Below are 144,179 nucleotides of genomic sequence, written 5' to 3'. Positions count from 1 at the left end.
ACGGTGCAGTAGCTTATTTTAATGTACTCCTACATTTCTTGATTCGATTTTTTCCTCCTGCTATTTACTTGTTTTGAACAGTGATGTTCCAAAGGAGTTTTAAGGAAGTAGGAGGGCAGGTGCGTGCTAGCAGAGCTCTGAACACAGCTGCTGCTGCTGCACTTGCCCATCACTGTGCTGCCACTTTGTGAGGGCAACAAACAGCCAGGTAGGCTGACGTCTCCCCTTCCTGTTTCTAGGAAGCCAGAGCTAGCAAAATTGTTTTGAAAAGTGATTCACTTCAGTGAAGTGAAGCACTGATGCAGTGCTGTTACTTCTCTCCCTATATTTATCAGCTATTTTTAGGTGCGTGAAATTGAATCTGACCCCAGGAACAGAAAAGAGCTCTATTGGAAAACACTTCAACACCTTAAATGTCAGCTGGAAGATGACTGGCAGACGCTGGGGGAAAGTGAAATACAAACATGCCTTCCACCACGAGCAGTACAACGGGCACAGGCAGTGGGGTGGCAGCAGGAGCCGGGCTGTGTGGTGCCCTGTCCCGGCAGCAGCCACCCATTCCATGCTTCTCCTAGCAGCCTGAAGCTGGTGGCCGATCAGAAGCTTCCTGGAAATTGGTTGGTACGTTTGTATTTAATTTCTATCAAAGCATTTCTCTTCCAAAAAATGTGTCCAATTCCTTTCTGAACCCATACCCATTATTACCGTAGCAGAAAGAAAGCGCATAGCTTAGCAACGCGGTGTGTGAAGTAATATCCTTGTTTTTCAAACATGCTATTTGATGCCTCTAACAGGAAGAACTTGGGATTCTTTGACCATTATTGTGTTCCTATTATTTCTAACACTTCCTCCCATTTATTTTGCTTCCCTTAAATTAGTCTTTTTTTTTTTTTTTTTTTAAATTTTCCCCTATATGTACATTTTATATATAAACATTTAAACGACACACTGGTTAAATGCAGAGATACAGACTGCTGAGTGCCTAAGGTAAATCAAAGTGCATCCCAAGCTATTAAGTTGAGCGTGGTCAATTGTTTCAGCCAACAGAACGAGCCCTTTCTTCCTTTGCTATTGGAACACCGCAGGTTCCAGCTGAGAACGCTCTGTAAAATGCTGTCCAGGATGCTCCCAAAGGAGCACGGGGCAAGGACTCCACTTGCTAAACCAGGACGAGCCCACGGGTTTCTGGAGTCAAACCAAAACCCTTTACCAGTGTCAGACACCACGAGCTCAAGGGAGGAAATCCCACTTACGCTTGGAGAGGGTCTCATTTTGTACAATAGTCCAGCCTTCGTCCGCAATCAGAATTATGGGTTGAATTCTCTTATTGTGACGATAATGAAATCTGTCTGGAATTTCTTCTTTGAGATATACTTGCATGTGATCGGCGCACTGTTTCAGTAAGTTGTATACATATTTTTTATCTGTCAAGACAAAAATGCACGTGAAACTACTGGAAATGAGGTCTTTTTTTACTGCAATTATCTGTCATTAAACCCGAGATGCAATTTTTTCCCTCAACAATTACTTTTTACAAGGCAGGTAGTAAATGACTGATCCCCACCCCTAATGAAATGCTATGTGCACCAAGGTGGACATCACAGCTTGCTCCCCCTGAAGTCCAGTGTTTCATATCTGGGGCTATAATTCAACCTACCCTGTGCTTCTGGGGGAGTGAGGAATGGATGCAAAGTTCAAGCAGAGAAATCAAGAGAAAGCAAATAATCATACCCTGAAGTAGCCAATATTTTACCCCAAGCAGTGAGCATAAAACCTTCTGCTACTCTACCAATCAGTTTGTTTCCTCTAATTGCTTCAGCCTGGCCACACACTTGAGGAAACAGAGACCAGCTGCATCACGAGGCACACCTGTTACTGACTACCCCGAGATGCAAGAACTGAAGCTTCATTCACACAAATGAAAGTTGTACAGCACTCCGGGTTGGTTTTAGACTTCTAGCTGGGAGTCTAGACAGCAATGCTTTTCATTCTGTATGCTCCTTGTGAACCACATCTGTACAGAATACACGAGCAACAAGGGAGCAGGCACACTAAGCGCCCATCTCCATTCTCTGGAAGCTGTACCATGACCACCTTCATCACCCATGGAAATTAACAAGAAACCTCTCAGCCCACTGATTGCCAAAACAAAGTAATTTCCAAACAGACAGCGTACCACAGCAGCAAGACAAGCAAGAACAAAAACTCCCACATACTGTTCTTCGGCAGCACTGCAGCAACTGGACTCCTGTCGATTAGAGTATAGTTACCACGTCCGATACATTTGTCCAGGACGATCAGCTTCTTTGGAGAACACTGGGCCATCCCGTGATCACTTGTTATTATGACATTAACAGCATCCCACAAACCCGACGCCTTCAGTTTACTAGTAAGGAAACCGACGTGTCTATCCACTTGCTCTAATACTTGGCGCATGTTCTCCTTATCATCCGGTCCATACTTGTGCCCGCTCGCATCTGGCTCTTCCCAGTACAGCGTAGCAAAATTGACAACAGGATCAGAGCTGTTCAGCCACCTAACGATGTTCTCCACCCTCTCCTCAAACGTCACCGAGAAGTTGTACTTCATGAAGAACCGAGGGGTCGCGTTGTTAATCCTCACATCAGTGCCGGGCCACATCGCAGCAGCACTCGTCCCGTTTCCCTGCTCTTGATTCGTCACCCAAATCGGGACCGCTTCGTTCCACCAGAAGGGATCGGAATCATTGAACTGCGAGAACTTTTTCTTGGCATCCGGGTCGTACATGTCGTTAGCCACGATGCCGTGGCTTTCTTCGTATAAACCCGTCACGATGCTGTAATGGTTTGGGAAAGTCTTGGTGATGAAAGCATTTGTCACTTGCTTTACCAGCACGCCATCCGCAACGAGCTCCTGAAGGTGAGGAAGGTGGTAGGTTTCCAAGTAATCAGCCCTGAAGCCGTCAAAGGACACCAAGAGCAGCCTGGGGGCTGAGCCGCCCGAGCGACCACGGCAGCCGACTATTGCAGCCACAAACAGCACGAACAGCAAGTTCATCCTCGGTGCCTCAGAACGCTTCCAGCAATTAACGCGATGCACCTGACAAATTTAAAAACATGAGGCATAGTTCAGAGGGGTTGTGCTGCTGTGCAAGTGTAACTAGTGTAACTAGCTGCACGTTACGCGCATCTTTCTCACACAGTAACTGCTGTAAACAACCACCCAAGCCAACAGCACGTTCCCCAGCTGGCTTCAGAAGCTCCCAGCTACCGCCACAGCTGCTCACGTATCAAAACAAAGGAGCAAGAGACGTTCTTCGTCCCAGGCGCAAAGCAAGGAAGAGCTGCCTTCTCCTTTTGACCACTGTCTCACTCTGGTCCCCCCCCAATTCCGCTGCAGGCAGCAGCCCCCCCGGCCCCAGGTCCCGCTCCCCACCCCTCCGCTTCTCCCTTCCTGCCCAGCTCCCAGCACGGCAGCCCCGCCGCCCGCTCTTCAGATTCCACACCTCCCCCGGTTCCTTTGCAGGGAACGCTGCTCCCAGCAGGAGGGCTCCGCTGCTGGACGAAGCGCTCCGCCCGGCCCCACACGGCACCCCTACCCCGCGTCAGCGCGGTGACCCAGCGCTCCCTGCGCTCCGGCAGCTCGGGGCCGTGCCCACTGCCCTCAGTCCCCGGCCCTCCCCCGCCAACGCGAGCCCCGCCTGCCTAACCTTCAGGAAACGGACGAGCCCCGGCCCGAGCGGTGCGCTCAGCCCTCAGGACGGCAGCAGGCCGCTGGCCCACGCCGCGCTCCCGTCCCGTTCCCCTGAAGCACACACAGCGGGGCCGGCACAAGCCCCGCCCGCAGCGCTACGAGTCACCGCGAGACCCCAACCGCCACCAACGGCCCCGACCACGGAGGGAGCCGGTGGGCGGGCCCCGCCGCCGCCTCGGCGGGCTGCGATTGGTCGGACGGCCCGCGGGCGGAGGCTCTGATTGGGTGCGCGTGGTGCGGTGGGGAACGGGGGATGAGGGGGGCGAGGAGAGGCAGAGCTGGGGGTGTTGGAGCCTGGGAGCGGGAGCGCGGGCTCCGCCGTGTGGGGCTCCGCCGTGTGGGGCTCCGCCGTGTGGGGCTCCGCCGTGTGGGGCTCCGCCGTGTGGGGCTGCGCTAGGTCCGCTCGCTTTGCTCCGCCAGTTGGAGCCAATCGCTGGCATTTTTCATCGGTCTGCCTTTCTGCTAACAGAAGGGATTAGCAGCTCTGCAAATCCTGTCGCGCTGCTGGCGCTGAAGTCATCCCTGCGTCAAGAGGCGAAACGCGTCCTTTAACAGAACGGAGCTGAAATCGCAACTCTTATTTTCGGTTTCGTCTGAAAAAAGCGAGAAACGGGCGTGACCGCGGCCCCATGACGGACGCTGAGCGGAGGATCTGCGTTCCGCCCCGTCCGTCCTGCTCATGGCGAACTCTGCCCGCCTGCAGACCGGCTCCTCTGCCCCGGCACACCCCGTGCGAGCCGGGAGCTGAGGGTGCGAGGCAGAAAGAAGAGCAACGAACGGCCCATGAGGGCTCCATGCGGAGAGCAGGGTGCTGTACGTAAGGCTCAGGCCGAGGGCACGGGGTGTTTTGTTTGCTTGTTGTTGTGGGTTATGTGCAGCTCTGTCGATACGTATGTGACCGCGTGGAAGAGGGGAACGTCGTCTGTCGATGACTTCAGTGTGTTTGCTTCAAAATACTTATTGTGTGAGGGAATTAAAGGTCATGGGAAAAGATAACATGCGGTTTTTAATCTAATTATGATGCAGTTTTGTGTAATTGGGACTGAGATCTTGTTACAAATGTATTCCGACATGCAAAAATTTTAGGCATCAGAGGTGACTTCCTAACCTGCTTTGGCAGCAGGCTTACTCAGCTGTTGGGTCCTCAGAGGTGTGAGGAGGATCTCCTTCACCCTTACCTGTCTGCTCTGACGCCTGTGTGCAGTATTTCCAGTGATATGTCCAGCTGGACACTTCCCAAAGGCAGCATGCTGTACCACCTCTGTGCTTCTGGGACGTGCTGGCAGCAGGTATCACGTGGCATGGAGTCATTCTGCTTGGAAAAGACCTCCAGGATCCCCAAGCCCAGCCCACCTGCCATGCCCACAGACCATGACCCACAGTGCCACGTCTCCATGGTTCTGGGACACCCCTTCCCCCACCGCTTCCTTAATGCAGGTCCGGTTCCATTGGCAGCGTATGCCTACACGGCGTGGATTTGTTATGTATGTACTTACATTAAGAGAAGTAAAACTGGAAACTACTAAGAGGTTTCATCACCTTAATCCCTCTCTGTATTGTATTTCAACCTACGTTTATCTGTGTAGACTGTAGCCCCGGGCGCCAGTCTGTGTGAAATCCTGCCCGATGCTTTCTCAGTGCGCTGCTTTGGTAGAGCTGAGCAGAAAAACCTTTTGAGATGCACTTTTTTTTTGCTTCAGAGTTTAGGGAATGACAGGAGGTGAGTGTAGGCAGCTGCAGGACGCGCTGGCTGTTGGGGGACCTCAAGAGACCATCGAGTCCAACCCCCAGCTACAGCAGTGCCCTACAATGGGTCACACAGGTCGGTGTCCAGACGGGTCTTGAACATCTCCACAGAAGGAGACTCCCCACCTCTCTGGGCAGCCTGTGCCAGCGCTCTTTCACCCTTACCGTAAAGAAGTTCTTCTGCATGTTAGTACAGAACTTCCTATGTTGAAGTTTCAGGCCATTGCTCCTTGTCCTATCGCTACACACCACCAAGAAGCGCCTGGCCTCTCCCATTTGCCTCCCGCTTCCCTTCAGATTCTGTCCTGCTTTTATCAGAATTCCACCTACAAGAGGACACAATAACTGATGGCCGTTAAGACTCAGCTCCTAGTGCCCATTTAACCTGAAGAGACTGGAGACTAGAGACACCATGGAGCCCTTGGCCCCACATCCCCTCAAGCTGTCGATGGCACGATACCTGTCCCTGTGGCTGTGTGTCGGGGCCATACCTGGTGTGGCTTCCCCAGAGCCCTCGCTGGCCGACAGCCCGTGGCCTGGCTGCCGGGCTTCCTGCAGGCACGGCGTTTCAGAGCTAAACAAGGGCGTTGAAAGGATGCCAGACTCCAAAGGCAAACAAAAATGTTTTCCTTGGAGCCGCTGTGAATGTAAAGTCAATATTTCTCAGGCTGTCAGGTATTCCAACGTAACCATGGAGCTGGAGAGCAAAGTGGTACAAAAGGAACAGGAAGACCACAGCTGAGGCCTTTGAAACATCCCAATCGGTGACAATTTTTGAGGCCCTGCAGCGGATGAGAAATGTCTGTTGACTGATAACACCTGGTATTTTCAACTACAAGTCATGTATCACATAAGGTATGAGTGTCTGGTGGAAAATTATTTGGTGTCCTTTTTCAGTTTCCCTGTGGAGAACTGTCTGTGGCCCTCGTGACTGCATGGCCCAGGTAGTTCCGAGCAATGCAGGGGCTGCAGGCCCAGCCGTGGTGACTCGGGGTGAACACTCCTGGTGGTCAAAGGCTGCCACCAAGCCACTGCCTCCTGAAATGCTTCTCTCTGTTTTGTTTCCTTACGGTACCTGAATACAGAAACTGCTGTGGCTGCACAGACCAGCAGTTAATATGAAACCAGGAGGAAGCACGTGTTTCAGGAGGTGAACTAACTATATGCACTCATAAAATAAAGGTTTCCAGAATTTTTCAACATATCTATGCAACCTCCTGTCCTCCACTAGATGAGGCGCTGCTAACTCCTTGTGTTAAAGCTGAGACTGGAAATGCTGCAAGAAAGTTGGGTTGCTGTTATTTTCCAAGTACGTAGTGCAGTCAGGAGGGAAAATGGGGTTGCAATTTCCTTGTAATATGTCTGCAAACCATAAACAGGCTTCCTCTCCGAGCCCACAGGGCAGGCCTGATGATGCCCTTGGACTGCACGTTGCAAAGCTTTGGACATGCTGGAGCTTTCCTAAAGGGCATTTTTGTAAAAGCATTGTCCTGAATGGCCAGAAGTAGTGGTGAGTTTTGCAGTTAGTGCTGTTGAGTGCAAAGGGCCCATCCCCGTGGAGATGCTAAGATCCCTGAGGTCCCACTGACACCAGAAAACACTGTTCACCATTATTCATAGAATCACAGAATCATAGAATCATAGAATGGCTTGGGTTGGAAGGGACCTCAAGGATCAAGCTCCAAACCCCCCTGCTGCAGGCAGGGCCGCCAACCTCCATATCTAATACTAGACCAGTAGTTTCAGTTTTAGTTCCAGCTGTTTCCAAGAACTCTGTTTCATTTTATTCCATTTTCTTGTCTCTCCCATAGCTGGAAAAAAGATTCTCTAGAACAAGCAAAGGCATCTCAGTTTGTTTGGGTCACCAGGGAAGATGTGTAGGTTTCTTGCTTGGACAGTGTGAGTATCTTCATGGAGAACAAATAGAACTGAAGGGCCTTTGTGACGGAGGCACTGAAATTGTAGTGATAGCCATTGGCTTCCTGCAGAATTCTGGCTGCAACTCTTCTTTGTTTCTAAGCAGCACTATTAATTATTGAAATTACTTGTGGAATTGATGGATGAGGAATCTCTTGAAGCTTCCAGTACTATGGAAATATTATGGGGCGTCTAGAAGAGTAGCAGGAAATTCTTCTTGTGTATGTACACTGAAAGCTGTGGATAGAATTGTTGTTTGTTCTGGCTATTTCATGTTGTAAAAAGAGCAATGTTAGAGTAAAAAGGGAAACTCAGACTTCAAGTAAAAAATTAATCTTGAAAACAAAGAGCTTTGTTGCTCATATTTTCCATCTTTATCTGAATTTCGGTGCTTATGCTTTACGTGGTTGTTTCTGTTCTTGCAAAGCAAGGAACCAGTGTTATCAGATGGCTCACAGGAGGACCCGTGGTCCACTTAGTGACAAGTGACACTGCCTGAATTATAGAACTGAAAGCAGAAAGCAAAACATTATTTCCATCTTCCCTACAGGTGAAATGCAGTGGTTGTAAACCAGCAGCGAACTCATGTAATGTGACTTGAAAAGCACCTGGTTTCCACCTGTATAAATGCAGAATTGTGGCTGTGCTCACTGTAGGGCTGTATCACTGTCCCCAGAGTGACATGGGGGAAAAGGGAACGTAGCTCACTTGGGGTTCTGACTAATTAAATCATCCTCCAGTGTCTTTATGTTCCATAATATTTGTGTGCTGCATTTTTGTGATGCATTTTACCCGTGATGTTATGTACCCTCCAGCAGGTGCTGCTGCATCCTGCTAGTGCCTCTGTGCAGGAAAAGTCATTTGATACTCTGCTGTACAACTGTACTTTGCTCTTTGCTTGGCTCCGAAGGAGGCGTGGGAGTGCCCTTATCCCTTTCCTCCTCGGTGGCTTGCCAGCAGGGTGACAAAGAAGGGAAGTTTTCTCATCCCAGAATACTGAACCCTGCGTGCCCTGTAGGAGGAAGGCTTGCAAGCCAGTGAGAGGCGCTTATCAAGACTGCACTTGACCAGATGCAGAAATACAGGTGTATTGCTATGTAACGTGAAGAAATGTAAGTGCTTTCTTGAAAGCGAGACATATTCATTAAAAAAATAATTATTATTATAGAAGTTACCAGTAAGTTCACTGGTTTTCCTGAGTTCCTCGAGCTTCGTATATTTTTAGCATAGTGACAAGTGGCAAACTCTTCTGAAAGCCAAAGGTATGGGAAGTTTCCAGATTTCTGGGGAGCTGACGTGATTTTCTGGGGCAGCACTTTCCATAAACTCTGTGCTAAATGTGGAGAAGACCTCAATAACCTGCAAAGTCGTTATTAAAGTTTTATGCCTCGCTTACGATTTAGAGGAGCTGTCTGTCATTGCTGTTTGTCTTTCCTTGAGTTACAGCTCGAACTTGGCATGCTAACTCTGGATTAAAGGGCTCAGTGAGGAAAGCAGAAGAGGCAGGAAGCATCGTTCCGTTCAACTCCTTACGTTGGAGAGCCCCACATTATTGGCAGCAGGCCTCTGGTTTTCCATGGGGCTCCTCAGACCGTGCTGCGGTATGTCTGCTCTGCGTGAGCAGCTTCTGTGGCAGAAGAGCTTTCAGTGGCTCTCATTTAGGCACTTACTCCTTCCCCGTTACACAGGAGCTCCCACAGGGCTCCTCTCTGCAGTTCCGTGCTCTGGATTTTTCTTCCTCCTGCTGCAGTTTCACTCAACCCACTGTCACTGGGCCCTTCTGTTTTGGATAAGGGAACGGGATTGGTCTGGAGCTGGGAGCTCTGCACAAAGAGAATCCCGTACAATCCTCAATTAGGCAACATTTAGACAGAGTTTTGTAACACAGTTCTGTCCCTAACACTAAGTTTCTTTTCTTTTAACAGCAAGAATCCTTCAGTGCAATTGGAATTTAGCCTTTGTTTTAGCTGAAGCAGCACTTTCTGGCTATAAACGCAGCTACGGGCGTCTCAGCATAGGAAGGTTACGTCTGCCAGCTCCACTGATGCGCTAAGCACCGTGATAGCAGTCCCTTGGATGGTTGTAAAAGTTGCTGAAAGTTTGCAATATGGATTTCACAGCACACGTTTCAGAATCTCTTGTTGAGGACTTGTGCAGGCGTGAGCTAAAAGATCTCAGTAATCTCTGATATCTGTATCTCCCTGCAGTATCGGTGGCCCCAGCAGGGAATGGAAACTGCTGTAGTGTTTTTCCACACTGTTACGGTGATTAAACATCAATCTGAGAGTGATTTGGTGCTTTCCAGATTATCTGAGAGCCTTGGAAAGTGAATCTCAGTTGAATGAGCTCAGTTATTGTATTGCTTTTGATATTTAACTTTATTAGTGATCTAAAAAGTTCAATGTCAGAGTAATGGCAATAAAACGGCAGCCATAAATTTCAGGCACGCAGCAGCTGCTGCTCGGTGGTGTGAAGCACGATGTGTTCCCTGGTCGTTCCGTTTGGAGATGACTGAACCATGATCTTTCCTCCTGACCTCTCTCTGTTACTTGCAGCAATGCAACCTGGCTGTCACAACTGCTCAGGAATTACGAGGATTTGTAGTGAACCCTAATCTCGCCATGATAGGTCAGGAGAACGTCCCCCTCTCCCTTTTTTTTTTTTTTTGGATAAGCCCCATTAGATGAAACATCATTAATTCTAAGTATTTTTTCAGTAATCTACAAAACCAAGAGGCAGTAAGCATATAGATAAGAAATCTTTAGGCACCAAGATCTCATAACTTTGAAGCTCTCGTAATTTTGATGAATTCAGATCTATGTCTTTGAAGAGGTTCAGCTCCTTTGATCTCAGACACAGTGGGGCGTGACTTTGAGTAGTCAGTTCCTCTTAACACAAAGCTGAGTGTCTTCATCCGCTCAGGATTCTGTGGAGATGGGTGTTTCCATTTCTTAGATAAAACAATCTATAAGGAGAAGGTGGCTAATTAGATTGCATGAATCAAGTGGAATTAACCCGACTTTGGAAACTTGGGTCTATGTCATACAAACATGGAGATTCATAACACAAATGCAACCTTAACTAATGCAATATTAAAGTTTGATGCACAAGGATGATGCCTTTTTCTTCTGGATGTAGCATTTTATGCTTTTTTAAAATTTTTTATTTTATAATGATCCCTCATGATTGATGGATAATGCTGTAAGTAACCACTGAAATGTCACAGATTGCTTGTAGTCTTGAGACAGTTGTGCCTTTTCTTTGACTCTAGGCTTCTGTGTATTGAGAAGATGAGCAAATGATTAAGGTCTGCCCTTCTATCTCTTTACACAAGTGAAAGAATAAATATTTTTTATCGTAGCTTTCTAATATGATTAGGTGCTTCTGCTTTTTTTCCACTACACTTGTCCAGGAAGAACAAAAGGTGATGATAATCCCTAAGACAGAGTTGCCAGCAGTCGGAATGAAAAAGGAGTTAAACTGAGACAACGTTATCTCTTACTTCAGTGGAAGCGTAGTTGTTGATTTAAAACTCTTAGTAAATGATTGTTGGAGATCTGTCATGTGTAGCAGAGCACTCAAAGAGCGTAGCACAGACCCTGCTTCCTCCTAAGGAGCAGATAGCTGTCAACATCTCACTTCAGCTGCAGATTTTTGAGGTGCCAGAAGGAGGGTAAACTCACCAGCCAGTGGCCATGGAAGATCAGACCGCTACTTACATTAATCAGAATGTTAATGACACCAATATCTATGAGATTCCAGACTCTGAGGAAGACAAAGGGGATCATCTTTATGATCATGTCCCAGAAGATCCAGCTTCTCCCTCTTCCACCACTACTATCCCAGAGATGATGGATCTGAGCCAAGAGAGCACCGAAGGCAGCCGCAGTAATTCTGTGGCTTCTCAGCACGGGGCCGATGGGGAGAGCAGTTCTTCCTCTGGGCACAGTGCTGCAGATGAGCACCCGTACCAAGAGGTGGATCAGATGAGCCCAGCTCAGGAAGACAAACACATGACATTTGAGAGCAGCGGGTTTTGTCCTCCCGGTTTCCACTTGCGTCGGAGCCAGAGCACTTCCACCTCTCCGACCTCCCTCAAGTTCCCCCACGGCAGTAACGTAGGAGAAGATGACAACTTTGAGGAAGATCATGAGATTTTCATGTTTGTGAAGGTAAGACCTTGAGTGCTTCTACGAATACACTAGCTTTACACCCCCAGTTGGCCCATGTGTCCTTCACTCATATCACTAAACTTCATAAAGCACAGTAAGAGAATACATGGAGGTGTCTGGATTTCTTCCAGCTCAAGCGAGAGGATGAAATGCTGAAGGTGTTGTGGCTGTTGCCACAATTCTTTCATTCTCCTACTTGAGCTGCCCTAGTTAACCGGTTCAGTTATCGCCGTGTTTCACTACCCAGCAGCGCAAATGCGATGATTATTAATGCTATAGAGAAAATGACATCTATAGTTCAATAAAATTTCTTCATGTGCTCATCTCCGAGAGAGGTCTTTCTTTCATTACTTTTAGTATTTAGACAAATGTATTTTTGTGATTTAAGAACTATTTTCAGAGCTCTCTGTTTAGGGCAGATTTACAGACCAAGACGCAGCATGCTCCTGCTAATACAGCCATCGCTGGAGGTGACTAACAGAGGTCCAATATCCTGAAGTGATACCTTCTTTTATATATTTAATAAAATAATGGATGTTGTTCTCTGCAAATAGTCTAATGAATTTAAACAGGTTTACAAGTGCAACGAAGCACATAAACACCACTCCGGAATATCGAGGGTATGACACGTCCTCCTGCTTCCAGTCTTATCTAGGTTATCTGTAACCGATGCTTTTATGACTTCAAAAACATTCGGAGATGCGGATTCAGCACTTACACTGATCAGTGTGAGCCGATGTTCCCAGTACTGGAGATATGGGTGTACTGGGGACAGTCCTGGGGAGGGACACTGAGGGCCTGGAGCAGCTCTGCTGGGAGAGGGCACAGAGCGGAGCCCAGGAGCTGCCCTGGCACAGGGAGCAGGGAGCTGAGGGGGCTCCTCATCATGGATCTCCCACAGTCCCTGGCCGTGGTGCTGGGCACTGGGACCAGACAGGTCCCTTCCAACCTCAACCATTCTGTGACGTTGTGAATGCTTAATTATTCTGCTGGGAAAGATATTTTCCTTTGTTAAAATTCCCTTGCTCTCAATCGTGCTATTTTTCTTTCTAATAAATAGGTCATTACATATTGGAAGACATAACGAATTTCCTCCATTTTTCTTTCTTTCCCAAACGAAACAAACTACAATTCCTTCAGTCTGCCTTCAAGCCCAAGCTGTGACTTCTAGGCTTGGAGAGACTGGGTGCTCTGTGGGTTTTTTGGTTGTTTGGTTTTTGACCTCTTCCAGGCCCTCTCCCACGAACCTATACATTTCTTCTGTTCTGGTTTTCAGGTATAGGCGGTGTATTCTGCAGCATCAAAAAACGTAGTACAAAAAGTGCTTCTTTAACCCATCATTTGCCCAGCTCTCTAGCCAGGATACTTTATGTGCTATATTTTACCATATTTCTCGGTCCTCTAACATTTAGGATTACCAAGTTCATCTTTTAGCCCTGCTGTTCTCCCAGTGGATTCTAACAGCCACTAAGTGCTCTGCTGTTTGCATGCAGCTGTGGAGCAGCACTTTTGCCAGTTTGTGCCTGCTGTTTGACTTTGAGAGGGTCAGGTTTCTCTTAGCATTGTGATCTGATGCAATGAAAACAGTAGGGTTTTGCAGGCAGAGATTTACTCTGCTATAAATGCAGTGTGAAGAACACAATCACCTATCCTTTCTCTCTACTGACTCAGAGAGCAGTGCTCCGTTTGCAATTTGTCTGCACCGTACGATGCAGACATGGCTTTATGGCTACCTTCTGGTCTCTGTCATGGATAGGTGACATCGAGGTAATGTCCTAGCTATTAGCACATAAGCCTAGTAGCCATGTAACCTTATTTTTGGGGAGAAAAGCTGTGTTCTTGGTGAACACAGAGAGGAGACCATGCCATGAGCAGAACGCGTGCTTTAGCAGGAAGGCACCACAGCTTGCTTGCTCTTCTGGCTCACGAGGCTAAAAGGTGTTGTTCCTGCCCTCTGCAAAGCCCGTGCCTTGCTCCTGCAGCTTGCTGGCTGGCAGAAGGATCCGTGGGCTGCTTCGTGGCTATTGCAAGGGCTGGAATGGCCACGTAGCAGTGGCTCCAAAGATGGACCCGCACTGGGAGCTGTTACTGCACAGTAACTGCAGCAAGAGCAAAGACCATGCAGATTCGTGGCTCACACTAAGGGAAAATTAAAAAGGGATTGGCACGCTTGCTTCTTTTCCATGTATCTTCCTCTTTTTTTGACTCACTTGTAGGCGTTCAGAAAATAGAGATTGTCATCCCAACCCGTTTTATTCTTTCCTTCCCAAACATTTTGGTTCCTTTTGTTACATGTGAAAAGATTGATTTTAGACTGATTACTGTTGTGCTCATACTACCCCTGATGTCCGCGTAGCAGTACTGCCAGCTGTGCAATGGCTTCTGCCCAAGACGGAGTGAGTTGTATTATTTGTAATTGTTTATATCAGTAGAAATCCCTAAAAAGCAACTCTGCTGAGACCGATGTTTTACAACGGTGAAGCGATAGTCCCTCTGACAGTGACTCTGATAGTCCCTGCAGAGCAGCTGGTGACAATATGTGTAAACTGTTTTGGTAACTACAAGAGGAAAGCTGTTTTTCCTCTCTGCTCCTTGTTTTCTTTAGATCCAGAGGGCTGGGCTGGGCCCTACCTGACTTAAGGTGCCTGTTATCTATTGACTACTGAGCTCCTTTTGCAACAGAAGGTTAATTAAATGGTGCAATGGGATGCTCATCTGTGTGGTCAGGTGCAGGAACAAGCTGTAGGGCATGGTTAGGTGTTCTGTTGGCCCCACTGGCTGTGCTGAGCAGCAGCCTCATTCGGCTTTCCAACCACAGGTGCTGGTTGAGGTGCTTTATGGTTTCCTTCCTGACCTCCAGCTTCCTCCGCATATTTGTCCTCCTAGTCAGTCTGGAAACAAGCTCCAGGCTGATTTCTTCAGGCTACTTCATTTCTCACTTCTTCTTGCAGTGACTGCACTCAGCAGCAGCTGAAGTGCAACAGTGAGCAAACGTTGGGATGCTGGACAGCTCAGCCGTTCAGCAAGCAGATAAGAGCTCACTGCCAAGACCAAGAACCAGCACTCTTCTTTTTAACTGTAGGCAACTCTTATCCCTTTTTTATTAACAGCAACCTCCGTGTATGTTTCTTTCAACGATGTTTGTTTTACAATTTTCATTCTCCTGGAGTAGAAGAGACAGCTGAATTTACTAGGTTCCACTCCTAGGAACCAGTTCAATCGTGGCTTATGATTTTAATTATGAAAAGAAAATCTGTGTTGTTTCTTTGTATCTGAAGAGCCTTTATTAGAGGGAAAAATTCCACTTTTCTGTAACTGTAACTTCACTGGTCCACTCAGAAACACTTTCAGTGTCCTCTTACACACTGGCATGGTGGCTGGAAAGGTAAACCTGCATATTTGTCAGTGTCAAGATTTAAAGACTTACAAGTGCTTAATGGCATTTGTTACAAACCTGTATGGAACTATCTTCTATGGGAGAAAAATTAGGAGGAAGTTTATCACTCCAGTGTGAGTCATTGATGTGTTATCTAGTTTTTATAGCTGAGCCTATGGGTGAACTTTTTCATATCAGAAGTGGTATAACTGCAGTTGATGTTTTACTGCTGGTACATCTCTGATAGCGTAGCTAAGAACTGGTGACCTTGATGAAGATGTCATGATACAATTAAAAACAGATGAGAAGGAAACTGGTTAGTGCATAGGTCTGGTTTCAATACAGGCAAGCAGTGTCCAAAAGCAGAATTTTCATTGTGGAGTTAATTGGGTTTCTGTTGCAGCTTCTATGCAGCCACCTTCAAACAACCTACAGGTGTTAATGAAGTAAAACTCCAGAGCACATCTTCCAAGAGAAAATTACTATCTCCCTGATTACATGTATGCACACATGAGGCACAGAAAGGTGGAAATCTCTGCGTGTTCACCAAGAGGATTTGTGCTGGTCCCTGGTAAACTGAAGGGAAGCTCATGGATCTAGAGGTGACCTTCTGGGGCATGAAACTGCATCCTTGGCTGTCACTGCCCGCCTCATAATGTCATATATAACTCATACACAGATCAAAGTCTTTCCGTGTTGTTACTTGGGTTGGAAGGCTGTTTCAGAGCGACGTTGCTCTGTGGTTAGACACCTTAATCTAATTTCCAAACGATATTTATTCATGTGCAGCTAATACGCCTGTGTTCTCGTGCCAGCATGCTCTGCTACCACTCATTCCTTCATTCAGCACATGTGGGTCAGTTGAGGCTCAGGCTTTCTGAGGTGGTTTTGGGCTAACTAAGCAAATCCGTTCTGCACAGATCTTCTTTCCAGGAAGGTGCCTTTTCTCACAGCTGCACCCTGTGCCCAGCTGCTTCTGCCTCTGTGGGCAGACTAAACAAGAAGCGAGAAAGGGTTGTTTTAATAACTTCCTTAAGATTCCTACCATCGTTTGGGTAAACACATCGTTCTGTTTGAAGTGTTATGTCCCCACATAAACAAACACAGAGTAGAGTCAGTCAGAAATCCATTAATTTCTTGGTGCCTTTCACAGGTTTTCACTTATCTTGACACCTGTTTCCCTTTCAGGAACGGTATTTTTTTCCCTAACGTCTTCATAATGTTTCCTCATCTGCCTGCAGAGGGCCTAACACTCTTGGAAATGTGGTTTGAATTGTGGCTGGTGCTGTGCGGGACCAGGGGTTGGACTCAGTGGTCCTCGTGGGTCCCTTCCAGCTCAGGACACTCTGTGATTCTGTGTTCCTAATTTCCAGTATCCCGTTGTGTACTCACAGTTCTTGGTCCTGAGCTTTGACTTCATCAGGTCCAAAGGGCTTCTATCTGGATCCCTAACTGAAATTTAGATACACTTGTTCCCTTATCTGTATTATTGTACTTTGGGAGATCTTAGTGCTGTGTGTAGATGCTTAGAGCTATATCCCTGTAGCTTAGGGATTGCTTGGGAAGAAAACAGAAGTGGAAGCTTATCTGTGAATATCTATGCATTTAATCTCTGTTCACCTACACTGACGCCGTTCTTGGATTTTTTTAAAAAAAGGATTTGATGCAAAAGCCTGGCCCCCCGGGGAGCACTGACCCGTGGCCCACAGAATGGATCGGTTCTGCTCCATAAATACGGATCCTTATCTGTAGCTCTGATACTTGGTGGCCCCTCCCTGCATGAAGGTCTCTGTTAGCCAGAAATGGCACGTGGCTGGTCACTGCCACAACAATGCTGCCAGCTCCTCTTTCAATAAGAAGAACAGAAGAAATAATTTAAACTTAAAAAGATGTTGCTTTCCTTCTTAATTTTAACATCTCTTAGCAGGAACCTTTCCAGCTAAGTTCTGGAGCAAACAGTTTGAGAATCCCAAGTTTCATCAACCTTAGATCTAGGAGGTCTGTTTGGATTATTTGTGTCTCACTGTGATTTAGGCTCAGCTGCAAACCTATCCTGTATATCGTGGCTCTGTCAGAGGCCATCAGGAAGGACCATTAGGATGGCACTCATTCAACAGTTGTGTAAATATATGTGTATACATCTGAGAGCTTGGTGTGGCAGGATGTTGGGTGTTCTCATCACAAAAAGTATAAAAGACACAGCAAAAGTTTTAGTATATCCATGTTGAAATTGTTAGAAGTATTGCACTACTTCAGTGTGGAGAGGATGTTACCTAAGATAGTTTGACGTATACCCTATGTATGCACTTTTGAAGATTGCTTCATTTGGGGATTCATCCATATAAAATGATGGAAATTAGTTCTTAATGATTCTATCAGACAGCAAATTACTTGAATGCCGATCTGAACTGCTTACTGTCCCTGTTGTTTCCATGCTGAGACAGAAGATGAGATGTTGTACTGAGGGACATGGTTTGGTGGGGAAATACTGGTGGTAGGTGGACGGTTGGGCTGGATGATCTTGGAGGTCTTTTCCAACCCGGGTGAGTCTGTGATTCTGTGATTCTACTTTGGGCACAGATGGCAGGTGCTAACCCAGGGACACAGCACAGGCTTCCTAAAGAAGCTGCCCACTCTAATGGTTTAGTGGTGTTGTTGGAGACATACCAGGCATGCCACAGAAAGTCAGAATGTGTTTTTTGTTAGCCCTTTACAAGTGGGCACGGCAGTGATGGGTTGGTGGTTGGACTAGATGATCTCAGTGGTATTTTCTGAATTAATGATTCGATGATGCTGTGAGAATTCTAGGAGATCAGCCACTAAGTGGCAGACAGACACGGCCCTGGGGTCACCAAGAGAAGGCTGTGGGGAGAGCTGAGAGCAGCCTTCAGTACCTAAAGGGGCTGCAGGAAAGAAGGGGACAGACTCTTGAGCAGGGTCTGTGTGACAGGACAAGGGGAAATGGTTTCAGACTAAAGGAGGGGAGATGCAGCTGGATGTAAGGAAGGAGCTGTTTGCAGTGAGGTGGTGAGGCACTGCACAGGGTGCCCAGAGGTGGGGCTGCCCCGTCCCTGCACACAGCCAAGGCCAGGGGACGGGGCTCTGAGCGCTGACGGAGCTGTGCTGTCCCTGTGCATTGCAGGGCTGGCACTGATGGCCTCAGGGCTCCCTTCCTGCTCAAACCATTCTGTGGTTCTGTGGTTGAAGCAGCATAATCCCACCATTAATTTCTTAAAGGCTGAAGTCACTTCAATGTCATATTTCTGGAAGAAGGCACTAAACAAATCCAGCAGAGGCCTGCGCTGAGCAGGCACTCGCCTTTCTCCTGCGTGGCCACATGGATTGTAAGCAGTCAACAAGCAGCAGTTCCTAGTTACGCAGTACATAGCTACGAAACGACACAACAAAGAACACCTCAGCTGAAAAAAAAACACCAACACCAAAACCACAGCGAGCCTGTTTCATTTCTGTGCCACGCTGCAGCGCGGCATGCCTCGTTGGGCCGCATGAGGCATGCCGAATTCTTGTTGCCTGCAGCAGGCATGGGCAGGGTGCATCTCTGCTGGGTCAGCCCCCACCTCCTGTAATGCAGGTGCCTGCCGTGCAACTCCCAGCAAAAGTTCAGGGCAGCAAATTCACGGCCACTGAGCTCCTCCCTGTGAGATTGCAGAGGATGAAGTTTGGACCAAGCGGAGTTCCTTGGAGGCACCGGGCGCTGATTGGCCCCAGGCACTGCAGCTGATAACAGCTAAAAATAGTCGGGTATAAAAGCAGAGGCAGCAGCCGGGCTGCCCTGGCCAGGGAGGAGACGCCGCTCCTGAGAGCTGAGGAGAGCTTTCTGCTGCTTAATTCCCCTTAACAATTAACTTGTCAAAGAAGGACACCGGAATGCGTGACTCATGGGGGAAGGAGCCACGCTCTGGGTTTAAAAATAACAAATCACGTCCAAGGGCAGGCTCTCCTGCAGGTGGCCGCTGGCGTGCCTTTGGAAGCGTGCCTGAAGGATGCCCGTGTGGTTTGTGTGCAAGGATGTACACACATGCACCAAGATCATACGCTGGCTGTGGGATTCTGAAGCAAACATGTCCTTACAGGGCTCTCGTACAGCGTCCAGGAGCCTGCCCTTAGCCCTGCTGCTGGCTCCGGGGCAGCGTGCTTGCAGTTCTCTTCCCTTTCTGGCTTTGGCTGCTTTCTGTTCCAAGCTGCCAGCACTGGGACGGGAACATTGGCCTGAGCACTGAATGCGTTGTCAGATAAACCTGTGCGTGCCCGAAGCACAAGGGATACTCTCCTAACTTCTGGCAGAAGTTGCATGGAACTGAAAGCAAAGTGTCATCAGGGAGAGCGTTAGTGAGCCCTAAAAATAGGTGGCAGTATCAGCCCTATCAATAACCACTCCCTCATGCATTCATTCCAGTCACTGTGAGTCCTCCTCTTTCATTTTGAGCAGCTTTGTACTATGGAATTTGGATGGGTGGATTCCTATTTAGTGTAATTATAGGTTTTGTTTTATTTTTTTCTGGCACATAATAGCTTTGTCATATCCTGCAGCACTGGCAGATGACCTGGTTGACTTGCCTTCAGCTCTGATTTGATACACTTAATTATCTGAAAAGGTCACTTATAACCTCCGGGCCACATTCCCTTTCATAAGAACATTCAATTACCTTTTAATTTATTTTTTAATTGAGAGATCACTCATAGCAAACAAGATAATTGCAGAGGACGCTGCTTTGGTAATTGTGTAGATTAAAGATTTTCTTGGGTGGTCGGGAGACCCAGCAGGAGCGGTGCTGGTGGGAGCTCCCATCCCATCCCTCTTTGCAGCACACCTGGCTTCACCTTCTGAGCTCTTTGCTTTTCTGGCTTCACCTCCTGAGCCCTCTGCCTTTCTAAGCACAACGGGCCGTGTTAATGTGAATCCAAGAGAGAACCTCAGAGCCTCTTACTGATGCCGTCCTCTCCAGGGGGGCTTGGGCTTTCTCACACCATGAACACCTTGATGTATTTTTCATCTGGCATCAGGCTCTCACTTGCTGCTCGGCCAAGGATGGATGGAAATTGCTAACAATGAGTAAAGGGCTCCATATCCCATTAATACTTTTCTAACTAATGTAGATCTCTCAGGAGTCATCGTCCCTGGAGGTGTTCAAGTAAAGGGTAGATGTGGCACTTAGGACACTTAGGGACGTGGTTAGTGGGCACAGTGGGATGGGTCGGGGTGGGAACTGGTGATCTTAGAGTTCTTTTCTGACCTTAGGATCCAGTGATTCTATGATAATTGTCACTGAGGCCAGAGCAATGAGGCCGTGGGGCAGCTCTGGGCTCTGGCAGTTCAGTCACCTCTGGGGTTGCTTCCAGTTATCACAGCCAGTGACCAGGGACCCACGTGTTCCTTAGAAAAGTAATACTTGCCACACAGGTTGTGGAAATCTTGGGATTTAGGGAAAAGATTAAAATTTTTTGGAAAGCCTTCCATCTTTCTATTCGGACTACCAAATATTCTCAGTTCCAATGGATCTAAATGAGAGCCCGTTGCTATTCAGACTGTGCTCAGAGCTGAAGTTCACACTGGGATTTGCCTTCAGACTTAAGCTAAGCTCTGTCAGAGTTGGCACCACCCTCTTTCACCTGAGGACATGGGATGTGGCCTCAGAACTCCTATCGACCTGCGCATGGTGAAGCTATCACCAGGGAATACGAATAACCTGTGAGCACAGCTGCAGAAGAGAGGCGCACATCTGTGCCCAGCTGACCACACCGCTTCCATTTATGTCTTCTTAAGCAAAGAAAAATTAAAATGTGATCTAACCAAGTCGACATCAGGTGCTTCAAGACACTGAAGGAAACAAAAACCAAGCCGCCCTTCTTCTAATAATGGCTCGAGGTAAGTGAGCTTGGTCACTGGCAAACTTGATGGAAACTTTAGCCCAGGAGTACCAAAAGGTGAAATGAAAAATGAATGAGGGCCATTTCCCGAGGAGAACGGAGGGCTGCACGCCGTGCCGCAAGGCTCGAGGTCGGCGTACGGCTCGGCCTCTGCTCGCATTTGCTGCCACGGGGATGTGAAGCTGCCCCTGCTGTTCCACAGGGCCCGAGGATGGCGGTAGGACAGAGCCAGCAGCCACAGGCCACGCTCTTCAGCCTGACGGTGCGCACCGGGAGCACGTTGGGTTTGGATTTGGCACAGCTGAACGCGACTGACGGCAGCGCTCCAAACATGGGAGCTGCTCTGAGTCACGGGCCATCTCAAACCGAGGAGAGGAGCGGAGGCCTTGCCTTTTAGAAATAAAGTGCATCCATACAGAAGGCAATCTCTGCTCTCTGCCAAATTGTTCGCTGAACGGCAGAGCGAGGCGCGAACGACTCTGAAGGAATCTGCAGCAATTGCGCCGTCTTTGGGCCTTGTTTACTGGGAGGAGATGAAACCCAGCCTGAGATCTGTGTGCACGTGGCATTCTGAACCTTTTCTCTGCATGAATTATTCATTAATTGGGATTGGAGCAGTGTTGTGCGCCCGTCTTTCGCTTTGGGGGAATTTCATCCCGGTTGCGTCGATCTGCTTCACATTATAGTTAATTTAGATGTAATTTATGACAAGAAGCACACCAAGAAGTGAACAGAAATAACCTAAACAGGGACTTGCACGAAGAACACTTGGAAATTAAGGCGGAGATACGTGCTGTTTGCTGTGCTGCAGCTTTAAGTAAAATCATGCAGTTCTTGTTCAACGACAGCAGGGAGTCAACAGCAGCGGGCACATCACGCTTACCTGGTGTTATTCCTCTTCATAGCACTTCATACTAAGGAAGGTTTATTTGGAAAAAACAAGGGCCAGGGATGTCTCCCTTCCTTCTTTCATCTGCTCTGTTATACAGGGCCCACAGTTCTGGGCCATCTGTGATGCTCTCCACTGCATCCCCCGCAGTGCTTCTTGCAGAGCAATCCTGGTCCCGTTTGGAAGAATCTGTTGGTTTTAATTGAAGCGGTGGTTTGGGGGCTGATAGCAACATAAAGAGAGCTCTGTCCTCTCGAAGCCTCTTTACTGAATGCAGCGTTAGGAGGTGGTTTTGTACTTTTTAAGAGCCCCTTCCCTGTGAGTGGTTCGCTGTGGCTGCCTGAATGCAAGTGCTGAGATAATTATCCACAATGAAATCCCTCCTCACTCTGAACAGCAGTGGGTTTTTCTCTCGAAGCTGCTAATGCTTAATAATGGTACAGCGAGGTTTGATACTGAATCCATGTGAAAACATAATTATATAGAAAAACCACGTGGTGCTCCCGGCCTAGAACTCGCTCCGCAAAGCTCCTGTCCAACATCTCAGCAACCACCCTTCCTGGTGAGCAGCGCGGTTCGTCCTGCGACCATTGGAGCTGCACTCATCCATCTTTGTCTGGTAAAAGGAGAGCTGCTGCAGCACGTGGCTACAAAGGGTTTACAGTGCCCGGGGGGTGGACGCACAGTCAGAGATCTAAGAATTGACATTTAAGGGGGCTGCCAAGTTTTTCTGGCCCAGATTTTGCTATCACATCCACTTCTTGGGACACTCGGGCTGCACAGCTGTTGGGCCGCTGCCTTCTGTTCCATGTTGGATCTCAGGAGCAGTTTCTTCTCAGAAGGAGCAGTGGGGCAGTGGCACAGCTGCCCAGGGGGTGCTGGGGTCCCCATCCCCAGAGGGGTCCCAGGACCATGGAGATGTGGCACTGGGGGACGTGGGCAGGTGGGCAGGGGGGGTGGGCTGGGGCTGGAGGTCTCTTCCAACATGAATGACTCCATGATTCTACATCCTTGAGCATGGCATAATGCAGAAGAGGGAACAAAATCACTGCTCCTCCTCGTTCTGCCAAAGCAACAAGTGCTGAGGCGCTGTGCATCCCTGGGGCTGGGGGAAATGTCTGCTCAGCCAGGCCTGGTTTGAGGCTAAGAAGCGCTTTGTACATCCCTGCAAGTCTTGTGCATCTGGGGAGGGGTGCACAGGCTGACCCCAAATACCTGAGACAAATCCTTTGGGATATTACTGAAGATCAAGCAAGAGCTTGATAGAGATATGTAATTCAAAAGAGAATCAAAATTATTCAACTGATTCCTTTTAGTCTTGGCTTCACAGTTGCTCACATTCGTTAAACGAGTGCTGCGTCGAAGATAACCCACACGCAGCGACCGCAGTTGCAAATGACCACAATTCAGAACTGATGCCCAGATCCCTCTCGGTGAGAGCTCCACGCTAGGGTTACACGGGATGCTTGGCCTCTGCGTCACCCCCTGGGGACAAATCTTTGCTGGAAGTGAGGTTGGATCAGGGCTGTGAAAGCTGATAGTGCGTCGGGGCACCTACAATAGAGGTCTTACGTGGGGAGGTGACGGCTCCTTTTCTGAAGCTGTCCTCATTTATTCATGCCGCGATGCGCTCGCATTCATTTATATCGCTCATAAGCCTCAAACTATAGTGACCTGGCCTATGGAGAGTTCAGAATTCAGTATGTCATGTTCTTGCAGGTAACTCAAAGCCTGAGCTGCCTCTGACTTGCAAGAAAACGATAGGCCAAGGCGGGCGGCTCATTCTTCGCAGTAAAATGAGAGTGTACGAATTATTTATCAGTGCCTCAGCCTCAGTTTGATGGAAGAAAGAGCTGGTTTAGTAACACAAAGCAGAGCCGTGTGGACAATGATAACCATTCCAGTCAGAAAGGTTCCACCCAGACGTAAGTGGTAAGTCCATTTCAGATGATGGCAGAACAGAAAATGCATGAATAGATTCCTGAAGTATTACACATATATATATTTACACTTACCCTGCTTCCTGCCACGTTTACCTTAAATCAAGAATTCAGAATCGATGTCAAGAACACAGCATTGGTACGAAGAAGGGCTCCAGTGGGCACCTTCTGGAAGGAACCAAGTGCTGCTGGCTGCACCTCAGCTCTCCCCGGTGGGGCTGCACAGAGCACGAAACCGAGCAGCTCTGCAGGGACTGAAGGCAATGGTGCAGTGCAGGTCCTGTGCTGCAGGCTCCAGATATCACACTCCACGCTACGTATTTTTGCGTGCACTCCCATTTAATTAAATGCTCTGTAATCAAGCAGGCTGGCTTTTAAGCTTTCATTTTGTCATGAATATTTGGGATGACACTTAGCATTAGCAATAATAAATCTGAACTGAAGCATGGAGCTTTTTCTTAGGATTCCATAGGGAGATTTTTGAAAATGAGAAGCTTTTTGAGGTGAGCTGGGTTGTTCTTGAATGTCACCTTCTTATTGAATGTCCCCGTCCCTGCACACAGCCAAGGCCAGGGGACGGGGCTCTGAGCACTGACGGAGCTGTGCTGTCCCTGTGCATTGCAGGGCTGCCACTGATGGCCTCAGGGCTCCCTTCCTGCTCAAACCATTCTGTGGTTCTCTTTGTGGGCACTCACATCCCATTCCTGTCGCCTCCGAGCACCCAGCTTTGAGTCCTGGGTTCCTCTTAGCTCCCTGCCTCCGGACTACGGAGTTTCCGTTCTGCTTTGCTGAGCTTCTGCATAAAACCCTTCACCTTCCAAACCACTTCTACCCAACTAAGCGCCGACAGCCAGTGGGAAGGAAGGATGTGAACGTTTTGCTGCGCTGAGTCGGCACAGAAATGGCTCCATTGAGTAGCAGCACAGCTTGCAGAGCGCGGGGCGCACCCAGCACCTGGAGTAGGAGACCTGGAAGTGTGAGACACTACAGCCACAGGTTTCTGCTGCCCGAGAACTGCAGTGGGATTTGTCTGACCACGTCCTGCCCGGAGCTGCTGCCCTGGGCAAGCAGGAGGAAGGCGGCACGGCTGGGCACGGCCGTGCTCCAGAAGCAGGCACCTAACTGGGTCACAGGAGTTGTGTCCCCTATGCTGTTACCTCGAATGCTGACATTCTCTAAACACTTTGTTTTTGTGTTAGCGGTTTCATAGCTGGCAGTGCTTCCTTCTGGAGCTGATACACGTGCTCCTGCGATGTTAATTGTGCAAAGCAGCCTCGTGTATCCGCACGGTGTCAGCGGGGGCTGCAGGTAACCTGGGGCAGGGGACCCACTGCTGCCTCGAGCCCTTCTCAAAGAGAAACGGCATTATTGCACGAGGTGCTGAAGCAAAACTCACGTTCAGCAAAGCTCCTCCTCGTGTGGATCACAGGATGGTGCTGAGGGGATACGCTGTAGAGATGCAGTGGCTGCACTCACCGCTTCAGCTGACGTTTAGAGCTGCAATACGTAATGAGAGTGCAGTGATTCTTCTTGCTGCACGTGAACGCGCTCAGCCCGCGTCCTGGGATGTTTGCCCGTAGGCCTGAGAATAATTATACCATAAATGTTTGGTAATTAATGTACCTAGTCCAAGAATTGCATGTAAGAATCTGAAATCAAAGGGCTAATAACACTTAATTCTCTTATAGTTAACCTTCCAGTTATTTGAATGAGAGCTAATTAGATCTACAAACCATAAGTGTGCTTTTACACTTAATTATGCCGTTGATTGTGTTGTAATTACAGTTGCAGCGGCATAACGAGGCCGCCTGGTTAACCCTTTGGGTGCCGCAGGGACGCACAGCTGGAACCCACATCGCCTTCACCTGCAGAGGCACTGGGCGGTGTCGGGGCTCACCGGGCAGCGAGGGGTGAGCACGGAGCTCGCAGCTGGGGCTGGTCACAGCAGCACGTTCCCCAAAGGTTTCTAGGTGTCAGGCGGGGAAGGTGAACCCGCTGTGTGCTGTATTCCATAGGCGTGGGTTTTCCTGCTGTCTTGGTCCCAGAGCGGAGCAGGGACGGGGCGAGGAGCTGTGATTGAAGGGGCACTCGGAGGGTGTGACAGCAGCGAGCAGGAGGTGCCGCTCAGCCCCGGTCGTGTCCTTCTGCCCGTGTCACCCCATGGCGTCACCTCCCGCTCCGGGTGTCTGTGTCATCTGTGCCACCCCGGTGCCCTCTGAGTCACGTCGGGCTGACGGGCAGCGCGGCAGTCAGAAGCTGAAGCCCTAAAGAAGTTTCCTCCCGTGCGTGCCACCACCCTGCTGTCCCCACGCAGCGCCCTAGGGTCGAGCCAAGGCACCAGGGGAACCTTCGTGCTGTTCTCCCCGCAGCTCTTTGTTCCCCCGCATGACCCCGTTCCCAGTCCCTGCTCCCCAGCTCTCCCAGGAGCAGCAGCACCGGGCTGCTCTTCCCACACTCGGTTACGAGCCGGGCTTCCCCACGCTTCTGTACCTATAGCGGTGGGGCTTGGAGGGAGCACAGGGCGCTGCCCCTCTGCACTCCCCCTGCGCCGGAGCAATCTGCAATAACTAACAGCGATAAGAGAGATAGCAATACTGAGGTTTGGAACAGCGAAAGACCAAACACCCATCAGAAAAAAGAAGGGAAAAAAACCCACCCCATCGCCCCGCACACCCCGACCCCGTTCCCATCGCGCTGCGGGGCGAGGCGGGGAGCGGGGCCGGAGGTACCACGGGCTGTCTCCTCCCCGAGCCCAAACCCCACCCTCCGCTTCACGCTCGGGGCTATTTCGGGCGCCGAGCCGCGCTCTGACAGATGCGCTCCCGTGGCCGCACTTGTTGCGCCGAGCGGCAGCCCAATCCCGCAGCACCGCTCCGCTCCGCTCCTCTCTTCGTTCCCTGCTGCTATCGAGTCCCGCTCCCCGCAGACGATGTTTTAGAAGGGGAGCCCGCCCGACGCGCTGCTGTCTCCGTCCCCGTCCCCATCGGGAGCTCAGCCCCGCGGTGAGAGATGTCAGAGCCCGCCGCCGCCAACGGGGACGGGAGGGAGCCCGACATCGAGCTCTTCGTGAAGGTGAGCCGCGAGCCGGGCAGCCGGGCTCCTACCGCCCGTCCAGCTTCTGTTCCGGCCTCTTATCTCCCGCAAACACGTTTCGCGTCGCTTTCTTCTTCGTGGCGTTCCAATTAGGTCACGTTGCCGAGGGAGAGGCAGAGCTCCTTGATTTTTGTTGTCGTTTCTCTCCTCGGGAGCGTGCCCTTTTATTCTTAGCCCCGCCGCCTGCGGGCTCACCCGGGGAACCTGAAGTCCTGCTCCATTTTTGGGAGGAGAGCGCGGAGCGGAGCGCGACCCGGCGGGGGCTGCCCAGGGCTCCCAGCGCAGAGGGCTGAGCTCAGCGGGCACTGCTCTCCTTAGTGCCTGCAGCGCTTATTTCCTCCCCCCAGCCCCCTCCCTCCCAAAAAAGGGAAATAAATCAATTTTTGCCCTCGGTTCCCGAAGCCCGTTCCGATTTTTACAGGGGTAACCGAGAACAAAAACCGAATTCAATGCAAACACAGATGAGTAAGTGCACCTATGGTATGGGAGGATCCCGGAATATTTTGGTTTGCGTACATCTGTTGCTCTTGGGTTACGAAGAAGGTCCCACTAAAATCCGTGGTGTGCGCAACTTTATGGATAGCGAACTTCATGCAAACTCGGAGCTCAGAGCTCGGATTTTTGGCTGTTCAGGAGGTGTTCCAAAGCCTCTGTGCCAGGGCTGAAATGTGCCCGTGTCAAACCAGGTGCTGGCTCTGCATCCCTGCATTGACGGGGCTGTGATTAGCAGGTGGGAGTTGTGTGGGGCCCTTTGCAAACACAGCCCCGGCTGATTGGGAAAGCACATTCCAGCTTCCTCCCATCTGTCAAGCTGAGGGTACTTAATTGCTTTGCACTCCCTGATGGATGTTTTGGGTGATGAGCTGAAATGTCAGCCGCATACCACACACCTATGTGTGGCCTTTTCATGCATCCTCCAAAACCTGCCAGCTCAGGTGCAGCCTTTCTGGCCAGGGCGGAACAGAAGTATTTTTTTCCTTAGCAAACAGAGATTTGACATGAATTCCTGGTTCCTCGTTGTGTGGAGCTTCATGTAATACAAAGGCCTTGTATGGGTCCATCCGCCCTAATACCTTCCCTCTGCAAGCTGTTTCTCCTGAAGTGAGCTTTGTGTGCTCGGTGATAGCTTAGTGAGGTTCTTTGGCTGGCATCACAGAATCATTCGGGCTGGAGAAGACCGCTAAGATCTCCATGTCCACCCCCACCTTGCCCACAGACCGTGTCCCTCCGCTGTTAAAGTCCAGGCCACGTCCCATGCAATGGGTGAAGCTCTGGCTCCACACATTAGTGGCACGACTGTCACTGGAGCCAACTGAGCCATCACCTGCGGATTTATAACCCCGGAGAGAACATTTCCAGTAATGGGACTTCCTGCATAATGCGTGCTAGGGAATGCGTCGAGGCTCACGTAAAACCCACACTTTGCTGAGCTGCAGCAAAAGGATTAATTGGTATCTTCCTGGAGGCTTTCCATTATAGGTTGAAAAATGGCAGTTCGGGCAGTTTTGGAAAGGTGCCATTAATTTAATTAAAAATCTAAAAAGCCGAATAGCGAAGCGTGTAAGCAGAGCGGTACAGCACACAGCTCAGAAGCTGGAAAATAAATAAGAATGTTGGAGCGAGCGGAGCTGAAGGTTATAGAATCATAACATCACAGAGAGTCCCGAGTAGGAAGGGATCTCCTGGGCTCCCTGTGCCCAAGCCCGGCCCCACGCAGCACCCCCAGCCCCAGCCCTGTGTCAGAGCAGCATCCCAGTGATCCCACAGCTGAGCATGCAGCCAGGAGCACGGAGGTCGGGCAGGTGTGAGGCAGTGGGTATGGCCGGGAGAAAGGTGGTTCTTCGCCGAGCGTGGATAAACCAGAGCAGGGCTGTTTATCAGAGCCTCTCAGAAAAGCAGTTTGTGTCTCAGGTTAAAGAGAAAAGAAGGAAAAAAAAAAAAAAAAGAGAGAGGTGTTACACAATTGCTCTATTTCCTTTTCATGGAGCAGAGCAGGGCTGTGCGGTAAGGCTGTGCAGGCAGGCACCCTGGCACCTCGCTGTTCGCATCCCCATTCGTCCCACCGTGCTTTTGTACCCTAACCTGCATCATGTGCTTCGTTGTTTCTGCTGGACTGAGAGCCAAAACCCCAAAGCTTGGCCAGGGTAAAGCTTGGAGAGGGGGGGATGGCAGCTGCTGGGGTGCGTGGCAGCGAGGGATGCTGGCTGTGCTTAGCCCGGCTGCTGCAGCGTGGGTTAGTGCCAGCGCCCGGTGTGATGCGGAGCACCGTGCCTCGGTGTAAGTGACACAGGATGGAAGGTGTGCCTTGGTTCTTGTGGCAGACCCACACCTGTACACTCAAATGTAATGGTAAAGGTGAAACTGGTGCTCTTCAGTGAGATGTGCAGTGAGACAGAGTGCTAAGCCGCATAGAATAGGAGCAGAGAACTCTTAGGGTTTCACAGAATCATAGAATTAGCTAGGTTGGAAAAGACCTACAAGATCACCTAGTCCAACCATCCACCTACCAACAATAACCCCACTAAACCATGGCTCTCAACACAACATCTAAACGTTTCTTGGTTTCTTTTTATTTGCCGTGTTTTTGGGATGTATGTTCCTTGCGTTTCAAGTGTTAGAGTACTGATAAGTATCTGGAAAGTTAATTTGATGGCAGATAAGTTGTATACATGGAAAACAAAGGATACAACCAGGTCTCAAAAGTACAGCGGTCTGTTTGCACTGCTCGGGATGAGTGCAGTCTAGAAAGCAAACAAGCCGCACAAATGGTCCAAAGTACGCTCCACTGAATAAATCTTCCTGCTTTAGAAATGCTCTGCAGCACGACAGATAATAACCCGTATTTCTGATCATCACAAGGTGGGAGTGCCGTCACAGCGCTGGGTCGTTGCTGTGGGATGGCAGTCAGTATTCCAGATAGGCTCATCCGTGCTGCTTTGCAACAGCTTTTGCTCCAAAGCTGCAGGGCTTCGCTTTGCAGAGCCGCAGGGACACCCCAAACCCATCTGCAAAAAATAGGAAGGTGCAGAGCAAGGAGGCTTCCCAAGACCTTGAACCTGGAGTCAACCTTTGGCTCTGCCAAGCGAGGCCATCCTGCCATAAAGCACACCCAGGGCTCTTCCAGAGCCCTGAAGCCATTTCTTGCTGGAAGATTGTCGTAAAGATAAGAGGTTGGTCCTGCTGCGGCCGTGGTCTGCTGGAGCAGCAAACAGATGTGAAGGGAGCCTGTGGGTCCTCTGTCATCTGCAGGGATTTCATTTTGGGGGTTGTGGGATGTCTGTGAGGAGAGTGCTTGGAAGAAATGACAAGGTTCAGCACCAGCTTTACTGTCCTCAAGTGTGCTGGTCAGCCATGAATGTAGAGGTCTAGAGCATATGTGTCCAACCCACTGGTTTTACGGGGGTTTTGCCCTCTTTTTATTACTTATACACCTTAACTCTGTTGTATAATTTCTATGAGGCCTAAGACAATTCCTCTTCACCGAATGCAGCCCAGGCAATCCAAAGGGTTGGATGCCCATGAGAGCGGCTCAGGGCCCGAGGGGACGGCACGGAGCTGCAGCAGGGGAGGGCAGGGACTGAGGGCAAGGCTGTGCCCCAGAGGGTGGTGGGCATGGCACAGCTCCCCAGGGCGGTGGGCACGGCCCCGAGCTGCCGGAGCTCAGGGAGCGCTGGGACACGGCGCTGACATGGGGTGGGGGCTGGCGGTGCTGTGTGGGGCTGGGGTTGGACTTGGGATCCTTTGGGATCTTTTCCAGCTTGGGGTGTTCTGTGATTATATGATTATTTTTTAATTGTCTCTGCCACAGGTTGATTTCAAACGAACCCAGGTTAGGATTTTGGTGAATGGTTGTAATGGAGCCTTAAAGGAAGACAGATAAAAAGATTACTCCCAGTACAAACAACCATTCCCCACTATTGAGGGTTTTGTGTTTTTTGAGGTTGGAGAATCATTGTGATACGAAAACTGATTTTATTTTCAAATTTTGGGGCTTATAAAGCCCATACTGGCCTCCCTAACTGGGAGGGAGAGAGAAGTTGTCAGGACCCTTTTAACCCATGGGGACAGTGCAGGGTCTGTGATTGACGTGGGCCATAGGCTGCCCTTGAGAAACATTCTGGAAACCACAACCAGGTCTGGAAGGCACAAAGTTCATTTCTATTTCTTAAAAACTCGGCGTATTTTATTGGCTGTGGTGAACTCACCTCCTGGCTTCCATACAAAACTGTTTCTACGTTTAGCAAAACTCTTTAGGTAAAGAGGAAGTAATAGAGAAAAAGCAAACAAGGAGTAATGGTGATAGTGAAACGCTGGTTCAGCCCGCCTGGCGCCCCACGATGAACAATAGTGCATTTTTGGTTACTTTGGCCAAGTGACTTGCCAAGCCTTCCTTCTTTCAAGAGGGAAGCAGGCACCCTACGGAACAGATACGCCCGATGCTTGCACTCCTCTCTAATTCTCATCTGTTGCCCTGGAGGCTGATTTGAGCACATCTATGCTGATAAGGATCACGCACTTCTCATCCCTTCTGAGCTGCTGAGCACCACAGTTCACGTCCCTTCCAAAGTTCATGGCCATCTCCCACCTCCTCGTGTGCTGGCTTTGTGTGTCCTTATCAAGGTGACCAGACCAGGTTCACTACTTGTCCAGACATCAGCGTATGCAGTGGGAGAAAGTGATTTTCCAAACGTTGTTGGTGCTTCCTTCATGAGCTCTATGTGGGAGATTGCAAAGATTTCAATGTAGTTCTGGCTCAGTTCCTATTTTGCTCTGTTCTTTTTGAGTCAGGATAAACCCTATTGAAGCCAACGGTGTTTATACGTGTACCAAATGGGCACAGGATATTCAGGCTGCCTAATTTTGAATCGCGCTTTTTAAACACGCAAGTCAATAGCAACCCACTGTTGACAGAGTTAAGTGGAGCGAGGCTTCCTTCTCTGGCCTTTTCATTCAGCATTTTCCATAAAACAAGAAAAAGAACAGAGTTAAGGAAGAAAACATCCACCTCGGCAAGGCCTAATTTTGCTTTAATCTGATATTACTGAAAAATCATTATTCAATTAATGAAGAAGTAGCTGCTTAGAGAATGCTTTAACAGGACAAGTGGGGTGTTATTCCTTGCGTGGAAGGAAAACAATACCCTAAAGAAGCTCTTGCCTGAGTTACACAACCCAGAGCCTGTGTGTCTGCCTGTCTGCTTTCTCTCTGAGCGCCCGCAGATCTTGTCTTGTGCAAAGACAAGAGTCTCATTGGTGGGAAGGCAGGGGCAGCCAGCGAGCAGTGTAGGAGGTCAGTGTGTGAAAGGACTTGGCAGGAACACGGTCGCTCTCCCTGCCACCTCGAGCAGCTCGTGCCTTTTGAGAAATCTCACCCGAAGGATTTCTGAGATTTCGGGTGAACTCTGCCTACTGGCTCCTCCCTTCCGTCCGCTTTTTTTTGGTCCGCGTTGTCAAGTCAGGTAACAGAGGATTTTAATTCCTCCGTGGGCAGGTGGTGATGTTCCAAATTGTGATAGCTTGCGTTTAGAAGTAGCTGTGGCTGTGCTCTGGGCCCTCTGTGCTTAGCAGCAGACAGCTCGCCGCCTGCCCCTGGCATCCCATTGCTCTCCCAGGTCCGTGTGTCACGGCTCCGTGACGCCAGTGACGCTCCAGTAAGCGTGCCCAGGAAACTTCTATGGGCAGCACACGGCTCTGAACGAATGGCAAATGTCACAGGGATTGGCTGACACAGCGTCCCAAAAATACACAGGGATCCTTTCCAAGAGAGCCGGTAGGAAGTGCGGCTGTGCTCCAGAGTTAAATGTTAGCAGCGGTTCACCTGGCTGTGTCAAACAGGCTTTGGAGGGAGGCTGCGTAAAGGTCGTTTAGAGGTACGATCATTTAGGCAACAGCATCGCGTGGTGCTTGTGTGACACCTCATTCTTCATTACCTGGAAGGTAGCAGTAAGCTAATCCCAGCTATGACCGATGTCATGAGCACTAGGATTTCCGTTCTGCAGCCAGAGGCTCTGCTGGAAGATTTTTCAAATTACTCTTCATTTAATGGAGTTATATTGTGCTAATTGGCATTGAACTTACATGTTTTATACATGAATAAAAGGTTTCAGTGATGCTTTTTATTTTTTTTATTTTTTATTTTTTAACTTCCAGCAAAGGAATGGGGCCCTGGGCAGCCTGGTCTAGTATTAGATGTGGAGGTTGGTGGCCCTACCTGTGGCAGGGGGTTGGAGCTTGGTGATCCTTGGGGTCCCTTCCAACCCAAGCCATTCTATGATTCTGTGCTTCTATGAAAGGCTTCTTCAAGGCTGTAGGAAGGATCAGCTGGTGTAAGAAGGGTCTTGAGTTTGTGCATTAAAATCCATCATTGTTCCTTGAAGTAGGAAATCAGAGCAGGTGCTGGACTGGGTTCTTTGAAAATAGCTGCAAGTGCTTTGTTTGGCACAACAGAGTTTATCACTGATAATATCCAGAATAGACCCTCATTCCAGTTCCTTCCTTGCCTCATGCTCCACCCATTTATTTGTACTTCTGTGTTGCAGTAAGACTCATCTAGGTGTTATAAGTGTGGTATTTATATACATCTGGAGCTATGAGTGAAAAAAATCTTTTTTTTTTTTTTTTGGATCTGATGAATTTAATCAGCATCGCATATTCCTGGTGTGATTTTAGAATCATAGGATGGCTTGTGTTGGAAGGGACCTCAAAACCCATCCAGCTCCAAGCCCTGCCTCGGGCACCTCCAGGGATGGGGCATCCACAGCTCCGGGCAGCAGTGCTGGCACCTCGCATAGTGAAGCATTTCCTCCTAACATCTGACCTAAATCTTCTATCTTTTAGTCAAAAACCATTCTCCCTTGTCATGTCACAGTCTACCCTTGTAAATAGTATTTCTGTGCCTTCTCCCTTCGTGCTGGCCACACTATTTCTGGTACAAGCCAGGAGGCCATTGGGCTTCTTGGCCTCCTGGGCATTCTGCTGGCTGATGCTCAGCAGCTGTTGCCCCACACCCCCAGGCCCTTTTCTTCTGGGCAACTTTCCAGCCACTCTGCCCCCAGACTTTGGCACTGCGTTGAGTTGTTGTGACCCAGGTGCAGCAGCTGGCACTTAGCCTTGTTGAAAGTCATGCAACCAGCCTCAGCATCATTGATCCGGCCTACCCAGATCCCTCTGCAGAGCCTTCCTGCCCTCAAGTAGGTCAACAGTCCTGCCCAACTTGAGATCACCTGCAAACTTAGTGAGTATGCAGTCCATCTCCCGTTTGATAACTGAAATCTTTCTAAGAATTTATGATTTTACTCCTCTGTGTGTATTGCTGTTTAATGGCAGTGTTACCTGGCTGATGCAGCTCTTCTGTGATATAAGATTCCTTTTCTGTTTAACTGCCCTGGTGCACTGCGGAAATTGTGTGGCTACAGTGTCATAAGGGAAGATGTGCTCAGAAGAGAAACAGAGACACAGAGAACCCAAAGCAAAGACGGAGTTCTTCATGGTGCTACTGCAAAGTTTTGCCATGTTAAAACGGCCCCAAATGTTGATGTTTTTCACTTTCCATGCTACAAACAAATCAGCGTTTCAGCTCTTTATCTCAATACAGAGCAACAGCAGCAGTTCCCACCAGGCTGCAACTCTGATTTTTATTTTTATTTTGATCCAACTCTAGTCAACATCTGATGGGATCCTGCCAAGCACACTCTGCTACATAACCTCGGTCCTATCACTAGGCTACCAGCCAGACTCTTTTGTGTACTCTTTTACTCTTCTACCTCCTTAGCCACCTTGGTAAGCTTGCCAGGCCGTGCTGGTCTCACTCCCTCCTCGGTATTGTGCTGGTTGTTGTCCTCAACTAGATGTGGAGGCACTGGGGGAGCAGGGAGTGTTCTTCACCCTTATCCCCAGATGGGCGTCCAGTCCGTCATTTAGAGTCAAAACATATGATGGCATCAGGTCTCTGCTCTACAGCTGTCTCCTAATGAAGTATTGAAAAATCTTGATTTCCCGGATATAAAAGAAATCTGACCAAACAGAACTCGACATTTGTCTGCTTTCGGGAACAGGCAGTAGCTGAGCCAACCCTCCTTTCCCATCTGCTTCTTCCAGCCTTCCCTTTTTCCTTCTGAGGGTTTTGCATCTTCTGTAGTGACTTCTTTTCCAACCTCTCTGTTTTGTCTGCTTGTTCTCAGGGGCATTCAGACTCATCAGCTTAGATGAATCAGTGTCTCAGTTCTTGTGATTTCATGTCAGTCCCCTGGGACTCCTGTTTCAATCAGAGAACTGATGTAGATCTGGAGTTCTGGTTCTTCTCCAACTTTCTTCCATGTATTCGATTGCCAGATGAGGTTGAAATAGCTCCTTTTTATATATTACTGGCCACCATGCGTAAAGCTCAGATAAAGCGCTAATTGAAACATTCCAGGAGAGTTGTGTTGTGATGGCTTATTAGTGCACCTACAGGACAGTAGGAATTGAACCTATCCCTGCTGTAGCTACTTTGGTAAAAATAACGTTACGTTAAGGATGAAGTTGCCTAGGTAGCGATCATTTCTCTTCTAAATCCTCAATCTTGATAGTCCCTGGTTTTGTATACAGGGCAGATGACAGAAGACCGTGGCATTTACTTGTGCAGAAGACCTGAATGTGTTTAAAAACCATCTGAATGTGGTGCTCAGGGACATGATTTAGTGGTGGGTTGTTACAGTTAGGGCAGTATGGTTAGGTTGCGGTTGGACTAAGAAAAAAATCATGGCTCAATTCTCCATTCACCAGTATTTTGGAAGTCATGCCTCATCATGATGCTGGCGATGCAGCTTGCAAGCAGAAGGAAGTCTGCCTGATTTAAATATTGCTTTAGTTTCCCTTCTTAGCGTTTTCTAACCTCTGCTGCTTGTAAAGGCATCTGAGTTTGATGCTCTGTAATTTGCGAAGGGCAACTCATCTCCAAGGAGCGTGTGCTGCTCCATGCAAGCGGTTGGGTTCCATGTATCAAGAGCTAATCTGGGGTGACAGATGATCCAAACTGAAGGCATGTGACGCTGAAGCTCAGCAACAGTCTAAAATTCAGAAAATATACATTTTAGCACAGAGAGCTAGTGCGTGAGAGAAGAATAATGTTAAGATTTACGAAGTAGTTAAGGTTGCCTTTTTTAAGATGGTCTTTCTTGTTCATGTTAAATACCAGAAGTCACTTGGCTACAATATTAAGTGTATCTGTACTGGACTTTTAAATATAGAGCTAACGAGTGCAACAAGTGCTATTAAGGTCAGATATAATGGAATTTCATTTCATTTCTAATGGAATTTCTAATGGAATTAGAAATGAGTTTAATAATAACTGTAAAAGTCACTAACCACTGGAATGAGCCACCAAAAGAACACTTCCTTCTTCTGATTCAGATCAAGACTGGACATACTTTGAAGAAATGTGTAGATAGAGTTGATACAGGAATAAATGTGCCATAAAGTCTGCAATCCAAGTCGGATATATTGGCACACCAGAGCAGGGCTTGATTCAAGCACAGAAGAGAGTTTTGGTTTTCTGTGTCACCGAAATTTGGCACAGGTTTGATCAAAGCTACGCTGATAGAAACAACGTTCAGGGGCCACTTGCATGTCTTAAAGCATCTCTTGGTGTCAAGGGTGCAAGAACGGTGTGGGATCAGTTCAGGGCTGGTTAAGTGTTTGCTTGTTTCTGTTGGTGCGCAGGTGGCAGCCATTGGGAAGGCCTTCAAAGATGGAGTGACAGACGCCAGCGTGCTGGGGCTCCGGGCTCCTGTGCCAGGATGGATCAGACCCTGTGGCTGAGGCGTAGGGAGACCTAAAACCACGCTCCTCCTTTTCTCTTTACATAAAGACTGCAAAAGCTACGTGGGCTTTGTGATTTGTTGATCATCACAAAACTCTGAATCAGTTCTCAGGTCGGGCAGGTGTCTCTCCCTGTATTAAGCATCAAGTTTCTCCTCTTCATAGCATCTCAGCACCCAAATAATCACCCTGAACATTACGACCCACCACGTATAGCTGTTGTTATTTTGGGTGCTGGTGCATGTCTGTACCTGTGTATTGTCCGAAACAAGCGGTCCCCTGCTGGCTCGCTGCTATTGTTGCTGTTGTTTTTCTAGATTGTGATTCGATTTGTGTGGGTCAACAGGCACGTTGTGTTCCTGCTTTCCTTTTGCTTCTAGCTGCTGAATGAGCAGCTTACTTCAAACAGATACAAATGCATATCATGGGAGGAAATTACTTTCTTTCAGTGCCCTGTGATTTGTGATGAGCCGATGTTGCTGTTGTTTGGTCTGTTTGTTTTATTGGTAGTGTTTTTTTTAAAGCTGTTCCTGGATGAGGAGGGATTGAATCATGGAATGTTCTTGCAGGTTGTAGGGTCTCTCAGAATGGCAGTTTCAGCTGTTGTTCTGTGCCCACTTCCTTCAGTTTTTCAGGACAAGAAGACAGGACCCAGATCTCCAGCTCTCAGTGCAAAGCCTTTTTTCAGACTTCCTCCAGCACTTAAAATGCTTTTCATTTTTTTCTCTGTCCATTGACTCACACATGCAATTTCAGACAAATGGTATTTTGCCTTAATTTACTGAGCTGCCCTTTCTTGAGCTGAGGAACCCGAACTTCAGATTTTTGGTTTGGTTTTGCTTTTAATGTCAGTTAATTTCTGCCCCCAGTTTAGCTGTAGATCCAGTTCCAGATCTGGGTTTTGCATGAGGTTAAAAACCACTCACCCCATTTCAAGGTTGGACTCAATGATCCTTATGGGTCAATATCCCAGTGCGGGATATTCTGTGATTCCATGATACAGTGGAGCCCAGACCCTTTTCTGAGTACACATGGATGTGAGCTTTTGGGTCTAGTTCATCTCTAGCTGCGCTTTTCTCTAGACACTTCAGAAGTTGTGTTTCTATTTCTGTGGAGTATTCACTCCATAAAAAAGACAGTTGAGCATGGCTGCAGGAGGACTTGTTCTGGAGTTGGGATTGCCTACTTGTCCACCTGGGACTGATGAAACCAGCATCCCTGCACCATGCATCTCTGGAAGACCTCCCATCTTCCCAGGCAGGCAGGGCCTGTGCCTGAAGGTTGTCATATCTATCTCAGAAGAGATGATGCTGCAAGAATAATAATAGTAATAAAAAAGTGCTGATTGCATGCAGCTGCCCAAGTCCAGCTTCTGTGATCCTGGGAAGGACACAGTGCAGGGGATGTAACCTTGGAATGGTGATTTTCTTTTGCAGTGGAAGGAACTGCCTCTTGTCCCTGACCTTGGCCAACATCCCCAGCCCTATGATACGCTCGTGTCAGCATCTTCCTGCAGCTTGCATGGACAAGAGTTGTTTTTTTCCTATTAAGCCTCTGGGCGTCTTTCACGCTTTGCACCAAGGATTTATAGGAACATTTAAAAGAATGAACCATACTCAGGACGTTTGAGAGTAGGTACAATTAATAGCAATCGTGTTGTGCCCCGCTGTCAGAAAGAGGCTTTTGTGCTCATGTTTGGTTATTCAATGGCAGTGGAAATTTGTAGAATTTATCTAGGTTTGTAATTTTTCACATTCATAAAAACATCCTTTTCAGAGAGATTTGGAAGCAATTCTGCTGGCATATGTTGGTTTCTCAATTACCTCATTAACTTGGATGTTCCAATGAACTTTTCATGTTGGATGCTTAGTGTATGTTGCTCAAATGGCATTCTGCAAATCACAGTGAAATGGAAACTGCTGTGCTCTCTTCCCCTGGATCAGAGAGCTCAGGATAAAACAAAAAGCTGCTGCAGAAACTTCTGAAATGGAGCAGGGTGAGATTCAGCACCTCCCTAAAGATGGTTGGGCCTGATAACATGGCTGGTAGTATACCAGCAGAGGGTGGCAAGTGGAAATTGTAACTGAGTGTCCGTGCTGGGAAAGCAGTGCCTTGTAACAGGTTGTGCTGTAAATATAAAATAAATAAAAATCTGTTAATAAAAATGATCATTTTAAAACATAGCTATATGTCTCTAAGTATAAAATATATGGAAGTAGTGCAAAGGACTAGAAATGTTGTACACTGGTATCATGAAACCTCTTGTCTGTTCCATCTGGAATGAAATCTGTGCCCAAAATGTGAGCACAGAGGTACGATGCACTGGCATTGCTTTAAGTATCCTGCTCCATCATAGAATCATAGAATTAGCTAGGTTGGAAAAGATCTACAAGATCATCCAGTCCAACCATCCACCTACCACCAATAACCCCACTAAACCATGGCTCTCAACGCTACATCTAAATGTTTCTTGAACACCTCGAGGGACGGTGACTCCCCCACCTCCCTGGGCAGCCCATTCCAGTGCCTGACCACTCTTTCAGAAAAGTAGTGTTTCCTAATGTCCAGCCTGAATCTCCCCTGGCACAACTTGAGGCCATCAGTTGCTTGGGTAGAAACAAGTGTTAGGGAACATCTTCCTGCAGGGCAGACGTGCACCGAGATGGGATCGAAGGAGACACCAGAGAGGAAAGCTGCTGAGAGATGCTCTTACAAAAAAAACAAAAAAAAAGAAAGAAAATCACCAAGAAAGTGATTTTTTTAATTAGGGAAGAGACAGAGCAGGAGAGACGAGAGGAGGTTCCTGGTTGCTTCTGGGAGCAGCCAGCATGGCCAGGGGTCCCAGGAGCTGGGGGACAGGGAGAAGTGAAGAGGTGCCAGGGAAACTGCAGTGGCATCGTTAGGGGAGATTTTGTACAAAGGGAAGAAAGGAAAGAATTAGATGAGGTTTTAATAAATAGCATTAAATTAAATTGAATTAGCTAAGGTTTTTTTTTTTTTTTTTTTTTTTTTTTAATACCGGCTATAGGATGAAAAGAAATTAGAGGAAATTCAGTTTGAGCATCAAGTCCAAGTGTGTTTTGAGAAGAAATTGTCCTGCATGATGGTGCAATCCTAACCCTGCTTGCTGCTCCAGCAGTGTTTCCCTATCTGCAGCATCCATCAGGCGTTAGCTTCACAATTCCATATGATACTTGCAAATAACTCTTCTCCCAGCACACGCACTTATTCAAACTTCCCCAGTAGCTTTTGGAAAGCGTCACTGTTATTTTCTCGAGCGTTTGATCTTGAAAACACAAATTGCTTTGCTTTTAGATGAGTAACAAGGAACATTTTCTGGCTGTTGAGGTGTGCGTCCTCCTTAGGCTCTTGTTTTCCTTGCAACTATTTACATTTACAAATGCAGAACTTGCTCTCTGTGCCTTGTTTAATGAAATATTCAGGCCACGTTGCGTTCCCCTCCTTTGCAGATGGCTCTCAGAGAAGCAGCCCGTGGAGTAACACCCTCTTAGTGACTAAACTTGACCGTGTGTCGTGTAAAAGATCAGGTGAACAAATACCGTGGTTTTGGCATGCAAGAAAATATTCAAGGTGAAGAGCTGTCCCCTGCACAGGAATCCCTGTTATGATTTCTATGCGAATGGCCAGGAACCGGAAAACCTGTTTCTATTTATTGTGTTTGTACCCTCACAACAGTAAGGTTTGGTCCAGGTTCCATTGGATCTCAGGAGCAATTTCTTCTCCAAAGAGCAGTGGGGCAGTGGCACAGCTGCCCAGGGAGTGGGGGGGGCCCCGTCCCCAGAGGGGTCCCAGGACCTCAGAGATGTGGCACTGGGGGACGTGGGCAGGGGGTTGGGGTTGGACTTGGGGATCTCAGAGGTTTTATCCAACCTGAATGATTCTATGGATGTCATAATTGTGCCAGTAAATATTTTACTGAAGTTACTGGGGCTTGCATTGGGAATTCATGCCGAGATGCAAACACGAAACCAAACTCTGGCTGGTACCTGCGATGCTCTGCTCCTTTGCGATGCTCTCCTCCTTTGCTGTGCAACTTGAGCTGCTTTCTGGGAAAGTGGTGAGCGTGGCTCGCATCTGGGGTGAGGCTGCCTCAGACTGCAGCACCACAGCTTTGGAGATGCCAAAGAAGAAAGGACCAAGGCCTGCACACTGCACAAGAGCTCTGCAGAGCTTCCATCCCACTCAGATCAATAGAAGCCACCAGTGAACAATGTTATGTGGTGCTTAAATAAGATAGAAAATGAGACCATCAAGGGCAGGTTGGTGGTAAGTTCCCTCCTCAGAGGCAGCCCTCCATTCAGCCGCATATTTGCAGGGCTGCAAGTGCCTCTCTCTCTTCTAACAGTGCACATAAAGTCCTGGAATTTCAATAAATAATTCAGCCCCAGATCTGATTTCAGATTCAGCATTAACTTTCAGCACCTGGCTGCTGTTATTATTTGTTAGTCTGATACGCTGCTTCGAGGCATGGAAATTTGGCTGCAATTCACCAGCATTTGCAGAATATCCTCTATGGCCAGATTACCGTCCTGGGCTTGGAGATTTTTAACAGACATTCAAATTCCAGATATGCACAGATTGAATTCTTACAAGAGCAGTGGCTTGCAGGGTTCAGTCCTGAGAAGTAGAGGTCTCTGCACAGAGCTTTCTTCAAAGAAATGACTCCTCTATTAGCACCTGACCTCTACCAGAAGCATTGGTAATTGTACCGTAGCTTGCATTGCCCGTGCCACCATTCGACAGTGATGTAGTTCTCATTTTATTTTCTACAGTTTCCCTGAGGGAATATGTTTTTTACGTGTCTGCTCAGCTCTCAGAATGTAGAAGCATCAGTATTTGAAACAATCACGGTTGGTGGCCCCAAAGGTTTCACTCCCAGTTGCTTTCTCCAGAGCCCATAAAACCACCTGCGGTTTTGACCACTTATTAGAAAGAAACTGGTGAATCAAAAATACAGTCCTGCTCTCCTGGGGGATGGATTACCCGTTTTTAGTGGGATCAGTTTGCATGAATACTAGCTATGATGGGAGCAGAATTAGATTAAGCCTGGTATAGTTCGTTCGTCCATCGGTGAAGGGCCAAAATCAGGACGTAACCCTATAGACACAGGCTTCCAAGATTGGAAAGAGAGGAGCGATGTGACGGCCGCGGTTGGGCCGAGCACGTCTCCCTGCAGCGCCGGCACGCACCACGAGAGGGGACCTCGCTACCGCTCTATGCCCATCGCTCCTGACAAACCACCAGACGCTGGCCACAAGCGGAGGGAAATCTGTGGTTTGTGTGATGCGAAGGGTCGGGGACGATTATTGTAATTGTACCTTCTGGCTGTAAAACCCGCGAGTGGAAGGTCGGTCCTCTGAAAGTCACTGGCAGAGTTCGCACTGCCTGCAATGGGGCACGGCCGCATCCTGCGCAGCTTAAGGGGAGCAGAGCCCCGTCCCACCGGGTCCCACCGGGTCTGCTTTGCTGTCTGAGCCCTGCTTTGTGCTGCTGCCGGGGACGTGGGGGCCCCCCCTGGGCCACCCCGCTCTGCTGCGGGATGGGGTGAGCCCAGCCCGGCTTTCTGAACTTCTTCTGCCTTTTGATTCCTTCAAAGCCTCCACTAATGCAGATTGCACAACCTCCTCAGAAAGCCCGCTTTGTGTTTCGTTATTCGTATAATTACGCCGGATTTCTTTTTTTCCCCTAACGCTTCATTGTTGCAAATTAAGCAAAATAATAACCCTATTCTCTGTGGAAACGAACAACAATGGCCCATCATCCTCTTTGTAAACAGTCTTCCATGTGCTGGAGGGCTGTGGTATTGCCTGAAGTGCCTCGTAGGGACCACGCGCCCATCGCATCACCTTGCTGCCGTTGTCTGAGGGCTCACACACTGGTGGTCTGTACTATTTGGGACTTCCATAAAGCCTCCTTTGCAGTTCCCCACCCTGCATGTGTACACTGCCCGTTGTTCCTCTTGTATTCCCTTGTGCTTTGCTTTACTAAATCCCATTTAAGTGACTTCAGACGCTTTGTAATCAGTGTGGGTTTGCAGTCTGCTCCTCTCCTGGGAAATGCCACCAGCCCTCTGTGCTTGTTGCTGTCAAAGTGTTGTAGAGTTCTCTCAGTTCCTTCCTTCATTTTGCTGATGGAGCCATTAACTATGACTCATCTTGTCGCAGAACTTTATGGTAGTCCTAGCTGTTGTGTGTTTCCAGAGTAACAGAAAACTTGATTATTGCTACTCTGAAGACATGCTCTGCGGAGACTTTGTACAGATCCTGAGTCCCTTTTTGGCATATGCAAGTCTGACCTGGAGCTCTGCTGGAAACATCTGAATCCCTACTGCTTCCTTCCTGCCTGCTGTGCTGGGCACCCTGTCCGAGAGCAGCACTGGCCTATTTTGATGTGTTTATCCTGGATCAGTCCATATTGTCTTTTCTTATCTGCTCTGTGTCACCACCTTTGCTCGTGAGCTTACACTTTGTTCACTTGTCCTAGTATCTTTCTATATGTTCAGCTTATACATTTGTCATCCTTTGAGTTCTTCCCCCTTCCCCACCTTCTCTGGTATCTCATTTTCAATGAACAGTTGAAGCCGCCCCAAAAAGGCAAAGATTGCAGAAGCTGTTCTCTGTAGTTACGTGCAGTGGCTAATGTGGGTATACGGGATCCTTTGCTGCGACCCCAGTGAGTGGTGGGAGCACAATTGCTTCGCTGGGTTGGAAAAACTCAAGAAGAAGTGTTAAAAGATGATTTTTATTTTTATTTTTTTTTGGTCTGGGCATGTATGTATATCCAGTTCACTTTGTCCATGTGCACAGAGAGACTGCGCATGATCTGCTGGCCAGAGCTGTGGCGAGAATGGCAGCTTGGGTTTTTGAAGGATGTCAAGATTTTGCTCTAAACTGCCCAAAGACTGAAAAACGCATTTTTAAATATCCACAGCTTTATTGAACAGAAGCTGTGGGTTTTCTGAGGGGAGGGAGAACGAAATAGCCTCGGTGATTCTGAAAGGAGCTTTCAGCTGGTGGGCTGACGGGAAGCCAGGAGCGCTCGGCCTTTGGGTTTGCATGGACCAGCACCCTGCCCGCCCTGCAGCGGGGGGCACGGGGGTACTGGCACCAGGACACTGAGGCACGCTGTTATGGCCAAAGCTGTTGTACAGCTCTGCCAGGTATTTGTAAAATTCCGAGTGTCCTCCTCCAAAGAATAGCGTTCCAACAGATGTGGTTTTCAATGTTCTCATGTTCATTTTTTTTGCCTAATTGCTCAAGAAGCTCACGGAGGGGAAAATTCCCAAAGCAGATCTAGAAAACTGTTAGTAATACTCTGAAAAACCTCTATGCCTTCTGGTGGCTCTTGGCCCTACTTTCCGTGTGTGCGCAGAAGTGATACACATGAGGAGCTGTCTGCCTTCGGATTGTCCCACAGCATCTAGAACCAGTGCCCGCTGCCAGACCCCACACACCCCTTAGCTGGTCCTGAAAGGATGTTTGTAAGCAAAATATGTTGCCCTGTGCACTTTGTCTCTGAGCCTGCATTATGTCATGGCTGTCCCTGTTTGGGGGCTTTCCCCTGAGATACCACCGTGTGCACGTCAGATGTTAGCTCTAGGGTTAGGGTTAGCTCAGAGCAGTGTGCTGGAAAATGGTCTAGAAAAAAAAGTATGGTAGATCCATCCCTAATTCATAAATTGCAATATACATTTTGGTATAGGAAGTTTCATTATAGTTCCTCCTTCCTTTGATTAATTACCGTCAATTTCTCATTAAGTTGAATGCATGCGGTGATAGGTAAGGGGTCTAAAAATATCACCGAGAACAAAATCCTTTATTGGCCCAGGGCGCTGGACCTGTCTGTGCTTTGCTATTCTGCTGCTGTGTGCCAAACTGTGGGTCAGTAGTGCTTCAAAAGAAAGCAGGAGCGGTGATGGAACAGCACGAACCATTTTTGCATGCTGAGACTATCCACCCGTGAGCAGTCTGTGGTTATCATAATATACCGTGCACGCAGAGAGCTGGAGTTCGCTGGCACCCATCTATGGTTCTATGTTTGCACAGATTATTGCAGAGCAATGCCTGTTCCATGCAGAACACGTGCAGAGCCCTGGGGAAAGGCAGGGCTTTGTGCAGGCTGATGGCTGTGCAGATGGAAATGCTCGGCAGCAGGTGAGGGGACCAGGTGGAGCCAACCAAGCCTTAGTTCCAAACATCCTAAACCGTGATGGAAAGATCCTCAGGAAGAACCTGGCCCGTATGAAATGCTGGCATTACTATGAGTATAAAAAGTTGGAAAGCAGTGATTTACCAAACCTGCAGAAAATATTTGTCATGTCTTCTCTATCAATACCCCTAGGGTCTCCAGCCTGCAATTCTCACCTGAAAATCCTGAATGTCTTAGGAGTACAAACACAGCTCTCCTAAAACAGCAGAGAGCTGGAAAGTGGTTGGATGCAGCCCTGAGCATCCTGATCTCGTGAGGGGCAACCAGCCCGCGGCAGGGGATTGGAGGCTGATGATCGTTAAGTTCCCTTCCAATTCAAGCTGTTCCATGATTCCGTGATTCTAAGTGCAGTGGCAGCTCCTTGGAGGTCCTCAGCTCTCCCAGTGTGCTGCTCAGTCAGTTTGGGCGGCGCGGAACACACCAGCTCCCTGCGAACTGGCCAGCAGTGCAAACCCAGTTAAGCGTATGTGCATCTATAATGTACGTCTGTATGGATGCCAGACTTGGACAACGTTTTGGCTGGCTTTTGGGGAGCTGGCTGAAGATATTCACCGCTTCCTTTTTGTCTTGTTACTGCCCTGACAGCCTTTCTAGCAAATGCTCTATTTTTGTTTGACATATATGCACATGGTCCATTTCCATGTGTGTGTGCTTAGGAATGCGTTTCTTCTGTCACTTGCCCTCACTTGGAAGGCTGCTGCTGGGAGTTTCTCCTAGCAAAATGAAATTTCGGAAAAAGTCCAATGAAATTAAAATGCTGCACAGCAAATTTATTATTGTTATTATAGGCTTCCATTCAGGAAAATACTTAAGTATGTGCTTAAGTCCCATTGAAATCATCAAGACTTAAGAACATGCTTAAAGTCAAGCGTGTACTTCCTCTGAATTGGGATGTATTTCAGCACATGCTTAAATGCTTTCCTGAACCAGAGCCACAGTCAACAAGAGCATCCTGTGATGCACAGGACTCGTGCTGTAAGATTTACTCCTTGCCTGGAACATAGCAGTGCTGCTCTATGAGCATATACTTCTTCGCTTGCCTCTCCGTTGGTGGTACTCCAAAGAGCTTACTGGCTTTTGCAGTTGGATGAGAACTTGTGAAAGAAAGGAGACTAGAAAGTAGGGGAAAAAAAGATCCTCGCTAAGGCAATACCTTGGCTTGTCTGATCTCACATTGCACCCAATGATTTTTCCTTGCAATGGAGATTTGTGCTATTGTGCGTATTGCGGTATATGTATATTGTGGTGTAATTACAAAGACAGATTTTTTTTTTAATGGCACAATAAATAGGATATTTCCTGGCTTGCTCTGCATTTTGAATAAGATTTTCACTTCCCCTTTGGGTTCTGAGTGTAAGGAGAGTAAGTGTCAAAAGGCAGGCGCCTTCCCAGCTCTAACACAGAGCGAGTGCAGCCATGTGGAACGTGAATCTAGATTTTGATTGTAAGGATGATGAAATCAAATCTCTCCTTAATTCTCAGTCGGAAACATTTGGGGGAATTAGCCAGCCTGCTTTTGCTGACCTGTTAAAATCCGTTTGAAAGAGAAACGTATTTTAGTGTCATCAAAAATATCTGCGTGCTTTGCCGTGAGTCCAAGAGAACATCCGACCATTGTGCAGAATGGTCTCAATGCAATGAAAAGTGACAACAAAATGAAAATAGATAAAACCACATACGTTCTGTTACTGGAGAAGACACAGTACTTTCCAGTATGCAACCCTTTCCAACACTGCCATTTTTAAGCTAGATGCTTAGTCATTTCTAATGACAGCATATTCCTATGGAGCTGCTATATTTTAGGAACAACTGGAAATGCAACTTTGCTTCTTCCTCCCCTTAAGGTTAGTTATAATAACATACAGTTGTCTGTGCACATTGCAGTCTCTCTGCATGTACCTCTCGGAGTATTTTTGGAAGAAGTGAGGAAGTTTATTCCAGTTATGTCATTTAAGGCAAGCAGTAGCTTGAACTTGAGAAGAGCTCCCTGTTCGCGTTGTCCGGCCATGCTGTGCGGGGTTGGAGGCTCTGGATATTAATGCTGCCTTACAGAAGGATTTGGCACGAGCTCATGGAATGACTGAGACTTTTTTTCTTCCCCCTATAGCCTCCTTAATTTTATTCCTTGGTAATGTATCAGTGTTCCCTCACTTGTGCACACGAATGTCTTTAAGATTGAATTGATTCCCTAAAAATAGCAGAAGTATTTAAGGAGGAGTGCTTTATAAATAACAAAGGAGAACACCTTGTTCATCCTTGTCATCGCTCAGATTCAAGTGAGCACCTGCTCTGGTGACAGGGTCTCACAATGTGGCTGTGCTGAGTCCCAGAGCAGGGCCTTGCATCGCTTGGTGGTGCTACCTAAACATCTGGAGTCAATGGGAAAGCATCCCATTCAGCAGCTGAACTGATCGATTAAGGTTTAAGTGAAGCAATGGGAACTAAAAGTGATGTTTCCAGGATGCAACAAAGCAATCCTCCAACAATTCTGCCTCCACAAGCTCCAGGCTTTTCTGCTCCTGGGGTCTGCACGTGTCTCACCTCAGTTCATCCACTCACTGGGTTCAGTCAAAGAGAAAAGCAGGCAGGTTCTTGTTCTGGATGTGCTCCACTGCCTTGCCTGCCTGGGGGACCTCCCCTTGGGCGTCTCCTGTTAAATGTCAGTGGGATGAACACTGGCCAGGGAGTCTCAATCAGCAAATCCTTGAATGTGTTTTACTCTCTCAGGGTCACTCCAGGCTGAGGCCCTTCTCCATAGGGTAAAGGAGGGAGTGCTCATCTGCAGGGAGGAAGGAGCTCTGAAACCCGCTCACAGCGCTGGGAGTTACAGCACACATTTAGAAAACAACTTCTGTGATGCTAGTGCCCGCAAAGCCTCAGGTCTATCACAGCTGCAATAATTAAACCAGCAATATGCAGCATGGCTGGCATCACCAGCTCGCTCCTTTTGGTATATGGCTGAGCACACTTGCTGTGTCCCAGGGAAGCCACACGAGAAAGATTTTGTGCTCATTTGAGACTAGCAGCAGGGGTAAATGGTGTTTCTCCAGCTTGTCAATTATTTGTTCTTTTCTTTCTGTCCACTGCTGGAGTTCTTGATCTTGATTAAGGCATCATTTAATTCCTACCTTTCTGAGCCCCTGCGCTGGGGCAGGCATAATGGCCCTGTGTTTGGGCACTAGCAGGGTGCTTTCCGCAAGCTGATTTTCTGTGAGGCTAAAAGTGACTCAGCCTGAGCAGTTCTGTGTTCCTCCTCCTCTCCTCTTGGTAGGGAGCAGACTTCACAGGTAATCTGGAGGCACGCTGATATGCCTTTCAAGTTATTACCCAGTAAGTTTTTGCTCTTTCTGAGCACCGAGCAGTGAGTTGCTGACTGCTGTTGGAAGCAATGAGAAAGGATTCACAGAACCGACAGAGCCTTGCCTCCGATTTCTGCAGACTAGAGCTGAATTTAATGGATAAATTGTGTTGCTGGGGAGATTTTGACTCTGTTCCCTCCTCTGTCACCAGTTTGCCTTGTGATTTGTGGCAGCATTTTCAGCTGTGCCCGTCACATGAGATCGAAACCCATGAGTCAGTCTCCACCCAAATCGTGAGCCTGGCTTCCAGATCCAGGAGCTTTGAAAAGAGATCATACCGTACTGTGTCTTTAGTTTATCTTTCCTTTCTGGAATTTCCTCTGTGTATTCCCAATGTGTCACTAGCAATTATTGTTTTCTACTCTTTTGGAAGTGCTCGGGGTATATTCTGACTGTTTGGTGCTGTTGGAAGCCTTGTTTGACTGATACAATTAGTTTTGTTTTTGATCTCCGAATGAATCGTGTTTCTTCCAGACTCCATGTCTTTCTCCAGTCCCCAGTGTCCTCCATCCCTCAGCCTCACACGACCCATCATCACCATCCAACCACTCTGTGTCCCCTCTGCTCCTCTTCTGGTCTTGAGAGTGTTTTTCAGCATGGCCTTTCAGGATTGGGAGAGTGCAAAAAGGCACAGATCTGTGTAATCTTTAACCTTTCTGTGAGACTATGTAATAGGAGGGAGCAGGGCAACACTATTCCAGAGTCTCTTTCCTGAAAAGGTGAAATCTGTGACTTGCAGAGCAAGAAAAGGGCACTGAGGGCAGGCAGTGCCATGCCTCCGTGCAGGATGGGAGACCTCTGAGTGTTCCGTGGTGCAAAACCCCTTTGCTCACCAGTTATTTGCAGGACTTGGCAAACCAGAGTTCTTGATTGCCTTCAAAGGGAGTCAGGTGAGGAGTGAATCAGACTCAATGGAGTTACAAGCCAAAGTAAATCCAGAGAACGTTAAGATGAGAGTCAGCCCTCCTGCCTGCCCTGTTTTTATCTCATTCAGTGGTCAATCTGTTTTTCTTCAAATTTAAGGTTCATAATATATTGTTTATAGGTTCTGTTGGCCGACTCCATTGTGGAGGATATGGGTAGAATGAGGTGGTGAAAAAGCCAAGGGGAAATTTGGTGTCATATCAGCGTTTTCCCCTGTAGCATTTGCCTCTTTTCAGGAGCGTAAGAAGTTACAACTTCTTGGCAAGGTTTTATTAAGCCAAAGCCAAATGAATAAATGTAATTTCGCAGTAATTATTGCATGCAACACTGTGGTGCCTGGTATTCCCATGGTAGCATTGTCTTTGTTTTGCCATGAAGTTTGGAGAACAGAGCCAGCTATTTGACTAAGTTGTGCAAAACAAGTTTACTCACACCCCAGGCAGACAAGAAAATGCATCTTCCTTTGCTCAGCTTTGTACTGTACCTTCACCCATAGAGTTTGCAGGTTCCTGCATATGCCATGTGCCAGGCATATGGCCAGTCCATTATTTCAGGTAGAAGTGCAGCTGAGCTGTATCTCCTGATCCGTGTATCTCCAGAGTTGGACTGCTAGGAACTGGGTCTGAACCAAGAGAAAAGCTCTTTACCTAGCCCAAAACTTTACAGTGATCTATCTCCAAGACTTGAATCCGCACCGTCTCCATATTTTGGTAGATGGGAAATCTGGAATTTGTTTTTAAACACAGAATTATCAGTAGCTGTGTTGAAGATGTGAGAAAGACTGATGATGCTTACCAGAAAATCTTTCAGCTAAACTTCTCATAAGCAAGTTGTAGCAACTGGACACCTCTCAAAGTGTTTCTTGTTGTGCTGTGTTTCACTAAACTGTAGTAATTAGAAGTGATTCCTTCTTTAAAACAGAGAAATGCTGCCTCACAGCTTGAATATTAAAAAGATAAAATTTGTGAAAGCAAACAGAGTAATGTGATATTTTCTCCAGAGGAAAAGGCCGTGTGTTTTCCTGCCTGTTTCATCAGCCATTTTCAGACACACACTGCGCACATAAAGTACAGTTATGCAACCCACATGGGTCAAGAAAGGAAGGTTGGTTGCTTCACTAGGATTATAAGAATCTTTCAAACACAATGGTACCACAAATTAAAACGGAAATCTATCAAAACCATTATCGTCCTGAAAGCTTTGGCCACAAACGTAATTACTGTAGAGGGATGTTGTCCTTGGACACGGCTTTGGCGCAGTTCTGCTAGTGTTATTTGTAGCCCTCTATGGCTCTAAGTCAGAATTTGCATGGCTAAGAACCATAAATTTTTAGAGGCAAAAAACAGGCTATTTCCTCAGTGCTAACACCAGCAGTTTTTTATTGTTTTGTAGTGGTTTGTAGGCAACTCATTAGGTGCGAGAGATAGGAACAGACTGAATGCGGTGGCTGAAGTCTGCCTTGAGCTCTGGAAGGATTCAGACACAGATTTCTGTCTGCATCCAGAACGTGCATTCAACATACAGTGAAAAGAAAAATGCAGTCTTCTGAGCGTTGCTCGGCATAAGCAAGGGTCACAACTTCTAGGGCCAGAGCTGCCCCCAGGAGAAGCACCAGGTTGCTTTCTCAAGCTCCAGATGAAGGTGGAGTCCTGGAGTTACTCTGCCATTGAGCTGAACTACATAAAATAACAGGCACTGTATGTTATTTTTAAGCTAGTTATTTCTCTTCCAATATCCAATTTTCCATCTTGAGAGAGATGAGCAGCGAACATGTTTGGACTCTGTTTTTCCATTCTCTCTTTCCCTCAGGCGGGTATAGATGGAGAAAGCATTGGGAACTGCCCATTCTCCCAGCGTCTCTTCATGATCCTCTGGCTCAAAGGAGTTGTGTTCAACGTCACCACTGTTGACCTGAAAAGGTAAAAATTGCTCAGTTTTGTTTGAAAATAGATACATGATCCAGTGTTTTCCCTATAGAAAGGCCCCAATAAGTTCAATCAGATTGGTAACTGGCCTAGAGAGTCTGTGGTGCACAACAAAATAGTTGGGATTCAGGTTTGTTATTCCTTTTTTCACTTGTGGAATGTTTTTATATCAAACAGAGAGTTCTGGGTATTTTAAAAGTATCCTCACCACAAACTGCTGAAGAAAAAAGAAGGGCAAGCAACTGATTTTGCATGAACTGTGAATATCTGTGCAACTACCTGACCATAAAGATCAACAGTTTCATGACCTTTCTTCTCTCTGCAGAAAGCCAGCTGATCTACACAACCTGGCTCCCGGAACTCACCCACCGTTCTTAACTTTTAATGGAGAAGTCAAGACAGATGTTAACAAGATTGAGGAATTCTTGGAAGAGACTCTTGCACCTCCAAAGTAAGAACTTGAGTGTTTTTCAGTCAATATTCCATTTCCTAGGAATGAAAGATGTCCAAAGAGGAGTTCCTAAAAAGCTCTCGCTCCTACAATCTTTACTTACAGGAGTAATATTTATTTATGAAACTTGTTGGCTTCTGTGAGACGACTTCCATGTGTGAAAGTTACTTGTGTGACTAATAACTGCAGAATGTTTTCTCTGAACACATCTCAGGATGCCGTTGTATGCAGAATTAAGGAGACCAATGCTAAAAAAAATATCATAGGGGTCTGGTGTCCACATTTTATAGAGCTGAAAATAACTTGGACTGGATGCAGAACGTTGCCACACAAAATATCTGTGCCAGGAAAAGCATTTTACTGTGAAGAACTGAAGGGTTCTGAGCTCTTCCAACAAAAAGGTTGGAAGAGGAACTGATTGCAGAATACTAGGAGCTCTGAATGCAGAGAAGTACTCATTAGTCTCATCAAGAAATGACAAGAATCCATGGCTGGAAGTTATAACCGTACTAATTCAGATTAGAAATAGGGCACAGATATTTTGGTATGAATGAATAACCACTGGAACAAACTGCTGAGGAAAGTGTCAGACTGGATTCACCAGATATGCCTCAGTTTGTCAAACATTTGGACTTCCTACAGGGATAGTGCAGAAAAAGATTGCTGGCTTGTGTTTTGGACCTTAAAATCTATGAATCAATGAAAATTGGCTCAGTTCCTTGCAGTTTTACCTCTGACTGAACCAGCTTCTATGGGCCAGTCCTGAGGCAAGCAACCAGGTATTTAATTTTCTATACGCTGGTCCAAGACAACCAAAACCAGTAGGAGTCATTAGTTTGCGTTGATCTTTCGGATCAGTATATTCCTTTGTGCTGGATGTCCATAAAATAATGACAGTCCAGAGACTGAAAACGTTATGTTCCTTCACCTGGGTGATGTTAACACGCCTTGCTGTAACATCCTGGCATGCCTTTTCTGCACAGGGGTTTAAACACGACTGCTATTCATAATAGAGAGAGCTGGTTGCCAACCTCCCCTGCGCTTTTTTCGAAATTTATGCTTCCTTCTGATTTAAGGCTGCTATGTGTTGGATTGTGGTCTCATAAAGCATTATTGTAACTACCTTTGTCATGAATCCATCCCTGTGTAACTGTCCAGATCTCTGCCGTGACAGGCACAGATACTATGAAGAGGGTCTTGCCAAACTGTTGTTTTGAGATAAATGATAGTGTTAATTGCAGCTCCTTGTACACGGCTTTCTTTTTTTTTTTCTTTTCTTTCTACTTGTAAGTATCATCATGATGCTGCATCACGAACAAGATATTTCTCTCCAATCTCCTTTCAGGTATCCCAAGCTGGCTGCTAAGCACCGGGAATCAAACACTGCTGGAATTGATATCTTCTCCAAATTTTCTGCTTACATCAAAAATACCAAGCAGCAGGACAATGCTGGTGAGTAGGATCGTTACCAAATGCACCAGGGAGTTTTGCTGTTTAAAAGATGAATAATTTTTGCTATTTTCCCCTTGTTTTATTGTAAGCTGCCTTCATATGACTTCGAGTACCACTGATGATCAGTTTCAGGTGGTAAATTCAGTGGACTCAATTCACACGTCCACAGTTGGATTAACTAGATCTATACTATTAAATAAAATAGGGCAGAGAGCCATGGCATAACTCCTGCCCATAGCAGCCAAGCTGCACCAGAAATCCTGTAGTTCATTCTGGATGAGGCCAGTGGCTTGTGCTACCTCCTCTATGCTGTCCAGGCACCGTTGAGAGTGCTAGTTAGCTGGGCCCACAGTGGTGCTAGAGACATTACTAAAAGCTTAGCAGCTAGTGAATGAAAGGAGAGAGCAAGCTATGCCTCTTGGCCTGCATAATTTCTTAGATGTAGCCATTGACACCAGATTCTCATCCCACTTATGGTGATGTTATGGTAGTGTAGCTAATTTGCTCATATAAACAGAAAGTAACTGAATGAAAGAAGTGGCTTTGAAAAATGTAATTGCACTCTGCACGCTCCTAACTTTTCCTCACGCATCTGCGTCAAAAGAAACAACCACAGAGGCTGGATGCCATGCATATTTACACACATCCTACACTCGCTTCTTAATGAAATTGCTTTTCTTCTCTATATTGGCACATTCTCCGCATTTCTTCTCCACATTCTTCTCCACATCCCCTCAGAGAGGCACAAGTTCAGCCAGTCTAAGTTTCGGTTGCTCCATGAAAGAGAGTGGATTTACGCTGCCATATCCCTGGAGATAATCTAGTGGGATACTTGCAGTCACTCACTGATGTTCATCTTACCTCATATTACTAATTTCACAAAGACCTAAGGCATGCTAAATACCATGACGCCATCATATCATTCAGAGAAGAGTAGGTTTTACATTGCCTGGGGCTAGCTCATGAGATGAAGATGGGGAAGGGATAATTTATGCCAGATAACAATCTGCTCCTTAATATTTTTTTTTGTTGTTAACAAAGAAAATAATTATAACACTTCACTTCTTAGAGATGCTAAAAGGTTTTTTTGTGCGTCTAATGCCGATGTGATACTCAGCTAACCTCTGTAGGAAGGCTTGTAAAAAGAAGACAAATTAAGAGTTAGCCTAAATTGATGCTACAGTGAAAATAAAATATCTTGGCCTTCCAAAAGGAATCTTTATGGTCTGTGGTGCAACTGTAAGTCTGCAATTCATCTGCTTTGTTCTTTGCACTCGAAAATTGTCATGGGTGTTTGCCCATGTGTAGAATCCTGGCATTGTGGTTCTCAGTGGCTCTGTGATGTGCACATCTCTGCTCCCATGTGGGCTGGCAGCTCCTGGTAATTAATGGCTGTGACACCCGGACATGTCACCATCTCTGAGCATGCTGGTGCTCAGCTTTCCTCTTTGAAGTGGAGAAATGCTTTTAGCTGAGTTTCGTACAGCTGAAGTGCTGGAGCACAAGGAGGACAGAGCAGAGGTGAGCAGAGTACCGACCTGTTCTTTGTAGCACCACTGAAGTGCCTGAGGGCCCCTGGGTGCTTGGGGCTGTGAGAGGAGACTTATGCCATGCAGGAATCAGACATCAGCTGTAGCAGGGCCATTGACATTCAGTTTTCAAGAGCTGGGCGAGAATAGTGTTTCCCTTTTCCTGGGGACATTTTCACTGAACTATCCTTTCCAGTTCCTCTGATCCTTCTTTGGAGAATGCCCCTTTCCCTAGCTCCATGTGAGTAGTTAAGGTCTAAAAAGAGCAGAGATTGCCACACGTGGCTGTCATGCATTTCCTATACACACCATTCTCAGCTCGAGGTAGTGGTACATGCCTCATAGCCGTCCTCTATGTTGAGCCCTAGCTGCAGGTGACTCAGGTTCTTGGGTTAAGCTGGAAATCCACAGCTGTGACAGGGACATCAGTTGCAAAGGATCGAAATACAAAAATAGAAAAACACTTGTTGACAGAACCGAAACAGAATGGAGAACCTGTATCACTGCATCAAAAGTAATTGTAGTTGCTTTTGTGTGGGAATAGAAGAGTGCTGGATACCAAGTTGCCTAAATCACCAAGCATCAGGTTGTTTAAATGATACTATCTGAACTTGAAAGTCAGGAAGGTGAATTCACCAATGTGTGGGATATCAGGCTGGGAATCTGTAGGATCCACTGATCTCTATCTGTGAGAACGGGGGTTAACTGTAATTATATATGATCATTCCTTGTGGCATACTGGGTTAGGAGAGGTCATTAGGTCTGTGTAACATGAGCTCTCACTACGGTCTGTAGCTATTAAATCTTTGTGGATAAGTGTTGTGAAGTGGTTGGGATTATTCATGAGATTCATGCAATAGAAGGACACTGGATGTGAGAGTCAATGAGAGCCCAGTGCACACCCAAGATAGGCCCCAAATGGTGTTTCTCAAGAAGGGTTTACAGCTGCAGTCATGCAACAGCATCAGACACCAAGTGCTGCCGTCCCTTGGCCGTGTTGTGGCCGAGGGGTGGTGAGAAGGCTCTGACTGTAGAGTTTGTAGCCTTGAGGAACCTGAATGATTCATTTTTCCCTGAAAGTGAACATGTTATGGAAAAAAATGAGATTTGTAATGTCTTCGTTTAGTTGTTTGAATTCTTGCGTGTAAGTGAGCGAACACAATGATACATACATCTGTTTGTTTCTAAGATTGTGATACCCTCTGCTGGCAAATATGTGAATACATAAAGTGAGAAGCTTTATGGTCAAAGCTCAGACATCCCCTGGACAAAATATCTTTCCTTCTGACAAGGTGCTTTCCTCTTAAAAATGCAGTATTGTCAAAAGAGAAACGTTCAGAGTAACCTATTGATTTTGACATTTTCATGGAAAAATTTGTGTTTTTTCTGGATGAACTAAAATTGCTTTAGCATTACAGAGAATAACAGCACATTTTTTTTGCTGGATTCATGGAGTACTTCATTAGCCACATGCCATTATGTTTCATACCTGGCACAGAAGCAGGTGATAACCTTCTTGGTTAAGTCTGCATGGCAATATGGTATTGATCACGATTTGTTTACTTACTGAAGGTATTTGGCGACCAGGCTGCCCTGATTTAATAGTTCCCTGAATTTCTGATGCTTTTTTTCCATCTTTGTTTTGCTCACATTTCTGCCTTATAATATAAAAATGTTGAAAGGTTTGGAACAGGCTGGCTAGGGCTGTAAGCCCAGAAGCAAACATGCTCATGCCATATCAAAGTCCCACCACTTTTAAGCTTCTTGAAAGGGAATGAATTGGTTCCAGATCCTCAGGATGTGGCAAGCTGTGTTTAAAGAAAGTGTGTGCATTTATTATTTCAAGTCAGTTCAATTACAACAGGCTTGATTCCTTCCACCCCCCATGTCACTCGATAATTTTATGACAGGCCTCTCTGAAGGAGCGATCGTCTCATCGCAGGCATAGATCCACATCTGGCTTAGATATCACACCCGGGTTACTCAGCCCTCCTACCCCGCCACCAGACTTTGCCTCTTGGAACAGCGAGAAGTGCTCATCCACCTCATGGCTGATGCAAAGAGCCCTTGGAACAAAGCGGTGGCAGTCCTCTGTGAAATTATCTCCTGGATGCTCTTCCGCAGGTTTAGGTTGCTCAGGGTTGCGTGGCAGCTGAGAGTTTTGGGTTGCTTTGTGCTTAATATCTAGAACAGCTTGACCGAGCACAAGGATGGAAACTACGGCCCTGAGAGTTTACTTTGGTTCCCTTTTGTTGATGCTGAGCAAATCATTCTAGCTCTATACCGAAACCAGAGTAGTAACAGTTTATCTATTCATTGGAGAAGGATGCATTTTAATTAATTGGAATGCTGTGTACAAATTCAGTATCCTGCTTGTGATTTTTTTCTTGTGAGGCCGTACACTGCAAACCAAGGGGACAGCCCGTAGCCACCCATTCACCATTCTGCCTAAAATCATAAGTTCTTTGGCTCGTAGAATGAGCCCTTTGATTTCATTTATGAGTTTAAAAAGTTGTTCTTGAATGGATTTCTTAGGAGGCACCAGCCCAGCGTGGGTGGGCGCATTCATTAGTGGCACGGAAGGAGGTTTCTCTGTAGGGCTCTTCAGAAGGCGCAAGGCCGGGGGACCACCAGCACGATCCCACGCGCAGGAATTTCCAGCGTCTGACCAGAGGCCTCCGCTTGTCTGGTTTGGATTTACATCAAGAGGCCAAAAATACAAGAACGTTTAAATCATTAACTTACACGGGATTAAATGCCGTTCACCTCTTTCAGTAGCTACATCACGCTGTGGTTCAGTGCGTGAGGTGGGAAATGCCTCTCTGTGCGCTGTGTCTGTGTGTGTGCAGGAGGTATGCACCCACGTGCAGGGCTGGGATTAAAGCCGGCCTTCACCACTGCTAAGCTGCTCTGACTCTGCGGGGTTCCTCCTGCTGAGGAGAGAGCCAGGCCCACAGTCTGGGTAGGTGCACCCATCAAAGTGCACCTAGAAGCCATCCTTAAATCAGCAGGAAACAGCGGGTTCCAAAAATCTACATAGGATATTTACTGCGGTAATTGATCTGTGGTGCAGGTCCACTGTGGAATCGGAGCTGATGTGCACAGGTCCTTGGTGTGGTTTCATGGGTCCTTGGTACTGTGGGTCAGCCTGTGTCATCCCAGCGAGCACAGGCTGCTCTGCTCTCCATCCGCATTCAGAGGGGAGAAAACAGCTTTCCCCAAAGCCTCCTCTTGCTTGGTGGGGGAGGGCAGACTGGACCCATGACACAGCTTGTCCTGAGCCTTAAGTCCTCCCATCCTTTTCTGAGCCTAAAAGCTTCGCCGTCTGCCCAACAAAGCTCTTGGCACAGCTCCTGTTGGCTTTAGTGGAGCAAGGTTAAAAAGTGGTGTGAATGCACCTGAATGGATGAGGAGTTTCCTTTGACAGGAATGTGGGATCAGACTCTAATTCAGGAGCAATGTTAATGCTTTGCAATTTTTGCATAGTTTTCCAAGGTGCCATAGAAATATATAGATATAAATGTGTGTCGTGTCTGCGTCTCAAATTGCCATTCAGTTTTTTTCCTTCTTCCTCTTTAGTTGCAGAATTTCCTTTTTCTACCACAAAACCCCACACCTGTCCAAACCCAGCATGAGCCATAATTTGTCCTACACTGCAATAATATTAAGTTTTCTCTGTCATGCAACCAGGAAGGACTAGAAATAGCTTTAAAAATCATTGTGGAGAAAAGGAGTTGCTTTGTGACGGGCTTTCTAGCTGTGGAGTGTCTTGGGATGACAGATCTTCAACAGTGGCATTTTGAAACACACAAAAAAAAGCTATTTTAGAACATTTTAAACAAGTTTTTATGGCTCCCTCAGAGCTGAGTACAGTCGGGCTCATGGTAACTGAAGTGCCTGGCAGCTTTACAAAACCAGGCCTAATATAAAAAATACCTAGTCTTAGAACATATGTAAGATAGCTTTTCTGCAACATTTGTGGCACATAAAATACCAAATACATGTTGGCGAGTGTGATATAAAAATTTTATTGCCACTCATTTGGGATGACCCATATAACTCACTCATGATATGTTAATAAAACTGTTCTGCACTCTGTCTCTTTATAAAAACACACATATAAGGATCACTCAAAAAATGGTGATAGCTGTGTGCTAACTTGTTAAGTAGAGCAGTGAGCTGCACTCATCATCCACCCTCAATTGCTTTATCACTGTTTTGCCCCATAATTAAAGACCAGCTCTAAAATGCTCAGATACAGCATTTTTTTGCAGAAGAAGTTTGCTTGAGAAATAACTTTTTGAAAACCTCCCTCAGAATGATTCTGGCTGGAGGCCCAGAGCCATCAATCTTCTGCCTGGTGCCAGGGACAGGTTTCAGGGTTGATATCTTCTGACCTGCCACAACCAGGAGCTGAAATCGTATGCCATTGGAAGGAAGAGGTTTTCTGTTTTCTAAAATGATAACAGACCATTGTCTTAACCTCGGAAGTATGTACCTTACTAGGAAAAGTTTCTGAACTTTCCCATCATTTAGGTTGTTTTTTTTCCTTCTCAGGCCTTTCAATTTAATTTTGCTTATTAAGACATGAAGATTTCCTGATGGAAATGTGAAAAGTAATATTTGAAATAAGTAGAACACGAAAGACTCTCGGTAAGTCTGGATGCGGTCAGACTGCAAGAGCTCCAAGGCAGGACGTGGTGCTCCTGCACGGCACACTGAGGTGCAGCCACTCCAGGGACAGTGCATGTTCACCAGTAACGCACTCACAGACGTAATTTTCTGACAGTCTGCAAGCTGGTGTCACTTTGAAACCATAACATGCCGTATGGAGGGAGAAAAAAAAGAAAGAAATATGTATATTTATAGATGTATGAGACAGAGAATATGCAAAGCCCTACAAACCAGTTAACACCGTGTTCTCAAGTCAGTGAGTGTAACGATGCGCTCAAACAAGGGCAAGGCCTGAGGCCTTTGCTGAACCGGGGCCTACGTGCACAGGCCAGGCCTAGACTGAAGTCCTTGTAAGGGGAACAGTAGTTGGCAGATGCTTTCCTTGAAGAAAGAATGATTTCCCCTGTGTGTTTGAAGATTCCTCCAAGTGCTTCTGGCTTCCCTGGGACGCTTTGTTCTGCTTCCCATCCCTGCTCCTCGCAGGAGCAGCAGCACAGCTGGAAGTGGATTAGAGCAAGCTGGCAGCAGCAGTCCTGGGAGGAATTAAGTGCCTTGCTGCTGGGATGGGAGGCCTAAATTACATTATTACTTAGGATTTGGTTTTAACTGTGTTGCTCTGCTGTTTCGTGTGGGTGGGTAACCCCATTGGTTGCAACACACTTGGTGCATCTTAAGTGAGTGTCAAGACTGATGAAGTTGTGGCCTAACTCAGTAGAACATCCAAATCTTACATGAGCAAACTGCAAGGGAGTTGGACTAGATGGCCTTTGAATGTCCCAGGCAACTGAAAAGATTCTGTGATTTAAGCACCCAAGTGGTCCTACTGTCCCAACAAGATTGTCCCCAGTCTTCTATTTACCATTGGTAGAGCAAGCTATCACATGTCAGAGCTGAGGCACCGGCTCTTTATTGCACTGAAGTCGGTTTTCAAAACATGGGGACTTCAAAGGGCAAAGCACTGGTCCAGAATCTGTTTTTCCAAAACATATTTTTTTGTTTTATGCATGCAAATGTTCTTCATAAAATAAGTGGGAAGAGAAGAATGAGACATAACTGAAAATCAGTGCTGCTAATTTTCTTCATCAGAGAAGATCTTAAATAATTGACATGCAGCTTGAAAACAGTGCTGGGAAAAAGGTGACTGCATGAGAATTAGATACACAATTATTTTCTAAATATCTCGATTTTGCTGATTGCAGAAAAAAATATCAGAATTTCACAGAGCTTGAGGCTGCAAGAAGCTTTGGGTGCAAGGCACAGCCCACTCAGTCTTATTCATTCAGCAAATATGCTACTGTTTTAGTCCTGTAGAGTAGGACTAGTTGTTTTGCATTCAAGCTGAGAACAGGAGAAACTGAAATGTCTTTACTGCCCAGTGCCCCTCTAAGGAGGGAATGTATTGAAGGTGATGGCAATAGCCCGTCCATATTCCACACTGCAGAAGGGGAATCCCTGGTGACTCAGACAATCAAAACTGAAAGAAATATATATTCTGGACCTTAACCTGGAGTCAAGATGGCCCTGAAACTGCAAGGAGGGCATCTAGTCAGCAGTGCTTTCTGCACTACTTCAAGCCATTGATCTGCCTAATCCAACTGTTCTAGCAGAGAAAGACCAGACAGCTATGGATAAGCCCCATAACACATCTGATTAGTTGTATGTTAGGGGAAAAGATATTGTGATCTTTGCAAACATGTCAGGTCTTGAGATATGTGATTTAATTACGGTTAGTGTCTTAGCAAATTTTCTGTGACGTTGAGGGTAGTACTGGCAACCCACCTCACTCCTTTTCCAAAACATCAAGGATGATACCAGGGAGTGAAAAGCACATAGGCTGTGACCTATCCATGCAGCTGTATCCCCCCCCTCCCCCCAAGCCCAGTTTCTGCCATTTCTGCCAGAACTGGATTAAAATTTGCCTTTTCCTGGTCCCTTTATAAATACTCCAAGAAGTAAGCATGCCTCCCCTCTCTCCTTGTTTGTTCCTTGAACATGTCATTGCTTTGGCAATGTGGAAACTGCAATTTGTCCAGCTTCCAGCCATTGGACTAATCCATGCCTCTGTCATCAAGGCTGAAGAGCTCCTCACACCTTGCAGATGTTTTGTCCATGGGTGAGAGCTGCACACCGGAGCCTCTTGGCCTTCTCTCCGATAAACTGAACAAATAAACTTTTCAAGCCCGATATTCTGAGGCTTGTTTCCCAGTCCTTGAGGACTACATTATTGTTCTTCTTTGACTTCTCTCTTGGGAATTTCCAAAGCCTTTTTTAATGGGGGAATCCAGAACCGGGAAGAATGTTCTTAATGTATTCTCACAACAGGGCTGTTGCAACAGAGGAATACGACCTCCCTACTACTGCTTGGGATTTTTTTATGCATCCAAACATAATTATAACCATTTTTGCTAGTGCTCCTTTCAGAATGCTGAAGTCAAGGCGTAATTACGATGATCCCTAAGTCATTTTATGGGGCTTAAAAAGAAATATCTCAAAAGCAGAGTAACAATGGATAACAATTAAGACTTGAGTCACTTGTAAATCTCATTGTTTCTTTTTTTAAAAAAATTTAAATCTTATAACTCAGTAAGGATTTTTTTGAACACTAAGGGCAAAAAATACTCAAACCACTAAAATAAAAGAAGTTGAGGCTGAGATTTGTTAACTGACCTGTGGGACCTGGGGACCCAATAAGCTGTAAATTGTCATCTGCAGGTTCTGGTTAAACGTTACTGACTTTCCTTCTCATGTCTTCACTGTTGTTTAAGTGAAAGAATTTAGCTGAAGTCAATGGAGTGCAACTGGGATGATTCTGTTGTCAACCAAAGCAGACTTTATTCTGCAGTATGTCTAGCATTGAAGTGAATTGGTGTTAAGGATGGGACTGGTTCTCTTTGCTCAGGCACAGAACACCAGGGGTCCCCACCGCACTGTCTCTGAGCCCAGCAGTGCTCTTCGCAAGCTAACTTTCCTCTTATTTTAAAGCAGAAGCATGCAGTTTGTCTTGCTTTGTCAGTCTCCATATCATCATGTTTGCTCTTTGCTAATAAAACCGTACACTCGGAGTAAACGCACAGCATCTTAGCAATGGAGATACTGGAATGTTAATCTCACACTCTAATGGTATGGCTTGATATTATGCAGGGCTTCAATTTTTATTATTATTACACTTTTTTTTTTTCAGGGTTGTGATGCAAATCAGCTGCTGCTTGTCCGCAGTTGGGTCAGGGACACCTGCACAAGACTAACACTGTAAAGGTCAGGATGAGGCCCCTAGGGACATAGAAAAGATGTCTGTCACCTACGTGCTGCTGCAGAGATCTGATGATTTGTGAAATGCAAGCGAGGTGCTGGGACGCTGGTAGGCCACTAGTTTTACATTCGGCTGCTTCCTGCCCTCAGGTCACTGTGACTCCTAGGAGAGTTGGAAATGAGCCTTGCTTTTGGTGTCATTCTAACACCTGGGTTTTCTTCTTACAAAACAGCATTTGAGAGTGTTCCAGTTTCACTCTTTGTGATGCAGTTATAAGTATTGCATTTATTTCTTGCCTCCACTGGTAAACAGACTAAGAAAAGGGAAGGAAGAAACTTGATATTTAGCCTGAAACTAGAACCGAATCAAAAAAAACTTTCTAGATGCTAGAGAATTATGTGTTTAATTTTCTTTTTAAAGACATTATTGACACACCTGTTTGATGAGGTTTGGTTTGGGAGTTGGATAGATGATATCACAAGAATAGGATGATACCTCTTTTTGTTATAATTAATTTCCCTGTGACCTGAAATAAATGCCCATGGCTGGAACATTACTGCTTTTACCAATGTAAAGTATCTGTCATCCCTATTTTGTCTGTAGGAAGTTGACAGAGAGAGAATTTAAATCATTTATGGAAGGTCAAGTAGAATAGCTTGGGAAGAAAAGACTTGGACATGGGTCTCCTAAGCCCAGGTAACCCCAGCCCTGCGGATCATCGTGCTCTGGGTGAGGAAAAGTTGCCTGGGGAATCTCAGAATGGCTTGGACCGGAGGGGACCTTCAGATCAGCTGGTTCCAACTGAGGAATTGAGGTTTTGGCTCAGTCTTTCTGGGATGAAATTTGACAGGTCTATCAAAATATCCCAGAGTTTCGGATCAAGCTCTGATTGATCAATCCACATCACTGAGGTTTTGTAGATATTGTGGAGAGGAAGGGAAGGGAAGGGATGGGATTTGGTGAGGGAGGGGTCACATCACCTAAGTCTGTTTGTCTAAGAGTTGCACATAAGTCGTTCAATCTTCCTGCCCTGTTCTGTGGTCAGTGAAAGGGTACATGTCTGCCTCCAAAGGAAAGTTTAATTTACCTTAAAATACAAACTAAAACTGGAAGAACTTCCCTTAGATTTGCCTGTCTTTCATCACTGTCTATAAAAGAGCCTTGGACAACCAGGTTAGACAAGAAACCTAACATTTAGATAACCGAAGTTAGACAGGATGAGTCCTACTTGTAAGTAACTCAGCAGATTCTCAGTGTGCCTGATTTGCTAAGACTGCTTTGGTTATCTAACTACTGTATGTTACTCTGAGAACTGGCTGCAGTGCTTTTGGGGTTTAGCAACTCCTTTTCTCTCTGTGGAAATACACAGAACATATATACCAATGTTTCTTGAAAATACATATTTATGTTTGGTTATCCTCTGTGTACACAACTAGAGATTCATTGATTCATCAAGTCAGTGAAAGCAGACAGATTGCAGCTTTTCAGTGTGGTTGCGTGGGCATTTACCTTTATTGTGGGAGCATGATCAGGTCTCTGTTCAAGTGAGTACTGAGTAATTTATCTAGAGTGAAACATCTTTAATAGCAGAGGTGACTCACTCCAGAAACTCCCTTTGGCCTGGAGTTGGGTATTTTAATGGTTGGATGCATGGGAGCCACGTCTCCCTCCCTTTTGTACGGACAAACCGCTCATTTGCCTCTCAATACACATTCTTCTTAGAGCCAGGGATTTTACAAGGCAGAAATATGCCTGGAACTTGGATGTTGCAATGCTCAAACTGGCGATGTACTTGCCCTTTGGGATGTGAAGCCTAAGTATCTAAGTAACTATTGAAAAAAGGGGAATGTTATCCTACATCACTTAGGTGAACTGTGAAGTTGTATTTAGAGGGGAGGGTTCCTCTCTCCTGACTTCACCTTCCTGAATGTTAAGTGTCTAGCCTGAGCTTGTCCTTCAGGCTTTGCCTGTTATTCATGCTGTGAGAAGGGCACGTGTGCAGGGAGCCACCCAGCTTCCATTGGGGGTCTGCAGCAATGGGAAGGAGCTGCCCTCCCGAGATGCTTGGTGTCTCTGAGCAGAAGGAGCCCATACAACCAGCTGGGACAAGACACCTGTCTTTTAAACAGCTGAACAGAGGCATTCAAGGCAGCACTCTGGTCTCGAGGGTTGTATCAAAATCACAAACAGGTCAGTATGTAATACAGGGGCAGTAACACGTACTGCAGTTGCAGCTCTGCCACACGAGAAGGATTAATCTACTCAGATTAAAGTTACAATACTCTGTTGAGCCTGCCTAAAAAAAGTGAGCAGCTTGTAGAAAAATAGAGTGAAAATACGGATCCTTGGTCTTTAGTCAGACTACCAGAATGATATTATTTTCTTACCTTAAATTGCAGTTTCTTAGCTGGTTTCCTTCTCCTACCAGAAAACAGTATTGGGTCTCATATAATATCAAACTCTGTGAATCTGGAAGTGATCAGGAAAGGTGGTTTGTTTTTTTAAAGTAGAAATAAATCTCAGATTGTTTGTGTGAGACTGCGAATATTTATGCACTGTTCCCCTTCTTCCCTCATTGCATATTTCACCAAGTTCATTTGCGTGTGTTACGGGATAAATCTTACTGGAGGGCAATGGAAGAAAGCAGTAAAAAGGAAAAGCAGGCATTAGTTGTCCAGGGCAGCAGTAGGAACTGTGGCTCAGTTATGTGCAGAGATCACTGTTTGTTGAACTTGCTGGGCTTGACAATTCAGAAACGTGTGGTTCAACTAATTCTGTGTGTGATACTGAGGTCAGACTCGGTGGTTTCAGGTGGTAGCTCCAAAGCCATCATGTTGTCGTACTTTGATGACTTTAAATTCCTGCCATGTGCTTTCAGTGACATGAAGAGGGCTGTATCTGTCTTAATTTGGCTTGGAAAAATGTTTTGTGATAAAATGTTTATGTGAGAAAAAGATAGCATGGAAGGTGTGGGTGTCACGAACGATGGGCAAATTTTGAAGATTATCAAAATGATTGAGTATCTTAAGTACGACTTAACCAAATAACCTAAACCACTTCTTTTTTCATATGTTTGTTTGGAAAGTTTATGCTATTTTGCTTTTTTTTTTTTTAGTGTAAACATTTTTTCTCTCTTTTAACTTAAATAGTTTTAAAATTCAATTCGACTAAGGAATCAATTACTGCTTTTATTGTGCTCTCCATGCTTTGCGTCTCTTCGTATATCAAGTACAACCCTCATCCTGCAGATAGTTCCACTCAGACACATAAAACAGGAGAAATCTCACCTCATTTTAGGTGTTTAAAATGTAGGTTGCCAGTTTGCCTATTCTCAAAAGAGTATTCTGAAAAAAAAAGTGAGGCTCCTCTGGTGGTAGTTCAGCTTTTCCTAGGGTACTATTTTAGGATGGAATGATCTGCCTTCCGGTGGCTCCTTCAGGCCACAGAGATTGGTGTTTATGTGCTTTGTCTGCTTTGCTGTTTCTCTTCATCCCAGCATGAAACAAGGAAGTAAATATTTGAGTTCAAGGAAGGGGAAGAAGAGTCCTTGTCTGACCTCTGTAAATGCGGTGGGTGTGGACAGTCTGAATCAGTCTTACTTTTTCCAAACCATTTTTCTTTTACTACTTTCTAGTTACTCTCCACTTTGCTTCAGCCTTATTTGACCCATAGGAAACAGATGGAAACGACCTCCGATGCTGGGAGTTTTATGGCCAGTATTATGTAGGAGGTCAGATGAACTGATTTTGGCTTTAAAAGCTTCTGGAGAAATCCTAACCCCACTCAAGTCAACAGCTTAACTTCAGTATGGCCAGAATTTCACCCTAAGTACCTACTAATGAATCTTAGAATCTGGCCCTTGACTTGCAGGGTCTCTCCGTGCGTTACATTTTCCAATGTTTTGTTCTGTTGTGGTGTAAATGTTTCAAGACAGAATGATTTCTCTTTGTCCCTGGGAAATAGTGGCTCAGGCTAATAGTTTAAGGAAGTTTTTGCTTGAAGAGTTGAATAACAGAGCCAAAATCTGGTCTTGGTTGAACTGGAGCAAATATGGAATAGCTTGTTGACAATGTGGAGTTACTCCTCTTTTATGTCAGTGTAACCGAGAGCACAATTTTGCTGATTATTAGCTTTTGTTACATTATTTGTATTTCTGTGCATGTCACGATTTGTTAATCTCATTGTTCAACATCAAGTAACCTTTTGCTGAAAACAGAGAGTCGTTATGAATTAGGTATCGCTGGCTAAACTGAACCTCACCCCACGCAACTGACAGATGGTAATACATTCATTAAGTGTTCTGTGGTTGCTTTGAGGTTGGAAAGTGCTATTTTTTTGGCGTCTAACACAGAATTCTTAAGGAAAGTTGTATAAAAGTGTAGTTTTGAATATGGAAGGAATATCACAAAGAACTCGTGAGATTTTTTTACTGATACCATTTGTTCCCGGCTGGTGGGATGACACAGCAGGTCTGTGATTGATGTAAGTTGTCTTTGCGTAAGTAGCCAGAACACAGCAATGAAAGCTGAGAGAGGTGATTCCACCACATTTGAATATACATGGATAGAACTTGTTGGAATTTGTAGTTATATTCAATACATCACTATGCAGGCAGTATAATTCTGGCGCCTTTGTGCTCAGTGATTTCTCTGGCCAGAAAGGCAGTTTGTGTGAGTTCAGACATTTGCAGATTTTGCATTGATAACCTGATGACAGGACTCCTCATACAGGGCTGGGCCACATTTGGGTTCTCTAAGTTCAAACTGCAAGTCTGCAGGGTGGGGAAGCAATTGGAGGTGGAAATTTCAAAAGCAGCACAGAGCCACATTCTCAGGCATAGTTCCACTTGGTGTTGTAATACTGAATACTCCACCCTGACATTACCAACACAATGTGAGGCTATTAGATGCTTCAGGAAAAGTTCTCCATGCAACTCACTTAAGGGTCATGCAAACCAAGTGTAATAGAGGAGACACCACTGACTACAGAGGAAGCTCAGGGTGTTTAATTTAAAACAATTCATTTAATTTATGCACTTCAGGGAAGATTAATCGCAACAACTGACATGCACTTGAGCTCCAGCTTTTATCAACAAACTTGTTCAGTTATTTAATGATGTTACCATGAGGGTAAGTTACAAAGGGCATTAGCTGTGCAACCACTTTTAAAGTTTATTGTGGGTAGTTATTGCCAAATGGAAAATTACACCTTTTAGTTGGTCACATCTTTTAAAATGTCTTCATTCAGACTGTTCTTGTGACTGGTATTCCCAAGGCCCTGGTGAGTGCCCAATGCTCCCTATGTTCTCAGCAGAGATGACATATCAAGTCATCCAGATTTTCACAAAATAACCATGATGTGGGAGGTTCAGAGGTGATCCAAGGAGGTGACCTGTGACAGCCAGCACAGCTTCACCATGGCTTCACTAGCACGGCTTCACCAAGGGCAGATTGTACTTGACCAGTCTGACAGCTTTCTATGCTAGATTGATGACATCAGTGGACAAAGGGAGGACAACTGCTGTCATCCACCTGGTCTTTTGCAAGGCTTTTGATGTGGTCCTGCACCACATCCTTATCTCTAAATTGGAGGGATGGATATGAAGACTGGACTATTCAGTGGATATAGAATTGATTGAATGGTCATAGCCAGAGTGCTGTTGTCAATGTCTCTATGTCCAGGTGGGGGCCAGTGACGAGCAGTGTTCCCAAGGAGTCTGTCTTGGGTCTGGTACTCTTCAACATCTTTATTAATGACATAAACAGTGGGATTGAGTGTACCTTCAGCAAGTTTATTAGTGACACCAAGCTGAGTGATGCAGATGGCACAATAGAAGGGAGGAATACCATCCAGAGGGACCTGGAGGCACTTGAAAAGTGGGTGCACGAGAATCTAAGGAGGCTTAACAAGGCCAAGTACAGGGTGTTGAACTTGGTTTGAGAATCACACATACAAGTATAGACTGAGAAGAGCTCATAGAGATCAGTGCTGCAGAGGAAGGACTTGGGGGTCTTGATGGACGAAAAGCTGCACATGAGCCTGCAGCGTGCCCTTGAAGCCCAGAAGACCAACAGTGCCCTGGGCTGCATCAACAGAGGGATGGCAGTGGCAGGAGGGGACTGTCCCCTTGTGCTCTGCTCCTTTCAGACTGCCAGTGCTGCATCCAGGCCTGGGCCCCCAGCACAGGAGGGATGTGGGGCTGTGGGAGCGGGGCCAGAGGAGGCCAGGAGGATGCTCAGAGGGCTGGAGCACCTCTCTATGGAGAAAGGCTGAGGGAGCTGGGGGTGTTCATCTTGGAGAAGGGAAGGCTGCGTGTGGGGAGACCTCACTGCGGCCTTCCAGCACTTGAGGGAGCTCATAAGCAGGAGAGGGAGTGACTTTTTACATGGTCTGATAGTGATAGGACAGTGTGGAATGGCTTTAAACTAAAAAACTAAAAAAGGGGGAAATTTAGGTCAGATGTTAGGCAGAATTTTTTCACTGAGAGGGCAGTGGGCCTCATTGCTGCCCGGAGCTGTGGTGCCCCATCCCTGGAGGTGCCTGAGGCCATGGATGGGCCCTGGGCAGCCTGAGCTGGGGGCACCCAGCCCACGGCAGGGGGTGGAACTGGATGATCTTTAATGTCCCTTCCAACCTAAGCCATTCTATGGTTCTATGAAATATTTCTTCTGCTTGGTTTCATCTGTAATATGAGCCCAGACAACAGATCACACAGCAAGGGATCCAGAAACTTTAGAGCTGTAGGTTTTTCTGAGAATGTCTCTGCTCATATTTTTTCACCATTAATGGATTTTCTTAAATACTGACCAGATAAGAGAGCAAATGAGAGAGTTAATTTCTAAGGTGCTTACCTTAACTTAAGGTTTCAGCCTTCTATTATGATCCACTAAAATTATTTATGGAAAGTGAAACAGTCCAACAAGTTAGTCATATGGATTACTCTGTATTCCACTGGTGGGATTTAATCTGGGAAGTCTGGTCTGATCACCTTGAAAAGTCATTTGAAGCTCAGCCTTCCATTTTCCATAAAAATTATCTCCCTACAACATTGTTAAAAATACAATTCTTCTCCCACTTATTTATTTTTAAAAGTAATCTTAAAAGAAATTAAAAGCAGCCTTGTACACCTAAGCTTCATGTGAAATTTTAATTTTAGATTTTTAATTCTCTTGACTTTTCAGAATTCCATCAATGGTCAGTTGGAAGAAAGACAGTTTTCTCTTGTTCACTGCTCTTCTATTTCCTGGCTGCTCTGGGAGCTTTACTAACACCAGAAGAGCATTAATTAATCAGGGTCATAAGCAGTGGTTCAGGTCCTGATGATCAAAATCTGAAGTGGTCCCACCTTGTAGTGGCTTCAGTGGGAGATCTTGGGATCCCATGTGTCCCAGTAGAGCCTGGAATTAGGTCTCAGATGTGTTGAACCCTGCACATATGCTTATTTCTGGCCTAAAGCAGTTGCATGCAAGTGCCAAGTGTGAATTCAGATAGATGTTTTTCCCACTGTCACACATAGGCTCCACTCCAGGCATTGTTTTTGAGACAACCATGACGCACTTTGGTGTATCAGTAAGAAAAGAAAACAACACATCTCTAATAAGTTCCAGAAAAACTTACATAAATGCACGTCACCTGCTGCTCCTGCTTTTGTAAACACGTGTAGCTGACCCATGGGCTAGCATGGAGCAGCTCATGTGGCACTTGCACTGGGAGTATTGCATGGACCCCTCAAAGAACTGAAGGTCTTACTGAGTAAAGGGGATGCTGGAAAATAGCATTAAGCCAATTTTCTAAAATCTAAATGAGCAAAATTGAATTAAATCACAGTAATTTGATTCCATTGTCTCTAAATGAATGCATTGTAAGAGAATATAGTGTGGGGCTGACCAAGAGAAAGAGAGCTATCCATTCAACAGGTGCGACGGGTCAAACCAAGAAGAGATTGCTAATTCTTCTGAGCGTTGCCACATGGGGTAGCGTTACACACCAGGCAGTCACGCCCTTCAGCAGAAGCCATTTAGTGGAGCACAGCTGCAGATGATTAACCACTGCCAGGATCTGACAGCAGAATGTCAGTGTCAAAATTCAATTTAAATTGATTAAATAAGGGATGGCAACGCTTTTGTTTTATGGATGGCAGCACTTCAGTCGCTTTAGATGCTCTGCTTTCAGAAATAAAATTCTTTCCCTCCCCGCTCTGTTTGCTGGGATGTTTTCAGTTGGATCGCAGTCACTCCTCCAGTCAATGAATTAAGCCAGGATTTGCCACTGTGTCTGAGAGTCAGCCACAACAGAGCTGCCGCGGTTCCCTGGTGCTTGGCCAAGAGGCTTCAGTGGGAGCAAGGCATCAGGTGGCTTGATCTGTCTTCCACCACTGGCACAAGGCTTAATGGATGTCAGGGCAGCAGAGAAGTCATGTTCTGTGGAATTCAGCTCCTGCTCTTTCCGTGCATACCCCCCATCCCTCCGTGCCAGCAGCAAGCAGAGCCAGCAGAGCTGCCCGTGCCAGAGCTGCCCTGCACAGGGCCATCACCACTGCCCCTTGAAGCTCATGCTGTGCTCCATGTATACATTTATCTTCCGAGGCTTTGTAGTGCCACGCCACATGAGTAACCTGATGTGATGCACTGAGCAATCTCCCTTAAGTTAAATGGCAGTAAGTTAGTCAGAGATAAAAGATCTTACAGGATTAGGCCTTAAACGCTGACTCCAAGCCAGATCTGCAGCAGGTATAAATCACTGCAGGTAATTTTCACCAGCTGAAATTCTGGCCTGAAGCCCATGAGTCATGTTGTTATTTTTTCACATTGTAAATTCTTGCTGTTTCTTATTTATATTGCTTTAGCACTGTGGGGCACTTGTCAGGGGCCAGGTCCACATTGTGCTTGTCACCCTTCAGAGATGCAAAAGATCCTTCTTGCCCCGGAGGCTCTGCAGTTCAAATAACATGCAAATTTGTGTATAGTCATCCAGTTTTCTGTAAGTGCATTGTTGGAATCATTTTTCTACTACCCTGCAGGTAAAGCGCGAGAACACAAAATATGTGCCCCAGCATGATGTTTTCAAGTAAAAATTTTGCTCTCTGCTTTGCATTATGTCTAAGTGGAATTTTAAGTCTTCAGTTCTTTGAAGCCAGCGGCAATGTGGGACAAGGTCTTTCATAGTTGAAGTCCTAAGACTTATCTCCACTGTGGCACTCCATTTGAGACATATCAAAATGAGAACCTGCACCTAAATGAGCCTGAAGTAAGAAGAATCTTAAAAGTGGCTGAATATCTCACCTGTTTTGAGTAGCTTTGTATTGAGATTTTGTTACATTGCTTTTGTTTAATAACCACTGACAAATGAATGTTTCTAACTAATTCTTTCTTTTCGCTTACTCTTTCTGGCACAGCCCTTGAAAGAGGCTTGGTGAAGGCTCTGAAGAAGCTGGATGACTATCTGAGAACCCCACTGCCAGAGGAGATCGATGCAAACAGCACCGAGGAGGAGAAGGTGTCCAAACGCAAGTTTCTGGATGGTGACGACCTCACCCTTGCTGACTGCAACCTTCTGCCCAAACTCCATGTTGTCAAGGTAAAGGATGCCACATGATGGACAAAGAAGCCATGTTTGAGAGGGAAGTGTTCTGGTTCAAACATTTTGAGTTTTTGTGCTACATACTAGGCTAACACCCATGTATTTACCCACTCCCTTGCATGGATAAGTAAGTGAGTGTTATATGGAACGCATAGAGTGAAGTCCCTTCCATTGCTCCAACAGCCAAATGTCAAGCCAACGCATTTTTCAGCAGGGGTATCTTAAGTGCTAAAGGAACAGGGTTTGACACACATTCTTCTCAGTATTTCCTGTAGGTTAACTTAAGCCATTTTATATTTAGTACATGGGAAAAATGTCCCATCAATAGTTAGTAGCAAAGACAATATTAAGATTTGGGTGTCCTTTCTCTTCGCTTTTACCCTGCTGCTGGTAAAAGCCATCTTTCATATTAATTGCTTCCCATTATTCTTAAGAGAGATGTCAAAACTTTAGTCAGTTCCCACCCACTTGTGACTTAAGAGAGACAGTCTGTCTTTTTGGGACGCTACTTGTTCCAGCTGGTGTTTCACACAGAGAAGTTAACAAATCAATGTCACTGCTGAGGTCCAGGATTTAAGATATACAGTGGTTGCTGGTACAGTGCAAATGATGTACATCATCTTGACTTCTAAATGGTTCATTTATTTAATTCATCAGATTGCATCTTTCTTTAGAATAAAGCAAGTACCTGGCAGACCTTGGCAAGCAAGAAAACTAGGAATTAAAGCCAAGTCATGCGTCTAATTTGGCTCTGTGAGCCAAAACATAAACTGAGCCTAGCAGCTGAAGGCACACATGCAATAAGAAAGATAAAAGCATATAAGTCACCAGGTAAGAATTGCAATAACATCCTCACAAGTTTAGCTCTTTCTTTGGCTCATCTTGATTGGTGACTTTGGATTCAGATGATGCAAAATCAAATGGTTCCTGTTTCACTGTGACAAAATGAAAGAAGTCAAATGAGAACTAAAATATTTCTCAGACAAGCATAACCACAGGATATTATCTGAAAAGTATTTTACAGATGGAAGAATAGGGTAAATTATTAAGAGTTTTTCACTTGATGAAAGATGTGTGCTGGAAATTGTGAAAATCTTGACGTGAGTTGCCCAGCAGGTTTTATCTTCCCCATGTGTGTGTGAAACATCACTGAAGGCAAGAATGCTTAATTAAATGCAGTTTAAGACAGGATAAGGCGTTGCATATACCAAGTGGATCCTGGTAATAAAAACAGATCACAGTCATTTCTGAGAACATGACTGTCCTAAGAAAGCTGACATGGAAAACAGCTCTACCATGTGCTTTTAAAATAAAGGGGAACTCTGTGCCACATATGTATGTAATTTATGCTCAAGAACAATTTTATACTGTCAGAAAAATTAGAGATTGGAAGCACTCATCAAGTCAACTAATCCATCCCTTCCTATCAGCTAGTTCATTCTGTCACCACAGGATTATTCTATATGGTATATTCTTACAGGGAAACTGAAATGTCCCAATCCAGCAAGCTACTTAACCAACCAACTAGCTTTAAACACAGATTAGTCCCTTTGACTTCAATGGGACCATACAGGTGCTTAAAATTAAGTATGCACTTAAATATTTTGCTGAATAAGGGCCTGAACATTTTTAGAAATTGAGAGTTTCCCTTGATAGACAATTTCCGAGTCTAACAAGTCTTGAAATAACCATTTTCTCCCCCCAGTTTATGCTAATATTCCTGTTTCTAATGTCTGCTAAATCATCTTGGTCCCTTGATCGTGGTACCCATACCATGCCAAATCTTTCCTTTGCGAGAACAAGGATACAGCCTTCCAACAGCTGCAGGCGGTTATGTCTTCTGACTTTGTTGGCCAAATAAAATATATTACATATGTTAAAAAATATAAATACCGTAAATATATAATATAATACGTTGAATATGATAGTCAGTATTAAAATACATTATGTATTAACTGTTTCTAATGCCTTTCCCTTAAATCTATATATTTTTCATTCAGCTGTAAGATCTCTTATTTGGCATCTCAGTGTTAAGAGGTGATGTGCATAAGACTGGTGGAAAACACACAAAAAACAAGTGCAAAATTAATGAACTTTAGGTACTTTAAAATGCAAAATTTGGTGATGGTTGCCAGGTGCCCTTAGGCCAAATAGCGTCCTTGCAAGATGTGGGGTGACCGATGGTCCTTGTCAAGCTTTCCTATTATAAGGCCACGTGTCCCCAAGCATTTACAAGAACAATAGAATTATGGAATGGCTTGGGTTGGAAGGGACCTTTAAAGATCATAGGCAGAGACATCTTTCACTAGATCAAGTTACTCAAAGCCCCGTCCAACCCAATTCTTCGAGTGATGGGATCCACAATTTCTCTGGGCAACCTGTTCTAGTGTCTGACCACCCATTTGTCTCCTGTGCTATTAATTATCCTACAAGAAAGAGTAAGAGGCTCTCTGAAATGACATCTGGGGATGTATCACCAACAGGTGCTTCCTTTTTTTCCCTCTTTTTTCTTTGGTTTAGATTGTTGCAAAGAAATACCGCAACTTTGAGTTCCCAACAGAGATGACGGGGCTGTGGCGGTACCTGAAGAACGCGTACGCCAGGGATGAATTCACTAACACCTGTGCTGCAGACAAAGAAATTGAGCAAGCCTACGCGGATGTGGCCAAGCGGCTCAGCAAGTCCTAACTGACCCCAGCAGTGGCTCGGCATCCCTGCCAGATTCCTGTTTTACAGACTCTTTCTCCTTGTTGCCTTAAGATACACTTTATCGTTATGCTATCTGGTTGGCATCCTTATGACTTCTCCTGTTCAAGAGTATTGGTCAGGGACAAACCTGCTTCTCCCTGGAGGAAGGAGAAGGCAGCTCTAGTGTAGGAGGTGGAGACCCTTTGAAATCTGAACCTAGGATCTGACACGACTAGTATTACTCATAATCAGTATTGGAAATGACTCCGCTGTATTAGTTTCTTGTTTTGTGTTGGGGTATATCACCACCTGTTTTCTTTGGAGTTTCAACAATAGGATGTTAGCTTAAATTTCAAGCAAGTCAGTTAGGAACACATAGAACTGCTTCTTCTGCTGGTTATTTCACGGATGCTTTGTTTTTCCATTGCTATTGAGATCCGTGAGGGAGGAACAAAATTTGTGAGAGAGGGGAAAGGAAAGAGTTTGGCCCTAGAGGAGTAATGCTCTTAGCAGTTATATTTTTAAACATCTCTGAATGAATTTTCTGTCTTAGAAGGCCCAAGTGTTTGTAGGACATTTATTTTTAACTTGGCGCAAGAGGGGAAAGCCTAAGCAAGTATGTCAGACTTGCAGATGCTACTTTGCATAAAATTTGCATGACGCTGCTGGATCTAGAGGCGTAAAGCGAAAGAGAGTGAATGGGCAATTGAGCAGGCAGCCCTTGGAAGAGTGGTGCTAATGCCAAAATGCCTGGTGGATCTGATAGTTGGGAGAGACATCAATGACGGGGCAATGCATTGCGTCAAGCCCACAGCCAGAACTGGCACAACTAACCAAACCATGCACAACTAACCAAACCATGCAGAACGTTGTCATCTTGGCTGCATGGCTGCCAGTTCCTTTCTGCTGCTATCTTGGGAAGCGTGGCTAGGCAGGAGCAAGCTGGTGTGCATTTGAATCCCATGCAGGGGAAGCACTTTCCTCACTTTGGGCTCCGGATGGGTCACCTTCAAGCGGCCATCATTCTGCCCAGGAGCAGTGTGCCCTGCGAAGGGGACAGGCTGAGACAGAGAGACCCATTTCCAGCCTGAAAGCTGGTGAGCAGGCTAGGAGGAAGCCTGCATGCTGCCTTAGTCCTGCTCCTCTGAGGTTCACCAATCCAGGTTAAGTGATTCAGGATTCTTTTCTGAAACCGATTATTTCATTCTATCCGGAACATCTGCCTGACACAATTTGCTTTAAAGCAGTGATCATGTGCACATTACTTTAGTAAATCCAGAATGACAGCTCTTTTGCATAAAACTCACATGTACGATGGTGTGCGTGGCTCTCAGATTTCAGTCTGGGACTATCTGAAGACAAACGAAAGCTGAGCTCTCGGCTGGCATGGTGCTCAGGGCTGAGGAGAGCTGCCCTGATTGAGGGGAGCCCCGGGGCAGGGGGCTGAGGCTGGGGGAACCCTGCAGAGAGTTGTCTGCAGCCTGAGAGCCAAGAGATGGATCCACAGCCACCTCTGTGTGACCCTGATGAATATCTGATGGGAATTTTCCCCTTTTTACGCTCACCCAGCTGGGAGCAGGACAGGGTTTAGTTTGTTGTTGACTGTTGTTTCGCACGCCGTGATCAGTTTGTTTCGAGCTTTCCAAAACCTCCGAACTCTCAGGCCTTCCCCTGGAAGGGGCTATGTTAGCAGTGGCCGGACTGGGGGGCAAAGGCTGCACGAAATCAGCTGGCTCGGAGGGCGCTGATAGCGGCCAGCAAAGCCTCGGGAGCTTAGAAGTGTCTGGACAGGCACATGTGGCTCGTTTAAAAAAAAAACACTTCTTCGTGAGTTTTGGAATTACTTGTGGGTTTTTTTTGTTTTTTTTTTTTTTTAATTTTAGATCGAGGCGATTATTTATTTATTTATTTTGGTCCGCTCGGTCCTTTCTGCCCGCCTTTCGCTTTTGGTTTGCGCTCAGCGACACTGCTCAGGATGGCATTAGCAGCACCGTGTGAGCTCTTTCTTTAGGGAGAACTCTGATGTCTGATGATCAGCCCCGGGGCTGGGTTTTGGCTGGCAGCACAACTTGGCCAGGAGCAGCCTGAACAACACAGCCCGCAGCTTCTTGCCCTTGCTGTTGGCCAGGTTTGCACGCAGCTGGTGGCATTGTGGCAGTGATCTTGGAATGAAGGCGCAGAGGCAGATGCAGCTCTTGCTCTGTGCTCACTTGCAGTGAGCTCCTTACAGAAGACAGTGCTCACCTGCAGCTGAGCAGGGTGAGTGAGGCAGTCAGGGCCTGCCCTGATTTCGGCCATCTCTGAGCCTTCATTCCTGAGTCCCGTGCATCTATCTTACTTTGTCTTTGCTAGAAGAGGGCCAAATCACCATCGGTTGGTCTCAGCAGACCTCAGATTGCATCTGTGTTTTAAAAAATGATGTTTAAAAATGGGTGGGCTCATACCCAAAGGTAAACGAGCTGTTGGCGCAATGAGCTTTCTGTTAGATGTTCTTAAAATCTTTTTTGGGTTTGAGTATAAAACTGAAAAGCCCCAAGCTACCTTCCTTTTAATTAGCAGCGCAAAATCAAAATATGTATTTATCAGTGTATTTCCTAGCAACACTGCAAAAAAAAAAAAAAAAAAAAAATCTGGACAAAATGTATTGATAGATATGAGAAAGAAAAAGAGGAAAAAATGAAACTAGTTTCCCATGAGCTGCAGTGCCCATTCTGGGGAATCCACGTCTTGCTCTGCATCCTAACTGTGCATTTTGTTCATCACTCTGTTATAGGCTGATCCGAGATCGTGGACAGGTTTGAGCATTGCCTGACCATTGGGTTTGCAGACCAGGCTCATGCTGTCAGGTCTGTAACTTCTGCTCACCTTTGTGCTTTTTGGCTTCAGCCATAGGCAGAAGCAGGAAGCACTGGAAATCCTACATAGAAAAGTTTCAGTTTGAGTCCTATGTACTGAGTTTGAGCTCAGCACTCGTGACTCAAGATCCATCACCAGTGAGATTTTAAGGGGCTCCAGACTCCTTCAGGCAGGGTATTTTTGGTGACCTTCCATTGTATTTAGAATTATAAGTAATAAATATTAATCATACAGGATTGTATGTCTACATTGGCAAGGCAGAATTTCTGAAAAGAATCTAAGTGACAAGACAGACACTGCAGATTTACAATAACTTTGTTCATAAATTTTTTGCAAGATGTAAAGAAAGACATAGTGCAGAGGGGGAAGAAGCCAACAATGTGGATTTAATCATCTACATTTCAGAAATGCAGACCAAATGTCTGTAAAGATGTCCATTTCATCCAAACATTTCTTAGATATTTATTTCAAAGCCCCCTGTTCAGTCAATCCAACACTCCATTCATATTGGAAGTAATATTGATTTTTCTTCTATTACCAGTGATATGGGAGTGTTAAAGGATCCCATATACAAGTTACTCTTGTTTTTTGTTAGACTTTTTCAGTTGCCAAGAGGTCATCTTGCTATGCAGGTAAGACCAAAGGAGCATCTGTTTCAGAGCTGCTTAAAAGAAGGCTTCCGACAAACGTTTTTTTTTTTCACCAGAAATAATCTTGTAAAGGTATTTCTTTATCAGGAGTGGTGTGGAATATTGAGCTATGGGTTACAAGCTCTTCTCCTATGTTTGCATCAGCTGAAAACCACTGCTGGGGAGGAGTTACGGCCTGTATTGCAAAGAAGCTGGACATCTTTGTTTCCTGCCGTGTTGTGCAGAGCGGTAATTTTGACTATGTATTTATTTTATTTTGACCCCCAGCCAGCTTTCTTCGTCCCTTGTCCCTGCAGAAAGTCAGCTCCAGGTTACCCATAACCAGTCTTCCATTCTTTGGTGCTGACTCAGCAGAGTGCCCAAGGATGGGCACACAGAGAAGGGTGTTTTAGAGCAACCCATCCACCTGGTGGGATGGCCCCCAAAGGCCAACGCTTCCAGCAGTGATCCCACCACTGTCCCAGCAGCAAAAGGGAGAAGCAAAGGGAGTCCCCGTTTCTGAACTGACCACATTTGGCTCCAAACTGCTGAGTTTGGAGTATTGCTAAAATGTAGACATTGGAAATCTCACTCATTTAAAACTCTATGGGCCCACGGAAGCACTTTGTAAAACGAATTGGTGTTTTAAACAGGGGAATAAACCCAAAGCCCTATGTCCTCCTTCACTTGTATTCTTTTAGGCACTGGGAGGTTTGCAGTTGTTTATTACTCTGCTACATATGTTCTTGAATAGCTTTTCATATTAAGAAATATTTTCCAGTAAGATTTTTGCCTTTCTACTCAATCTTTCATCTCTTCATTAATTTTGATGTCTGTGATGACCAAATGATTCCAGAGGAGGCAGGAGAGCAGGGAGGCTCGTACTTGTTGAGAAGTTGAAGGAGGTAATGATTTTTTGGAGAAAACAGCATTCAAAGCATTTTTTTAACAATTTGTTTTTCATCTGGGATCCTTTAACCAAAAGTGATGGTCTGTTTAGTCTGGGCTGTGATTTTCAGCCGGGACCTGGAAAAGTCACCATGTTCAAGATGGCTTTGCTGAGGGATTTCCCCTGGATACAGAGGGATCTTCCCTCTTGGTCACAAAATGTCTCATTTCCTCGGTCAGGATCTTCTGGTCTGTGTTGGTGCTAAAATACCACACTCCATTAACTTTGTGCTGGGCAGCGAAAACAGGGGTCCTAACACCTCCTCTCCTCTTCTGTGTCATGTGCAGGGAAAGAAGAAAGCACTGATCTGTTTTACATCCTTGTCTCACATCCCAAGCAACACTCCAGCCCTGGGGGAGCGCAGGGCCCTGTCCAACATTGGTTTCCAAACCCTGAAGACCCCCACATCCCTCTCCAGGTAGCGTTTCAGAGCCCACAGCAGTCTCGCAGCAGGTGATGGCTGCACTGCTGGGGGTCGACCACCCCCGCCCAGGGGTCCCCGCTGGTGTCACAGCGTTTGATGGGAAATGCCGATGTGGGCGCTGCGATGCTCTCGGCCGGTGGTGCTTCACCATGAGCAGAGCTGTCAGTGCCACCTCTTGCTGCCCCAGCTCGATGCCATCCAGTGCTAATGAGCACATCTTGCTTGCAGCATGTGAGCGGGGCCCACTCGCGTGTTTAGCACTGAACGAGTGCCTGGAAGTCATGGCAGGAAAGCCTCTATCAATGAAGCTGTTATTCTTCTGTTTCCTTTGAAATCTAGTGGCAGAATTCCCAGTGGTGGAATTCCCCATAGGAGTTCCCAGTAGAGCCCAAGGCTACGCCAGCACAAAGCTGTTTGAGGCGTGAAGATGTCCTTGGAGAACAGCAAACACTCAGAGAACCATGGAAGCAGCCACAATACATGGAGTCTCACCACAGAAGTGGCACCAAAGACCCCATTCTGTCCCAGTTGTAACTGGGGGACACCACCAGTGCTGCCAGAACCATGCTGGTGGAGCCCCAGGTTTTTAGGGCAGAGCCCCGCTGGTAGTGCAATGCCAAGCATAGCAGGAGTGAACAGCCCCCAGTTCCCAGAGTTGCTCGTGTGTCACAGCATCATTTCAGCCCGTTCTGCTGTACTGTTGCTCGTTCCCTATCTCTCTGGTTCTATAATCTGAAAAATAAAATTTGGGTAATAGCTATGGGCACCACATTCATCTTTTTTCACCATTTTTTCCCCCCCCATCAAATTATTCCCTTTAGTTAGGATGTATATGGCAGGCAAGGAGCGTTTCCAAACAGCAGATTTCTCAACTTTTTTATTAAGGAATTTTTTAAGAGCTTTTGGGAAATGAGAGGTTATCCCCATCTTTAGGAATAAACTGTAGTATAGAACATATATAGAAGTCTGATTCTGACTGAATGGTTTAAGCAAGGTAGAATACAGTTCATTTTAAGGAGTCTTCTTAGGACTAAGCAAGCAGAATAATCCACACTTTGCAGTAGAAACTTAAAATTTGGTTCAAGTCTCAGTTTTTTGTTGGTTGTTTTGGTGGGTTTTTTTTGGATTACTGGCTGCACAACACTTTTCTTAGAATCACAGAATCATAGAATATCCCAGGTTGGAAGGGACCCATAAGGATCATTGAGTCCTACTCCAAGAAACGGTATCTACATTACATATACATACAGTATGGGCATTTTATTAAGAGGAATGCCCCTCCCTGGAAACATTCAAGGCCAGGCTGGATGGGGCTGTGAGCAACCCGGTCTAGAGGGAGGTGTCCCTGCCTACAGCAGGGGGTTTGGCTCTACATGATCTTAAAGATCTCTTCCAACCCAACCCATTCTATGATTCTATGATTCTATTATGTAATGGCATTATTTAATTAATTCAATAGCTCTGTAGGAGTGTGTTGGGATGGAAGGCAGCACAAAGTGAGCTGCTCCTGAAACGTTGCTGTTGTTGGCTGAGCCCTTGGGTTTGTGCAATAAACACGAGCAGTGCCACTTGCATCCCTCACTGCGTCGCGCTGCCAGGAATGGGGCTTTGTCCGCACTGGGAAATCAGGGTGAAAAAAACCTGTCCCCAACCCTCCTTCCTAGTACAATACTGACTGCTTGTGCACGTGGCTGTGTGTTCAGACCTCGTGAAGCCGTTCCCAACAGCTGCTGGCTTTGCTTTCAGGGGAGCAGATCCTCATCTGCACAAATCCTTACAGCGATCCTCCTATCCCTTTTTCTCCCCCCATAAATTTTATTTTTTTTAAGAGTCCTGCTCTGTACTGCCTAGCAAGTTCTGATCCACCGATTGACAGATTTATCTTTCTCGTCTGACTGTTTCCAATTCCAAAGCCTGAAGATCAAAACCAAGTTGCATAGTGAGATTTGAGGGTGAGCAGAAATGCTGTTTTGTTTTTCCTCAGATACCACTCAGTTCCAAATCCTGACTCACCTAGGGCACAGTCCTGGTTAGTGAGAGGAGTCTGAGGCTGAAGGAGAGGAAGAGGAGCCCACTGCACGTGCTGCTGTCTCCTCCACTGAGGGAGGAGGAGGAACCAGTCTGGGAATCCTAAGAGGTGTATGGACAAGTTTTCCATCTTGTGTGTGAAATCAGTCCGTGCAGGGACATGAGTGGTCCCAAACTGACCCAGAGCTGCTTAAAAATATCAATGATATTAAAAAGCTAAAGTTGGGATGGAGTAACAGCCCCAGGGCATGGAACAGACAAAAAGTAATTCAAAGATGCTCCAATATTTTAGCTGTCAGCCCAGACCCATCTTCAGGGCTGACAGCTAAAATATTGGAGCATCTTTGTCAGCCCAGACCCATCTTCAGGGCTGGATTTCTTCCACCAAAATATCATTAGTCTCATAAACACCTAATTGTTGTTGGGGTCTGCCAATCTGCTGGGGGAAAGCAAAATCAGGGGCTCCTAAAGACTGATTCTTAAGTTGGATCTGGTGAGCTTCAAAGTCATCTATTTGTCAACAACTCTTTGATAGCGGTTGGCTGTGGAAAGTGACCGTGGATGTGAGGGTCTCCATCAGGCCAGGCAGGTAATTAATCCCTTCTCATACCCCTCATTTTCCACCGAGGCACATCCTAAGGGACAATTTTAGGTCGGACTGTACCCTTTGCAGTGGAACACTATATTTCCACTCTGTGTGTACAGCTCCTAGTGCGACAGGACTCCAATTAGGGCCTTTGTGTGCTGCTCTAACACTCAGAATATATCATAGGAATAATGTAATTAAAATGTCCTTGCAGTTTGCCTTTAGCATTAATGATTGCGTGGCTGTACTCTGTCACCTGTGAATAAAGTCAATGTCCTTTTTGTATCATAGGTAGTATATTTTATTATTGAAGAAACAGTTTAATTTTTAAAATTAAATTAAAAAATATCTGCTTATTGTTTCATTTTAAGCCTAAATAAGCAAATATTTCTTTTGTAGCCTTCAAATGAGTATGTGTTAAATGAAGAAATCCACCTTCCTGAATAGGAGCTGTTTATAGTCCGATATTCCGGGAGTGATTAACACTTGGTAACTTGAATAAAAGTGGTTTATTTTCTCACTGGGTTATTCCTGGACTTTTGTTTAAATTGTTAACTGTTCGTTTTATTAACTGGAAACATTCCCTTGGCTCTAGGAGTGGCTGCAGAGAAAAAGTGTGCCCGTAGCTATCCTCAACTGTGGAAGTCAAATGGGATGGAGTAGAAATAAAGGGAAAGGCAGCAAGGACAAGTGAGCTGCATCTATGCCAGAAGAAGTAGGAGCAGGTATAAGCATTGGTGCCATACGGATTGTACAGCTCCGGGGCAGTGTCCAAGCGCAGCACAGCAGATCTGAGAGCTGATGGGGTTATAATACAGCTCTGTCAAATAGTGGATGGGGTGAAATGGGCCATTTTTGTTCAGATTTTCTCATTTCATAGGGTAGGGTTTCCTGATGAAGTAATCAGGCAGCAAGTTTAAAGCAAACATGGAGAAATACTTTTTTTCAAAGTGCAATTGAGCTTTGGAGCCCTTTACCAGCAGATGCTTTGCAGAGCAGAGTGAACATGGGGTTCAAATAGGGATATGATAACGTTATGAAAAACAGACCATTAAAGTTGTTAAACACGATAGTTGGGGTGAAATTCCCAGGTTAAGACGTTCCTAAATACCTGGGCTGGGACAGGGCCCAGATGGAGCATGTTTTCACTTGCCTTATTTCGTATGTTGCTTCTTATATTGCTTCTGTTGCTCTTGCTGTGAGAGGTTGAACACAGCCGAGGTAGGGCTGGGTGGCTTAGCTCCAGACTACTGGCCTGGTGGTATGATGCACAAATGTGTAGTGTTACAAATTTTATTGCGGCGCAACGTTTTGATTTTAGCTTCCCCAGAGCAAACCACTTCCAGAGAGGCATTAGAGACATCTGAGCCTCTCAGAGCAAACACCAGGCAGTCCCCGTCCGTCTGAAACAACAAGGGCTCATAATGCAGCAGCCGAAGTGAGAAGGGAACATGCTGGATTCCTCCTGGTTGATATTTCAGCATTTTTTTCAAGGCATCAGGCCTGTTGGCCACATCTCTCTTGCGGTGATCTGTGGTATGAAAATGAGAACGTATTTCCAAGCCCTCAGACCCAAGCACCTGAGTGTTGGGCTGATGTTCCTCCTCGGCTCATTGTGTTTGCACAGAGTTCATCTCTGTGGATGACCAGCACCAAAGGGTGACGCCAGGAGCCCCAGCACCTGGGGACTGTCATACTGAGCGGGCACAAAAGGTTGTCCATGATGGTGCTCTTTTGGTGCTTCCTTTTTTACAAATAGGTAGGTACAGCTACCGTTACATAAGCAAGCCTGACACTTCTGTAGGTGGTGTTTTACAGCAGTGAGTGCATCAGATCCATTAGAATCATAGAATCATAGAATTGGCAAGGTTGGAAAAGACCTACAAGATCATCCATCCCAACCATCCACCTACCACCAATAACCCCACTAAACCATGTCTCTCAACACAACACCTAAACGTTTCTTGAACACCTCCAGGGATGGTGAATCAACCATCTCCCTGGGCAGCCCATTCCAGCGCCCGACCACTCTTTCAGAAAAGTAGAATTTCACTCATTAGTTTTCCTGTCTTAATTGTATCATTCCTTATGCATCTGCTCTGCACAAAACTGAAGCTTTCCCTGTTTCCCCAGCAGTCTCTCCATCCTACTGGTCATTTTTTGGTCATTCAGTCACTTGGGTTGCTCCTACCCAACTAATACATCCTTAGCAACTCCACGGAGCTGCTGGCACCTCTTCCCTTAGGGGCGGGCTGGGGGAAGCTTTGTCAGCAAGCATTTCATTTGCTGTCTCTTTATTTCATCTCCATACCTGCTGTAACACCCTGCACATCCCATCAGACGTGCTGCGATCAACCCAGGCTGTGCCAGGCAAGAGTTTAGGCCTTTCAGATGCTGTCCATCCTTCATCTCCCACACGCCTTTGCTCTCGTGAGCCCCGCAGATGCCTTTAATTGCCAGCCACCACTCTTGGCTCTCCGAGGAGCAGCAAAGGAATCATGGAGTCCCTCTGGCGAAGGATGAAACGAAGGGGCCCAGCGGCGTTACGACTTTTTCTTGCACTGAATTGGCTTTGGGAAGAACGGGCTCTTTCCTCCCGTTAGATAAGCACAGAAATCTTAAGCAGATGCTTGCAAAACATCAAACAAATATATACTTAAAAAAAATAAATATAGGCTCTACCCACATGCCCCATAATCTGGCCAATATTCAGACACCACTAACAGCATCTAGGCTTTCCCCAGGGAAGCGTGGAGGAAAAGGAAAACCCTGCAGTGCAGTGTTGTACCCAGGTTGGTTTTCCTTGTGTCCTGGGGACATTCCCAGGAGCTGGGGGCCGGGCTGCGACCCGCTCTGCTCTTCTGCAGCTGGAGGGAGACACAGCCCTGCAATGTGCCTGCACTCTGGGGGCTTTCGTTTGTTTAACCATCGCTTTAAGTAAACAGTGCGGAAAGCAAAGGGGAATTTCATGCCATAAGGGAGAAGGTGCAGTAGTGTGGAAGGCCCATATTGCCAAAAAAAAAAAAAAGGTTTATTTAGTGCTTCAGCAACCCCTAAACTCCTGAGTAATAATGCAGAGAGAATGAGAGGGTAGTTCTAGTTCCCCCAGCATAGGAAAACTGCAATGCCATTTGTTTTCTTGGTAATGTGTGGTGCTGAACCTTCTTTATCCCTTAATACTCAGCCTGGAAGATCTTCAAAACAGTCGTGGCATCATGTGTTTTCTACAGCAGTGTTGTTGGCAAGGGCTTCACTTACACAGGACAAAGGCTTTGAATGAAAAGAGGACAGGTATAGATTAGACATTAGGAAGAAATATTAATGGGCAGCCCTGTCACTGCTGCCCGGAGCTGTGGGTGCCCCCTCTTAAACTGGAGCAGCTGCCTCTTGCCACTCTTCCTGGGGAGGAGATACCTCATATCACAGCAGGACTCATGCTGCTGTACTCATTTGGGCAGGAACATCAGTCACCCCTCACCATGGGGTGTAGTTCCCCAGGGAAAGCCCATGGGATGCCCTTCTCTGCATCAAGCCTGGGGAGTGCTCCTATTTATGGTGTATGGGCTTCAGTCTTTATTCATCAAGCAGCAGCTTTAGCTTTTCATTGTCAGCACTGAACTAATCAGAAAGGGGAGCACGGGAAGGGTGGGGACCGGAAAAGAGGAGTTTGTGGGAACATAACGACGTTAAAGAAAAAATTCTGCTTGCTGTCAGTTAAGTCTCTCCATTAGTTACCTCTACCATTATGGATTCATTTTAAGATCCAGACTTCAATATACATAACTTTAAATCACTAACATCCTTCATGGCTCTGTGATTTGCTGGTTCCATATGTAGCCTCTTGGCCCATTGCATTGGCACCGGTTCAATTCTTGTTCTTCCTTTGGGTTACAGTTTCCTTTCTTTGATGGGGAGGGGTAGGGAGGGGAAGAAGAGGGAGAGGGAAAAAGGGGATGGTGAGTTGGAAGGCAAGTGATGGAGGGCAGAGACGGGATGGGGGGTGGGAAGAGAGGAGCATAAGAAAAAGAAGCGATGCAGACGGAGAGAAACAGTTTGAGGAAGAAGTAAAGAAACAGCAAAAAAAAAAAAAAGAAAAAAAAAGAAAAAAAAAAAGCAGAAAGAGGAAAAACAATGAGAAGTGCCATCGTGAGCAGCCATCCCCACCCTGCTGCTTGCGTCAGTGCTGGACGTGAGGAGCGGGAGCAGATGGCCGAGGCAGCCTTTCCCAGTGCCTGCAGTGCGTGCCATGCTGCTGCCCGTCCCGCTGCACGCAGGCTCCATCCCTGCCTCAACTTTACAATTGAGCTCCCTGAGATTTGCTCGGGGCCTGGGCTGACAGCTGTATTGAATTTTGGTTTATTGTGTGATTTATCAGGGCCGTCAATGGGCATTTGGATGATTTAGTGCTGCAAAAATACCTTGGAATGCGACGCGCAGCAATATCTGCATTATTAATAACAATAATAATAAAGATAAATGTCCCTCCCCAGAGCTTTTGATGGCCGTGCCACTCAATTTAACATTTTAACAGTGGCATGTGGCCTCTCCGTGGCACCTGGTAACGCCTGATGGATATGAGCAGGCAAAGAAAAGGTTATTTGTCAAATGCTCAGCCTCAACTGTACGGTGTTTGGAAAGCTCCAGGTCAGAGCAGCCTGAGCCGCATTCCTGTCCCTGACATCCAGCGGGACTGAACTTTGTCATGTTATTAAGCTGTCAGCAGCACTGGGGCGTTATTTGGATTTCTGGTGGGAACTCCTTGCACATGGTTGGGGTGCTCTAGTGGGATTATATCAACACCATTGTAAAACACACACAAATGAGCTGTGCTGTAATTACCACATGAAGCCCTCGCTTGGCTGGGTTAATCAGCAGAGAATGGGAATACCAGATAAACACAAATGAGCCACCAGGATGTTTATTCCAGTGGCAACAATGCCATTGTTCCTGACAGCCACCAGCCTGGTTCTGGAGCTCCACTGGCAGCCAGATCCCCGGGCTCTGAGTGCCATGCACGGAGGAACGAGGCAGGTCTGTGCCTCCCCAGGGGGGACCGGGGCTGGGGAGGTGCAGAGGCAGCAAGGGAATTAGGTGATGTGACATTTGCTGATGTAAAACCTGAGGAAAACATTTTCCCCCACTTCTGCTCTAAGATCCACTTCACATGAGGCTCTCTTGCCCACCGGTGGGACAGGGGTTGCTCTCCATGCACCCATTCCCACTTCTGCTCTCCAAAGGGGAAGGGACAATGATGGTGTTATCCATTCCAGCTGGCAGTCAGAATGGCATGTCCCTGTTTCCATTGGTTTCTGGGACCATGTACAACATTAAAGACAGAATAACCATGACAATGTCAGTGCTATTTCATTCCTTCTGCTGTTTGCCACCTCTGTCTGTTCTTTCCCCCTTGCTTGCTCTTGACCACCCGTCTCATATACAGGGTCGAGTTCCAGCATGCTCACCATTAGCAAAAATGCAATTAATAAATAATACTAACTAGCAACTTCTTACCTCCTCATTGCTGACACCACTACAACAGCCAAAGTGCTGGGACCCCTTGCTGCTCTTACACCAAGGGGCTCCAGAGGCATCGTCAGTTTTGGTAAATGTGAATGCACAGCTCACACATCTTCTGCATGTCATCCCTCAGTTAAAGGCTCATCTCAGCAACGCATGTCCCAGATGAAAGACATTTTTCTACCAAAAGGAAATTCTCATAAAATGTAATCTTGTCAGATTTTTCCATGCAAAATTGCTGGTTTGGAAACATGGTCAAATCCCCACCATAATAATTAATCTTGATTTCCTAACCAACATACCAGAGTTAAATATCTCATTTAAAATCAGTGTTTGGAAATGAAATTACGTTCTTAAGTAAGTTCAAAAGGAACTGTTCCTTCCAATGCACTGCCATGGGCTATTTCTGGGTAGCGGTCCTTGCCACCTTGTGTTCCCCTGGCCTGTTTCACTTTCTTGCTGTCCTCTGACACGTGGGCTGGGTGAACATCTTACATCTTCATTTGTGTGCACCATGGCATGGAAATTTTGGGAACCACAACTCATTGCTAGCACCTCGAGGCACAGATGATACATGGATGATGAGGAGGAAGGAATGATTTCTGCTTCAGTTTCTCTGGGGAATGCACAGGAACCCTCTGGCTCATTTTTGCAGATCTCCAAAGCTGGCCAGGTACCGCTTGTACGGGGTCTTCTGATTCTTTGACTCCCATTTGATGAACCTAATAGTCACGTACTTATCCCTAAATCCAGGCTTGAAGTCAGTGGGATTACATAGTCTGTTGACATGTGATGGAGTTCAGCATGTGCTTGAGGACAAGCTCATTTGGTTTACTGAATGAAGGCATTTCCACCGAGTTTAAAATCAGAGTGATTGATAAAATTTTTTGGTATTTACCAAAAAGATGAGATCTGGGAGGAGATCGATGCCACCAGGTGGTGGTGACACAGCAAGAGAAGCACCTTGAAATAGCTCCATCCTCTGAGCAGCACCTTGGCAAATCAGCTCCTTTTTAGTGTCCCCAGTAGCGGAATCTAAATAGCTAGGGATCGCTGGAAAGTAAAGATATGTAGATTATAGAATTTGGAATAATGAGGAGTTACGCAGTGCTGAACTGTTCCCTATGTAACTTGCATTTTCCTCGTGGTTTTCTGGATTGTCTTAAGCAATAAGAAAATAAACACTTTTATTCCCCTTATTATTGAGGGCTGTGTGTTTCACATACTACAGTGCCAGGGTTTCTTGCCATGGTACTTTCTTTCTGTTTCCATCGCTCCAGTCCCTCAGCATCTCCAGAACTAAAAGCCTTATATCACTCTTCTCATAGCTGAAAGCCCAAAGTACTTAAGAGAAAATGTAGAGCTCACTTGAAAAAGAGAGTTAAAAGCATTCCCCCCAAAGGAAAGTACTGTGACATTTGAAAGATAATTCTTCCTGAGACCCAAGGTTTTTACCAGCATTCTGCATCTGCAGCCCTTCCCAAAGTACTCTATCATCAAATGATTCAGTGTCATCATCAAAGAATTTCTGGCTACTCATTTTCCTTTAATAATAGTTGAGAAGTTTAATGAAAGGAAAGATCTGCATATATTTTTTTCTAAGTTGGGTGAAATTCTTTTTTTTTTTTTTTTTTTTTTTTTTTTTTTTTGGTAATATTTCTGCTCAGAGAAAATTATACCTTCTGGTGCCAACGATGTGCTCTGTATATTTTGTTTATTACAGCGGTTTAAACTGGAACCATGGCTGAGGGAGTATCATTATAAAATTCTTGATACCCTTGACAGATTTGTGCATACATAACTGTGGGCATGGAAGGCAGTGGAGGAGATGACATTTTCTCCTTATTTTAAGCATCTGCTCGGTCACCCATGTGCAGTACCCACTTCACGCTCTCTAGGCAGCGAGGCCGAGGTCAGAGCACACTCGTGTGTCCAAACCCACCTGAGGTGAAGCCATCTTTCTGCAGCCATCCCTCCAGCCCAGCCATGGCTCAGTCGCAGTCCCACTGAATGGCCATAACCATCCTGGTGTTTGCCATTGCAGTGCTGTAGGAGATAGCTGGCTTCTCACACCCTGGCAGCCCGAAGCTGTACAAACCAGGGGTGACGGCAGTCTGTAACAAAAGCTGCCTGAGCCCACGGGTGACACACTTCAGCAGGATGCATGTCTTGCTGGGGGATCAAGTAGTTGCCCCGCATGTATGAATGCGTAGTGTTTGGTCCAGCAGAGCTGCAGATTCACACCGTGCTCACACTGCACAAAGATGAAGCTGGAAGTGAAGATGAGTGCTGGAAACTAGGCCTGCTGGTGGTCTCTGTGCAATTCCCTCTAATTTTTCCTTTTTACTTGCTTTTCTTGCACTGAGTTGTTTCTCTCCTTGTAGGACCACAAGAGGTAACAGCTGCAGAGAAGATAAATGAGGAACCAGTTGAAATGCAAGGGATCAGGTTTTCTAAAGCACTGAACTTCTTCCCCTTCTATATCTACAGGCTGGGCCAGATTTTCCATTGAATTCAACTGTAAATTCAGTCACAAATTCAGGTAAATCCCGTCAGGACACTGGTAACCCACCACAGAAACCTTCATTTAGAATGATGCTAAACCCTCACAGAAAGCTGGCTGCTGAGTCACAGGTCTGCTCATTTACCTTAATTTGAACCATGAGGATCAATTAGTTGATGGTGATGAGGAGGGAGCAGAGATTTTTAATTTATCTCAGGAGCTGCTGCAGAACATTTAGCAGGGCTAAATGCAGAGCACATTGCACCTTGCACCTTGGCATGACCCTGACAAGCCAGCTGCTCACCCCAAACCCTTCAGGTAGGCCTGTCCTCACCAACCATTGGCAATCTCAGGTAGGTCCATCCACACCAGCTGTTGTCTTCCTCAGAGTGAGGTGCCTCTGCCATCACTGGCATGAGATAAGCACCTCCCAGAGCTCTGGCTGCTTCTCTTGGGATGGTAGGAACCAACTCCTCTTCCAGAGGACCAGCTCAGACTAGGTATCTAGCTACAGAATGGCTGAAACAGCTGAGAATAATCTTGGGTGGAGATGAATGGGACTATAGGTGTGAAGCACTGGCTTTGCATGCTTTGCTGGATCAGGGAAATCAGCACCTGCTATAACCTGCACCCTATATTATCTGCAGAGCACAAGATGATCTTTTTGGCCCTTTCCAACCCAAACCATTCTGATTCACTGAACCACTCCTTTGAAAGGGACAAATTCTGTTTCTATCCTAAAAGGGCTCCTTTCATTTCAGTGCCATGCTTGAATGGTAGAGATAGCTGCCAGCAAAGTGTGATTATTTATTAGGAGGAAATCCAGGCAACAGCCCCACTGGATCTGAGGGAAAAAGCTCTCATTGACTTTGCTGGACATCAGGGTTAAGCAGTATGAGGGCTGTGAAGAAAGAGCCCCCTGCAACATAGGGTAGTGTTGGTTTACAAGTAAGGAGGGGAATGTTCTGTAGCCTACAAGATCCCTGCTGGACAACACATAGAAAAAAAAATCTACTTTCATCAGCACAGCTGAAATTAATCTGGATTTATTCTAGTCTAAAAAAGAACAAAATTCAACCCGTGTCTTTCCCCTCCTCTGTCCTTCCTCCACTCTGAAGAAGTGTCAAGTTGAGGTCCCCACACTGATAGTGTTTGGGAAACGTTTATATGATACAGTCATCATCCAAGTCAGAGAAGCAGGGGGAATACTCAGGAAAGGAGGAGAGTTAGAAAAATAGTGGTTGTTCAACCCTGACATAAATAAGTGCATGTCTTGTTGACTCAAAAGATAATCTGAAGACAACATATGAACGGAGAAAGCAGTGTCTTGGGAGAGCAATAGTGGTTTTGATTGTTTTGGTTGAGCTGTGTCTTCAAGTTGTTGTTGCTATTGGCTTTTGTTGTTTGTTTTTATTTTATTTTATATTTTATTAAAGTAGGGACTCAGTGCCTTGACCTATGCTGACGGACTAACCTGTACCATGCAGCATTTTCAGATGTAGCCTGCTGGTTGCCTCTGCTACTAAATTGCCTGATCTTTCCCTGGCATTCTTCCCTCCAGTTGTGAGCTGGGAGTGAGCAGAGGCTGGGTACTGTTCTGGGTAGAAGTTTGGATGAGCTAATCACTTTAGGGGGAGCTGAATGTGTTTAGCTGAGTGGACGTGGACAGCCAGCTAAGGGTTGCTTCCATATTTAATATACTATTACACATGCAGACTGTGTGTTTATGGTCAAAATTAAACAAAATACCTGAAGAAATCAAATTTTAGTTTCATAGCCATTTTTTTTATCTTATAGGAAAATATCAGCTCTTCCCATGAGATGTTACCAATTCAACCAAAAATATACTAGGAAGAGAAAATAAACCAAAGTGGTTTGGTTGTTTCGGCACAATTCAACACAAAATATAGAAATGAACAAAACTGGGAAAATTACTAGAAAATTAGGAAGGATTGGAAAGAGATGGCTAAAAATCAAAGACAAAAGGAAGAATTTTTCTTTTTTTTCTTTAGGAACCTCCAGTCAACAACTGTGCAAAACATTACTCTTCTGGAGCATTTGTAAAAACTAAAATTAGACTTACTTGATGTCTACTAATATTGTAGATTGCTTTTGTGTTAGAATATACAAAATAAATGGACTGGCTAGTTTTACTGCACTATCTTATGTTCTTAGTATTCTAGGTTATATTAAAGATCTTTTGAGGGTAAGAGAACTGAGACTCATTAATAAGGTAAGTAATAGAACCTGAAATATCTGTAATATATCTCCAGCATCTTCCTTCATGAGTCATCCATGGGACAATGCTAGTTGCTTAAATTTAGTCTGTGTTTAAAGATTCATCAAGGAAATGGAGGTAGATAGAAAATCACTGTTCTCCTGTTGTGCAGTTGTGTTGAGGATTTGACTACTGGAAGAAGCTGAATGAGTTAAACTTATATGGTGGTGCATGGCAGGAACAGAGAAGCAGTGAGTTTCCATAACCTGTACATTGTCACTTATGGATTCAGCTGCAAAAGAGGTGTTATCCTTTGTCTGAGTTTTAATGTAAAGTGAATATACTTTGGGACATTTTAAAAAAAGTTAAATTGTGGACAATGGCAAATATGTCAGTCAGTCCAAATGTGGAGAAACTGCTTAGGGGCACTTGATGAATTAGGAAGCCCAAAATGTCATTCAGTCTTTCAGTGTTGCGTGGTTGGTTTTACTCAACCCCATGCTGACAGTTCCTACTGCACCAGGCACATCTGTGTGATTTTCGTGAAAGAAACACTGCCCATGAAATTCGTACCTTTATACCAGGGATGGTCCAAAGGAAGGTTTCACAAATTGGTTTTCTCTGTATGTTTTTGGGGGAACAAAAATCATGAATTGATGATCATGATGGGAACACTTGTCCCGCCCCTGTATATTATCTCCTGCTCACTGCTCCCAGTGCTGTTCCTGACAGTGGTCACACTACCTGCTCAGACTGCTTAGGGTAAAATAAACCCTCAATTTGAACTGCTCTTTAGAAACCCCTTCTTCTCACAGAATTTCAAGGTCTTTCCAGTTTCCTGTGTCATATCTGTAAAGGTTTCTCTTCTTTGCTGGGAGCAAGGACTCCTTTCTCCCTGTAGAAATAAAACATTTCACTAGCAAGGTCTGAATCAAAAGGGATTTTTTTTTTTAAATCCTTCTGTTATTAGGGAGTCGATTAGAATAAAGATATTCTGCTTTGGAAGCTCAACCACCTGAAATAAAGGGCAGCATGAGGAGGCAGGATTTGAGCAAACAGCACTGCTAGCATTTGCAGTGATGGGCCTGGGTGCAACTGATCCTGGATGCCTACCATGCTTTTCTGCCGGGGATTGCAATCCAATTGTGGATTGCAATTGGACGGCTTCATGGAATTTAACTTCCATCAATTCATACATGGGGATGTGATAGAGCTGAGAAGGCAGGAAGTCATTGCTTGCTATCATTGAGGTGGAGGCTAAGGTGAGAGGTGATAGATACAGACTGCAGCAGGTGGCATTGCCAACAGCCATCAGGTTATGCCTGAGTCCTAGCTGTCCAGCTTTCTATCTACCTCACCCACTTGCACCAGTAGAAGTGTCAAAATATGCCCAAATTTTTCATGCACCTGAGGACACGGACTCACTATGTGCAAGTGCACTGATTGCCTCTTGGCCATTAAATAGCTTATTGAGGCAAGTAACACAGACACCATAAGTGTACGTCTCAGATCTCTGATGGATCAGGAGCAGCAAAGAAACTCAGTGCCTCCTCCACTCAGAGATTCTGTATTTCAACCCCTCTGAAGAAGGGGAGCTAACAAGTTCGGGAGGTGCGTTGCCTCCCGAGGGAAAGCACGATGCCCTAACATCATATTGCATGTGGTTCTGGCAGCAGCAGAGCTGACTGCCACGCTTTCACCAGCAGGTCACTCAAGGCAATGGAGAATTCATTTCTGGGAGAATTCAGGGAAATTGCTGTTTTAATAACAGGGCAGGAGTTTTCACCCACCTCTTTCACCCTAGCCTGAATGCTACAGAGAGCAGTTCTCTGTGTGGATTGGCTTCCTTAATCAGTCTGAGTCATTTTTCTGAGTCTTAAGTTTTAAGGGACTTTTTGCGGCTACACATTGACTCCAGCTTTGTCTCTGGCATCCCTACAGGAAATTCAGCCCCACAGTTCTGGTGTCAGACTCAGCAAAACAGCCCTGGGCTGAGTGAGAAGATTTAGACCCTCTGGGGGAAAGGAGAAAGTGCTGTGAGGCAGGGTGAGGAGAGCTGCCCTGCTGCCCTTGTTATTCTAGCTTTGTGGATAACCAGAAGGTTACAGCTTTCAGCCCTTATGCCAGGCAGAGCTATTTTTAATTAAAAATAAAACCAGGAAGTTTTTAATATGGAGAAACCAGGATGTTTCACTGGTAAGTTCTAAAAGTTTTACTTCTGAGTCCTTGTTAAAAACAAAAATGTTTTTCTTCCTTTCTTTTTTTTAATTTGTTTTTTACATTTTTTTAAATTTCAGATGAGGATCTAAATATTTAAATGTGTTTTTCTTGTTAAAGACATCTACCTATAATCTCATGCAGAAGCTGGAAACTCAGTCTTGGACACCAACACAATGAAGACTTCATATATAAACTGGGAAGGGGGTGTTCAGCAGTATGTTCTACCCTATGTGACACTGCCATCGTTTTACAGTATGTATATTTCTTGCTTTGTTCTACACGGTCCCACAAGATACCAAAATAAATCGTGGAATGACTTGGGTTGGAGGGGACCACACAGCTCCCTAACCCCAGTTTCTGTGTGCTGGATGCCCCCCAGTTCGGGCTGCCCAGGGCCCATCCATGGCCTTGCATGCCTCCAGGGATGGGGCACCCACAGCTCTGGGCAGCCGTGCCAGGGCTTCACTGCCTTTGAGTAAAGGATATCCTCCTAACATCTAACCTACACCTCCCTTCTTTTAGTTTAAAGCCATGCCACACTGTCCTATCACTATTAGACTGTAAGAAATCACTCCCCCTCCTGCTTTTGAGCTCCCTCAAGTGCTGGAAGGCCGCAGTGAGGTCTCCCCACACGCAGCCTTCCCTTCTCCAAGCTGAACACCCCCAGCTCCCTCAGCCTTTCTCCACAGAGAGGTGCTCCAGCCCTCTGAGCATCCTCCTGGCCTCCTCTGGCCCCGCTCCCACAGCCCCACATCCCTCCTGTGCTGGGGGCCAGAGGTAGTAAGTTGTAGCCCACTATTGATCAAACAGGAATTAACTGGAAGATATGTAAGGAATTATCTCAGCAGAAAGCAAGAATGATTGCGATGAAAGAAATTATGTTCTTGTCTGGAAGGAGGTTACTAGATCAGTTTCTCAATAATTGCTCTTGTCATTAACTACTTCTCAACAAGGAGCTTATTTTATAGGGTCTTTAGCTGCGTTAGTACAAAAGGCTGATGAGATTTGCTGATGACACAAGAAGAGGGAGTCAGCTATTGTGCAGTGAGAACTGATGTCCTGAGGGTGAGAAAAGCAAGAATAGAATTTCACTTTAGAAGTAATAATGAGATTTTTTGCCAGAATATCTAAGGCATTAATTGGAAGCAACTGAGATGGGGAAAGCATTGGTTAACTATGAGATAGCACATGATTCTGAGCCACCCATGTGATGAATAACATGGAAGTCTTCCCAGGATGGAAGCTATTCCCAGGAAGGAGGATGTTTTCCTACTGCTGCATAAGATCTTTGATCTTGCCTACTTTCTGGGCACCCATTTTCTAGAAGGATGAAGCCATCGGTGGCTCCACTCTCAGTACCCTTTGGTGGTATGACAACAACGTTTTCTGGCACGGTTACCCTGCTGATGTCCACTTCAACATGCCAGCAGTGTCTTCTGTAGCACCTGACAGCAGTTGCCCTCCGAGATGTGATCGTGGTGAGATGAGCAGCTATTTCCAGTTTGGCAGCCTGGCAAGTTCTGTTTCCCTGGGAACTGGCAACTGCCCACATCCATGGAGCCACTGCGTAGGAATCCATAATTAATGTCACATTTGCTCTACCATCAGTCTAGACACATTTGTCTAAACTATTGTTTTTAAAAAAAGAAATAAAAATATAAAAAATGTCAGTTCTGAACAGACATAGAGTAGAGAGCAAATAAAGCCTGGCAGGCTCTTTTGCCTTTGATCACTCTTGCTGCATTCCTTGTTGTCTTTTTTTTAAAGCTAAGGCAAAGATTTGCAAAAAATGTTTTATTTCACTCTCTTTGGCCTTAAAGTTGCCTTGTTGTTAGCTGGCATCCCACGTCAGCAATGTTGTTAGAGAAAAATAGTCACTCTGCTGGAGTTCAGCATAACCGTGTGGTAAGCTACTTGGGCACCTTTTGCTGTTGTGTTGTTCTGATGTAATTGTCCTCAGCCAGCAGATGTCCTGAAAAATACAGAAGTCACTTCACTTATTTTTGAAGTTTAGTCATTTGACATGTGCCATACTGAAAGAATAAGATTACAGAAATTGTTTAGATCAGAATCAAATAAATTGATTAATAGAAAACACAAGGAGTATTTCACTTGGTAGGATCCTGATTTGATATCTTGCTTTATGGCAAGTTAGCATTTGTGCATTAAAAAAATACCAGCAAAAATGAACTTACAATTTCTCATCACACAGTGCTATTTTCTAACAAGACAGAAAGGGAGAAATCATCTTTTCTTTTTTCCTCTTTTCTTTTTCTTTTTTTTCCTTTTTCCTTTTTTTTTCCTTTTTTTCCTTGTTTCTTTCTTTTCTCTTTTTTTTTCTTTTTTCCTTTTCTTGTGCTCATATCTGCTTACTTATAACATTTCAAACTTCCTATCAACTTCTGTCTTTAATCAATCCCAAAATTTATTTATGACACTCTCATTCACATAGATTCTGTGCAGTTGACAAACTACATAAAACAGTAAACTGTGAAAGTCTGTGTATTTACTTTCTCCAATAAGAAATACAGATCTAGAAAGCTTTCCACACAAGCCTAAATAAATGTATTATTGAATTTAAGTGGAAAGATAAACTAACATAAAATGTCTTGGGAAAACTTGTCATAAAGTGTCCATAATGCAAATTGTGTGAATTTAGGGAGAATTCCATCATAAGCAAAAGTTGGGCACAGTTTGCTTGAATGAAGATTTTATTTTGCTGTGTGGCAACAGTCTTTATACATTTCTCTCTGAAAGCATGGAATATAGAAAATAAGTGAAAGTAAGTGAGATTTTAATGAACAGAGAGATTTAGGAAGAAAGTCAAGAGAGTAAGTGAATTGCAAGACATACAGTGTGCAGAGATAATGTTTTCCTGATGCAAGTAGCCTAGACCACACCTAAAACACTGGCTTAAAAGTGAAGATCATTTGGAACAAATTAAGTTTTCCCTTTCATAGACATTTTAGTGAAAGCAGTGATTCAGTTCTGTTCAAAATTTGTATTTTGTCTGAAGACCTTGAAAGACTTTTCTAGACTCAAAGTCTGCAGAATTTTGGAGCATTCTTTTTGGGGAGAAAAACAACAAGCCCTAAATATGGTTTCACTACTATATAACTGTTGCGAGCCAGCGTTTGGTCTCCCATTCATAACACAAGACCAAAGTTCAAGGAGAGTGCTGAAAGGCCAGGGTGTATCTCCTAAAGCTCAGTACCCCACAGGCCTACAAACATGCAGCTTCCATCCAGGATTTAAATTTCTCCCCACTTTTCTCCTTCACACGCACACATGTGCGCCGGGCTCCAGCGCCCTTTCTCTAAGCAAACAATGACCTGCAAGTCAGTTGAGGAATGAGACATACAATTAGCTGTGAAATACAAAACAGCTGGTGCAACTGAATGGCTGTTATTCTGAGCACATGAACCTGAAAAGATACTGTTTATTTTATAAGACAAACAAAATTTCCCTTCTGTTTGATCGAGGAGAGCATCTGCCATTGGGAGCTGTCCATTTTCATTTAGGCTTTCTGGTGCCGGGGCCAACTGTGCAGAGTTATAAACAAAGAGCAGAAAGTATCGCTTTCATTGCTAAATTGACAGTAAACAGTACTAATTTGACTGTGCAGCTGTTTATTGATACCACTCCCCATCCCAACAATTTAATATACAAAACAGTAGCCAGTGTACTGTGACTGTGGTGTTTATAAAATTCAAGGAGCCTGAGTAGCCAAAATCGGATATCAGGAGGTGCTGTGATTTGTGCCTTTTGCCTTGCATCAGGGAATGTCATAGGAATGAATTCCTGAGAACAAAACAAGCAATTTTTTTCCATGGGTCTCTTCAAAACAATCTTTCTAGACATGTTTCTTAATAGTCTTTCTCTGGTTTCTATAAGGTCAATGGGAGAATGACCATTTACTTCTGTAGCATCTGCTCAACTAGTTTGCAATATATTGACACAGGAAAAATGTTTTCTGTGCTTAATTATAAGATGTTCCTAGTATGAAAATAGTTTCAGTACTGTATTATATAACATACTAATTGGCAATGTTTGTGCGGAAAAAAAATGAAGTTGATTCTGAGGTTGTTCCAATGTTATTGTGAAATAAAAATGGAGGAATGGAATCATGCATAGGCATATTGATTTGCTTACAAGAATACACATGTCTGGGATGGTAGGAGCCAGATTATTGTCTTCACCATCAGCTCCTTGGAAGAATGTCTTTAGACTCTCTAGCATTAAGGAACCATGAAGGCAATCACATCAGTCTTCATTTATTTCCTTGCTAAACACCGTCTGGCTAACAATGCCCTTTTGGAAGGATTTTAATATTTTGCTGAATGTTCTGCTCCATACAATATCCCCAAGTTTCTTGCCTAAAATACAATACAATTGTGGCATTAGGCTATAGCTATCAGCAAATACTTTCTTTTAAATTTTGATCTTTTCTGCAAGGAGTTATTACTTTGTACTTCACACCTGCAGAGTTCAAATAGTTGTCTGAAAGCTGCTGATAGATTCTGGAGGCAGTGCTATGCTAGCTACTACTACTCTATGATACTTCATCTGCACTACAATACCAGTTTCTTGTGCCAGCCCGTTCATACAAAACTCTACAATCTCTTGTGTAGTGGTAAAAGCAGAGTGCTCTTTGCAGCCTCTCTTCTGTTTTTTTAAGGGTAAATATAAAGGGAGTCAAAAAAGGATTCATAGTTCCAAAGGAAACAAAATACTGGTGTGGGACTGCACCTTCTCCCCTAGGTCCAGACAAACCAGGGATGCTGGTCATTATTCCCAGTCGTATTTACAATCTGTCGACTTATTTGGAAGGTATGGGTCATGTAAGAGAACATGGTTATTACCATCAGATTTCAAAAGTTCAGACTCCGTAGGTTTCATTCAGATGACAGGGCATATGAATAGGGTAGAGAGGTCATGAGGCAGCAGTAGGCCTGTAATTCTTCTTTGCTTTCTGGTGTTGATGTTACAAGTTGATTAAACTGGACTCAGAGGACAGGCTTCAATTGAATGCTTTGGCTATAGTCAACAGCAGCAGTGGTTCAGGGGCCTGTAGATGACTCCAAGCCATCTCTTTCCTAGTAAGGTGAACACAATATTTGTGTCCGTAAACCTGACATTTTTGTCTTACAGTACACATGTGGGCAGTGTCTGCTGTTTTACTGGCAGCTGGAAAGGTTGCAGAAAGCAGAAATAGTCCAACAGAGTGATCATGTTGTTATAATGTCTTCTTGATAGTGGATACTGGAAGTGTGGGCATGGTACTGAGGACACCCTTCCCTCGTAGTGGTGGAGACTGCAGGGGTTCTTACCAGCCAAGGAAAACTTCCACCTTCATTTTATTTGTTCTCGTAGTTTTGGCCTGGAACTACCATATGCTGGCAAAGATCTTCAGCATCTCCCAGAGTAGTAAGGGGGAAAATTTACTGAGATGCTATCTTGCTGGCTTTATGGCTTTATTTTCTTAAGAATAATGTAGTGATGGTCTTCACTGTGTGTGGCCACAGCCCTGTGACATGCTGCCAGGGTGTAGTGTTGTGCAGAAAGTTGGTGTTCCCATCCAGACAATATTTAGCCTACACAGCTGACGTTCAAAAGGAGGCAACATGGGCTGTCACATTTAAGAAGTAAGAGTAATAAAAACAAAGTTAAGACATTCCTTGCCTCATTTGCATGAATAAAAGGTACTTGTTTTTGACTTTTACGTATTTTGTTAATGGTTCCTTGGAGTGATGACTGATGCTGTATCAGCCCGCTGGATGAAAAGGATTGTTTTAAAGATTGAAATGAATGCTTGGAAGAATCATATCACTTGATTATGCCAAGTTTTGATTGGATCACTCTCAGCTGGCAGAGATAGCGATATCAGCTTTGACTTTTGTTAAAATCACTGTTGCCCAATTTTTGAAGTCAACATTTTTGTATTTAAAAATATATATATAGTTTTCATGGGGCCGAAAGGGAATTTAAGTGTATGCATAATACCCTTATGTGCATTGATGATTTAAGGTGTTAACGGAGAAATGAAAACTGCCTGCCATCAAATACAGTTACAAATCCACAGTATTCAGAAGAGTAGCATGGGTGTACCAGCAGAAATACTATGAATCCATTTGCATTAAGACTCTTCAAAGAAATTGATGGAGAAATGTATTTAATGGTCATATTCTTCCCCCAAAATATAAAGAGCCAAGTATTTGAAATAACATCCTGAAACTCTTCTTGATTCTCACTGCATGCAAAAGCATTACCCAAATCTGATCTGTAATTTGTATCTCACCTCATCTTATGCAACTATTGAGATTGTGCTGAGTTCTGCTGGGTCAGGAAATCAGAATGTCATCCCTGGTAGTACAGCTGAGGAGAATTGCTAGTGTTCAGCACGGTGCTTGCAGACAGGTAGGGATTATATACACCTGGATATGGTTACAATAGTGGTTCAAAGTCTACAAGTGCTGCTTTGAACTGTACCAAGTAAGCCTGAAAGAAGTCTTATTGATTAACTTGGCCAAGCCTGTCTTAACTGAAAATACACTTTTCTTTGCTCTCTCATGTTAGTATTTGTGTGGCATCACTAGTGCCTTTGTCCAGTGATGGATCCTGTGTCCAAGTGGACTCTGTCTTCCCTACATGATAACACAGCTTGAATGTGAGAGCTAGTGCTTGAAAGGCAGAAAGTTGACTAGAGCCAACAACTTACTCTGTGCTGTTTACCTGCTCTTGCCCTCCACTCGATGTATCACTTCACATCTGCTGCATGAGGTAAGGAGGAGTACCAGGACAGTCTATGAGTGGTCAAGGCAGTGGTCTAGCAGTTAGTCAGACAAAATCATTTGTGGAGCCCCATTAATAAAAGTAAGTGAGAAAGAATAGTCCAGCTCTCTCCTTTAAGTCAAAGAGCTCTTGCACATCACTTTCCACTCATCTTTCTTTTGTGTACGTTGGCCTGTCTGTTGGCTCCAGATATGAAGACCAGCATCTGGACTTGGTGAACCTGGCTTGGGTTTGGCTGTCTCTCCATGCTTGCAGAGAAGCCAAGGCCTGTTGAGCATTTACACCACTGAGATCTTAAAGATCTTTGCAAGTGATAAATTAGATAGTTTTAAATACTTTTCTTTCATTTTCCTGGTCTCAGAACCCAGTTTGGAGTTTCCTAAGTTCCTGTAGATGACAACTACATGAGAGTTGTCCTTAATTCTGAAGTAGCATCTAAACTGTGAGATTAAAGCTTCAGGGAGTCAGAAACAGGAAGGGTCCTCCCAGTTGAAATAATTGGATCCATGCTCCGATATCCGTGCCTGTTTCCAAAAGGGTATAATGATTCCAGCCAGACTGTTTGCTCAGTGTCAGTCTGAATTTAACTCCATGCTACTTTGCTTTATTTTAACTTGCCATTATTTTCATGTTTATTTTACCTAATAAGTGAATCATTTAACTATAAAAGACTCATTTTGGAGGGTTAAGGGTGGAATCTGGAATGGGTGAAACTGGGGATAACCACTGACCTGCTCGATTATGCTGGAGTATGGCATGAGCAATGATGTCAAGTCAGGGATGCAAGCCAGACATGCAGGGGTGAACAAGCCTGCCATTCTCTCTTCCCCATCACTGGAAATGTCAGTAGATCTGCTTGAGAGACAGATATGTTTGAATTTATGAGAAAGACACCCTGAAGTCTCCAACAATCAGCATGCATTGATATTATTGTTGAATTTCACTTTGAAGAATGGATATTAAGAGAAAACTAATGGCCTTAATGCCATGAAAACACCATTACATGCAATCTGCAGTATCATGATTATTTAGCGGTGTATAGAATCATTTCTGATTCTGTTCTGAAGGAGTACTAAGAGATACATTAATGCCTCCTGAATTCAAGGGAATTTATTTCCTTTGTTGTCACCTGCAGTAGGATATCATGTACTTCAGAAATCTACACTGAGGATATTTACGTCTAAGTTAGTCACCCTGGTATCTTTTGTAATCAAAGGAAAGAAATAGGATCTCTTCAGGGACTATTTCATCTTGTTTATTTTTGCTGTGTATATCTGGAAGAGACATGTCATGACTTTGAACTGGTTCTCTCCTTATTGGCTATAAAAAGAGTCCAGAGTGACTAGCTCTGTGCAGGCTTCTGCCTCCAGTCAGGTGAACTTGGTCCCTGTGGTCTTAAACTGAAAACTCGAAATGATGTGATCAGTGAATCACTGATTATTACAGTTCACACCACCATGCTTATTCTGGGGCACGTCCTGCCTTGCCAAAACATAATTTCCATGTGGCTACTCATATTTTCCAGAAAGGATCTTGTATATAGTCTGTACTACTTGCGAGAAGTAGACTTACATTTGGATCTTCTAAACTGTCTTTAGTTTGATTCAGATGGAGTTACTGAATAATCTGTATTGTGGCTCTGTCTTCATTTATTATTCACTTGGAAAACTTTGTGTAACCCAAAAATTTTATTAGCAGCAATTTTTATATTTGTTTTCAGAACGATGATTAAAGCATTGAATGACATGGCATATTATACCAATCCTTGCAGGATCCCAGTGGATGTACTGTATTCAAAACTAATTTCCTGTTGACATTCCTATTTCTGGGATCTGCTAGCTAATCATTTCTTAATCCATTTAACATATGTGCTATTGAGACTGTGCAGTGCTCGTGGCTGAAGGAGAATAATGGCACAGTCAATTGACCTTACAAGAACGTATATATGTCATGTATCTTGGCAGATATTGCTATATTCAAGTATGTTATTTCAAACAAGAATCAGGTTAATTTGAACTTACTGAGTGGCACTAATTACACCTTATTCCTTAATTCTTTACTTATTGAATCACTTTTCTGCATTCCTTTAATTTTGCCATGACTTGAAGTGAGATTATTCTTAGTTATCTGATTAACTATTTGCATTGTCTCACAATTTTGTCTTGAAAACATGCACATTAGTCTTGATCTCATCTTCTGGAATTCTCCTGAGCTTTTAAGGGTATAAAATTAGGTATCAGCTCACCAAAACCTTTTTTGTGTAATACTTAGATGCTAATTACCAATATTTGTGGAATTAAAAATTATCCACAGATATTATGAGTTCATGTTTCCTTAAAACCGTTGGTCTGGAAGTGAAACTTTATCCAGACACACCAAACACTGCCACCTGAGTTCAAAGAGGCTCTCTTTATATGGACTTAATGCAAACTTTGACTGAAACATATGAGTACACATGATTTTCTGTTTATGATATGCAATACTTCTTATTCTGAAAAAAAGTTGATTCAAAATCACTGTATTCAAGAAATGACTGACCATGAGGTTTTATCACCTGAAAGAAACTGAACATAATGACCAAGATGTGGACTTGCATAAATCCATACTTTCACTGCCTTTCTCTCCTTATCCATCCTCAACACTGATTGCTGAAATCCTTTTGGAGACAAAGTAATGCCAACGCAAATCCTCCTCTTGTTAATACTAACTCAAACCCACAGAAGCCACTAGGATTGGAACGGTCCATCTGAATTCTACTTTCAGCCCAATACTGGCACCATGTTACTTTTATGCAAAACCTCATCAAGGAGATTTTAGAAAAGTGAAAAAGCAAATGCGACTGATTAAAGAGAAGGGTGCTGTTGTGGTCAAGCACTGGAGTTGGGCATGGGATTCATAAACTCTGGTCATCTCATAGTCTTATATTCAACCTGGGTAAGCAGCACCATAAGGCAAGTATAGCAATAGATGTTACACGGGGTCTTTGGCTAGCTCTGGATCATATTTTAGCAAAGATAATGAGGATCTAAATGAGCTGATTTGCATTCCATGACCATAACAGACCTGACAGAGCGTTTCTTTCCAAAGAAAGGGAGCTATTGAGAGGATAAAGTGGTTAAAGAGATAAAGGATAAAAAGCATTAAATCGTAATCTGCAGTGTCATTTCAGTACTCAGTATCTGTGCAATAAAGAACTGATGAAAATTTAGTCTTTCAAAGAACATCATTCTTACCAAGGCTTTTTTCTTTTCTATATACCTTAATATTAATAGAAAATGACTATCACAAGGGGATAAGATGATTTTGCTATAAGGTCCATTCTGTTGAGCCTGAATACAGCCATATAATTTCCTTGCTATTAGGCAGCAATACTTTCTTATTGACAGGAAAATAAGGCTTTGTGCAATCAGACAACCTGTATCAAATAAACTGAGTTAGACAGATTTGTCTGAAGTTGTCTTGGACTCTCACCCTCTCTCCACCACCGTAATCTGATCCTGCAAACTTCAACAGTGAGTTTTTGGCAGCCATTCCCCTAAGGTCCATGACTCTTCCGATAAAATCCTAAACACTGATCGGAAAAAACCTTCAAAGCTAGAGAGGGAGCACATTATTACAGTGGTTGACATAATGACAGCTGGAGGAAGACATTACCACTCAAAAATTGACCGTGGCGGTGTGGTGAGCACTGTGGCTTCTCCTAACTTCAAAGCACAACATGCCAGTTAGCAGATGACAATACCCACTTCCTTGGACCTTACTGAATTTCCTTACTGTGCTTCTTGAAAATTATCTGTTCCACCGCATGAGTGACCAAAAAGAAAACCTCTACAGAAAAAGCCATTAGCATCTCTACTGTAGAGTCCAATGTGCCCATGTTTATACAGGGCTTTGATGTGTGTGAACAAGTGCTGACTCTAGCTTCTGTGAATTTAGTATAAAATGTCCTGAAATATTTTTTTCTGCAGATTTTGAACACAGCGTGAATATGAAATTTGTTATCAGGGTTTCAGCAGGTCAAAGAAACACATGTCTCTGTCTGTGTGCCTGTCTGTAGGAGACTTTATCTATTTTTCTGTCTGCTATGTTCCTCAGTCTGTCCATCCAGCGAATTATAAAATGCTCACAAGCATCAGTTGATATTTCTGCTGTGTGGAGCATTTACATTTGAGACTGTCTAGGTGAGAAGGATGGAATTAGGTAAAGTGTCAGAAATAGGAGAGACAGAGAAATTAGAGAAGATGGGAAAGAAGGAATCAACCCTGGCTTTCTGTTCATTGCAGCAGATTCTATGGTCTGGATGGCTCCCAGCATTTCTATTGTTCATTATTCCTTTGAAGTCAGTAAATGTCTGTGAAAATGACTGGTGGAGTTTTCTCACCTCAGCCTAGCTTCACTTGAAGATGGCAGTCAATTCCCACTACTGGCTTCTCTCTTTTTTTTAATGGTGGCTGTTGCATAGTCTACACCAAAAGAACCCAGTCCTTCCCTTGACCCAGGTGGATGTCAGCGTGGTAACACCTGATGGACCATGGAGATTATGGCAGTGATGGTAGTTTTTAGCTTGTTATTTATCTTTTGAGACCTAGGGGATTACATTTAAAAAAAAAAAAAAGTACTCACCAACCTGAAAAACCCCACTGTTCTATAGCTGTGGAATCAAGCACTTAAAAGCTGATAAATGATAGAATTAAGGATGCCAGTCAGATTCAAAACATTCTCTTTTGGCACTGACAGTCGTTATTTATCACATACAGTCTTTCCTCAAGGCTCCTATCTCTATTAATACACATGTAGAAATAAGGAGCAGGAAATAAAGAGTAGTAAGTTAAGTTTACATGAAATGCAGCAGAGATGAGTGTAAAAATGGAGATACAGAAAAGGTGTTTATAGCTGCAAAAAAGGGAGTTGAACCACCAATTTTGGGATCATAAATTTATCACAGAACCACAGAATTGCAGGGATTGGAAGGGATCTCAAGAGATCATGGAGTCCAACCCCCCTGCTAAAGCCGCTCCCTACAATAGATCACACAGGTCGACATCCAGATGGGTCTTGAATATCTCCATAGAAGAAGACCCCCCCACCTCTCTGGGCAGCCTGTGCCAGTGCTCCATCACCCTTACCTTAAAGAAGTTCTTTCACATGTTAGTACAGAGCTTCCTGTGTTCAAGTTTCAGGCCATTGCTCCTTGTCCTATCGCTGCACACGTCCGAGAAGAGCCTGGCCTCACCCATTTGCCTTCCATCTCACTTCAGATATTTATAAACATTGATCAGATCCCCCCTCACTCTTCTTTTCCCCAGGCTGAACAGACCCAGGTCACTCAGCCTTTCCTCATACAGGAGATGCTCCAGGCCCTTTATCATCTTTGTGGCCCTCTGCTGGACTGGAAATCCCTGTCGTTTTTGAACCGGGGAGCCCAGACACAGTATTCTAAATGTGGCATCACCAGACCAGAATAGAAGGGGAGGATCACCTCCCTCACCCTGCTGGCCACACTCTTTTTAATGCATCCCAGGATCCCAATGGCCTTCTTGGCCACCAGGGCACTCTGCTGGCTCATGACCAACCTGTTGTCCTTGAGGATCCCCAGGTCCTTCTCTGCAGAGCTCCCCTCTAGCAGGTCAGCCCCCAACCTGTACTGATGCATGTGGTTATTCCTCCCCACGTGCAAGACACTACACTTGCTCTTGTTAAACCTCATCAGATTCCTCCCTGCCCAACTGTCCAGTCTGTCCAGGTCTCACAGAATGGCAGCACAGCCTTCAGGTGTGTCAGCCGCTCCTCCCAGCTTCGTATCATCAGTGAACATGCTGAGGGTGAACTCTTCCCCTTCATCCTGGTCGCTGATGAAGATATTGTACAAGACCGGACCCAGCACTGAGCTCTGAGGAACATCACTAGTTACAGCCTCCAACCAGACTGAGCCGCTGATCACGGCTCTCTGAGCAATGCCAAGCAGCTCTCCATGCACCTCACCATCCACTCATCTAACCCACATTTTCTAAGTTTCATTACAAGGACGTTGTGGGAGACAGTGTCAAACACCATCCTGAAGTCAACGTACATGATATCCACTGCTCTCCCCTCATCTACCCAGCCAGTGATGACATCGTAGAAGGCTACCAGGTTTGGACTTGGAGCAGGAGGAGTTCTGGTATTTGTCCCCCACTGCTATACACTGGGCTATTGCAGATCCGCCTCTCCCTGTTAGATACACCAGTTAGATTCTGGGCTGAATTTGTAGTTCTGTATAGACAAGCTCAGGCTGTGTCCTGCAGGAGTATCCCCAGCTCTGAATCCTGATCATTCGTCAGTGCTGGGCACACTTTTGAGATGAGTGATTTGGAGTAAGCAGGACTGCTTACTGCAGGAGGATGTCTGAGGGTTGTAATATGAATATTCAGGACAAACTGAAGAGCTGGCTGCACTTTAAGGATGCCTTTCTGAGAGCGCAGAGCTCTCCATTCCCCAGAATAAAAAGTCAAGCAGACAAGGCAGGAAACCAGCATGGCAGTGCAAGGACCTGCCATTCAGACTGAGCTTAAAAAAGGAAAAGTGCTAGTAGTGGAAGTAGGGATGGGCGGCCTGGGAAGAGTATAGGGATGGTGTCTGGATGTACAGGGATGTAGTCAGGGAAGTCAAGGTGCAGATGGAGTTGAACTTGGCAAAGGATGTGAAAAACAACAAGAAGAGATTCTTCAGATACACTGGGCAGGAGAAACAGGCAAAGGAGAGTGTACCCTCTCTGATAAAGGAAAAGGGAGATATGGCCTCCTCAGAGACGGAGAAGGCTGAGGTACTTAATGAGTTTTTTTGCCTTGGTCTTCACATTCCTCTCATGTCCCTGAACTTCTAAGCAGGTATCAGGGGAGCAAAATTCCTCCCAGTGTAAGAGAGGAGCAAGTCCAAGATCACCTCACGAGGCTGAAAATGTATGAGTATATGGGGCCAGGTGACATGCATCCCAGGGTGGTGAAGGAACTGGCTGATGTGGTTGCCAAGCTGTTCCCCGTCATATTTAAAAAATCATGGCTGTCAGGTGAGGTCCCCAGTGACAGGAAAAAGGGAAACATCACTCCCATAGTCAAAAAAGGGAGAAAGGAAGACCTGGGGAACTACAGGCCAGTGTGCCTCACATCTGTGCCTGGGAAAATCATGGAGTGGATCCTCCTGGAAGAGATATTAAGGCACATGTGAGATGAGGAAGTGATCTGAGACAGTCAGCATGGCTTCATCAAGAGCAGATTGTGCCTAACCACTCTGGTGGCCTTCTATGATGGAATGATGACATTGATGGACAAAGGAAGGACAGCTGCTGTCATCCACCTGGACTTCTGCAAGGCATTTGACACTGTCCCACATCACATCCTTATCTCTAAATTGAGAGATATGGATGTGAAGCATAGACTAGTAGGTGGGTAAGGAATTGGCTGGATGGTCATAGCCATTTGTTGTCAATGACTCTATGTCCAGGTGGAGGTCGATGATGATCAGTATCCCTCAGGGGCCTGTCTTGCAACAGGTACTCTTCAACATCTTTATTAATGACATAAACAGTGGGACTGAGTGTACCTTCAGCAAGTTTATTAGTGACACCAAGCTGAGTGATGCAGATGGCACAATAGAAGGGAGGAATACCATCCAGAGGGACCTGGCCACACTTGAAAAGTGGGTGCACGAGAATCTAATGGGGCTTAGCAAGGCCAAGTACAGGGTGTTGCACTTGGTTTGAGAATCACACATACAAGTACAGACTGAGAAGAGACATAGACAGTGGGGTTGAGTGCATCCTCAGCAAGTTTATTGATGACACCAAGCTGAGTGGCAGTTGACACAATAGAAGGGAAGGATGCCATCCAGAGGGACCTGGATATACTTGAAAAGTGGGCACACAAGAATCTAACGAGGTTTGACAAGGCCGAGTGCAGGGTGTTGCACTTGGTTTGAGACTGAGAAGAGCTCATAGAGATCAGTGCTGTAGAGAAGGACTTGGGGGTCTTGATGGATGAAAAGCTGCACATGAGCCAGCAGTGTGCCCTTGAAGCCCGGAAGGACAACAGTGCCCTGGGCTGCATCAGCAGAGGGGTGGCAGTGGACAGGGGGGACTGTCCGCCTGTGCTCTGCCCCTTTCAGGCTGCCAGTGCTGCGTCCAGGCCTGGGGCCCCCAGAACATGAGGGATGTGGGGGTGCAGGAGCGGGGCCAGAGGAGGCCAGGAGGATGCTCAGAGGGCTGGAGCACCTCTCTATGGAGAAAGGCTGAGGGAGCTGGGGGTGTTCAGCTTGGAGAAGGGAAGGCTGCGTGTGGGAAGACCTCACTGCGGCCTTCCAGTGCTTGAGGGAGCTCATAAGCAGGAGAGGGAGTGAGTTCTTAGAGTCTGATAGTGATAGGACAGTGTGGCATGGCTTTAAACTAAAAGAAGGGAGGTGTAGGTTAGATGTTAGGAGGATATCCTTTACTCAAAGGCAGTGAGGCCCTGGCACGGCTGCCCAGAGCTGTGGGTGCCCCATCCCTGTAGGCATGCAAGGCCATGGATGGGCCCTGGGCAGCCTGAGCTGGAGGGGGCTCCCAGCCCACAGCAGGGTGTGGAACTGGTGGGCTTTGAGGTCCCTTCCAAGCTAAGCCATTCTGTGATTTGTTCTATGAAATGAGGACCTGAAATACCAGAGTCCTATAGTACTTGCAAAGCTGGCATGCTGCTGCCAAGAACATGCTGTCATTTGTGGCTCCTCACACTTCCCTGACCACAAGGGAGCCCGGAGACAGGAATCCACCACTGAGGTTTGAAAGATCTCTATTAGGTCACTGAGCAACCAAATTCATGAAACTCTCCTTGTTTTCCTATTTGTGGTAGAAAAACACCAGTTTCTGACTGAATTTTAATCTAATATGTTGTGTGTTTTCACACTAGACAGTTTGAAGTCTGTGTTAACCCAGACACAAATTAGCTGGGAAAAAAAAAAACAACAAAACATTTATTACATACATATGCATGCACATACACCCCCTGTGCTTCCAGAACTTTAGGTCACAATGCCAAGTGAGAAATTAGGAAAAGTTTATGTGGCCTTTGCAACCTCAGTTTTCTTTCCATGTGCAGAAGGTTCACTATAATGCCTGGAATAAAATGATCATATCCTATCTCTTCTACACAATCTGCATCTTGTTGAGTGCTCAGGTTCATTAGTCTTGGGGGTGGATGAGAAATGTACGGAGCCAGTGAAGTGGAGTGGAGAGGAGAAGGCTGCTGGGAGAGCTGAGAGCGGCCTTCAGTACCTAAAGGGGCTGCAGGAAAGAAGGGAACAGACTCTTGAGCAGGGTCTGTGTGACAGGACAAGGGGAAATGGCTTCAGACTAAAGGAGGGGAGATGTAGCTGGATGGAAGGAAGGAGCTGTTTGCAGTGAGGCAGTGAGGCACTGCACAGGGTGCCCAGAGGTGGGGCTGCCCCATCCCTGCACACAGCCAAGGCCAGGGGACGGGGCTCTGAGCACTGACGGAGCTGTGCTGTCCCTGTGCATTGCAGGGCTGGACTGATGGCCTCAGGGGTTCCTTCCTGCTCAAACCGTTCTGTGATTCTGTGAAAATGGACCCAGGGGAGACAGGAGTGGTGTAACAGGCTGCATCTGCTTTCTGGCTGTGATTCCCACTTTTGATACTTGCGCTCATATCCCCGATCTTCTTGTTATTTCTTCTCTTTCAGCTGCAAAGCCAGCACAGAATGTTCATTTTTCATTTAAAAAACAATTTCAATTGACAACTCTTGTCACTGTGGGGGAACCATTCATACATGACCCCGTGGCGATGACCCGGTCTGACCCATGCTCGAGGGGCTGGCTTTTGCCTTGCCCTGTTCTCATCCACCTCCCACCTGCCCAGCCTCCCTCATACAGCCCAGCTCCAGCAGGAGGAGCAATGGGAGCACACCAGAAGCATGTCTCCCATCTCCCAGGCTTACCAGCACACCTTCGACAGCCAAGAGCAGCAAATTAGCAGGAAACTCATTTTTTTGGCTTAGGGCTGGAGGAAACTCCAAAGCTGTTAAACCTGAAAAAAAAAAAAAAAAAAGTAAAAAAGTCTCTGTGGAGTGTGTGTGACCTCAGAGTTCCCAAAAGCTCATTTCATGGGATAATTTCACAGGGTAATTTCACCAGGGAAGGTTTTTCGCAGGAAAAGGCATGTCTCTGACATTAGGGTAAGCCCCTTACTGAATTCCAAATCTCTGCTCCAGAGAAGAGGGATAGTAGAAACTTTTAATGAAACACCTATTCAGGTTTTGTTGTGTTTTATACCGTACAACAATGGATTTTTTTTTACTTGGGCTCCGTTTTGGGAACACGTGAACAATGTTTGTAAAATTTGGTTAAATTGATAAGTAATGAAGAGATATAAAAAGAGTGTCATAGTGGGAGGAAGTACCAGCTTCCTTTACTGCAGGCAAGCGTACGAAAACGATGAATACACTATTGGAGAATGTCCTATAAATAACAGTACAGATCTATGGGCTCACACAGTTCTTCTTCAGGTGAGGGCTTATGCTCCTGCTAGCTTCACAGTGCTGACAAAGAGTGTATGTGTGGTGTGGAAGGAGGGCTACAGATTCCTTAATCTTCTCTGGTAAGCATATTCCTGGGTAGAGAAATATAGGTCTATACTATATACCTAACCCTAATACACTTAAAAGAGATTGAAAGGATTCAGGGGTGCAGCGTGGGTTAGGCTCTTTGCTACTTAACAGTGGCAGGAACTAGGAGTTTGGGCAAATGTAGGGAAAATAGCCCTCAGTGCTTCAAAGACATCTGTTAAGGTTAGGCAGAAGGCAAAGCAGAGATTTCAATTTCACAGGGACCTAGAGGGATTGCAAGGACAGTTTCAGTACCCAAGACCTTCTTTGGCTCTTGCCTTTCTTTTCTGATCTCTGCTAATCCCCAACAGGTGTGCAATGCAGGTGAGCTGAATGGAGGATATTGTTAAAGATGGGACACTTTGAGTTGGAAACCACTTTTAATAATACCAAGAGAATGGTCTTAAAAGCTCTAGAGAAAATCAGGCTGTCAAAAAGGAAGAACAAATGCCAGCATAGTCCACCTGGATTTCCAGAAGTGTGTTTCTAAGATGGAGGACATTCCCACTTAGAAATTGGGTAGCAAGCACGCCAAGAGATTCATGTGCCAGCGATCAAGGGTAATCCAAAGTTCACAGCTGTCACCCTTCAGCAAGACCCCTTCAGTACACTGCTAATTACCTAGATGGCCACAGAGGCGGAGGCAGCTGGTCATAAATTACCCTGAGATTCCTGAGGCTAGAAAGGGCTGACAGGGTTGAGGTTGGAGTGCAACATGCTGGGACTCTTCTGCTGTGCTCTATTGGGAAAACAATGAGACTGGCTGGGTATAAGCCACTGTGAAATGGCAGGATGTTCCTGTGGTTGGTTCTATTATAATTTGCTTTGGAAATGTTTTGTGTGTCTCCTTGTTGGGAAAGGGAGGAGAGAGTCTTTGAATGTTTAAATGCAGTATGTCTGGCTCTGTTCCTACTTACAGCTATGTGAGGGGGTGAAGGCAACACTTGAGCTTGGGGGAACGTTAGAGTTGGTTGAATGATTAATACCTGCTAATTGCTTTTGCTGATTTATTTGTCGAAGGGTTGTGCTTTTTTTTTTTTTGTAAATACACTGGGTTCTCTTATTTGGCTATCTCTAAAGAGCAGCAGTTCTTTAGACAATGGGAGGTTCAGTAAAGACAAATTGACTTCTCAAATGATATTTCTGCACGCAGATTTCTCTTCCTTGGAATCACCTGAAAGTGGCTTTCTCAGAGGACTTCAGAAGCAAAAAAAACCAACACTTAAATAATGGCAAGTTATTTTTGCAGTAACCAGCATGTTTTTAATAAATAGTAATCATATGTTTGATATTAAAAGGCATTTGGGGTAGAAAAAGGCAAGAATTCAGAGTCTGCTGCTCCAAAATGCAGATTTAACATAATCGGGAATCTAACTACAGAGAAAGCAGTCTGGTGTACGTTGGTGTGCAAAACTTCGTGAGTCCTGACACCTAACATTGGAGGCAGAGACAGGTGCCCTGGAAGGAGTATAGGGATGCTGCTGGGCTGTGTAGGGACAGAGCCAGGAAGGCCAAGGCCCAGCCGGAACTGGACTTGGCAAAGAGTGCAAGGAAGAACAAGAGAAGTTTCTATGGATACATAAACCAGAAAAGGAAAGTCTGAGAGAGTACTTTCCTCCCAGTGTGCGATACAGGTGGGCTGGTAACAACAGATGAGGAGAAGGCTGTTGTACTCAACCACTTTTTTTGCCTCAGTCTTCACACAACCTTTGAGCAGATGGTTTAAAAGGTGGGGAATAGGGAGGGAATGCTCCTCCCACCGTAAATGAAGATCGTGTTCATGACTGCCTGAGGAACATGAGCATCCATGAGCCTATGTGTCCCAAAGAGATACACCCCAGAGTTCTGAGGGAATTGGATTATGTGGTTGCCAAGAAACTCTTGATGATATTTGAAGAGTCATGGAGGCCAAGTAAAGTCCCTGGTGACTGGGGAAAAAGGCAGCGTTGCACTCAGTTATTGGAAGATTGTCTTTTAGAGAAGACAACCCAGGCAACTAGCCTTACTTCTGTGCTGGTGAAGTTCATGGTATAGACAGATCTTCCTGGAAGCAGTGTTAAGGCACATGGAAGACAGGGAGGTGATAGAAGACAATCAACATGGCTTCACCAAGGGCAGGTTCTGCCTGACCAACCTGGTGGCTTTCCATGATGGTGCAACTGCGTCAGTGGACGAGGAAAGAGCAATGATGTCATCTACACTTCAGCAAGGCCTTTGACACAGTCCCTATAACACCCTTCTCTCTAAATGGGTAAAATATAGTTTGATGGGTGGACTGTTCAACAGATGAGAACAGGTTGCAAGGTCATACCTAGAGAGTGGTGATCAATGGCTCAATGTCGTAATGGATATCAGTGATAAGTGGTGTCCCTCAAGGGTCAGTACTAGAACCGGTGCTCTTCAACATCTTCATCAATGACATGAACAGTGGGGTTGAGTGCACCCTCAGCAGTCTGTGGATGACACCAAGCTGTATGGCACAGCTGACATACCCAAAGGATGGGGTGCCACTGAGAGAGACCTAGACAGACTGAGCAGCAGGCTGAGGTGAACCTCATGAGGTTCAACAAATCCAAGCGCAAGGTCTGCACCTGGGTCGAGGCAACCCCCACTACCAATTCAAGCTAGGGGATGAAAGGATTGAACATAGCCCTGCTGAAAAAAACCTGGGGGTGCTGGTGGATGGGAAGCTGGACGTGAGCCAGCCATGTGCCCTCACAGCCCAGAAAGCCAACTGTATCCTGGGCTGGATCCAAAGCAGCATGACCAGGAGGGTGAGAGAGGTGATCCTGCCCCTCTGCTCTGCACTGGTGAGACCTCACCTGGAGTACTGTGTCCAGGTGTAAGTCCACAGCATAGGAGAAAGAAAGACCTGTTGGAGCGTGTCCAGAGGAGGGTCACAAAAATGATCCAAGGGATGGAACACCTCTCCTATGAGGTGAGGCTGAGGATTGTTCAGCCTGGGAAGAGAAGGCTTGGGAGACTTAATAGTGGCATTCAGTATCTAAAGCGGGGTGGAAGAATGAAGGAGATAGACTCTTTAGCAGGGTCTACTGTGACAGAACAAGGGGAAATGGCTTCAAGTTAAAAAAGGGAGATTTAGATTTAACAAAAAAATATATATATGTCTATTTCTTAATTTTTTTTTTACAGTAAGATTAGTGAGGCACTGGCACAGGTTGCTGAGAGGGGTGGTGGGTGCCCCATTGATGGTGACACCCAAGGTCTGGGGACGGGGCTCTGAGCACTGAGGGAGAGTGGTTGTCCCTGTTCATTGCAGGGAGTGGGACTGATGGCCCTTAAGGGTCCCTTCCATCTCAAATGATTCTATGATATTTTGCTTCACTGTGCCTCAGATCATTATCTTAAATCCTAGATTTAATTATGCTTGTCAGCTTTGTAAAACACTTTGAAGATTATTAACAAAAATGGCCATCTAGGAGAAAATGTTATTAACATTATTAGAACTGATGACACAAAGTTAAGCTGTTCCAATTTCATCCAATGACCAAACATGTGCTCCAATTTTACAAATTACTCTGTGAGTTATCCAATTTCATGAGCACACTTGCCACTCGCTACCACAGCTTTGTACCTCCGGATCCACAGTTAAGGTGAACGTAGTATAATCACCATAGAATTTATGTCAATTTTGTGGAAATGTTATGATTATTCACAGCTGAGACTTCAAAGACATCTTAAAGCACTTGAATAGGCATAGAGTTTTCCGTCATGAGTCTCGTGAGATAGACCTTCTGTACTCACCACCAAGCCTTGAAGCCTGCCGACCGTGCTGAAAAGCAGCCCTACACAGGGAGTCTAGCTCCTGCACTTATGGGAGTGGGTCTGGGATAGCGTTATTCACCGTTGTCTCAAAAGTGAATTATTCAGGGTCTGTGCAAGGAGGTGGAAAAGAGATGGTCCATATGTAGCATAAAAAAAAAAAAAGACTCTTCATGGGGATAGCTTTCTTAAGGAATATATTTTATTTAATAGTAAAACCAAGCACAAGTTCCCCAAAGCTAAGAATTAAGTACTCCTAAAAATTTGCATGCAAACTTGGCCTGTGTCAGAATCACCAAACTGCAGATATTAGATCAAAGGGTCAATTCTTCTAAACAGCATTTTGTAAAATATATAAGCACAGGTTTGTGGAACTATTATGGAGCTCTTTCTTGACGTTCCGTCCATAAAAAGTATTTATTAAGATGAGAAAATGAAGTCATTAATAGCCTGGCGTGGGACTCTACAATGGTTGTCATGGATGCCAATGACTTCACCTGGTTTGGAGTGTCCAGCTACCATGTGGTGGTATTCCTGGTAAGCAAAGCAGCGCTTTTGAGGGCCTTTGGGAATGAGAGAGAAGATACAGACATAATTTGTGCCATTTGCCCAGGACCAGCAAAAGGGCCTGACCCACTTAATTGGATTTATAAATGTGACTGTTCTGGGGTTCCTGGAGGGCGAGAAGCCTCACACGAACCAGCAGTGTGCTCTTGAAGCCCAGAAGGACAACTGCACCCTGGGCTGTGTCAACAGAGGGGGGGCAGCAGGCGGGTGGGACTGTCCCCCCTCTGCTCTGCCCCTTTCAGGCTGCCAGTGCTGCGCCCAGACCTGGGGCCCCCAGCACAGGAGGGATGTGGGGCTGTGGGAGCGGGGCCAGAGGAGGCCAGGAGGATGCTCAGAGGGCTGGAGCACCTCTCTATGGAGAAAGGCTGAGGGAGCTGGGGGTGTTCAGCTTGGAGAAGGGAAGGCTGCATGTGGGGAGACCTCACTGCGGCCTTCCAGCACTTGAGGGAGCTCATAAGCAGGAGAGGGAGTGACTTTTTACTTGTTCTGATAGTGATAGGACAGAGTGGCATGGGTTTAAACTAAAAGAAGGGAGGTTTAGATTAGATGTTAGACAGAAATCCTTCACTCAGAGGGCAGTGAGGCCCTGGCACTGCTGCCCAGAGCTGCGGTGCCCCATCCCTGGAGGCATGCATCCCTTGGGCAGCCTGAGCTGGGGCATGGGCAGTCCCCGTGGCATGGGGACTGGGGGACTTTAGGTTCCCTTCCGCCCCAACCTCGCTGTGATTCTATGAATGGGGTCCCTTGACATCTCTGGTAACTTACATCTTTAAATAGTGATTTCCAGGAGGGCAGGATTAGCAAATGGGTTAAAATTACCTAAGTAACCAAAAACGGTAGGGAAAATAGTTTTTGTGTCAGATGTAAGCTGTACTTTTAGAACCAGAAGTATCACAGTTAAAATCTGGTTGGTCACTATCCCTATAGTGACTAAAATTTCTGCCCATGTGTTCTTGAAGTTGACTGACAGCTGTTCTTTTGTGTGCAGAAGGGAGGGCTTTTGTAATTATTTCAGTTAAAAGCCAGGAAGAAATCTCTGTTGATTACAAAAGGCATCTATGTGGTAGGTAAAATGGACTGAGGACCTCTAGGATGTTTGGTATCCTGCATCAATACAGAGGCAGTACACTTAAAACAGTGGACGGAATAACAAATATCTTTTAAGCAAGCCACTTTATACTTGAGCAGTAACTATCTGCTTCTGGCACCATTTGCTGCTACCTAAATGAGAAAAAAATGTGAAATTTTGTAGCGTGGGAACTTAATGAAGCTCTCAAAATAACTTTTGTTTTTTACTATGGTGAGGAAATGAGACGTCTGAGTCAAAAATCAAGGTCTTCTTAAGCTACATGTTGTACGGAAAGAGAGGAAGAAGTAGGCTCTGGTGCTACGAGATAGCTGTCTGGAGAGATGAGATTACAAGCATTAAAATGCAAGTGCTGTTTTCCTCATGTTATAAAAGAGGAACTAACTTCTACATACATCATACAGAGAGCTGAATATCATTTTATTTGAGATAAGAAACTTGCAGTTGGGAAAAAAAAAAAATCTATTCTATAAAGTATCAGTCTGTGAAGCCTCTCCAGCAGGGTCTGATCCTTCCTGACAGGGCAGGGGGATGTGCATGGCCTTGCAACTGTATTCAGTTGCTGTAGTTTGGACAGTTTGATGCAAAAATGGACAGAGCAGAGACGTCATCTTGTGGCTTTGAAGTAGACAGGCAGTTCTGGTCTGACACTCTGCTTAAATGTTTCTGCACCAGAGAGGGAAGCAAGCAAGGTGCTGGGGCCCATTTCCTTTTTCGCTTCCAAGTGGTTTGCACGGTGCTCTCTGCTTTTGGCAGATACCTTCTAGGGCTTGCAAAGAGGGCTGCTGCTCCATAAATGCAATGGAAAGACCACCTTATTTTCTGAAATGTGTCTGAAAACCCAAGCCCTGAGCCACAAGGGACTGCACATCTCCTCTGCTCATCTGCAGCCCTGAGGGCTGACAAGCCAAGTGGTGGATGTGCCTCTGCTTACCTGACACGTCATGGTGCAACTCTGGGACCTGCAGAGCGGAAAGCCAGGCTGTAATAGCTCATATCCTCTGCAGGTCAGTAGAAAGAGGACCTGAAACTCCGGCTCACGCATGGTTTGCACAAGCCAAATGCAATTCTCAGAGCCGAAGTCTGGTCTTTGGGCGTCACTGGGAGTTTTCCATTAGAATTAAGGTTTAGTGTTAAGCAAATAGAATGCCTATCTTGCATCAGGTCTTCAGTTGAATCTTTTTTCCTTTTTTTTTTTTTTTTTTTGAGAGGTGATATGTTGGCTTTTGCATTTGCAGCTAAATATGGTTACAAGATTAGGTAAGAAGGATAATAAGGGGTTGTGGAAACGCACTGACCACAACTCAAAGTGTAAGTCACAGTGTATGAGAATACACATGCTTAGGGGTTAGGTTTATGAGAAATAAAGATCTGAATGATGCTGCGCTTGCGAATCACAGGCCTTGTATTTTCTTAATGCCAGGAATGATTTATTTCTTGTAAACAGTTTTGCTCAATCGAGGCATCCAGTTACTACAGACCTTGTTTGGTATAAAAACTAACGACATAGAAAAATATTGCTCTAGCAAGGTTTGACTGGTTGTCAGCCCAAACATGTGGCTGAACATGAATTCCAGTGCTTGAAATATCCTCCAGTCGCTCAGCAACATCTTAATGTCAAGAGGAGATTATAGTCAACGTTCCCATTGAGCCATGACTCAGAGGTACTGTATGGAAAGCGGACATTTCCAGCAAAAGCATGATATGGAAACTTAACACTGAAGTGCTGGAAATCTTCCCTTCCCTTCCATAGAAAAAAAGAAACATGAAAGCTCTTATGGAGTGGAAGTTCAGCTGCTGCTGGGAACGTTACGAAAATACACATTACACGCATGGTTCCTCGTACATAACTATGTTTCACAGCACGTTTCATTGCCTACCTTTGCCCTTCCTTTCTTAATTCAGAAAAGATGCAGAAAGAAACCTTGTTTCTCAATAAAACTAAGTGCAAAACCTTGGTAAGGTGACAGTTTTTGCAAAGCAGGAACTCTGATAACTTGAAACGGCGTAGTTTTGCTTGCGCTGCATAAAAGCTGGCTATTAACATACCATGGATACTTCAGGAGGTATGGAAGTGTTTAAAAAAAGCATGGACTGAAGAGATTGGCCTCAGTGAAATTTACATTAAAAAAATCAACAAGAACGCACTGAAATATTCATAGTTTCCATTCCTGATCTTTCTCCCCATAAAGTTTCCCAAAGTCCATAATTCTTAGCTATATTTCTGAGATGCTCAGCATTCTGAGGTTAGATGTACATTTCTTGTTTAGATCCAAAGAGGTTATCCTCTATGTTTGGATCCTGTACAGGTTCATGCACAAGAGTAACACTGAAACGATTGGAACTATATACATTTTTAATGCCAGCCACTTACATGCATGTGTAAATGTTTAAAGGAGCATATGATAAAGAATCCAGGTGAGAAAAGAATACTACGTATGTAATATGTCAGGCTTCGAATGCTGTGATCAGTGGCATGACATCCATTTGGATGCCAGTCGGTGGTGGCTTGCACTAGGGAGTTTATACAGGGAGCTGCAGCATTTAACATCTATGTTAATATCAAGGATGAGAAGTAATGGCCTTAAGTTGCACCAGGAGAGGAATTAAGAACAATTTCTTCTCAGGAAGTGCTATCAGGCACTGGCACAGCTGCCCAAGGAGTGGTGGGGGCCCCGACCCTGGAGGTGTCCCAGAACCAAGGAGTTGTGGCACTGAGGGATGTGGGCAGTGGGCATGGTGGGGTGGGCTGGGGTTGGGCTTGGGGATCTTGGAGGTCTTTTCCAACCTTAATGATTGGATGATGAGACAGAGTGGACCTTCATAAACTTTGCAGATTATACAAAAGCAAGTGAGTGGTTGATGGACCAGATGGGTGTGCTGCCAGTTAGGGGAACCTCAACAGGCTGGAGAAACGGGATGACAGGAACCTCATGGAGTTCAGCAAAGGGAAATACCAAGTCCTGGCCCTTGGTAGGAGCAGCTCAAAGACCAGTAGAGGCTGGGGACCAACTATATTGAAAGTATCTTTGCAGTAGAGGGATCGGGGTGGTGGCCATGAAACTGACTATGAGCAAGCAATGATGTTCCCTTGTGGAAATCCTGCCTGCATTAGGAGAAATGTTGCTAGGAGGTCAGTCGAGGTGATCCTTCCCTTCTGCTCAGCACTGATGCGACAAAGCTGGAGAGCTGGGGCCAGTGCTGGACATGGACATGATGCAGAGACCTGGGGTTGTTTGGTCTAGTGGAGAGAATGCTCAAGGGGATCTTATCAGTGTGTAGAAATGCTTGGCTGGAGTGGAAAAGAAGACAGAGCTAGGCTCATCTCAGTGGATCCCAGTGAAAGAAGAAAAGGCAGGGAACACAAACTGAAATATAGCAAAATCTACTTTAACAAAAGAAATAACTATTGCACTGTGTGCGTGATAATTGTGCTTACAAATCAATTATTTAGTTTAGGTTCTCAAGTATATTTGTTAATCTTATCTAAAAGTGGTGAATTTCAAGGCTCAGCATTCAGGCTGTTAAAATACTCTTTCCTCTCTGGTTTGAAATAGCCTCCTTGCCATTTTCTTTGTCGGGCTTGAAATGTTGTGGTCAGTGGCATGAGGAAGGAGAAAGGAAAACTTGCTTTTGCCTTTTATCTATAATGGCTTCACTTGAAATAATAGCCATGCAAAAACAGTATGTGCTAAATTTCACCACCATTGGAATATAGAAGTGTGACAAATTAGGACTTGGCAGCCTTAAGCGCTACAAACAAAGTACCCAGGTAATGGCCTTTTGCTATAAGGCTTGTCAATTAACTTTTTTTCAGCATTTTTCTTTTCATTTGAGAATTTTCCAGTTTTCTATGTGCAGTGATTCAGTTCCTAGCAGAGAATGGCCTGGGTCCAGTTACGAAGCTGGCCCTAGAAATCATTTGCAATGAGAATCTGACCTGAATTTCATAACAAGGAGCAAAATTTATGGCTGTTCACATCCTGAATTGGATATGAATTTTGTGGTTGGGGTTGTCTGAAACTGTTGTTGTTGTTGTTGCAGGAGACCTGGACCTCACTGTGTTTTCTGCATAGACTCCATTAAAAGTGTCTTCTTCCATTAAAAAGCTGTGCCAGAGCCATCTAACCTTTCTGCATTCAGAAGCCAACCATTCATCAGAGCAGTCTGGCACTGCCCACCTCTTAGGTGTCCCGGTGCAGCAGGAGGTGTCTGGTGGCTGAGGGCTGCCATAAATCATACAGGTGGTTAGAGCTGATGATGAGCCACCAGACGGGTGAGAATGAGTCAATAGATACCGTGGAGTAAAAGACACTGAGCTATTGCTTCTCGACAGGGAATTAGATTGAGATTGAGATATTATTTTTATTTTATTTTCTTTTTTTAGCGTTGTCGTCTTTAGAAAGAAAACATGGCAAAGGAGAGATTTAAGAAGAGAATCAAAGTCACGACAGTAGAATAGATGTAGAGATATTTATGGGAAATTTCTTCCAAAGATCATCAAAATAGTGATGAGCCTTGGGAAGCTGTAATTTGATTTTTTCTGCTGCAGTTTGGAAAAGAATCAGTCTCTGGTTACTGTAGCACTAAAGATACTATTAATACTGGCATGAACTGGAACCCCTTCCAAATCCAGATAAGCAGTGAAGGATGTACTATTGAGTTCTGCCAGTTTAGAGGTGACCCTTCTGAAACAGGCTTGAGGCCCATATGTGCATGGCAATGTGGTGAGGTATATCCCACCACTGCTTTCACTATATCTTTTCTGTGGTTAGGAGAGGGCTTCAGCCCTAGGGACTGTCAGATGGGCATCTTTCCTGCGCACTAAATTTATTTTAAAAAGTAAATATCACTGGGCTGATGTGTGCACTTAGCCTTGATGAAGTCATTAATGTGGTTTCCAGCAAACTGTTCACAAAATTCATGGCTGCACTTAGATGCTACCATGTTCTTCCTCCTCGCATACTCTTCTACTAATAAGAAAAAATGCTGAAAGCCCCAGTAAATTGCTGGCAGAAGAGGAATGCCTGCACTGAAGTCAACTGGTCACATCATCATAGATACAAAGGCCAGTTGGCACAGCGTGGATTATGTGTCCCTCAGTTAACCAGCTCTCCTGGCCCAAGTGCCACCAGCAGACTCACCTCAGTGGACGTGATGGGCAGGTAGGGAGCAGAGGGGATCCTGCTGCAGCTCATTTACTCTAACAGTCGTGTCAGCTCTTTGGTTAGTGCTCTACTGCAGTGCTGAGCTGCAGGCTCACCAAAGATGACAACTTGCCAAATTCTTCTAGGAAAATGTAGAGTTGACCAGCCAGTGAAATCTGAAGTGTATTCCTGAGAACTCCTATGCAGTGTTTCAGAACTTTCAGAACCCCTGTGAGGGACCAATGCCTGGATACTGCCCAAGCCTACTCACCTTAAGGCTTTCTTCTGGTTGTGTGAAAACTGAGGAGCGCAATGCTAGTGAGCTGATGGGGGTACCAGACCATTCCAAGTACCTCAACTTGTCTTACCTCTACCTTGTTGCACATTTAACAAGTGTGATTAAACTCACCTGACTTCAGCTGTCTAAATGTTAAGTATATTTTCTAAACAAATTCTTTGGTCTCTCTGTGTGTTTAGCAGCACTTGAAAAGAGCATTAATTCCCCTGTCTAACCCATAAAGGGATATTTTATCCCTTGGTGATCTCTCTCTTTTCATGATCCTAATCCTTCCCTGATCTTTTCCTCCCAAGTGCAGAGAGGATCACACTGACTAGCCTGCATTTGGTCACTGATCTGTGCAGAGCCAAAACCAGATGAGACAAGCCTCACTGTCTGTACTGAATCTCAGACCCCAGCTACTAAAAGTCTCCAGCTAACACATGCTGAGAGGGATGTGCAGCACTGTGCAGAAAGGCAGTGCCTTGCAGCTGGGATTGCCATTTCTCTAAACTGAGTCCCCAGGGGAAGTCTGAGGAGTGACTGCACAGAGATCAGCATTCTGAAGGCATTGCCTGGATCATAGAATCATAGAATTATAGAATCATGGAATCATTAAGGTCGGAAAAGACCTCTCAGATCATCAAGTCCCACCCCAACCCATCCTATCATGCCCACTGACCATGTCCCTCAGTGCCACATCTCCGCAGTTCTGGAACACCTCCAGGGACAGGGACCCCACCACTTCCTGGGCAGCCTGTTTCAAAGCATCACCTCTCCTTCTAAGAATTTTTTTCCTAATATCTAACTTGAACCTCCCCTGGCACAACTTAAGGCCATTACCTCTCATCTTATGACATCCGTATCCTTTGAGAACAAGCTCTTTTATTCTGTAGATGTAGCACCACACATTGAAATCTGTGGAGTCATGACAAGCAGGCATTCAACCTCAAGCGTCTAATTTGTGGCAACACACAGGTTGCTGGAGAACATTGTAAGAGAGCCATGATTCTCCTCCAGCCTCGTTAAATGGTTTGTCACACTGCTGCAGAGAGTTTCAACGTGTGAACAGATCCAGCTTACGTGGTGGCTTTCCTTTTGGTGAGTCTTTCTTTCTGGCCCAGGGGCTCGGCTCTGTGGACAGCTTAGCATTGCGCCTGGGGGTTTGCCACTCAGTTGCAGAAGTCCTTTTGTCCTCTACTGAAATATGGCTCAGGAACCATTGGGCTGTGTGTAACACTACATAGCACCTCAAGACAAGACTGAAAATATGTATTTCCACTAGCCACAATGGGTGACACAAGCTTTAAGCAGAACATAACTTTACGGGCATGATTTAGCCAGAACATGGGGAATGACACCTTCAATTTGAAGTCACCGGACAGTAGGAAAATCAGGAAAAAATTGTTTCCCATCTCCCTCTAGAAGCTGACTGTCAAAGCTTGACAAGAGGCATCTACAAAATGTTTGAGGGCTAAACGTATCACCATCTGGAATGGGATTTCCAGAAAGAGAGCGAGAGAAAGACTCCTTTTTTGCAAGTAACTTGTTTAATAAAAATAAAATTCCTCTTGCATTTCTGACATGGGACTGTAACCACTCCACCCTAACTCGCTTTGTCATACTCAGATCTATGAAGTAAGAGGAAATTATAGAAATTTATCATGTCTGGGTTCTCAGGATTGATTATGACTTGCTGCTTTTATCTTCCAAACAGTCACTAAATCTAATTGCCTTGTTGTAATGGATTAACCCCTGTGGTCCACAGTAGCATTTATATTGTGTTCAAAGAGACTGTTACACAGTTAGGCACTTTTGTGCAGCAATATACTTTTATAACACGTAGGCGCTCTTCAGGCATAACTCACCCTTTGTAGGTCTTGGGGGTTTAATTGGTTCATTGCACCACTCTTCTGCAGGGGATGGATTTCACATCACTTTGGGAGCAACCGTAGATGGGTCAAAGGGCCTTCCACAGCACAACTATTTCTTTTAAATTACAATGCAAGCAGATTTTAAAGCCGTGTGTGTGAGCACCAGCATCTGTATTGTAATCAAAAACATTCCCTTGCTGATATTCGTGGGATTAGTGTTATTATTAGTCATAGTATCTTAGCCCCTGGGAGACCTGAACTCTAGGGTCAAGTCCCCAACAAGGCAATGTATAAATACAATCCCTGTGTTAATAAAGCTACAACTTATGCTGGCTTACCCTGTGTCTGCCAAGGGCTATCATCTTCCACATGGGCCACCCCGGTGACTCAGTCCTGGTGGCTCTCCATGCAATGATAAGAAGATCTTGTACAGAAGCAGTAGGTGTGAGGCAAGGGCTGCAGGTTGTGGAGGCAAGGGAAGGAGGCAGCTCTGCTCAGCAGGACAACCAGCAGCCAAAGTGTGCTGTCACCCTTCATTTGGCCCATGTCTTTGGAGGTGCAATGGGAGAACAATGCTTGAAGGAGTGGTATGAAAGAGAAAACTGCTGTAGGAGTGAGAAGAAAGTGAAAAAAATCAGAGGGATGAGGGAACAGACCATGTGGGGTAGGGTCATCAGAGGAGGAACAAAAATGTCCCTGTCTGTATGAAGGGGATGGAATGAGAGTGCTGTGAGATAGAAAGGGGACGAGAGAAACAGCACTGAAGAAATGAGGCAGATTTTGTCACACTGGTGAGATCTGATGTGGTAAAAGTTCGAGAAGAGAAGAAAGGGGTGAGAGTGAACGAAACGTGAGGTTGGGTGAAAGTAAGAGGTAGAGCTGTCTGTAATTAGCTAAAAAAATGCAGCTAGAAAATCAGCAGACTTTGAGGAAAATGCATTGGGTAAGAGGGAAATCAGCCCTGTCCTGGCTTGCCATGATTCTCTGTGCCCAACGGGGTGAAGCAGCTAGGGGTCACCCCACACCTGGGAACCTGGCACGGGGAGGGGATAAGAAGTGAGGGCAGGAGGGGGACATGTGGGCACAACTCATACCCAGAGACTGGCCAGAGATGCTAGAGAGTGTATAGGCCTTGGCTGATGAAACCCTGTTCAACGTGGAGATGCACCTTTGGAAAAAGCACTACAAATGAGACTTGAGTTATCTTTGTGGTTCATGAAAGGATTTTAAATGAAATTGTTTGCAATTTGCTCTAGAATGAATAGGAAGCAGTAGTGATCCAGGCTCCAAAGTCAGAGCAAACCTCATCTGACTGATTTTCTTCTTTCCTTTCTTTCATGTAAAATTGGATTACAGTCTTAAATCTAACTGAAAATTTAATGGCTTTATGCAAAGGAACAGATCAAGTGAACAAATTTCTTTAAACTGTTTCCTTTAAAGAAGAGGAACTCACTTTATATAATTTTGTGGGGGCACAATTGCCATTATTAGTTGTATTTAACTTTTTACAATATACTTTTAATTAAAATGATTTGTGAAATTCTTGTCTTCATCATTAGCAAAATAATTGCTTTCAAAGTTCACATTTGCTCCCAGATTGTTTTTGTATCCCGACTACCGTAGTGCTAAGTATTGAAATGAAATGCCAGTTGTCATTGCAAAATGGAATCTGCTTAGAGCCTATTAGAGGAATACCCCATATAATTACAGCAATTACTATAAAATGTGAGAAGCACAGTGCAGGCTGTGCCCAAATGGCTCCAGCTGAGCTTTTGTTTCACCTCGGAGTTTGGTGCAATGGTTTCCAGAGGTCAGCTGGGGAGACTGCGGATCCCTGACTCCAAACTCAACGTCTTCTGACCCCTCTTTCACTCTGATGTTTTCCCACTGTGGCAGTCACGAGGATTCACACGAGCAGGCTGGGATCCCTACATCTCGGGATGCATTACTGCTATGGCTATAACCATGACATCTCTGCAAACAACGAGCCTTCCTTATCTGAGATGAGCTTAACTGTTCTGCTCAGAATCAGTATTGCAGGACAATTTATAGCGGTTCATCAGGACACAAGCTGATACAGAGAAAGAAAACAACATTTTTACACTGTTATGCACAGTTTCGGAAGGAGCTGTAGCCCACGTTAACCATTTCACTGCCTTTTAAGGAAATTTGTTAATGAGCACAGACAGCAGACATTTGCCTGTTATGAATGCAAATTCAGTGCTGCTGTCCCCATGCACGTATTTTTATGCTAGCTAAGGTAATTCTGGATGTTTCAGTTATGTGCTTCGGCAGCTGTATTTTGGATATTGGTATAACCTTGGTTTCAATTCTACCTAGTGGTGAAGAGCTCCCCAACTTAACTGCACGTAAAGGCATTTTGAAAGCATCAGCAGCACTTGAGAAACCTGCTTTTGAGGCAAGACCTGGGCAGTGCTGGGCTTATGGTGATGGGAGCAGCCCTGGAAGAGCCCCAAGCCCCAGTACAACGCTTCGAGGTGTGCTCTTGCAGTGAATGTGTCCCCATTGTAGGCAGACCTGGTGGCTGCCATGTCCTGAGGAGCTGACCTTTTCCTTGGAAAGTGGCCACGATGTTTTGTGAGCATGCAAAATTTGGGCAGAGAGACAAAGACGTACAAAAAAGCCCCACCAAACCAAATAAACAAAATCAACCCCAAAAATCAGAACGACGACAAAAAATACCCAAAGCCAAATCGATGGCTGCTCCTGCAATCACTGGGCACCGGAACGCTTCCACCATGCTCCACCACCTGCAGAGGGCCAGGCACTGGCAAGGGGAGATTGAACAAACCGAACCATAGAGCACTGTGCTTGTGTGGGACCAACATGACAAACCCTATTTGGGTTTTGTACCAGAAACTTAACCTTTTGCAGTCTGTGGATTTGAGTTGCACTAACAAGAAGTAATTACTGTGGTGGATTCTTTATTTTATTTTTGCCCTAGGCTTCTCAGTGTGGCTTCTCCCATAGCTGGCACACAAAACAGGAGCATATGCCAAAGCTGCTCTTACCTCTCCAAGGCAAAGAATCAGAAAAAGCTGTGGTGTTCTAATCTGAGCGCCTTCTATTCCTTCTGCTGAGCTGGAAGCTTTCTAAGAAAGCAGGCAGACACCACAATCCCTCCTCCTCCATGTTCTCTCATGTGCTCCACTACACATTGCATATATCCATGTTTTAACTAAGCAGCATGATGAATGAGAAACCCGGTTACGTAAAAGAGCAACTTGTTTTGCTTAGATGTTGGAACCTCTCCTGTAGAGCGGGAGTTACAAGGGTGGGCAGAGCAGTCCCTCCCATCATATTTGTCATAGAATCATAGATTCATAGAATTGCTCAGGTTGGAAAAGACCTTCAAGATCACCAAGTCCAACCGCAGCCTAACCATTCTACAACCATACTACAACGACTACTTGTCATTTGTTCCCGAGACATCTCAACACAGAAAACGGCTCCAGTCACAGATCCAGAGAAAGTCTGAAGTCCAGAGCCAAGAAAAGTTCAATTTCAAGAAGTTATTAAGAACTCCTGAATGCGTCTAAAGTCTTCATTTTTCCTGGCAGGCTTAGGGCTCACTTGGTGCTTGAGATTTCTTGATCTTCAGTCAACAAGTAGCCAGCAAATGAAAACTCCTAGCAGTGTGACACAGTCTTTACACAGTAGGGAAATCTGCTTGCATGACAAGAAAAAGAATTGGATATTCTGTGGGAATTTGAGCCTTTTAGAGACATCTGCCATAACAATATTTATGTGCATGAATGTGTGTGTGTGTGTGAAGATGTATGTATGCATGTATGTATGTGTGCACACACGTCTACCCATTAAGTGGATTGTCAACTATTTTTTAAACATCTGAGACAAGACAATATTTCAGGGCATGCGTCATACTCTCCAAATTTCCCCTTTATTCTTTTTTTCTTTTTTTTTCCAATGAATCATTCAACATATTTTTACAGTATGCTGCGGTTTGGCTTCATTACGTGGGCTGATCATGATCAGAACAAATTGAAGGTTTGATCTAATATTCCTTCACCTCAAATAGAAGTTTGCCACTGGAGATGCTGCCTAGTGATTGTGGGGTTAGGAATGTTAACAGCCTGATTATTAGATGAGGACATGTACATGGCACCCAAAGTCACAGCTCTTTCCTTCAGTAGAAATTGACTGTAACTGATGGTTCACACAATCGGACAAAAGAAGAAAACAATAACCAGAAACCAACCAGATAATTGAATTGTTCTCATGGAGACATAATCAGTTTGAGCAGCTAGAAGATTCGTTGTAGTTGAAGTATGTCCTGAGACTTCTTTTCTAGGAAAAATAGTTTATATAAGTTTCTTGTGCCATGTACAGACTGCTGTTTAATAATTCATTAAAAAATGTAACCAGTAAATTGTACCGCTTCTTTTGGATCTTTCATATTTGCCTTGAATTTATTCCAAATTCATGATTACTTCTTAAATATATTTTTTTTGCAAAAGATTTATTTTGAAGTGTTTCAGAAAACTCACTGGTCAGTCACAGATAGGTTTTTAAAGAGCAGTATCCAAAATTTACCCAGTTTTGAGTATATGTTCACATGACATATTTGGACTATCACCACTTTGAAGAGATATTAGTGCAATGAATGCAGCTAGAAATACTGAGAGCAGATGAGGGCATGTATTTGCCTTGAAAATTCTTAGATTTGCTTAAAGTTTATGGCACTGGAGAAGAGATCACCGATGATTTTATTTTTTTCATTCTTTCTAAAATATTTTGGATGAATAAAAAATAAACAGAACAGAAGAAAACAAAAATTCCTCTGTAAGTGAAATACTTACACAAATGAATATTGTCAGAATATAAACTCTGTTTGCTTATCTTATCCACACAAAGTATGTATTACTCTGTGTGTGTGTGTGTTTCCAATGAATGCCTCGATAGAATAATTTTATGGCTCATAACTTTTGTGCATTGTCCGAGATGTGACTGAGGCATCAGAAGCCATTTTTTTTTGCTACGTCATAAAAGTATTGTATGATTTATTTCTTTATTCTTTTTTCTTTTTTGGCGGGAGGAAGGATGGGGGAGATGCTAACCATAGCCACCTAGTGTCAGTGGCTGATCTTCAAATGTTACACCCAGGGCAGAGCCTGGGTCTCAGTGCCCAAGCATCGTGCACTCAGACAGATGCAGTTTCAGCTCTGCTATCTACATGGCCCTCTTTAGGAAAGTGTATATTTTGTTATCGTTAGATTAATGGCCCTAAATGCGAGCAGTTGCCATTTCTTGGAGCTAAACAGACAATGGGTCTGCATTCACAGCTCGTAGCCTTGCTGCGATCTCAGTTAAAGGCAACGTACAGTTCTTGTAATTTAGCTGGGGAGACACTGTTCCACGGAGCAGAGAATCATCAGCATGTTGATGCCTAAACCCCAGTTATTTTGTACACAGCGGCCAGGAAGCAGCCAATGCCTCATCCAGGAGCTGTGAGGCAGTTGGCTGCAGAGAGCCCCAAACTGCTGGCTGACAGGTTGGGAGCTGTCTGAAGGCCCGAGATAAGGCTGATCCCAAATTCTGAGGAGTCCAAATGACACCTTTCGTGGACTCCTGAGAGGGGTCTGGGGGAGAGGTATTCACACGTGTTTTCAGAAGTAAGAAAGAGAATATATTTCATGGGCATTGTGTGCAAATAGAAACATGCAGAAAATACATAGGAATACACTGAAGATACTTCCAGGATTTGCTGCAAGTTTTAAAAACATAATTAAAAATTTAAAAAGTTAAAATTTGCCCTTTCAGTTTTTCCCCCAAGGGCAGGTTTTCTAGCCATTCTCCCATTCTCCTGTAAGTCTTGCTACTGTCTTCTGGCTTTTTCATGGACAGTTTAGCCTTTCTCTTAAGAAACTGGCCAGACCATCAGATGGTTGCTCAGAGAGGTTGTGGGGTCTCCTCCTTGGAGATCTCTTAACAAACCCTGGCCGTGGTGCAGAGCACTACTCTGGGTGGACCTGATGGGGCAGGGGAGGGACAGAGGGACCAGAGGTGCCTGCCAACCCCATTCCATTCCATTCCATTCCATTCCATTCCATTCCATTCCATTCCATTCCATTCCATTCCATTCCATTCCATTCCATTCCATGTATGCACACTGAAACCATTCCATGATTTTCATTCCTACCTATGTTCACACACTGCTATCGAGTGGCCATATGGGTCCAGGTCTTCATCCCATGCAAATCTAAGCAAGATGACAGCAGCAATGCTGCAGCTGAGCCTCCACTTTCTTGTTATCTGAGCTTCAAATTCAGAGCCTTTCACACATGGAAAGTCACATTGTAAAGCAAGTTTCTTCACTAAAACCCACGAAGGTGCCAACATGTCCTGGCACTCCAGAGGACTTCATTCTTCCTTTTCAGAAATATTTGGCTATATTAAAAAAGTAACTTTGAATAATAAATTGCAAAATTTTCACCTGTGATGGGCATTCTTCCTGAGCTGATACTAATACTCATTGGATTGTCCTATAAAAAAGGAAACAAAAAATATTTCATTTTGGAAATGAAATGCAAGATTCAAGTGAATGCTGAAAAAGATGTTACATCTGATCCTGAAAAAGCTGTCTGCAAAATCTCAAGAATTTTTGGAAATGTATTGATTCCTTATGGCAAGTAAGTGATGTAAAGTTATGAACATTGGTGTAATTACAGTATTTTACTAGTATAAAATCCCCAACTACAAGAAAAAGTAGTATAAATGTATTTATATATGTATTTGTGTATTTCATAAACGGTTCGCTGTAACATGCAAATTCCTTGGCTCTCAACACAGCTCTACGCAGATGGTGAACTTTAGTCAGCTAAATAAGCTGAACATTTCACTGCAAACTTTTCCTTTTATCTTTCACTTTTCTCTGCTGTTTCCCTTCCATCTTTTCTGCCAGCTACTCCTCAAAGAAGCCTGGGAATAAGTATAAGGCTGTCTCCTCACATCGCTTTATATTATTTTTGAAGACAGCCTGAATTCAAAGGCCCGGTGTGAGAGACTGGGAAGATCTTCATTTCTCCTTTGGCAAGACTTTTATACTGATAAATAGTTTACTCTGCGTATTTCGGTGAGAAGACCTGCACAGGTTGACAGCATCGACAGCTCGTCCTAGAGCAGCTGAAACCATTTTCAGCTCATTTAAGGCATCATGTACACAAGTTATACATAGCCTACATCATCTTTTAAAGTAGGTCCAAGCAACTCATTTCCACTGTTAACTCCATAATCCAACTACTGTGCCAAAGCACTGTAACTGTGTGCTGACTGTGCATTCAACCAGTGGCTTCGCAGCTACTCAGTGCTGGAATGGGGGTACTACCCAATCAAATGATTCAGTGAATTTAAGGCCAGAAAAGTAATGAAAAACATTTAATACTGTGCTCAAATTATCCACAATACCCTGGCTATAGGCTCCAATAATTTTTGTATGATAACGACTTAATATTGTGTTGGCTAAGACATTCTTTGGACATGCATAGTGTCCTCTGAAAATATCCTCAGATCAATATTTCACTGTTTTCATTGCATTTTGTGATAATAATTAATCAATTAATTTGCCATATTTTTATTTGCAGTATTTGGGGCTTTCATTCCCATTGGAGATAAGCATAGGCTGTAAGCTGGGATCTGGATTTGGATCCAAACTTACCTATGGCCTGAACTACCAGTTGGAGACATTCAATGGCCAACTCTCTTGTGTCAAGCGTTCCTGAACGGTCATTCCTGATGGTAAAGGCCTATGAGATTAATATGTCTGGAAAAGTGCTATTAGTCTGAGTGAGACATCTGGGCATTTCCTCTGGCCTGAAGAGAGCTTGCTATAAGTCAGCAATTTCTGTTTAGAGAAATAAATTTTTCTCATTGCGTTTTTTTCTTCTTGTTTTTACAAGCTCTGGGTACATTCTCCTTTTTCTTCGGCAAATGGGTCAAGCTCTTTTTCTTTTACTCCTTTGATTTCCGTAGCCTGATTGCTATCAGTTGTTTAGCAATGCGGCATGTGTAGTGCTTTTCTCTGTGGGACTCTACTTTTTTGAGCATGGATGTTGGACTCTGGCTTTTGGCTGGGACTGACCAGCAGGAGGAAAGGAAGGAAGGCCTGTCTCGTCTACAATGAAAGATGACATTTCCAGATGTTGAGGTTTTTGTTTGAAAATACTCTCCCTCCTAGTGTGTGGGAGTGTGAAATACCCCACTTTAAAACCAAAGTTGAAACAGAAAGATAACAGACTGGTTTGTTATATAATTTCCTTTTCAATTTTGATTTTACCTTAAATTTTTTCTTCTTTCTGTAGCTCGTGTGAATCCCACAGGTGCTCAGGGGAACAGCAGATTCATAGCAAGGCCTGTTCATCTTTTATTTTTCTTTGTTGCAAAGGGGTACACAGTGAGCTGGGTGGCAGCCCTAACTCCTGCCCTCTCCCTTCACTCTCTTCAGGGAAAAGCTTCTATTTCATACATCTCAATCAGAAGTGACATTTCCTTTCTTTTGGATGATTGCCGCTCTTAGCATGCAGGCCAAGCAGCCACTGGACCAAACAAATATTCCCTCATTGAAAATATGGTTGTCCCTCATTTATCATCGCACAAAAAATTCGTTATTACCACATGCTGAAATTAGATGACAGATAATGAGGGCTGCAGGGGGAGGCATATGCCCTAGTCCATGCAGCTACTCAATGCCCAGGAATGTGACTTTCCCCCACTCTCTCTTCTACCTTCTTGCTTCAGGTTCCATAAAGTCAAAGTTTAAGCCATTTCAACACCAAGCACCTATTTTATTGATCTTATTCACTGACTTTCATCTCCTTGTCTATCGTTGCTCCACTCCTCCTAGCTCCCTTTATGTCATGAATGAGTGAAATACATCTTGTGATATCTGTGTTATGATGACTCTTCAGGAGAAATTCATCTTAAAGAGGGCATGTGGTGTGGCAAAAAATGGATCACAGAGTCCTATGACGGAAAATATCATGCGGCATTAATGCAGGCAGAACAATGCTAAAATTTGGACCTGAGGATGAAATCTTCTTTGTAGATCCTAGAGAAGATAAGATAAATGTGATCTTCAGGTCTCAGAGACACTGAGCAATGATGGAGCTGTAGGTGTCCCTGTGCAATGCAGGGAGTGGGATCAGATGGCCTTTAAAGGTCTCCTCCAACTCGAACAATTCTAGGAGTCTATTGTTCTATGATTCAGAAATGTCTTTACAATCTCTTCTACTATTGCAAGCAAGATCCTCAGAACCCCCCTGTTTCCCATCTAGTGATGTAACTTCTTGGCCAGCCTAAAGTCAAAACTAGCTCCAGAAAGTTAAGTCTCTAAATTAATGAACAAACCATGCAAGACTCTGTCCTATCCAAGGTGGATTTCCAAATGCCAGCAGTCACCAAGACCATGAGGAGTGCTGTGAAGGCAGTCTGGTGCTGATCTGTTTGAGATACGCTGGTGATGGGCACCAGGGTAACGCCTTCAACCTGATAGCATTGGTTTTTATAAATGATGAGAGCTGTACACTGCCCTAAGGTTAACAGAAGTGCAATGTGTTCAGCTTTATTGATGTTGTGTTTCTTTTCATTTCTTTTCCAATAGTGAATACTGTTTAAATTATAGAATAAACTTCCACTAGTCCTGATAATACGAGTGGTGGATAAACCTGGCTTGTAGCTCTGAGCAGTACGTACCCCTCACCCCAGCACTGCAAGCCATTCGCTCAAGGCTTGTCAGCCTCTAGGGTTTTAATTAATGAAGTTCCTGTTGAGGACATTTTTTTCATCACTTGCTCTATTCCAACACATTTCTTTCATTTGAAACCTGAGCGCTCTGCCAAGCAGGCCCACAATGTCAGGAGGGGAGGGAGAGCCTGTCTCAACTACAGTCGTCTCTCTGTTCAACTTGATTCAATTTAGTGGAATTTCACTTTGCCGAATGACAAGATGCTGTATTTTGACAGTTGCCTATTTATGCTGAAGTGGAGGCATAATAAAATCAGTTTGGCGTCTGGCTCACTCTATCTGTAGCTTTTACTTAAGAATCTGATGATCTCTTTTTTTTAGTTTGACTGACATTATGGTTTAGTTTCTGATCTGTTGTTTTGGACTTTTTTTCCTTTTCCTTTTCTTCTTTTTTTTTTTAATTTTTGAAATAAAAGCTTTCCTAAGAAGCTGGCATTCTTTTCCTTGAACACACCCTTCCTCAGCTGCAAATCTAAAAAAGGAGACAGCATTGTTAAAAGGAAGGAATTTTTATATATACTTTTTTTTTTTTCCCTTTAAAACTTACTGGAAAAAAAGTTAAATGCAGCAAGCAAACAAAAAACCTTCTGCAGTCTGAGTGCAGCAGATGCTGAAGCTGTGGGTAAGAGGCTGTAGGCTGCTGAGGCAAACTTCTCCCTGGCTCTGGTACACAGTCTGTCTGATGATGGGCAGCCAGAGCATGTGCTGGTACGATCTGATGTTGCGTTCTCCACTGCAACACAGTACTGCCTTCCAGTAGCTCACTCAAAGGCATGACTGGCATTTGTCATCTACTGTCTGGTCTTTCTCATGCTTCCCCCAGCAGATAAGTGTTTGCAATAGGGGATCTTGCATTCCTAAGGAGTTTTTTTTTTGGTGTTTGTATTTGCTCTGTGTTACTGGAGGGAGCTCAGAGGTAGACATTTTGCATGGGAGCAAATAATGATGCGTTTTGTGGTGTTTATTAATTTGGCGGGGGGNGGGGGGGGGGGGGGGGGGGCAGATTTAATTCTGATTCTCAACCCAGACACAAAGAAATCTTTGTCCTTAACTTTATTACAGAAAATTTGCTTGGGCCAGAAAAATGATGGGTTTGGTTGTGATCTATGCCTTCGAGCTTTTGACGCTCAGAAGCATTGTAGGTGTGCTGAGCAGAAGTGGTTGCAGATATGGCTGTTTCAGATAGGGAACACCAAAGCAGCACATCATATCTGATATAGTGCACTGACATCACCAGTTTTCCCTCCTCCCCCGATCAGTGTTTCTGGCAAAGAGACTCAGCCTTTGTGTCAAGCCCCAGAATGCATCACCCCACAATTAGCCCTGGCCTAGCATTTGCAGTCATAGCCCTATTTCAAAAGACAATGTATTTGGTGAGATGAACCAAAGAGCATTTCAGGAGCATTTCTGTCGTTCTCTGTACCTGAAGGAAGGAGGATTTTCAGAAAAAAAATGTTAATAATGTTGTAAGGATCTCAGGATTATAGTGGTTGAGAGGAAAGTCTAAAATGGCTAAAATAGGATTGCACATTAGTAACTCCTTGAAAATAAAGTATTGGCATTTACTCTTCTGTTACCTGCTTGAGCAAGATATTCCTGTACTACTGCTGTGGGAGAAGGTGACTGAGCAGAGACTTGGACACTGGGGCAGCAGTAGGCACGTGCCTTGCTCAGCCTCAGGATCCTGGCTCTGATCTTCATTGCCCCAAGCTAAATAAAGCCTTGTCCTGCACAGCCCCAGCAGGATTATAAGATTTTCTGCACACCATAGAATCATAGAATCATAGAATGCCCTGGGTTGTAAAGGACCTCGAAGATCATCAAGTTTCAACCCACCTGCCATGGGCAGGGTCACCAACCACCACACCAGGCTGCCCAGAGCCACGTCCAGCCTGGCTTTGAATGCCTCCAGGGACGGGGCATCCACAACCTCCTTGGGCAACCTGTTCCAGTGCGTCACCAGCCTCTGAGTGAAAAACTTCACCAAATCCTTTGTTCTTCATGCTCAAGGTGGTCCTTGAGAACACTAATTAATTATCATCACAACAAATCCTTCTTCATGTTGGGCACTTGGTTCTCTTTCACTTAACTGCAGTCCCATCGCCTGGACAGAGGAAAAGGATTGGTCTGCAACCAGGAGGTTCCATCTTCCATTCCTGCCTCCAGTCTTAGTCCCAGAGCTGAGATCTGCTGTGAGCACAGCAGCCAGGCAAAGTATTTAGTACATTCACGCCTTTAATGGTTTCTGTTTGGTTAGCTTTGTTTGTTTAGTCTATTTTCTCTAGTACAAACTGTAATGCAAGCTTACAACTGCATAAATATAGCCTCTATTTTTAATGAAGCCTATATAAAACTTTCCTTAAAACCTGTGACTGGCTGTGACTAGTTTGGTTTACCTTTTATTAGAGGTTTTTTGCCCAAGGATTACAAGAAATTATTTTAAAGCCCTGACTTCGTGCTGAGCCATCTCAGGGAGGCTGGGCTGGAAGCCATCACCCAGATCAGCTCATCTACTCCCCTTCAAGTAGAGAGGTAACAGATGCTAAGACTAGGATGTCCCTCAAAAGTCATTTCTGTGCACGGATTCAAATATCATCAACCACATTTCCCTGCACACAGTGAGAAATTCAGATCTGTTGTTCAACAAAGCAGGGCAAGCTGAAAACCATTATATTTTAAGGGATTAGCCCAGCAGAGATTGAAGTCATCCCCAGTGGTTTTGGCACCTGCAATTGCAGGACAGTGGCTACTGACAGCTCCTGAAGAGTTAAGGTAAAGCACAGAATTACTGCTGATCTACTAACAAGGAAAATTTCCCAGCCCTGTAACTGTAAACCTGAGCACAGGAGCACGAAGAAATCGAGTGGGAAACAACAGCACACCTGACCTCATGTCCCATGTCAGACTGCCGCCAATCTCTGATGATTCTGAGAAAAGCTGGGAAAAAATAAACACCAAAAATCAGCAGCCAAGTTATTCATCAAAGGTGGGAAAAAAGCCTTCCTGGCCTCTGAACACATCCACTGAAAACCCTGAAGCATGGAATTAATTAAATACAAAGAAACATAATTAATTTAATTAAATGCAGTCCTTTTGAAAAGGGTTGCTCTGATTAATGTCTCCTCCTGCAAAATCTTATGAATATATTTAGCCCCATTCCCAAAGACAATGTTTGTAGGACCTTGATTAGAGCAGCTAGAGGCTCACTAATAGGAGTGTAAGCGAAAACCTTCCACTCACGATGCGAAGGCGGACACAAAAATCATGGAATCAACAAGGTTGGAAAAGATGCCCAGGATCATCCAGTCCATCCACCACCAATATTTCCCCGCTAAACCACATCTCTCAGTACAACATCTAAATCTGTCTTGAAATGTTGTTTTAAAAGAAATCAACCCCAGTTCAGCACTTTCTGGTGCCAGGAGGCACCATTCAGATCACCTGCACTGACTGTGTAATGCCAGCCAACAACTCGCTGTGCAAGTCTCACGTGAGGTCCATCTGTCTCTGATCCAGATGGACCCGTTGGATCCTCGTACCCGTTTCCATAGCGTAAAGTTGGTTGTTTTTTTTTTTTTTCCTTTGCTTTGATTTTGTTTCATTTTTGTTTGTTTGTTTTTGATACATTGATTTCTCCCTCTGATAGCAGTTGGCAGCAGTTGAGCTACCAAGCTCAATTTATTAATCTGAACCGTTTCCCGGTTAAATGGCAGATGTTATCATACCATTGGTCTACATGAGTTCCCACACAGCAAAACTCATTAGATAAAACATCCTGCTGAAGGCTTTGGAAATGAGTCTCAGTCACCTCCAACAGAGTTTGGGAAATGAAGGCTCAGAGACTGAAGCACTGCTATCACCATTTGGTGATGCACTCCTAGTATGCCTCACACCAGGATTCAGTAGATCTGCTGGATGTCCCAAACTTTAAGATTTGGTGGAAAGCGCTACTATTTTTTATCTTTTATTTTTTATTTTTTTTTTTCTGCCAGCCATTTTACAGGAATGTTTTCCTTGAAGGCTAGATGTCTCACTTGGAGAGATACATCAGATCGCATGGAAGAGTCCCCAACTTGTGACTCATCGTGGATGCTTCAATGTTTAATATTGCTAGGTTATCTCCTCAACACAATGAACCATCTGTAATTATCGGAAGTCATAGGCTGCTGTCTTTACTATATTTGGTCCACAAATTTGAGTGTTATTAATTTAACCACTGCAAACAGTGAATATTAATGGAGCAGTATTCAGAGCATTTCCTCAGTTTACCATGCAGCACAACGAATGCTTTAATTCCTTCCAAACTGGCTTAATAAAGCTTTCAAAAATGAGAGCTGTGATTTCACGTAAAATACTGTTAGTTTTCCACAGTGGCTTTTACTCTGAGAGAGACGCTGCAGATATGAAGAGATTCAATATTTTTAATTCAAACTCATCTATTTGGCATTAATTCCCCCCTTCTTTTTTCTTAATCGAAAGTAGAGAAAATGCTAATATCCTCTACCTTCAGATAGGAAGCAGATGTAGGAGGTCTTTGTTGTTCTTCCCAAGGCCTGTTATGAGTTTTGGCTCACCTGTCAACATGAGTCAACATTTTACTTTCAGTGACAGGTTGCTTTAGTTTCCCATTTACTATTGGTTGAAACACTGCAAATCTCCTTTGGAGACAAAAATTTGACAGAAAAATTGTTCTAAAAGCCTTAGTGAAATTTTCCCAAGTCTTCTGTGCCTTTTCTCCCCGTTTCCTTAAAATTGCAGCAAGAAGGAATTTTATCATCAAAGTGAGCAGAACTGGCAAGGCATGAATGAACACAAACCAAAGGGGCTCCTGATTGCCTCTGTCCTTGATGAGATCCACAGTGCATGTCTGTGCACTGTCTGCAGGGGGATCCCAGCTGTCCTGCTGCTGTTTCATCTGCAAATTTCAGCTCCCTTCTGGACCTTGAAGAAGCACCTAGAACCTTCCCACATTTCTCAAAGATCATTGCACTGTTTTTATAAAATCCTTCAATATTGTATTATTTATCTTCTGTGTAGGCTGCTGGAGGACTGACTTCCACACAGGAACAATTACGTATTGTGAAAAGATAGGAAAGTCTCTGCCGTGCAAGAAATGCAAGAAGTTGGGAAACTTGCCTGAGGAACAGCAAAGTGCAGGTTCAAGTCATGGCTGTGAACTGAGCAGAGCATGGATTTCAACACAGGTTTTGCACAATTCGAGCAGTAGCTGTGACACTGGACAGACATAAGCAGCCCTCACGTATTTGTCATGAAAAAAGGAGACACATTTGCAAAGCGCTTCTGTTTTCAAGGAGACAGTATTTTGCAGGAAGAGGTAGTTGTTGAACCCGAGCCTGCCGAAATTTGGGTTGATCAACCAACTCCTCACAGAATCACAGTTGCTGGAAAAGACCTCAAGAGATCATTGAGTGTAACCCCCATCAAAGACTCATCAAGTCTTCGATGTCAGCTCTACTTGGCAGCAGGGAAAGGCCTGGCCCCGAATTCAGCCTGCACTGTGCCTGTGCCTCACTCACCATGGTACCACCTCCACATCCCAGCTCTGGCACCAAGCACATAACCTGCTAGCAGCGGGCTCCAGCAGGACCCACCCAGACCCTTATAACCTTGCTTGGACCTTCGGGTTCTCCGCAGACATTTGAACACCACAACAGAAGTTAACCTCAGGTGTAAGATAAACCACATTCCTTCTGCCCATTCTTCTTCTGCGCTAGATTTTATTTTTTGTCAAGACCCTGATGCTGGAGGCATTTTTCTTCATATCTGCCTGTGCTGTGCTGCTTCACTTTCAGCTCCTTTCAAATGAGTATCAAATGATGAACTCTACTCTTCTTAATTCAGGCAAACTGAATCATGCCAATACCCAGACTTTGCCACTAGAATGCCAAGAACTTCATTTTGAACTCCAATCTCCAATCCAATGTGATCACAGTAAACAACAGACAGGTGAACCCATCAAATTTGCCTTTGCTGTCTGTTTAGAGGTTTGCCTCCATTGGGCAGCTGCTCCTGAGAGAACTCAGGTGTGAGTTTGCAGCACATACTGCTATCTTTTTGATCACACTTTCTCCAACAAGTGTGAGGTGGTTTGGTTTGTTGCACTTTGGGGCACTGGGAAGAGATTTTAAAGTTTCCAAAGGCTTTGAGCACTCAGGTTGCTTGCTCACGTGACCTCTCCAAGAGTCAGAAAACCCTCTGCTATTTGTGCTGCTGAAAATATGTTCCAAATTCTCAGTTTTATCCCTACCTGATTCAGGGCTCTTTGAAGACGTTGAAAACATGGGATAAACAGAATAAATAACATAAGGAGTTCAGTAAACACCATAGTAAGACCAGAAATTTGACATGCTTATCCTCTGTAAGAATCAGATTTGTCATTGAACAGGCTGCACTGAAAGTATAAGAAAGCTTTTAAGAATGTTTGGAAGCTTTTCCCTCACTAATGTGTAGAAAGCAGATACCGACTCCTAAATAGTTACTGAGATGAGATAAAAGTTTCAACTGGAAAGCACAAAGCATCTCACTGCAAATATGGAACAATTGAAAAATGACTTGTATACAAAAAGGGGTTGATTCAAAACGCATTTTTTTACCCTTGAAAAAAGTCTGTTTATGGAATAACTTGAATGAAATGTTGAAACTAAGGATTATAATACATTTTCATTAAGTAGGAATTTCAAGTACAGATGTTTGAAGGAGGAGAGAGTGCATTACATAGGGGAGGAAAAGCTTTGTATTGCAGCTAGAACATGAACTTGGAGCACAGAAAGCAAATCTTGATTCTGTTTGCTAAGGCTTTACACAGCTAAGAATGTATGTATGAGTCTTTTGGCTGAAAAGGTTTGCTATACCTCAATTCCCCACTCTGCCAATCCAGAACTATAATAATTCTCCATTTCCTAGGGTGATTGTGAGGATTAATCCACTGATTTCTGTAAGCACATCCTGAATTCCTCTGATTATGTCAGCATTAGAGTTCAAAGAGGCATTGTTTGGGAGAAAGAATAAATAGCCAGGAAGGATCTCGGTTCAAAGGAACTGGGGGCAAATAGCATGAGCATCCTTAAGCACAATTTAGATGACTTCACTGCTGATGATAAAGAAGTATTCAACAGTTCTTTCTTCACAACAGTTGATATGTTAGAGGAAGACAACATTTTTTTTTAATAGAAAACTCTTCTGGGTCCGTATTATAAATGATAGCTAATTTTCTGAGCATTTCCATTGAAAGCAAAGGAAGTTCTTCTCTAGCATAAAGTGTTCCAAGTGTGTATTGTTATAGAAATCAACACAAGACTTTGCAAGACCAAAGCTTCTACAGCTCGCTCCTGGTACCACACTTCTACCCAGCCCAAATACATAATTTTTGCAGGACTTACAGCAGAGGATGACTTCCAAAATCATCTTTTGCTTCTTACACATGGTAGAGAAGTTTTTTAATTTACAGCAAAGGTTTCACAAAAGGATAAACCTGAAGAGGCAATGTAAAAGCTAAAGGCAATGGGTCTCTCATGCTATTCCTCATTTAGAATTACAGAAGCTTTCATCTGTGACTACTGTTGAATATCATTTTCCTTCTCAAGTCTCACTGTATCTGTTGAAGTATTAAAATAATCAAAGTAGTAACGATTCATAAATTACAGGGTTTGCTACATCTGAAAGGGATTCAGCACTAAGGAAAAATTTATTTTTATGATAACACTTGCATGACTAGCATAGGCGTTACAGAGCAACTTTCAGTTCCTCTGGAGCATTCATCTAGACCTGTTTTGGAGAAGCAGAAACCTTAATAGTGATCACTGCTGTGAACCATGTCTCTTAGCTTCTACTTAGGGTTTCAGCTGCTGAAGTGTTATATAGGTAGATGCAAAAACCCATGTTCGGGTTAATCCCACCTAACTGAAGTGCTGTATAGAGATACTGTCCTTCAATCCCTCCTGTATCATCAATACAAGAGATACAATCTGTTTACTGCATTAGGGAACCTACATACTTTACTATTGCAGACCTTAGGGTCAGATGAGATGGTCTGGACCAAAGGATGCTGGTTTAATGGTTTAACTCTTACAGAGCTGTATCTGTTCTTATAGAACCTGACCTAAAAACTGGTAAAGTCAGTGGAAAATGTATATGTAGAACAATCAAAAAGCAGCAGTATCTACATAAGAAATAGAGGCATCTAAATGATGCTTATGGGAAAATTAACAGGTTGAACATCTTTGCGTTGTAGGGATCTACTCTTGGTAAGGTTTGCTTTGAGGTAGAATGAGCTGAAGAATTTATTTCTTTTGAAATGTTGTTTCAATATTTCCCTCTCTATCTTGAAGGATATAGGGGATTCCTGCAGCACGCTGTCAGAACAGCCAAGAAAGATTTTGGTTTATCCTGCTGTCTTGTGGCATTCATCCCAAAGAGGAGGATCATCAATCCAAAACAGTATATGGAAAAAAGCTCTACAAATGTGGGAAAAATATCACCCTTGCCTTTATTATTATTATTATTTTTTAACATGGTGTGTCATGATCGTTCCAGTTAAAGAGCTTTCAGTAGAGATACACTAAGAAAAATACGAGATTGGAATATTAAAAAGTGGAAATGAGACACTTTCCTTTTTAGATACATAATAAACAGTCAAACTTAATTAGCTTCAAAATAATGCTACGTACAATCTACCAATACTGCATCCAAAATGAAAGGAAACCACGGAAGAGATCTGCAGAGCATGATGTTTGGCATTCCCTCTGCTTCTTGGAGTCACTCTTTGTAACTGTCCAGAGCAGGATTTTCTGTGACATCTCTTTTTGTTTGCAGAGTAATCAGTCACTCAAATATGCAATCAACCCTCAAGAAAGCAGGAATTTCACTTATGCTGTGAACTTGAGATCTTATGGAGAAGGACCATCTTCAGTTCATCCAAGGAGCAGGGTTAGCTGCCAACGTCAAGCTAAGGCAGAAATGTACCCAGTACTGATATCACATCCTGTTTAATATTATAAAAATGCATAGCCTTTTTCATTCTCTGCTTCTGCCAAGATCTACAAAAATCCTGGAGTACTTTGCCTACGGACAAACAATGGCTTTGTCTTGGCTGGTGGCCTGGGTCTTCTGTCTTTGGTACCAAGTCTATTGACTTGTTGCTCTATAAAAGTAACATATTTTGATAATTCTCTACTGTACTACCGGTAAGTCTCATTTTTAAGAAGAGAAACTGAAGGACACAACAATTTATCCTAATAGCCCAACAGTGCCATCAGGAAGATAGGGCCAGCCCATTTTTCTGCAACTAGAGTTTCTTAATGGAAAAATGATCTTCAAATGGAAAGAAATACAGAAGTCTTAAATCTTCACATGAAATTGTTATTCAGGATAGTGGGAATTTTAAGAAACCAAGATCAGCTTCAGCTACTCTGTTTGCTATTTTGTGCATTGTCTGATATTTTACTACTCCAGAGATAGGGACTCCATTACATGGCTATAAGAAATTCTGAATAAAAGAGATCTTTGAATCAAGGATACTTAGAAGAAAAGTGCAACAACTCAGAGAATATGGAATTAACAATTAAGGAAGAATATTGCAGAAAGTGAGTACATGTTTTACCTGTTCTTAAACATCTCCTCTGATGCAGGTTGCCGAGCCTTGCTAAGCAATCCATCTCAGTACTTAATTACATTTATGTTTACATT

The 144,179-nt window shown here is 44.8% G+C and overlaps 2 protein-coding genes and 2 long non-coding RNA genes across 7 annotated transcripts in view; 2 read left to right on the top strand and 2 right to left on the bottom strand.

The window, feature by feature from the left end:
* Nucleotides 1-3,943, bottom strand: part of LOC110395834 (bis(5'-adenosyl)-triphosphatase ENPP4-like) — a 5,462-nt gene extending 1,519 nt beyond the window's left edge. The window contains exons 1-3 of one of the 4 annotated variants that reach the window (XM_021390751.1): nucleotides 3,689-3,943; nucleotides 2,217-3,078; nucleotides 1,254-1,424 (exon numbers count right to left, since the gene is read on the bottom strand). In XM_021390751.1, coding sequence (XP_021246426.1) covers nucleotides 1,254-1,424; nucleotides 2,217-3,036 — 991 coding nt within the window. In that variant the 5' untranslated portion in view covers nucleotides 3,037-3,078; nucleotides 3,689-3,943. The other 3 variants (XM_021390748.1, XM_021390750.1, XM_021390749.1) reach the window with 3 other exon arrangements.
* Nucleotides 26,323-82,603, top strand: CLIC5 (chloride intracellular channel 5). The gene is made up of 6 exons (XM_021390752.1): nucleotides 26,323-26,733; nucleotides 50,873-50,982; nucleotides 51,314-51,439; nucleotides 52,785-52,891; nucleotides 71,739-71,920; nucleotides 74,444-82,603. Exons 1-6 carry the CDS (start codon nucleotides 26,671-26,673, stop codon nucleotides 74,609-74,611), a joined length of 756 nt encoding a protein of 251 aa, XP_021246427.1. The 5' UTR covers nucleotides 26,323-26,670; the 3' UTR covers nucleotides 74,612-82,603.
* Nucleotides 86,213-91,088, bottom strand: LOC110397123. Its single transcript, XR_002437557.1, has 3 exons — nucleotides 90,442-91,088; nucleotides 89,543-90,002; nucleotides 86,213-88,653 (listed from the first exon to the last, which is right to left on the bottom strand). It is a non-coding gene; the product is annotated as an uncharacterized LOC110397123 (long non-coding RNA).
* Nucleotides 90,356-94,492, top strand: LOC110397124. The gene is made up of 3 exons (XR_002437558.1): nucleotides 90,356-90,421; nucleotides 92,279-92,336; nucleotides 94,263-94,492. It is a non-coding gene; the product is annotated as an uncharacterized LOC110397124 (long non-coding RNA).

The sequence above is a fragment of the Numida meleagris genome, chromosome 3, assembly GCF_002078875.1.
Source record: "Numida meleagris isolate 19003 breed g44 Domestic line chromosome 3, NumMel1.0, whole genome shotgun sequence".
Classification (NCBI taxonomy): Eukaryota; Metazoa; Chordata; class Aves; order Galliformes; family Numididae; genus Numida; species Numida meleagris.
Note: the sequence above shows the minus strand (reverse complement) of the source record. Positions and strands in the feature narration are given on the sequence as shown.

What these genes read in the sequence shown, in the direction of transcription:
- CLIC5 (XM_021390752.1), top strand. Translation starts at nt 26,671, where the DNA reads ATGTCAGAGCCCGCCGCCGCCAACGGGGACGGGAGGGAGCCCGACATC. An exon ending in ACATCGAGCTCTTCGTGAAG is followed by an intron (nt 26,734 to 50,872) that starts GTGAGCCGCGAG and finishes TCTTTCCCTCAG; the next exon opens with GCGGGTATAGATGGAGAAAG. An exon ending in GAGACTCTTGCACCTCCAAA is followed by an intron (nt 51,440 to 52,784) that starts GTAAGAACTTGA and finishes ATCTCCTTTCAG; the next exon opens with GTATCCCAAGCTGGCTGCTA.